General features: G+C 40.6%; 1 protein-coding gene across 1 annotated transcript; it reads left to right on the forward strand.

Annotated features, from left to right (window-relative positions):
• The first annotated feature begins 23,050 nt into the window (after positions 1-23,050).
• Positions 23,051-69,365, forward strand: uts2r (urotensin 2 receptor). The gene is made up of 4 exons (XM_076760870.1): positions 23,051-23,584; positions 25,339-26,054; positions 27,615-27,993; positions 65,892-69,365. Exons 2-3 carry the CDS (start codon positions 25,341-25,343, stop codon positions 27,990-27,992), a joined length of 1,092 nt encoding a protein of 363 aa, XP_076616985.1. The 5' UTR covers positions 23,051-23,584; positions 25,339-25,340; the 3' UTR covers position 27,993; positions 65,892-69,365.
• The last annotated feature ends 40,584 nt before the right edge of the window (positions 69,366-109,949 follow it).

Consider the following 109,949-nt stretch of genomic DNA (forward strand, 5'->3'; position numbering starts at 1 on the left):
CACACCTGCACCCAATCAGTTAGTCAGCTCGGCTTCTTCAGGCACCTCATGCTCATCTCCTGTGCCGGACTATTCCCTTTTGTTCCCCATCGCATGCAGCTCGCTGCCGTAGACTCTCTCAGCTTAAGTCCCACTCCTCCCGTCTCCAGTGCTCTCTATTGTACCGTGGTTATCACTGTGAGCTTTTCATAGTCGCCTTTCGTTCAGCATTTCTGTCAGTAGTTTTTTCCCAGCCGACTGGTGATTTTGAGTTCATTGTTTGCTACTTTGTTATTGCTCTTAGTTTTCCTTTTTCTGATCATCATTGTTTTGATACTTTTCCCGTTGAGGTGATTTTTCTGTTCTTGCCCGCTTGTACGTGCTGTCCCTGTATTTTCGCCAAATAAATCCTGAGTTTTCTTTGTCTCCGCAACTGGGTCCTGGCCTTCCTTGACACGCACCGTAAAACTCTAATTGACATTTTTATATATGACAATGGATCAAATAACTGTGTGTAATGTGAAAAGGATTGGTCATGAACCCAGAGGAAATAATCACTCAATTCAGCAGTTACCCTCAACTTTTTAGCAAGTGCCAGCAAATTGTTTTGGCTTTATGACCTCCAACTTTAGATTTAGTTTCAGAGGGGAGACAAAACTGTTGATGAACTATCTGTCCATCACCATCTAGCACGGGCTACTAACAGCAATGCTAATTGCTCAATAAAGCATCTGGTGTTAGCTAATGCTAACTCTCAGCCTATGTTAGCTTCAGTGTTGTTGTTTTAAATCCTTAAAGTCTTCAAAGTCTCCAAGCCAACCGCATTATTGCAAATACTGTGAAAGTGTTGTTACCTCAGGGTGAAAATAGTTAAAGCTATAGTTAGCTAGTTGCAAAATATGTCATAAAAGCAAGATGGCAGCTGGTATTTGATATTTGGCATTACTTTTGCAAAGCAAGAGGGCAACAGTGAAGCACCATCCATCTTTATATGCAGTTCCCATTAGGGATGAGCGAGTACACCACTATCTGTATCTGTTCAACCATCTAAATTATCCATATCCTTATCTGTACTCGAAGTGGGTGTTGTAATAAATCGGAAATCGGAAATGGGTGGGGCTTAAATCAGTACATTATTTTAAGTCTGAAATTGATATACAACAAAAATATTAATATAGGCTACTTTGTGTGTTCAGCTATATGTGTGTATGTGTTAAATATATATATATATAATTAGTTTTAATAACTATAACTATATAAATAGTTATAGTTATTAAAACTAAAACTATTAAAATAGTTGTTAAAACCTTCATTAGTGCATAATCTTTGCATTGTCCTGCTGAATAAAGAAATAAAAACTTTTACTTACAAATGAGTAATATTTTAGCAATGTAACAGTACTTGTAGTAGAGTACAGATTTTCAGTGCTCCATCACTGATTACCACTATACCACCGCTGCTCTCTTACCTGTTTCTTCTGTTTGCTGTTTTATTGACATTGACTGCTAAAGATGCTTATCATAAAAGATACTGAAAATTATATGGAGATTGCCACAGAAACAAACAGAAAGATGACAATAGGCCACTGAATGGATAGGGTTTTTGGTCTATCTCACAACACACTTCAGTTCATTGACTCCTCCTTTGAACTCCTTCTGGTGTCCCAATGTCCAAGGGCCTTACCTGGCTCTCCCCACTCTGTTTTCCCTTTCTATGTTATTAGACAAAAGTGATCATACATAAATACAGAGCTTAACATTTGACACACAATTGACTAATGACACATCGGATTACTATACAGACCGGAGTATGCAGTCTATTCGTTGCACTTATTGCTTTAATTTAATATTCTTTTTTTTTTTTTTAAGCTCCTCTTCTTATCGTTAACTGAACACAAGCAATAAATCATTGTTTATTAGTCCACATATAAACTGCTCTATTCTGCAGTATATTCCTGAGTATTAGATCAACACTCACAATTTCATTGTGCATAAAACAGACTTACGTTATAATGAAAAGATGAACTAATTCATGTATTGATATAATTATTATATGATTTAATGGGGCACAGTCAGTCCCAGCCTCTACGGAGTGTGAGGGTTTGTACACATAGGGCCTGATTTACTAAGATCCCAAATAAAGAGCGCTAAATTGCGTGCGCACATGGATAGATTGCGCGCGCTGCCTGTTTGGGGCTTGCGGCTGATTTACTAAGACTAACAGCGCAATTGACTACAGGTGCAAAAGTAGTTGAGCCCTCCCTATTTAAATAAGGATTTTGCGTGAGTTTTTGCGCGTTCACCATGGCGAATGCAAGCGAGGAGACTCCACGGAAGCGCAAGAGCAATTTCGAACCCATGGAATTGGAGGTGCTGGTACAGGAGTCAAACAAGCACATTGCTGAGTTACAGCAAAGAAATTTGACCGTCACAAGGAGGAACGCAATATGGGGGGCAATCTGTGAGAAGGTTAATGCCGTGGGGACTCCTCCTTGTGACTGGATCCAAATCAGCTCCTACTTCACGGAGAAGCTCCAAAATGGCATCGCCGGATAACCGATATGTCTCTATTATTTTTTCTTCGGGCATTCCAAAAAGAGTGACACGATCAGAAAAGATGCGTTCTCTCCGTTGCCTGTCCTGCCTACGCCGCCTCCTCGCTCCCCGCAGCCATCTGTGCGCACGGCTGTGCCAGGTAGCCTAAGACATGATGTTCAAACGTGCTAAATATGGACGCAAAAATAATCAACGCAATTAGTTTCAGGTTTGGTCAATCACATTGCGTGCGCAAAATGATTCTATTTGCATCTACTCCGCCCAATATTTTTGTGCGTTCTGGCTGGCACGCCTATATTGCATATTCATGAAGGCAGAAGCGCAAAACGAGTAGCGCGTGTTATTTTGCCAGATTGACAGACAATCCTCAGTGCGCAAGGTTGGTAGATCAGCACCATCATCTCTTTGCGCGTGATGTCGCTTTTGCGCACGTTTTTACGCACGCAAAGCTTTAGTAAATCAGGCCCATAGAAGTGATATGCAGACCCTGCTTATCCCAACACTCTCTGAGGAAAACCTCCATGTCATCCATCTTTTCGAACCCAAATACAAAGGAGTCCTTTGCATCAGGCTCCTCGTTCTCTAGTGCCACTCTCAAGGCCTCCTGCTGGTCCTCTTCGTTCATTTTTAAAAAGAGCGGCTGATTGACCTCTCCTGTGAACAGCCCTTGGTTGCTGCAGACCCACTGCACAGCCAGATGTAGGTCTGTAATGATTTTGGGCTCCACCTTCTACAAACACAAAGTACCTGAGATTGAGATTATCCTATAACATCAGCTGTGGTTATTCCATTATCATACATGAATAACTAGAACAGACAGACAAGAACTAGAACAGACAGGTAAGTTCATCCTAGATGTAAAAATGAAGATAGCTTTCAGGTTGAGTGTTGGCCATACCTTCAGTGGGTTGCTTGGGGTTGACCTGCGGGGGAACCTAAACAGAGGTGCTAGGCTTCCGGCCAGCAGTGCCTTTGCTTCCTCTGTCCAAAAGGCAAAGCGTTGTCCATGCCTTTTGAGAAATCAAAGTATGGTCCTTTCAACATAGTGTCATCATGAAGTGGATCATTGTTTTCCTGTTAAAAAATGTATCCTACCCTTCAATGCAGAACCTCTCCATGAGCTGCACACACCACCACTTGTGGATGGATGGCACGTCACTCTGAAATACACATGTAATGCTGGTGAATTGCAATACAACTTTGGGGTTTTTACCTAAGTTATATGAATTACAACTTACCTCCAAGAAGTGAAATGGAGTGTCATTGCAGATGCAGTGTGCATACTGTGAAATAGAGAGAAAGGTAATGATTACAGTAGTCTCACTCTCCACAGAATTGAGGTCAGGCAGGATGGACCCTGATTCTGAAATTGGAGCAAAAAATTCCCCGCTATTTGGATTTCAATTGGCTATTTGGATTTGGATTTGGATTTGAACCTATCACAATCACTATGGGTAGTGCCACAGCAGCAGAGCATATGAAAACTGCCATACACATACAGGGAAAGGCAGGACTTCCGCTGGGTGGCTCGTTCCAGCCAATGAGAGACTTTACATAAACAGAAAAAAATGAGTGAAAATTGTGTTTACCATGAGCATGAGGACACCACAGTGGTTGCCAGTAGTTTGTCGGGGAAAGCCCTGAAAAACACAACACTTAATCAGTGTGTTAGGAATTCAGTTACATGTTACTTTTGTCTATATCTGTGGTGGTCTCTAAATGTCACTGACAAAAGTGATCTGAGGAAAACTATGAGTATGTACATTAATATGACACTGTCAACTAGGAGTGCAACAATACACAAAATTCACTGTTCAGTTCGGTTTAACATTTTAGTGTCACAATATTTTTTCGATACAAAAGAAGATAAATTTCCATGCCTTTTTACTTGCAGTTTAAAACTACCAACATTTTTAGAACAATTTTTGAAACATCAATATTTTGAAACATTTGAAACTTTCTAACACGTGCTCGACAATGCAGGCAGTGTTGTCGAGCACAGATCCACTGAGCTTTCAGCACAGAGGGCATCCTCACAAGTTGATAAAATGAATAAATTGTTCGATTCGTAGACCATTGTATTTAACGGTTAGATACGAATATGTGTATTGTTGCAGGCTTACTGTCAACATTACATTTTTAAAGCATTTACATCAAAGTCACTGCCAGTTTTCTCTGTCCAAGGTCCTGGGTCAATGCGATGTGCTATTTGTCTAAAAATCAAAAGAAAGCACAAAGTTGCAGTGGATAAATCAACATAACCCTGAAGAGCTGCACAAGTACATCCCTATTCCTAGGCCAAACGAGGCTTATATTAAAACCTGTAGCCATAGAACGAGGCTTATATTAAAACCTGTAGCCATAGAACGAGGCTCCTCATAATACATGCAACTGTTACACATTAACAGTAACAGTCTAAATAACTCCAAAACTTTGTATGGGCCACAGAACAGGGCCAACTATTTCTCTTATTCCTGGACCTAAATATGGCTCTGTATGCCTCATCTCCAAAACCACCAGGGACAAGAGAGTCCAAAAAAAGGATCTGCTTTTCTGCTACCAATATCACCTGCAACAAAAACATTTCTACATGACTGCAGCGCCAACATATTAATTGTTATAGCACAAATTGGCAGAAATTGAACGTGTCTGAATGTATCAATTGTCACTCAGCACATAGCAAGTAGTGATCCCCTCGATCTTGTTGTCTGCTCCATGCAGGAAACAAGATGGCGTCCTTTGAGCTCATGTTGTCCTAGTATTATTGGAATATAAACACACATTTTTGTAATTCGATGTATTTGTGTACAAAAATATGAGTATTGCACAAGAACTCACCGGCAGGCCAACAAGAGGGTCCACGTTGGTGGTTTTCCATGTGGGAACCTCAAACATGTCCACAATGTGAACATCTTTTCCCTGTTCAAAGCAGTATTTATTATTAATTCTATACAAATGAACCCACAGAAATTCACCTGAAAATTTGAAGTTGGGACTAAAACATTACATGTTTCTGAGCAGACTCCCGCACGATTTTCAGGCATGCATTTCCGATCTAAAATTAATTAATTGAAATGAGTAATTAGTTATTTCAGCACATCAACTGCAATCTTTTGTTTTTCAATTTAAGTGAATGAAGGTACAGCATCATGATTACACTCACATTGGAATCCATGCACCGGCTTAACCCCAAACTCCGGAATTCTTCGCGGGTGAGGCAGACATCTCCACCTCGGACTATCAACTCCCCCTCAGGACGACTGGTGTCCAGGACGTATTTCAGCTTAAATGCAAAATTAGTATTATGCTATGACATATTCAAACACTTTTTTTTTAATTATGGTGTGACCTTATATCAATGTTGGTGACTGATGGTTGTTGCTGGTGACAGACTGAAAATGAATTTCCCCAAGGGACAATAAAGGCTATCTGTAACTATAAGTAACTGTATACCCCCTCCCATCCTAACCACAATGAATTGGCTTCATCCAATCATGTATATCAGGGATGTCAAACTCATTCCACAAAGGGCTGGTGTGGCTGCAGGTTTTTGTTCCAACTAAGCAGCATCACAACAGACCTAATCAAACGACCTCAGTCTCCACAAAGGAACTCCAACATATCTAGAGCACACAATCACCTGACTCACCAATCACTTGACTGACCAATTACCGGTCTGGAGACTGAGATCAGTTGATTAAATGAGTCAGGTCTGGTGTGATGCTGCTTACGCCGTGTTCCCACCAAACGCGATGTCGCAAGATCGCGCGACAAGATTACATACAAAGTCAATGCAAAGACGCGAACGTGCAGCGCGCTGGACGCGTTGGCCGCGAAAATGCTCCCATTGCGTCATCGCTTCATCGCTCGAGTTGAAATAATTGAACCTTTGCGGCGAATTCGCGGGAAGACGCGCCGTGACAGCCTATCAGCGTTGAGATCGCCATCGACGTGCTGACGTACGGAGGTCCTGGTGTTCCCTCGCCGCGCAAACCAAAGCGCCAGAAACAATGGAGGAGCAGCTAATTGTTGCCGTCACCACTCACCCAGAGCTGTATGACAGTTCCTGTCCCCTCTACAGGGTCAGGAACAAGACAGACCAGGCCTGGGTGAGTGTGAGCGAAGTGTATGGACTATGGTGGTTAGTGATGGTGGTTATCTCAGCCATGGTCGACAAGAGAATGAAATGGCGGAAGAAATGTTGTTGTTGTTTGGGCGGGCTCGTTGCGCGACGCAATGCCGCGACAAGGCGTTTTTTTGCGTATTGGGCCAGCATCAAAACTGGAGCGTGTAGCGTGACACGATTTCATTTGACGCGCGATTAAATCGCTTTCATCGCGTTTGGTGGGAACACGCCGTTAGTTGGAACAAAAACCTGCAGCCACATCGGCCCTTTGTGGAATGAGTTTGACATTCCTGATCTATATGATTCTAATTAGATGGACATGTCACTTGCCAGTTTATCCTGATGAGGACCCAAACCCTTCTCCCATCTGTCTCCTGGACAAGCATACAGATGGTCTTGTCCAGATGTCACATACGGGTGGTCGTGATGAAGTGCCACCTTACTGGGTCGATGATCTGAGAACACACAAAAAATATTTTAATCTCTTATGAATAATAGGAATGTCAAATCTAAGAATTCCTGTAACTCGCACCACAGCAGCCTTCGTAGCAGAAACAACATTTGAATAGGTAAGAGCAGGGCTCAAGACTGCGACCAAAATGGTCGCATATGCGACCTTTTTTTCAGAGTTTGCGAGTAAGACTTTCATCTGGTCGCGTTCGTGCGAGCGCATCAGTTTTATGGCTCCGTGTTAGACATTGTGGTTGAAAGTCGTCCCGTTTTTCACTGGTTTAGTCAGCCGCCTCCACCTGCACTCTCTCCTGTTGAGACAGCGCCGTCGCGTGCACATAAGCCGTCGCGTAAACGCGCAGCACACAGAACTTCAAGACACCAAGACTAGCGTTTCGCTATTCTCAAAAATGAAGGGGTCTGTTGCTGATTTTTTCCCAAAAAAAAATTTGTTACGGGGTAGACACAATTTAAGCTGGAAACTGTGAAGTTACACAACGCCAGCATAAAACACAAAACCTGTCGGGACCAATGCATCACCCGAAACACTGAGCCCCTCCCGACTTTTTTTCAGCGGATGGATGAGAGTAATCGCTCAACAGAAGAGAACGAAATGGTCATTAAGTTTAACACTGCCTATAACATAGAGAAAGAGGAACTCCCGTTCACACAATTCAAATCCCAGATCGCACTGATGAAAAAAAAAACGGGCTGAATGTGAACCCAACCTATGCCAATGACAAGACATGTGCCCAGTTCATAGGAAAATCATGTGCTGGTGCGACCAACTGAGAAAGTTGGTCGCACCAGTGCTACCAGTGGAAAAGTTAGTGTAGAGCCCTGGGTAAGAGGCTTAGGTGAGACCCTTACTTTCCAATCTGTAGTACGGCCTTAGCCGTGCTGCATTTAGCTGTTGCCGTTCCTCCTTGTCTTTCACCACAGTGGCCACACCTTTTGCGGTGATGCTTGCAACAGTAAATGGCCCTTTGAGATGGCTTTCCAGAGCTTCCTTGCGACACCTTTTGCTCGGAATGTCCGAGATGAGGACATCATCACCAACAGTGATGGAGCACACACGAACAAACTTTCTCTTTCGAGGCTCGAAAGATTTCTTTTGTCTAGCCTGTGCACTTTCGATGTTGCCAAGAACCTACAAATACAGAGTAAATTAAACTGAAAATTATCTAATGTATTAGTCATCCAATGTCTGCTGTACTGAAAAGACACTGACCTTCTCATTCAACACCTTCATTTCCGCCACTCCGCATTAAATGGCCATCAGGTAAAAATAAAAACAACATTATTAGGTTACAAACAAAGAGGAAAACCCACCTGCAAAGCTGTGTTGATTCCATACACAACTGCAGGTAGGTGGAGGTCCCAGTCGTCATGGTTGTCGTTGACGTGCTTCCTCAAAGCCCACTTTATATTTTGATTTGTTCTTTCATCCTTAACATATCAAAATAGTCAAGATATATATTCAACATTTTTTTTCTTTAAAAAGCTACAAAGAAGTATGGAATTACATATGAAATTCATTACCTGCCCATTCGTCTGTGGGTGACAGGCACTGGAGACTGAATGTTTAATTCTGAGTATCTCAAAGATTTTCTCATTTAGCTGTGGATGATCCAGTAACAGGAATGACTACAGTGGTTCTGACAATGATTCATTTTATGTGGAAATAAATACAAGTACCAAGACAAAAAAGAGCTGTCAGCGTGTTAATCTAGATAATAATCTAGATAATAAATAGATAATAATAAGTGACAATAAACAAGTGAAGGTAGATCCAACAATTTTTCACCAATTTTAAAAATAACAAGGTACGCCTTTAAAAGCAATGCTTTGATTTTTAGGCAGAGAGCATGTTTTTAATGGTACCTCATTGACGAACTCCTTGCCTTGGTCCTGACCATGCCAAATGTGTACATCTTCCCCACAATGGCTGCAGACACTTCAGTTGCATTCTTACTAGTGAGTGCCTCAGCGGGAACACCCTTCGTGAACAGGTCAGTCATAGTCATCACATAATGATTCCCTCTGCCTGTTACACGAAGTGGACCAATAAGGTCCAAGCCCACAACCTCCCAAGGTGCATTAACCTGAGAAGATGATTAATTTTTTCAATCATATTTCACTTTGTTCAGCAAAACTTCAGCATGCAATATTATACCTTGATAGAATGCAAAATTGGTGCCTGTGTCTTCATGGGGTCATTTAATTGGCGGCGATGGCAACATCTCACCTGAGATAAGAGTTAATAATAAATTGTTCATTTTATTTTATAATTATACATTGAATTATTGTCTTTTAATTATTGAACAACAAGATAACTACCCATTTAGTCACATCTTTTTTGAGACCGGACCATAAGTAGCCTGCAATAACCCTGTCTCTGGTACCTCTCACACCATTACGGTTGCCAGTTCCAGGGTTATTGTGGCACTCTTGGAGTGCAGACCTCTTTTACTCCTCACTCTCGACTACCATGCGCATATATTGTTTATTTGGCCCGATGTAAAACAATCGGCCATCTACAAAAAAATAAAGAACTTGACACGTGTAGCGTAACGCTATGGTTTTGCTATTTGTTCTGTTGTGTGTTCAATAAAAAAAGGAAATACCTTTAATAAGAAAGCAGGAAGAAGCCCGGCGCATATCATCTCGCTCCCTGCCTGACAAAGTCGGGTGAAATACACCATTGGAGACATAATCCTTCAAATGTTGGTAATACAGAAACGATCTCATGCTTTATTTGCAACGAAGCGCGCGAACAAGCCGTAACTAAGCGCGCGAACAAGCCGTAACTAGGCAACTTAGAACGCGAGCTTACTTAGCGCGCGCGCGCGAACAAAGTTCTAAGCGCAAGCTCGCGGGAACAAAGTTCTAAGCGCTAAGTAAGGCAGCGACGTAATGAAGTTTGTCTAAATAGCGTTGCTGTACAAGATGGCGGCACGGTCGCGCATGCGTACACGGGCCACACTACAAATCGGGCAGCTTCAGAAATCGGGTAGTGATACACCGCGTTCAGTGCGAGCAAAGTTTTTCAACTGACTTTATATCACCAGCCAAACTAAGAGCAAGCAGACGGTACAAAAAAAAAAAAAAAAAAAAAAACCTGCTCGGAGTGGAGGCAGTGACCGACGCGACACGAGCCGTTTTCAGCTCTGTCTTGTCAAAATAAAATAAAATAAACGATGCATGGAAGAGGAATTTAAAATAACGACCTAGTTAATTTATAGGATATTTTCCTGCCTATCACCCAAAATATTAACCTACGAGAAACTACAAGGTAAACTTTGCCACAAAGGAGATCTGTGCTGAACTGCTTGTCTTGATCAGCGATTGGGCGAAGACACTTCAAATTCAGTGGCTGAGAAAAAGGAAGGGTGGAGATTGTTATCATACTAGAAAAACGCCGTTTTTTACGCGCGTTGTGATGTGCACAAACGCGCGTATTTTACGCCCGTTTTGATGCACAAAACTAAAGCGGCGTTCTTTGTGCGTATTACGGCGTAAAAAATGATGAAGTTGAAACGTGACTGAATGTGGCGTATTTCTGACAGGGATGGCTTGCCATAGTATGATGCTCGTACTCGTCAAAAATGCTTTTTCCGTACCTAGTTCCCGTGGAGAGTTGTCATGGTTGAGAGTGACGTCCTCCAAAAGTAAAGAATGGTTTTAGAGTCTCCACAGTGTGTTTCACTCTGAAAATGTACCCGATTCTCTACACCGTTCCTGTGTTTGACTTCCTGTCTGGCTCGATTTGCTCTGTACATCTTGACACATTTTCCCTCAAAAATATACTTAGTATGACACCTCTGGGACTCTTCTGAAACGTTGATGGAACGTGCATTTATTGCCTAGAATAACTGCTCCGTTGGACAAAAAATGTTTCAAACCAGGATGGCAGGAGAAGCTCAAATGTTTAAGACATGAAAAGGTGGATGGCGTAGACAAAATGAGCAGGTAGGACAAAGGGCTTACGAAAAAATTCAAAGTCAACGCTCCAACCACAAGTCACATGTGTGGAGAAAAGAGGCGATCATCTTGAACGACTCTCCCATGCCATTAGTTCACTGGGTCAACAGATTTATTGAAAGCTCCGATTTTGAAAGTGATACTTATATAGACACAGATGCAATTTAAAACATATGTTGGATAGTTTGCAGGAATTCTGCAATGTTAATGGCCATATCAGCTGTCAAAAAAAAAAATGTAAAAAAAAAAAAAAAAAAAAAAGGCAAGCGTTCGGTCTGGTTCTGCTATAGTATACGAAAACCTAAAAAATTCAAACTCAACACGTTTAAGATTTCAGCTATAGTTTGATGTCCTACATTTTCTCTTCTTTTTGTCTTTGTGTTCAAGAGATTCCCCCATAGAGTTCATTAAAGTTTCATGCTATTAAACTATATTTTTAACTTCTTATTTTAACTATGCAGCACACAGCCCCTACAGGCATTCATAATGAAGTTATGTTGTTTGGCAAATATTCTGTGTGCAGATGAAAGACAGCTCAGCCAGAGATGATTTAGTCTTCCAGAGGAAAGTTTCGAGCTCGGTTTCGAAACTGGCTGCCTGTTTGTTTGGTTTGCTTTCACCACTAAGTACCTGTTTCGTACATCTCTCCTCGTTCACCCTCAGGATGTCTCTGTGTGTGTGTGTGTGTGTGTGTGTGTGTGTGTGTGTTGAAATGTAAGAAACACAATGGATGAACAGTTAACAGAAAGGAGGACTGAGGAAATTAAATGTAAAAAGGGATTTTTTATTTCATTTTATTACTAGCCCCAACAGCGGGACTGGTATTGTTTTTGCCTTGTCTTTTGTGTGTGTGTGTGTGTGTGTGTGTGTGTGTGTGCGTGTGTGTGTGTGTGTGTGTGTGTGTGTGTGCATGCGAAATGGTCTTTGCCACATGTTCTGTCTGTCCGTGGACAGATTTTGTCAGCATAACAACGTCACAACCGTCCAAGATGCAGTCACTAAACTTTATGCCAGGATCAGAGTACATTATATTTTGGTCTTTGACGATGATCACCGCGTCAGATCTAACGTTCACAGGGCCAGAAACTCTTGGCTGGGTGACTGGCAAGACTACAGGTATGACCCTGACCAATCACAGCACATCTAATCTCATGATCACTTACAAGTTCAGAAAAAAGCACTGGTGGTCTTGTGTACCTTGTGCATAAATAGTTCATCATTTTAAATGTACATGTCCTATAAAACCAGTCAAAGTGTTAAGACATGTACTTGCCATTAGAGCTGATCTATGATCTGTCTGTTGAGCCTTTTTGTAAGATGATGCTTGTGATTGATCAGCGGCATGAGGCTAGCACAGATGCAATACACAATGTGTGTATTTTAAGCATGTTGAGCTGAGTAAGAGACACATGCAGAGTATGGGGTGACTAATGGACATGTGCGGTTAACTTTTATTGGCTTTGTGTGAGATTAATAACTAATAATGCATCTGTGTGTTAATTGCTAAAATAAAGAAGATGCAAGAAATACAGCAAACGGAAGAGACACATGACTGTTAATGTTTTACATATTTTTGTTTATTTTCAATATATTTCAAGTTTGATCAGTTAATTATTTATACATCAACTGGGTAGCATCTGGATAACGATTACACTGTGTACTGTTGCCACAGCTCAACAAACCGTTCCTCTCTTTCGTTGTCCCACCTGACTGCAGCAACCTCAGCATCCCTCCTCCTCGCCATGGTTACCCGACTGCACTCTGGAGAGAGCGCCTGACTGGTAAATGCTCAGGATTCAGAAATTCTGACATGCTAGTCTTTTCGTCGAGGTATCATGGGGTGTATTTGGGTGTCCCAGATGCAGCATGACAGGTGGTTTAGCATGTCAAACTACGTGGGTATACATGCCCGATGCCACTCATGATTGGCCACAACACTGGTAATTCATCGGCCACAACAAAATCGGCCGCTGGCCCATATTTGTTTTAAGTCGTGGATCAATGTACCCAAGTTTCAGTCATTCCATTCAAGACATCAAGTAAAATCTAGCTATGAAACAACTTGGCCTTAATCAGTGCATCAAAGAAGCATTTACAGACAATGGAACTCTCATTGATTACATCTTTTGTCTTGAAGTCCTCACAAAGGTGGTCAACACCTGCTATTTGGACCATGATCTCACAGCAGTGATGGTTCTTCAGGATATATGAAGAGTTTCAATGGTTGTTGGAATAACAACACATTCTACATTCATGACTAACCATGTTAGGCAATATTTCAGCAAAACACATGTCAGTGGTAACACAGGTAGGCTGACCATGTCAGGATGGTTAGTAACACAAATAAATCTGCCACAGTTCAACTGTTCAGCCAAACTAAATTCTCTCATTGTTCCATTAAACCATACACACAGATTTAGCATCAGGGATGGTGTGATCTCATCCAAAGATGGCCTCTAGTATCACACTGTCACTATTATGACTGAATGGCAACCTGATATCACGGACAAACACTGCTTTAACTGACACACACACTTGGAGGCTTGTCTTTCATCACTATTTGTGTATTATTCCAATCAAACCTCAGCTTGACATCAGACAGAAATCAATGACACCGCTCTCTCACACACACTCAAACACAAACAGAAGAACAGCCTCCCTGATGGCAGTTTAACACTTCAAGTGGATTCCACTCTGCAGTTTTGTCTATTAGGGGTGTCCAGAACAATAGATCCCAGCCAGTTTCACCTCTCTTTTTTCTCACTCCATTACCTCAAAACACTCACCCTCAAACTCTTAGAGGAAAAGTTTTCTTAATAAGATTCTGTACACTGCAGTCTGAAAGTGAAGTTGTGTGATGATTTCATTTCTTTATCTCGACATGTTCCACAACATCCCCGTTTCCTCCCTCCAGCAGAATTCTAGGTACCCGAGGAATCACTACTAAACAAAGTATATATACATAAGTAAATATAATTTAAAAAAAAAGAAAAAACCCTCTATCGACTCTATGCACTTTTTGCACTACTTCGTAGCATTGTCTTGTAGCACCTATGTCCAATTGGCCCAGAAAGTTGCGTTAGGGCGCTTATTCTTGTTGTTCTCTCCCATCTAGAACCTTGCTTGTGTTGTATGAAAATCTCATATGTACATCGCTTTGGATAAAAGCGTCTGCCAAATGACAAATTGTAAATTGTAGGTTAGGTTTGAGAGCTGAGCCACACCTCAACAACACCTGTCAAGGCCATATATTATATTTGTTCTACGTGGCTAAGACACTTTTCCTTTTAATGGGGTGTATTAATACCCTCAATGTCACATGTTTTCCTTTCTACTCCTTGAACTATTCCCTATAATGGATATTCTATAACTACCTTCTACATTTATGGTACTCTATTGGCTAGCTATAGCTCCCCCAGTACTTATGTATGCCCTGACCTCCAACCCTCTAACTGAGGACACACTGACCTAATTCCTTATTAAAATGTGAACTTGAGCAATCCTCTTAGAATTGGTCTGGTCTATGTCTGTACAGTCTATCAATAAGACCCTATCTGCCTCTGTAGTAAAAACAGGGGAGATGTTTCCTATCTGCTGTCTGCTAGAATGGTCTCTAAATATTATGTTAACGTGTCTCTGTCTGAGGTCTCTGTGTTGTGCAACGTTGAGACCTTTGGGCGTCTAACTATATGGAAGGCCTGTGATAGAACATTCCCTCACAGACGTTTTAGCTGGAAAACCTCCCACATCAGCTATTATTGTGTTGTGACCTCTGTATTTGTTTCTATTAATGTGTACATGTGAGCAAGTAACAAAATCAGATGCCAGAAAGGCCCAACATGGACAGTGGTTTATAGTCACTACATAAATGAAACAGTCTATCCTGAAGCAAGGCAAACCAGAAGATCACTCTAATATCAAGAAATTCAATCCATATCTCATCCCTGTGGCAGTTTTTCTCTCTGAGAACAAATAAATGTTTTCAAACACTGATAGATTAGATGACTAGATATTAGGACTTTATATACAGATTATATACAGTATATATATTTTAATCATGTCACTCCTTGGCTACATTTTATCCAGAAAATTGCTGGACTGTATCTCTTGTGGCTTCAGTATTACCATGTCTCATTTTTGATCTCTAAAACATGACTGGATTAGGCCCAGACTGCACAGATTGTTTGAGGATTTGATGGCAATATGAGCAATATGTGTATTTTGTTATACCAGAATGTGTCTCTGAATTGGCAGTAGCATTATGAGATGATACAAGCTGTGCCGATAGGACATAAAATAAGGAGAATGTCCATCAATCTACATACACTCATGTTATAACTTTGCCTGACTTCATGTTTCAACGCAGCATCCTGCTGTTCTGCTCTATGGAGAAGTAATGAATTGCATTGTGATGGGCTGCAGATGTGCATCCAAACCCACAAGAGAACAAAACAATCTGTTGTGCATGACTCAAATCCCTTCTCAACCTGGGGGAATGATTTATACATACACACAAGCTGACAGCAGTGCTTTTACATGTGAGTGTGTGTGTGCAGGACCGCTCAGACGCTTTTTTATTGAGAGGGATCCATGTGGAAAGACTCACCGTGATTGTCTGTCAGTGTAATGAATGAACTATGATGGCTGTCTTTACTGGCAAACCAACACTTACATAACTCGGGCTCTCGTTTTTGTCTGGTGTTCTCTCTCTTTGTAGTTTCCTCTTCTTTTTGAGCAGAAGGCAGCTTTAATGTGGCCAATAGGTCAGATCCAGTAATGAAGCAGTTGACTGTATTCACACTGGAAGTAAGTGAAAGAAAATGGACTGGCATGAAGTGGGGTCACGCTTTCCACCTGCTAATTTGTCATGTAGTTCACACTTTGCATGGAGTATAAAAAGAAAGATCAAGTCTCACTGTACTGTATGAGACATGTAGCTTATACTACTAATAATAGCAGTACTAATAAATAAGTGGCCCTGTCCATCTAGTTGAAGTTCAAATTGTAACACTAGACTCCACTATTTGGAGATACTTGTGCTTTCAATTTTATGCTATTATGCTTTCATTGCGCCTCATGTTTGAGGGAAATATTGTATTGTTTTTACCCCACATTTGTCCGACAGCTATAGTTCCCTCAGCTCACCCCAATGACACAGCATAGCCCCTGCCAGCACCATTTCCCAGAATCAGAGAGAGAAGGGAAAAAACACAGAGCTGTAAACTCACATATCAAATCTTTTGATGCTGTTCATGCTCGACATTTTGCAGAAAAAGCCATTCATTGTATTAGCATACTTAACGACTTAATTTATCATTACTTCATTTCTACAGGTAGGGATCAATAAAGTTGTATCTTATCTAATGTAATCTTAGCATTGTGCAGTATCTTTTCATAGTAGTTATTATTGTTGGTGGTGGAGTCTGCCTTTCCTGTCTCGGATTTAAATTGCCTACCCACTCAACAGAATTCATAGTTAATGATGTATGCATGCATTTGACACGATAAAACAAATAAAAAAACAGTGTATGGACATATTTCAATGTGGTAGACAACATTCAATGATGGATTTGGTATTATTTAGTATTAGTAAATGATAATGTGGCTGTCTTTAAACAAACAGTATGACATCAGTCTTCAGCACGCTGTCAATGTCAGTCTTGCTGCAAATATGTCATAGTGGCCAACTACAGTACTGCAACATAAAACCACTGGAGCCCGATATCAAAGATATATATATATATATATATATATATATAGATAGATAGATAGATAGATAGATAGATAGATAGATAGATATTCATGAACTCTCATCAAATAGCAGAAAATAAATACAGGAAAGCCCTCCGCAGTGCTTGAGCAGCCTACTACTGTTGACGAATAGAGGATAATAAGAACAATCCCAGGTTTCTCTTCAGTACTGTAGCCAGGCTGACAAGGAGCCATAATTCCGTTGAACCATGTATTCCCTTAGCCTTCAGTCGTAATGACTTCATGAACTTCTTTAATGATACATTTCTTACCCTTACTGACAGAATTAATCACCTTCTGCCCTCAATAGGTACTGATTTATTTTCAAACATAGAAACCATAGAAATAGTTATTGAACCTGTCATATTTTTTAGACCGTTTTTCTTCTGTCGACCTTCACCAACTAATTTCAATAATTTCGTCTTCAAAATCGCCAACCTGTATATGAGACCCCATCCAGACTAAGCTGCTTTAAGAAGTTTTACTCTTAATTGGCTCTTCTTTATTAGATATGATCAGACTGTCTTTATCAACAGGCTATGTACCACAGCCCTTTAAAGTAGCTGTAATGAAACCTCCTCTTAAAATCCTACTCTTGAACCAGGGGATTTAGCTAACTTTAGACCTTTATCTAATCGCCCTTTCTCCCAAAAATTCTTGAGTAAGCAGTTGCTAACTAGCTGTCTGACTTTCCATATAACAATAGTTTATTTGAGGATTTCCAGTCAGGATTTAGAGTGCGTCAGTCAAAAGGACTTGTCTCTGTACTAATCTTGTTAGATCTTAGTGCTGCATTTGACACCATTGACCATTGCAAAGACTGGAACACTTCAATGGCATTAAGGGAACTGCTGGTTGAAATTCAACTTTTCAGATCAATTTCAATTTGTACACATTAATGATGACTCTTCTGTGCACGCTAAAGCCAGTCATGGAGTTCCACAGGGTTCTGTGCTTGGACCATTTCTATTCAAGTTATATATGCTTCAGGGAACAGTCCATAAATTTCCATTGCTATGCAGATGATACCCAGCTATATTTATCAATGAAGCCAGAAGAAACCAATCAGTTAAATAAACTCCAAAATCCTTCTCCTTACTTCCAAAGCCCTAAATGGTCATGCACCATCTTATCTTGAAGAGCTCATAGTGCCTTATTACCCCACTAGAACACTGCGTTTCCAAAATACAGGCTTACTTATGGTTCCTAAAGACTCCAAAACAAAATGGGAGCCAGAGCAGACACCATCTCTACATTTAAGAGTAGGCTTAAAATTTTGCTTTCTGATAAAGCTTATAGTTAGGGCTGGCTCAGGCTTGCCTTGGACCAGCCCTTAGTTACGCTGCTATAGGATTAGAATATATAATTGAGGGACTTCCAATTGCATTTCTGTCTCTGTCTCTGCTCTTCTCTCTCTTCTCTCTCTCTCTCTGCTTGGGGTTTCTGCCTGTTAAATGGAAGTTGTTTCTCGCCACTGTCGCCAAGTGCTTGCTCATGAGGGAATAGTTGGGAGATAAGGAGAAGATGAAGAGAATGGTCTGTAACAGCTGTATATGGAAAGTGTCCTGGGACAACTTCTGTTGTGATTTGCCACTATATAAATAAAATTGAAATTGAAATTGAAATTACTACATAGAAAATATGAGTGATTTTAAACAGCCCTGTGATAGAGTGGTTCAAGATCATGAGCTATTCATTCCAGTAGAAGTTGATCATGATGCCAAACAATTTACCAATATGGCTCTTGGAGAATTGATAATTTTAATCAAAACAACTCACAGCCCAGCTTTTTGCCTGGAGGATTGATTAAATGTGCTTGCTGTTACCACCACTGTCCACAATGTGTCACCAAATCAAATGAGGCTAATCTTAAAGTCTCTGACACAGAAATTAAAGCATCTTTATGTGATGTATTGCGATGTTTTTCTTGCTCAGTTTCTTGATGGATTTAAATCATATCCTACATATTTGATTGGATCCCTCAAAGTGGCTAACCGAAATGGGCTGGGCCACGACCATCACCACCACCATCACCAGCAAGGAACAAGAGAACATCCTATTTACATTATTTCTCTAAATGTTCGTGTTGCCTTTGCTTTCATTTTTGGGGTTATGTTCTACCTTGGCTGTGTTTTAAAGTTTCTATCACATGCATTCATTTTGAACTCTGCCTTGTTTGTATTCCCCCTATTATTTTATCATTTCTTCACCTCTCCTCCTCGCTGCACTGACAAACTTTATCCTTTCATCCATAGAACAAATGAAGAGCAGACAGCAGTCACCGCAGCTCTGCGTTTCATTGCTTCTGAGTGAGGATGCATTATGTATGTTGTGCCTTCACACACCATCAAATGGCACACGGATCCACGCACACCTTTCATCACACACACACACACACACACACACACACACACACATAAACACACAAATTGACTAACAGACTGTCATCAACATCAGTGAGTGCACTTTGAAGGTGTATTTATGCATTCAGTCAAATTGCTATTTACCACAGGCTTAAGACTAATATGACAAAAGTGTGAGATTCTCTGAGCAGCTGATTGATGCAGCTGCCCTATAGCTCCTGGTCTAGCATTTAGTGTGCGTAAAGACGATAAACACTCTAACGTATGCAGACATACACATGCACATGCAACAGAGCTGCCAGTTTGGTCGGGATAATAATCTACATTTGTAATTTGTTCAGCCTCCTTCCGTTTGTCTTCCTTGTTTGTTTCTTTTCCCCATTCCTGTGTGTGTGTGTGTGTGTGTGTGTATGTGTGTGTGTGTGTGTGTGTGTGATAGCTAATGAGATGGAGGTGGGTGTCATCCTGTAAAGTCTCTTGTGATTATAGAAATCTGTGACAGGCGGTTGCACTGCATCATTTACTGTGTAAGCAGCAGATATCCAGTCCCTATCTGGCTGTAATAGCTCCTCATCAGTGCTCCCTTAATCCCTTTACAAATACTCTCTAATTTTATGAGGATGACCTCTAAACACACACACACACACACACACACTATGTAGCAATGTGACCATGCTGTGATAAGATCCCACAGACAACCCTTATAAACTACAACTACATTTCACATAAACCCTTGGACACACACACACACACACACACACACACACACACACACATTCCTGTAGGACAGAGCATTACATAGCAGCTGGTAATTCATTTTCAGTCATTTGTACAGAATGCCGAGAAGTGGCCTGCTCGCTGTTCAGCTGACATGTTTACATCCAGTTACACCTGCTTGACCCTGATAGGAATTCTTTGACATTTAATTCGATCATAAAAGCAAATGCATATTGTCAGAGAGATTTGTGTGTCTCTTGTGCATCCTAAGTGTCTTCTCCAGGCGCCATTTGTCATTCAGTCTTGCTAGTAATAGGCATTCGCTGATGTAGTTTCATGAATACAACATGGGGACTGCTCACCACGTGGTTGGTAACGGCAACAGTTTATTGGCTGGTTGAGCGGCTAAATGTATTGACTTGCAACAAAGAGAGACTATTGTTCTAACAGGAATTCTGACTTGTGAGGTTAAAAGGTTACAGCAGTAAATGCAGGAGCATAAAAGGCCTGCCCGGGTCTATGTTTCTATATTAGAAAAAGTGTGCCTGGAGGCCGGCTCTGATTAGATAAGTGCCAAATGACAGACAGAATGGAGGAAGAAAGCTACAGTCCCACCAGGCTGAACTGACTGTAATTGCAAGATGCCCACTGGGAAAGACTGTTCAAGTTATCCTCCTACTGGTAACAATAAATTAGGGCATGTGTGGATGGGATTTCTTTCCCTCTTGGCATAAGTTTGGTATTGTTTTTTTTTTGTTTGTTTTTTTTTTAATAGCAGCTTAATAACATGACGATTAGCAGTTTAAGATAAACCATCAGTTATTTTCACACCAAGGGAGTCGACTATTATATACAAGAACAAGATTTATCTGCTGCAGTTTCTTTGTGGTCATTTTAGATTAACAACAATAAAGGAAGATTGAACTGACTATAAATGCAAGCCACCCACTGGGAAATAGTGTTTATAATAGCCTCCTATGCTAACAAAAAAATGAGAATGTTTGGGTTGGATTTTCTCCCTCCAGGCATCTGATTTGGTGTTGGTGTTGGCTTCAAACACTGCAAAAATGGACCTACAAGCACTTCAAGAGAGTGAAAACTACAACCATTTGCCACATAATAACAACAATCACTGAAAGCAGCCAGTGTTACAAAAGGAGCCCAGCTTGAAGGCTCTTACAGGCAGGATTTGAAAATGTCTGACTCTGGCGCCTGGTGGTCATATCAAAAAGGACCCTGACAAAGACGGCCATGCCAATCATCTGTTGTAGAGGTGGAAATTACAAATCACTTTGCTGAACCATTTTACTCGGTTCAGTTCAAATATTTGTAATGATGTGGCTCATTCAGTTTCCTCTAAACTATGAAACACTGTTAAAATGCATATGTCATAGCCTGTTGGCCGATGAAAGAGCTGTAGGTTAATAGCACTTATTTGCAAGCCAGCAAGTTATGACATCAAGATCAGCTCTTTATTGTGGTCTTGTATTAAGTGTTAAATCAGGTAGCAACATACTGTGTATCACAGCTGAGCTGATGAGGCTTTCAGTCACCAGTTAAGGGAGCTCCATTGCTAAAAGCTACCGATCACCTGTAGCTGTGTTTCCATGTAATTGTCAAATGAATTTGAAGCAAACTATTGAAATGTCACAAAAAAGGGGGGGAAAAAAGAAACAAGGAATTAGGCAAGGACCCTGACATGAACACCATTTCAATCCAGCACAGGTGTGGCAGACTCAGGGGCCTGTCCAAGGGAGTGGCTTGGGCTGGCACCTTAATTGGCCACCCCAAGCATCATTATCTAAAAAGTGTTTGGCTATCTACCCAGTGAGAGATGGGAACTTAGGAACAAGTAGTAGTTTTGAATGTGTGTTGTTTTTCGTTTGGATGTAGCCTTCTTTTGGTGCTACAATTTGTTTTTGAGGACTTAGAGGGTAAAGAGTGGAAGCTTTGCTGTTTATTGAATTTGTCTGTTGCCACTCTGTAACGCTGTGATTGGTTTGACTATTTGGATTTAAAATATAAATTTAAGAATGCAAGAAACTGTAACTTACTGCAATCTTAGTAATTAAAGTAGGTATGAAAAATGGTAAATTAATGCTGTTTCAATGTGTGTGTGTGCGCGCGCACATACATCATGCCACCCCTACATAAGTCAGTGGCCACACAGTTTAAAAAGTCTGGCAGACTGCAACTGGCAGTGCAACCTGCCATACACAAAGGTTACTGAGTGTAAATACATTTAATGGCTACAGCAGAAGCTGAAACATTTTCAGCTCCCCTCGGTTCACCTTCACATTGCATCTATTCACATCCACTCACATCCAATGTTTACTTTATCGCCATTTCAAATCATTTTGCCACTAAAATTCATGCTTAGTCTGAACCCACCTTAAAAGCAAAAACATGTGCCGTCAGAATAATTTTAAAGATTCATTTTTCACACTGAACCATTCATTGTTTAGTCACATTTTTCATTTCAAATAGCAATGTCAGTGAGGATGAGCAAAAACAAGACAGATTCCAAGGTTCCACATGTTGTTACAAATGCATAAATAAATAATTGCATTGTCCCGCTGTTGCCCGTACAAGCAGCAACAGAAGGCCAAAGACATTGTTTAGCTTGGCTCGCCCCCCCCCCTGCAGCGGATGATGTTTGATGACTGTGCTTGGGTAAATTGCTGCAGTGGTAGGTGACATTGACCCTAGCACTATCTGTTTAAAATAATGGATACTGGATATTCCACAGTGGAATAAATGGGCAGTGTTGGCTGTCTTTTTAGCTATCGATTTATACTGCATGTGTGTTTGTGTCAGCGGGGTTGTACTGTCAGTGTGTAATGTGTCTCAACTGTGGCACACGCCCCGGTCGCATGGAAATAGATGGCACAGGGGTTAGAGTAGAGAGAGAGAGAGAGAGAGGGAGGGAGAGAGAGAGCAGAACACATTTCCTGCATACCTCTCTTGTCCGTTCTCTCCGTCTTCTCCCTCCCACTTTGGGCTTGTGAGCGAGAGTGCCTCACCAGCAGCGCCCTCCTGTCTCTCTCTCTCTCTCTCTCTCTCTCTCTCTCTCCCTCTCTTGCTCTCTCTACCTCTGGCACTCTCTCTCTCTCACACACTCTCTCAGTCTAAGGGGGTAGTCTCCGTAACCAGCTGTCGCTTAATGCGATCCTCACTTCTCATCATCATTTCACTGATGTTCTCTTGTTTTTAATATTTTCTCTGAATTAAATTACTCTGCGTTGCCAATGCTACAGCTGACATCCTGTGTTTGGATGTGACCAAGGTGCACAAAGAGTACAGGGAATGGAAGAGAACTTTTAAGGCTGCTATCAGTGCGCCTTTCTCCTGAATCTAGACACACTGGATTGGTTAATGTGCCGTTGAGACACTAATCATCAATGGAGAGATTTTTGTTGTAGTGGATGACTCATTTAGGTTGTTTTCCCCCTCGAGATTGCTGGATATAGATTTTTTTTTTTTTCCTTTTGTTCCACCTGCGTGTCACCTCTCAGATACTCTGTAGAATCTGTTGGGACTTTTATGGAGTGTGAAATTTTTGCAGTAAGTGTGAAGTTAGGAGGAGAAAAGTGATACAAAGCATGGTTGATGGAACCACAGCTGAGCGTTGAACCCTTCTGTCCAGGGACGCAGTCCAGGTAAGACTACATATTCTAATTCACTTGCTTGCTCATAATGATTTGTAATTGGCCGTAAAGATGCATTTACACGCGTGCACTAAGGGCTGGTGTGCTTATAGGAGCAGACAGGTCTGTTAGTGAGGATATAAATTTAATGTTAAGCCTATATGACTTCATCTCTGCTCCTGGTGCTTTTGGAACAGCAAAAGAACATGTCGCAAAGGAAGAATACTTTTTCAAATATTTCTGTCTGAGTCTGACAGTTTATAATCTGGACAGAGGGAGAACTCTGTGACTGAGCAAAAAGTTCTCTGTGTTCCTTCAAGAGTTGCATCAACTCTAATACACTTAGCTCATTTTGTTTAATATATGGCTTGGGTGTGTTCATCCCAAAAACTCGCATCGTTTTGCATGTACACTCTCAGGGAGTGAGGATGCGTTTCATCATCATTCTGCTGATGTAAATAATACTCTGAATTTCCTCTCACTGTCAGATTGGCACATTTTATCAGCATTAAGCAATGAAAAGTCAACCTTCTGCATAGTTTGCTATCATTTTGGTCTTTAATGCTTTCCAAACGTATCTTTGAATCAAATTTTGGCACAGTTCACTCTCAGTTCAGACAGTCGCAGTGATGGAATGTGGCTAAGTCCCGTTATTTAAGTACTTTATTCAAGTACAATTTTAAGGTACTTGTACATGGCATGAGTATTTACATTTCTTGCTATTTTAAACTTAAACTCACCACATTTTGTCACTGCATATTTTGATTTTTAATACAAAATATAAACCAACTATGTTGTAATAATGTAATGTATGTAATGTAATTGATGTATTATTATAGTTTAAGCTACCCCAGTATATAAAGTAATTAAAATGAACTCCATCTTTACCAACTGTGGTTATAAACACATTAATGTGTCTATGACACATCATTATTATTATTATTATCAGTAGTAGTAGTAGTAATAGTAGTAGTAGTCTTACAATAATAACAATAATAATATATTAGTCTGAAATGGGCCATTCTGTATAATTTGTACTTTAACTTTTAGACTTTATGTTGACGCATATACTTTCCTACTTTTACTTAGTAAAGTTTTGAATGCAGAACTTAGTTTTGTAACATGAAATATGAGTATTTTTACACTGTTATATTGCAACTTTTTTTAAGTAAAAGATCTGAGTACTGGACAGTTGTGCCATATGCCATTTTAAAAACCTGAGATCAGAAACAAAGATACAACCTGTTCCAAAATCTGTCCAACATCACATTTCATGACCAATTTTGGAAAACTTTGGTAACTTTACAAGAACTTCAGGATGTTTTATAATACATAAACATTTAATTGAATTGATATGAGCTCGAAGCTATTTTCAGAGCTGCTGTCTAATCCATGAGTAAAATGAGGGATTTCATTTTTTTCAATATGAGTTAGTGCAAGCAGTCAGAAGTACTTCAACTGGAAGATGCTGATTTTCTTAATGACTAGAAGAGATGGAGCCCGAAAAGAAGCTTTGCACTGATAGCTAGCTCATTAAGTCCTTCCCTAATGACTTCTTCTTCTGCCATAAAGGGACATTATAAATGAAATCAAAAAGGCCAGTATAGTTTCTCTGACTATAATAGTCCCCATTTATGTAAGATCCACTTCAATGAAGTAATCCAAGGACCAGTCCAGAGAAGGAGAAGAGAAGGGTTGATTACCAGTCATCATTTTTCTGTACAGTTGCCACTGTAAGCCCTACATTTCTGTTCTCACACATGCAGATATGACCACTGTGTCCATGGAGCCTGTGGGAGTCCTTGCGGAAAGAGGCGCCAATGCCACTGACCCCCCTCTGCATGGGCATGAGGACACAGCTGCCACTTTTACCATTGGCACCATCCTCTCCATCATGTGCCTTGTTGGAGTCTCGGGAAACATCTACACCCTGGTGGTCATGTGCCACTCCATGAGGACTGCAGCTTCTATGTACATCTACATCATAAACTTAGCTTTGGCAGATTTGCTGTATCTTCTCACCATACCCTTTATAGTCTGTACACACTTCCTAAAGGGATGGTACTTTGGGGACACAGGGTGTCGGATTCTGATAAGCATGGACTTCCTGACCATGCATGCCAGTATCTTCACGCTGACAATCATGAGCACGGAGCGCTACTTTGCTGTTCTCAAGCCGCTCGACACGGTCAAGCGATCTAAAAGTTACCGGAAGGCCATCGCTCTGCTGGTCTGGGCAGCATCTCTCATCCTCACCCTACCAATGATCGTGAGCATTCAGCTAATGACAGTGGGCAACAAGGCCATGTGTCAGCCCACCTTGTCACCACTCTCCTACAAAGTTTACATCTCCTTCCTATTTTGCACTAGCATTGTTGCCCCAGGACTGATCATCGGCTACCAATACATTCAGCTTGCACATACTTATTGGGTTTCACAGACGGAGACCTTCAAACAGACCAAGAAACTTCCCAATCAAAAGGTCAGTGCATCACTAGAAAGTGTATTTTAGAAATACACGTGGTTCTATTTCACACAAGCTCACATTCTTATTTTCATAATGTTTCAAAGATTTACACAGTGAATATTTTCATGTGCTCAGCCACATATTTATTTTGATTCATTTTTGTTTATATAGCACCAAATCACAACAAAAGTTATCTCATGACACTTTGAATATAGAGCAGGTCAAGACCTTCAATGTACAATTCCCCCATGACCAAGCACTTGGCAATGGCGGTGAGGAAAAATTTTCTTATTCACAGGCAGTAAACGTCAAACAGAATGAGACTCTGAGTGGGCGGCCATCTGCCTTGACCCGATAGATAGATAGATAGATAGATAGATAGATCGATAGATAGATAGATAGATAGATAGATAGATAGATAGAGTACGTATATATCAATTTATTGTACTACATTTATACAATGACAATAATACGTATATAATAATAATAAGATATAATTCAGAGTAACAGTGGGCATCAAACAGGGCCACAGCAGTAGGTCCAACCATCACCTGCAGGATGAAAATGAAGATCTGGGGAAGAAGCCAAGCTAGAAATATGCATTCATTAGATATGAATGCATACAGATGGAGAGAGATGTGGAAAGAGAGTGTAGCATGGGAAGTCCCCTGGCAGTCAAAGCCTATGGCAGCATTACTAGGACACGACAAGTCTGAGCCAGCCCCCAGACTGAGACTCTAAAATGGTCCGGTTCCACAAGAGAGGAGCTTGATAGCTGAAAGCTGGAAATGCATCTGGACAAATCCATCAGGTAGAACCTGATGAGTAGGCAGGAAGTTAGGCAAGAGGCTGCTGTACAAACACCACAGACATTCCACTCACCAAGGCTATTGATTTAGTCATACTCCTCGTGGAGAGTGTACTAACTCCAGAGGGAGGGCTCTTAGAGCTCATGGTCTTGTGACATTTTGTCTCAGTGCCATTGTATGACCTCCTGTTTGGGCAAGGGTTTGCCAACAACACTGTCATCATAAAAGATAAACGGTTGCTATTTGAGAGAATATGACAGTAGCAGCATCAGTTCAGTTCTCTGCTTAGAGCATCCCATCACCAATCCTCTCCTTCCTGCTGCTGCAGGTTTTCTATTTTCCATTCCCCTCATTGCCCTTCATGTCTGCTCACACAAAACCTATTCCAATTTTCTTCATAGCAGGGCTTAAGATGGCTCCATTTTGGCTTATCAGTGTGATTAACAAGGTAGTGAATGCTGCCCTTCAGTTGCATTAAAAGCTGTTCATAGGATTTTCTTGTACCTTGGAGCAAGAGAAAATGCAGACTGTCTAACTTTCAAAAGTGCCTGTGCTTGCTACTGGAATAATTAAAACCTCTCTGTCCCTACGAATGCTGTAACTGTAGATCAAGGGGCAAGAGAGGCAGGGTGTGATAAGCCATAGGTTGCCTCAGTATCTAGATGATAACATTTTGTTAGGCATTTGACACAAATGCACCACTATCCGTCTGCATTAATGGTTCTCATTAGAAGTTCATCTCTGCTATGTTCTTCTGTCCCTAAAGGTGTTGTACCTGATCTTCACCATTGTGCTCCTCTTCTGGGCATGCTTCCTGCCCTTCTGGATCTGGCAGTTGCTGGGTCAGTTTCACCCCTCACTGTCCCTGTCCACTAAAGTCAAACGTAACATCAACTACCTGACCACGTGTCTGACGTATTCCAACAGCTGTATCAACCCTTTTCTGTACACGCTGCTTACCAAGAACTACAAGGAGTACCTGAGGAAGCACAAGCGGTCCTGGACAGCTGGCAGCTACTTCAACAGAAGGAGTCGCTTTCAGCGCTCTCCACGCAGGTCACCATCTTCCAGCAGTCAGCAGTGTACTGAGAGCTTTATGCTCACGCACACAGCCTCCCTGCGAGCACATAACAGCAGTTTGTAAGGTAGGAGCAGATTTTTCTGACGTTTATGAATTTGTTTGCGGATGAGAAATCCAATGCAATCTCTAAAGACTTTCTCTCAACACATTTTAGTGCTGCAGTAATTACAAGCTCTTTTTCCAGCTATCTACCAACAGTTATGCACCCACAGCTGGCGAGCCAATGGATGCTTTTGACTTGGTGCCTTTGTTGGAGTTTTCTATCAGAGGAAAGCCTGGTTTTGATGGGCTGTGTGATTTCAGATTGCACTGATTTCTGGCCCTCTGAAAACATGTCAGTTTAGGATTCCACTTTCCTGGTTGGCAATGTAAACATGTCCAAATGCAGCAACTGGTTCCTCTTGATGTTTATGTATGGAACTGGGTGAGCTGGTGAAACACATTCCATAACAATAAATATTCCACTGCATCGGAAATTCAGAAAGTTCAGGACAGCAATGCTATTCTTGTATATATTCCAATGCACTTCCTTCTAAAAACTTTCTGTGTCAGTAGGTTTCTGAGAACAGTCTCCTTCCTCAAGGGGCACAAAGCATGAACTAATCAGACTCATATTTAATAGAAATTCTGAAACTATTTGACAAGAACAATATATTTTCATCTAACTCCAAACCAGTTCATTATGAAAAAAATATAAAACGATTTTCTAATTTGGTTACTTCAGGTTTCATAATGGCAGTATGTATATGACACTATACTGCTCTGATTTGACCATATTACACTGTTTAGCTTACTAGCTCTTCAGGACTATCAATCACATATCACTGACTTCTTTGAAGACTGAGTGGAATAGTAGATGGACCATAGAACTGAATTGTCTTTATATCAAAACTGCTACTTGATTTAGCACTTCACTTCTGAGTGGTATAACACCAAAAACTGGATCCTGGTTATGCTTTCTGCATGCTGGCTAAAGGAAGAGGAAACATCATTATTTTAATATTGGAAAGATTTGCTCTCTTTTTTTTTCTTCAATGAAGACCAACAAAATAACAAGTCTTTTGAAACATAAATTAAGGTAATGGCCTCCTGTCAATGTTTAGAGAAGAGGCTAGCAGGTAGCTCTGTATCTACTCGTCAACTCTAAATGACTGGAAGCTTGCAGACAGAGTTGTTAGAATATGCCAGTTAAACTTTTAAGAGCATTATTGAATGATTAAAGCTCATTTTAAGCTCTGGGACTTCTGGGATTCACAATCAGAATTCAGACGCTGATTCAGCTGTCAGTATTAGGTGTAGTCAGTCAGAGTAGCAGCCAGAATGAAATCATGGCATTGTGCATCTCTGCGGACAATGGATAAATTAAATCTGTACATTTCTTACATATCATATCAATGTTTCTACAATAGGTGTGACAGTGATGTAGGCTACAGCTAGGTAACATGACTGCCAAGCAGCAGACCGCTGTTTGTGGCCATAAAACCGGAAATTTTTAATATGACGTTGTGACATAGTCCAGCAACATGTTAGATTAGATTTAAATTTATTTGTCCTTAGCAGTAGTTCAATGTAACTGTCAAGCTCTGTGGCTTTTACATGTCATATTCATGTTTGAATAATATTTAGTAATATCAAGCATGGCACTAATATAATATTTAGTAACATTATTTTATCTCATTCCATTCACAGATTTTTTTTTAATGTGCTTGTTACAGTGTTTGGTAGTTTAATACTATGTAGACCACTAACACAGATCCTGATTTTAATTCACAGAAAATATTCACAATTGAAAAGATTTGAATGGTTTGTTACACAAACAAAAATGTCCTTGCTCATATATTAAACTGTATCTGTTGTTAAATGCTTTTGTCCCGCGATAACATTGGTAAACATATACATACATTATTCATGGTACACTTGATGTGGCAAGTGGATTTTCTAACTGACTTGAATACAGAATTACCCATGGAATTCCTGCTCCCTCAAGAAAGCTTTCAAGTAACTTCATGACTGATATATGATCCATTATAACTGTCCTTTTACATTGCATTAAGGATCTTTCTCCTCATGTTTTCCTTTACTATTCATTTTGTAATCTGAATGTTTGTTAGATTCAGACTTATTAAATATTTTCATAGAGAGAAGTGTTTCTTTAACAGCCCTGTTATTATATTCAAGGCTGAATGAATGAATGATGGCTGTTGTTTGGAATCTGTAGGGAGTTTGATTATTTCAGTTTTGCACCATCGCCGGCGCTGCCTACATGACTGTCTCATACATAAAATGGGTTTTACATGTTGTTCCTTGCAAAGCAAGCTGGAGGATTGAATCCTAGTGCAGCAGAGGGGAATGGAGGGTGAAGAGCAGGGCGAGGGGACAGAGGGGTTGGGTGGGGTGGCAGGACACACGTGCATGCACACACACACTCAGAGGCTCACACTTGCCACTGACTTGCCACTTAGAGAGTTTTGCAGCACAGCCGTATATCTGTCATGCAGTGAAAACAACACAAAAGATGATAAAGATGTGATCATCTTTTGCAGATGACCACATCTGCTAAAGAAATGACTAAAATGAACGCTGATCATGACTGAGTCCAGATTGACGCAGCAGGATATCATGGCTTTGTAGCTTTTTCCCCTTAACCTCTCCAATGAAACTAGACTATTTTATGGTCCAAAATAATATCACTTTTCTTCCCAGTTCATCCCACAAGACAGAATAAAGAAGGAAAATAATATTTACAATCCTGTTCATAACTTTGCACTCAGCTAATACTGTATATTGGTAGTGCTTTACCCTTGATTACTGGGTGGTGTGTGTCCTGGCTGCTTGCAGAGAGAAAGGAGCAGTGAGTCATATATTACTACTCTGCCCTGGAATACAATGTGCTGAGTGACATCTACCATAATTCACAAGGGCTGAGAATATAGCTCCATGTTTGTACCTGCACGCACAGAGGCACACACACACACACACACTCCCACACACGCACGGTATTTCTCCAGTGCACTCACCACCACCACTAAACTAAGACTCTGAATGTGTGTGTATGTGTTTTAGTGACACTCTTTATTTTTAGCATTGGGCAGTGAGCCATGACTTCCTAGCACGGTGCAGTAGCGTGACTTTTCCGGTAACAAGTAGTGTAGTTGGCTTTTTTGCTGTCTCACCGGGAAGTTGATGGAGGGCTGATTTTAATTTCTGTCCCTTTTTGTTCAGTTTCCACACCAGGATGCATTAGCTTAGCACAGGAGCTGGTGGTGGAGGATGTGGCTACCTTTCTGCAAAAGAGGAGAAATGCGACTCCTTGTAATGAGTAATACACCTCCCAGTAGCCTACCTATAATGTGTTAGTTTAGTTTAGCTAGGGTTAGGGGTTAGCCTCTGGTTAGCCTACATGTAGGATTCAGCTGGGTTTTGTTCAGAATTGGAGTTGAACCCTGGAGCATTACTGCAAAGGGAATTTCTGCAGAGCTGGGTAACTGGCTAACGTTAAGATAGCTGGTGATGGTCAGGATAGCTGCTTTTTATGCTATAATTTCTTGATTTCTACGTAGCAAATGTGATGTGTGGCTGTGGAGGATTTAGGTTTTTTAAAGGAACCTTTGACAGAGCTGTGCAATGTAACTAATTACAGCATTGAGAATGAGTGACATACTCACTCTTTCAATGGGTAATATGCAATATGTAGTTAATTTTATTTTATTTTATTTTATTTTTACAATACTGTTGATTTTTGTAAATGACATTAGTCACATATAAACTAAATGTGCAGCATGACTGCTGAGTTACATTGAGGCCATGTGATGTGTGTTATAAACCACTCTGAAGGTCGTTGCACAGCACTTCTCCTTCACCTCTCTTCTCAGCAATCACAGTTCGGCCTGATGTGCTTTGATTTAAACCAGCAAGTAGGAAAACATCAAATTGCTGTTTCACTTTACTAATTACTATATGCAGTAAAAGGTTTTAATTACAATGACGTGTAAACAGTTTATGTGGTCAGGAGAAACACAGTGGGATTTTACGGCTATCACAAACATGACAACCCACCAGCTGGAAAATCCTGTCATTTGCTTTTATAGTGAGGGAGAAAGGAAGGGAGAACCAAAACAAGAAAGCCAGAGTGTCAATCTGAAGGTGATTGATTTTCTATCGTCCTCCTGTGGAATCACAGCCACTGCAGTTAAATTGCCTGAGGAGATAGCAGCAAAGATAAGACCGGATTCCTTGAGCATAAAGCTATAATATAATTTGCTCTCTCTGCAAAGAAAAAATGTATTATCTCTGCATGATAGATAGACATTTAGCTGACTAATAAAAATGTATAAAACCTGGCAAAATCTATTATATAAGACCATCAAAAATCTATTTCCGCACTGACATTTTATTAATGATTAATTCTTAATTGCAGGATAGCAGCAGCTTCCCATGCCTTCCTCAAAGGCTATTTCACACTTGGCGCTGCTGATTATCGGTGACTATTGGAAAATGGTGCATACAAAGGCCGGCTCAGGGAAACTCAGATTTTACCACAGCAGCTTTGGAATAAATGAGCTATTGGAAAACTCAATGGGTCATGAAAATGGAATTATATGTTTTACTTTCTGCCTACTCTTAAAATTATTTAAAACTTACACATTTCTTTCTTTTTATTTGTTTCCACACATATCTTTCATTGCTCTAAGTGGATTTTTGTAAAAGAGCCCCTAGAGAGTCCATCAGTGCTGGCTAATACCTTTTTCTGCTTAATTCTAAAGTGAGCCATAAATGTTTCCTCAATAAAAAGTTTCAGGCTAAACTCATGAATCCACATGGTGACAGCTGCCTGGCAGGCTATGGGGAAGTGGCCTAACTCCTAATGCACACTGATAGCATCGCATTTTTAATGTTACACAGACCACATCAGGAAGAAGCCAGTGGATGCAGGAAATGGTAGGAACCAATCATTTTTAGCAATCACCATGGAAAACATGTACTGGATAGCCCAGTTTTTTATATATATAAGGCTGCGGTTTAATATTCAAAGCAGCAGCAAGGGCATATGGAATTTCTCCTTCAACAAGCTTAATTATTCCACATAAAGGATGAATATTCCACACACACACCGGTCTGAGATTGTGCTGAAATGTGTTGTTAGTTTCCTTGGAATTTTAGTCAGATAAGAGGTGATGAGGACGATTACTTGCGTTGGTATTGCCTGTTTCCATCAATGGCAACTTCGTGCACTGGTATCAAAAATCAACAAAATAACAGAGCCTGGATAAAGCCGTAGCTTGGGCTATCATATATGGTGACACAGGGAGATATACATTCACATATGATTATGAATAACCCCTTGACGATGTAACATGCTCACAAAACACCGCAATATATCTGATATGTTCATTGTGTAGTGACAGATGTTAGTGCTATCCCTTTTCCTTCTAGATAAGGAGAGGAAATTGGTCAGCAGAAGAAGTTGGAATTAAATAAAAGAAAAGATTTGATTTTCCAGTAATATTTCTCTCTATGTCAGCTGTGCTTGGATAGAAAAGCTGAATAATTCATATAAGAAGCTAAACAAACTGCAGCAATGAAACCACTTGTACATACCCATATATATTATTCATTAACTTTAAAGTATCATCTTTCAGTATTTTAGAAGGCGTAAATGGTGATTGTGCTCTGAGGAAATATCCTTTGGAGCCTGTGGGCTATAAAGAAAAAAAAAGACAAGGAGAAAAGAGTGTCAAAGCAAACATTGGGGTAAAGAGAAACTCAAGAATTACAGCTTTACTTGTTGTTTTAAGGTGTTTTTAGTCACGTTAGCAGTTGGCCAGTCTGTCACTTTGGTTTATGAGATGCCAACATTCATGGTTCCCAGAGGATTAAGGCTCTTGATTCCCTGTTCGTTCCTCTAGCACCACCATGAGGTGAGAGTTTCACTTATTCAGAAAAACATCTCAACCTCCACTCAGTGGTTTGGCAGAATTTTTTAAATCAAAATGAAAACTCATTGCTCATCTCTTCTCTAGTGCATCGTACTGTCTTCACCAAATGTTTTCAGGCCCTTTTGCGGGTTGTGCCTGAGGCCTTTTCTGGTTTCCATACATAGACTCCATTGATCAGTCACTAACTGATAAATCACTGCAAATACATGACAGTGGAGTTCAATTCCTGTGTGAAACCAATACTTTTTCTTTTTTTTTCATTTTTCATCCAGAACCTGTAACTGGACTTTGCATATTGCAATTTTAGAACAGACACCGGCTGCAGAGAGTGCTTCAACCAGATGACAGCATATTTTGGCCTGTTATTACTTTTGGAATGAACATTAATTAGTAACAGCTGATATGATGTGCTTTGTCATTTTAACTGGTCATCATGGGCTAAACATGAGAAGCTACTAATAAGAAAAAAAGAGGGCAGCTGTACATTGTGTTAAGTCTAATTTAGACTAATTAGTAAATGTTAGCATGATAACATAATAAACCTAAATGGTGAACTGATGGTTTGCTGTATACCTGCTAAACATCAGCATGTTCACATGCTGACCTTAGCCTTCAGCTCAAGCACCACTGTTACTAATTATAGCCTCGCAGTGCTGCTAGCATGGCTGTAAACGTTTAGTCCTGTTGAAATCATGATATAGTCTGAAGCCGAAGTTAAATGAGCATCAAAGATGTATGTTTGGTTGTTGGCATAATCGTCAAGACTATCAATAGGATTTGTATGTTCATGGTGCCTACATGCAGCTGTGCACAAATCCTGCCCCATGAACTCCATAAAGATCAGCTGAGAGAAGCCTTGACCGCTATTAGAGCTGGCTATGAAATAATCATTCCATCACAGAGCAGACACGCTCCATCTTAAATTATTATTGCTTTAATGTCCCATGTTTAGAGCCTCACATGTTAACTACACTTTAAAGGCATCCTCATCTGTCATAGGCTTTGCCAGCATATGTTATAGAAATCCTGATCGAGAACTCATTAACTTGGAGCCATTTTCCCATATAGCTTCCATCTCAGCTGCCAAATGCAGTAGCTCTTGGGCTGAGGGTCTCTTGGCAGAATGGAGCAGAGGTCACCTCTGCAAAGGCCATCCAGAGACACGCACACTAACTCATTCTCTTTCACTCATGATGGTGAAAGGACTATTGATCTCCCAGTCAAATATCTGAAAGCTGATTACATTGACTTGGCTCATTTTGAGAATTGGAAATGGGAATTGCTGTCCTCTTCTCATCATAGGTGATGGGAAGCTTTGCCTGTAATAACTATAGGTTACTGTCTGCAAAAATCCCCAGAGTGATCAATAAGAACTCTGACTCACCCTCCACTGCTGTTCTACAAGATTATATTGAGGCTAGCCTGGGATTGATCAAGTGGCCCCTTATCTTAGCAGGGTTCATGTTAATGTCGGGCCCTCATTTAGAAAGGTCTTAAGCTGATGAAACAGAGGCTACTTTGATGATTTGATGCACATAAATGTATTACATATACTTTTTTCTTTTTTTTTTTTTTCCCAGAGGCACACTTTATCCTCATTAGATTAGCGCACATAAATTTCCAAGGAGCTTATGCGTCACGTTTCTGTTCTTTCACATATTCCAGTCAGATAACTTTTGTGAATTGGGAATGAAATGCAGACTTCAGCAAAGTAAGCAAGCAGGAAGAGATGATAAGAAATTCCAGCCGGTGACAGCAAGTCACAGCTTTTATTTTCCTTAGTTGCTCTGAGCTCTTAAACTTGCAAGCATTTTTCGTAAAGAGCTGCACTTCTCACATTTGAATGACAGGTAAGATGTCAGAGTTATGAAACTCATAGACAGCAATTTCCTGCACCTCTACACTTCTCATATGAATTATGGAGTGTATAGGCATACCTGTGCAGAGTTCGAGGACAAAGTGTATACATCAGCATCAAATGTAAAAAAGTGGCTGAGTTCAGATTCAGCAGAAGCAATTTTAACTTTTGAGAATGTTACATGGCCATACTAACCTTTAAGCAGTGCTACTGGCAAGCTTTGAAATTGGGCCCCCATTGATACCTCATCCTCTGTGCATTGTGTAAGACCCCTGTCACCTCCAAGTTCCTGTCAAGTACAGTGCGCACGATACACCTTAGTGACTTACCCAACCTAGAAACCAACCAGTGCTAGTAAGCAGGAATACTCGGCTCCACATTCTTGTGTTAGTTAATTAAATATAAATTTATTTAGGAATATATACAATGTGTGTACATGATGGACTAAAATACGTACATTTATTAAGGAAAATCCTGTTTATTTTGAGTCTAGGTCTTATTCTTATAATAGTGGCCATCCTATGTCATGCTAACTTTGCTGCTCCATTGTAGAGGTTCAGGAAAAGCTGTTGTGGCTAAACATAAAATATAGCAAGTGTGAGCCTCTTCCTAAATAAACTTTAAATTTACATGTATAATTTCATGTCACTGAGTCGAACTGATTATGGATTAGCTACTTTACCAAACTACATTGTGATCTTGTGGGGTAATGTGCCAACCAACCAAACAAAGCTTTCTGTTCATTTGAAGTACTGACATTCATTACTTACCTTTTCATACATAACATGATCTATTTCAACAGAAGTACAATGTACATACTGCAACAGAACTAAGATCCTGTCAGACGCTAACGTCAACATGTTAACATGCTCACAATGACAATGTTAACATGCTGATGTTTAGAAGATTTACCATGTCCGTTGTCTTAGTTTTGTGTTAGCATGCTAACATTTGCTAGTTAGCACCAAACACAAACTATAGATGTGCTTGATTTGGTTTCTTGAGGTACGTTGTCTCATGGGACCTCTGCCTCAGTTAATCATGCTTCTCATTGTTTGATTTCCTTTAGCTCCTGAATGTAAAATTTAAGTTGGAAAAGCCTCAGTAGCTCATGCTGCTTGACCCATTATCCATTGTTTTGTCAGAGTCATGTTTTCCTAATGTCTACAGCAGAGATTATTAGTGCAATAGAGAATAAGATCCAGGTTGAAAACATTTTGACATTTTCTTTTAAAACAAAATAGCACTCTACATGACAGGGCCGCATTAGGAACCAATGCAGAACCCGTCATAGTTGATACTGTTCTTTACTTTTTTTGAAGCTTGAGGACTAATGTTTGACTTACTCGACTTCTCTGAGCCTGATCCAAAGCCTGTGACCCCAAACCAAGGACAGCCACAATGCTGCACTTGCACTAAATGCAGGGTCTGACATGGAGCAGAAATGCTGCAGACAGAGGCCAGAGAACTGCATCAACGGCTTGTCGGCATACATGGACTTATATGTCTTGGATAAGGGTGTTCTGTGACTGGCCTGTGCTGGGTGGAACGATATCTTTGCAGTTGATGAAGACCAGGAGTCAAGCATGGAGCAACGTCAGCACAGGCACACAGCTTACAGACAGTATGTCTTTTGGTATTATGGTGTTCTAGGTGAAGGCAAAAGAGTGGTGATTCCCTGCTGTACTGTAGGAAGAATCAGGAACACATTCCCAGACGCTCAGGGTCGATAGGTTAGGTTAATACCTGGTGGGCTAATGTAAAATGTTTAAAAGAAAAGACTAAAAAGTCTAAGCTGAGCCATTGCTGCTTTTGTGCACATCCCTATGCCCATCCAAAACCTTGGCTACTGATTTATTTATTACCATTTGTTTGCCGTTTATTTGTGTTATCCATTTATTTATCTATTACTTGCACTTAGAGTTCTGTTTACAAAGTTAAATAATTCATATTTTGTTCAACTGAAAACACAGTGTATTTTATACATTTTTAATTCTTTATTTTTGAGTCCAAATAGTATGGTTTTGCGAGGTGGCATAAAAGGATAAGTATGAATTTGGCTGCCATTTTATTTCAAACTTTTTTAACCAATACATTGCCTCGGATTGTAATCTATAGTTTTTAAAAATGTTGGTCATCATGCTTACAGAAAGCTTTGCTTTTGGCTTGACAAATGCAGCTCACGTCAGCTACGTTCAGCTAACGTGTGTGAAAGCGTTAGCTAGCTTTGTTTCAGAGGGTGAGTTCAGGATTGATGTTGAATCCTTTCAAATTCCAATCTGTGGTTGACTTGTGTTTTTTGCCCGTGCACTATCGCTGTCTCTTTAGCTTTTCTTTGTTCTTTTCTTTGCCTGGGAAAATGTAAACATCAGCTCTCCCGGTCATCTGATCTTGAGGGGAATCTGTCTTGGTGACAGGCATTAAGAATACCGATACAGAAATTGCCAATCGTCTTGACGATGGTCTTGTTTGCTTATATAGGTCATACAGAGGCATCAGTATTAAACTGAGACAGTTTCATAACCAGTTGGAAACTCCTTGTAGTAACGTTAATCCCTAGTGCTCACATTGCATGCAAAATGCCTACATGCACCTCAGGAGGTGTTGCAGATGCCTCTATGACGATTTGAGGCTTCCGGGTTTTGACCAAGGCAAAACGAAGGAACACAGAGATAAGGATGAGGAAAGGAAAGGTAGAGAGGCTGGGTGTGGTATGAATTTTAACAGAAAGATGAGGACAGATGAACTCTCTTTCATTTGTCCTGCTGTCATGAAAAAGAATGATGTAAAGGGAATGGAGGAGGGAAAAAATAGCTTCAATGAGAAGACAAGAAAATAGATGGAATTTGAGTGACAGTGAAGAACAGAAAGGTTGGCATGCTAAACATAGATTAGACAGATTTTTGAGTGATGGCACTAAGGTGAGTATGGATTAGGATTGAGAAGTATTGGTGTGTGTGTGTGTGTGTGTGTGTGTGTGTGTGTGTGTGTGTGTGTGTGTGTGTTGAGCGATGTGACTGACCCAGGACAGCTGTGTGTTTATAGTCCTCAGGTCCTCGGCTGTGCACATGCTTGTAAATACTTATCCCCTGACCCTGGACAAAAGTGTCTGGCATCTGCACACAATTTGCCATCCCAGTCTGGGGGGGGGGGTCATTAAAACAGTTACACAAGCAACACAGGACATTAGACATCAGCACTGCGCTCATTCATGTTAATCCACGATTGGTCTACTGTCTTGAACACCTCTAAATCCTGCAGCTGGCTTTTGTTGTTCTCTTCCCCTCCTGCTGTTTCCCTTTATGCTGCTGTCCTGTAATAGAAATGGAAATGTTTGTGCATGAGAAGAGGATGATGAAGCTCAGTGGTTGGCAACATCATGTTCAAATCCAGAGAAATGTGACAGCAATGCAGCATTTTAGGAGATTTTTCTGCTTTCCTTTGGCCTCTAAACAAAATGTGTGAGATGAACTGTGAAGATTCTCGCTGCAGTGGTGTCAATCAATATGAATTATTGTTGCACCTCATAACAGCAGGAAATGGAACTGCAGAGCCATCATTTTTTCATGTTCAGGCAGGCAGGGATGGATGTTGACCTTGTAAAATGAGCGATACACCTGTTAAAACAACCGAACCCGATTCATTGGGCAGTAGTCGTACTGACAGTAAACATTTGTAACATCCAAGTCTGGTTGAACAGACAGAAGGTAGATGGTTGTGTATGGTTACCTTTATGGAATTACGATGCCTGGGTCACCCTTCAGCTTGTCTCTAAATCCACCTACAAATTATACACAAGCTGCTCCGTATCTTGCATCATAATCATCAATTTATAATAGACTTTGTCTTGTTGATTGTAACCTGTACATCTACCCATGGTTATAAGACAAACAATTGCTAGTAGACAATGTAGCATGACCTGCATGGTACAGATGAATAAGAATATAAATTATATCAGTTTATGAAAGTGCATGTCTCAGGTGTACTTTACTGCTAACTCACTGAATCCAGTCCAAAAAACAGGACTTAGGAAATCAAGGATTAAATTTCCTTTCAGTACATTTATTGTTGTGACTGTGGCACGTAATGTCCCATCAGCATTCCTTGGAACAATGACATTTTTCTTCATGTTCTTCCAGTTTGGAGTTTGAAGTTATTGTACTTGCATTACTCAGGGGATAATTATGCTCGACAGTTCCCATAATTTGGGGCTGGAAACAGGAAACATGATGTTGCAATGGAATCAGTGAGTCAGCTGTGGCTTCAACCTGAGCGCTGTTTTTAAGCATGTATTTATAAAATTTTTTGACAATTAGGCAGCATTAAAGGTTTGCTGAATTAGCTCTTCCCAGATCCTGTGTGAAAGTTTCCCACAGATGTACAAACAGCTATCACAGGATTACTTTGATACTGAAGAAAACTTTTGTGGCGTCTTTTTTTAATTTCTCAGCAGATTTATGGATGTTTATTCCAAATGCACATCAAAGAAAACATATAGATAAGTCACAAAAATGGCATTGTGTGTTCAGATTTGACTGAGTTGTGACTCAAAGAGGAAGCCAATTTTTGCAGCTAATTGTGGGAATTGGGAGCAAAAATGACCTCCACATCTTATTAATCAGCAGTATCTTTGCCTCCCATCTCTAAGTCTGTGCCTCCCTTCTACTTTCCCACAGCCCCCCAGGGAGGCGCCCCTCACAGTTTGAAAAGTTCTGCTATAGAGTAAACTACCAAGTGTTCGTATATTGTTTGTAATAGTGAACGAGGGATTGTTTCAGACATAAATCAGCCCATTTTCAGGGCAGAGACACAGCAGAACTTGTCAAAGATGAAGAGGTGTAGGTGTAACTGATAACATTCATGCCAATTAATCATAGCTCTAAGCACACTGGCACACCTGGATTTACACTTTAAACACACCAGTATTAATATCATTTGTTACACCTGAGATTTTCCTGCTGTGACAATGAAAAAGTAAACAGCTGTATAAAAATTGTCCAGCAGGAATAATTCCTGAGGTGATTCGCCTGCTTGTCCGTGAGATATCACACTTTTGGCACAGGACCAAGATTTTGAAGCTTCACTGAGATCATGTCAAAACAATGCATTATTTATCATGGTAAAGGGATTCTTCTGAATCAAGTGCGTTCTGCAATAATGGCCTCCCCAAGGCCAGGCAGGGTGAAGACCTGATACCTTCATCCCTCAGCAGACTTTTCCTGGCTGCAGGAGCATGTTTGATCATGAGACCAGGAAGGCTCTAAATGAGGGGGATGTATTATTTAAGCTGTCCTGAAACAAAGTTCTCCCTCTCTCCTCCTCCTGACTCCACTGAAGTCTTTTCACCCATTGCTGAGCCTGTTTTGAATCACCTTTTGCTGTTTCCCTCTCTGTTTTCTACCAGTCCGTGTCTCTTGCTCTCTTTTTGTTCAGCTGCCTGCCTTGTGTGTCTCCCTCTGCCCCCGGCAAACACAGAAAATCAATCCGGCTCATTGAAGGACAGGTTGAGCAGAGACGCCAAGAAGCTCCCCTCAGATGTTTCAGTTCCTGTCATAATCACTAGTGCAAGATTGAACCGGTATCCATGGGAACAAAGAGGTCTTCCATTACAGTAAACCAAGATATATTTGCATTTGTTTGCTGAGGGATCCACACTCTGCACAGGCTAATCTGGCGCAGTAAAGCATACTCATCTAGCAGTCATAAAAAGCTGATACAATCAAAAGGATGTCTGGATGTGTGCTCACAGAACAGCCTGTGAACACAACGTAAATCTACAGCTCTCTCTAAGCAGGCACACTATACGGCCAAAAGTTTGTGCACAGTAAATACTGTAAAAAGCTCATTTATGTTCTTGGGGAAGCCAAACTTTTGTCCTGCTTCAGCAAAATGAAAGAGTCCTGATTACTTTGTTCACTCCATGGTTTCGTTATACCAGACTCCCGTAGACTGTAAAATCTCTGAGTCCGTTCCGTTAAATTCATGCTCAGCTCGGTGTAATTACACGCCTTTGTCAGTTTTGTATCATCTAGTTATCACATTCAGAATCGTTTCTAATCTGACTTCAGTCTTATGACTTGTAATGGTCTTGTAAATCTGTTTTTTTTTTTTTTTAATGAAAATTGAATTTCAAATTTTAGACAGATTCATATCAGGAGACTGTAATATATTAATGGAATAAAGTAGCCACATTTATGTAATGTTTGATCTGAAGGTCTCACAAGGTTTTTGCCTCTCGTTCATCATTCACGCACACACTGATGGCAGTGAGGTACTGTACAGGGTGCAGGCCTGACCATCAGGAGCAGTTTGGGGTTCAGTGTCATGCTCAAGGACAATTTGTCATGTGGACAGGAGCCTGTGATCAGACCCACTTTACCTCCTGAGGTACATAATGTCTTTGTTGTTGTACTTGATGCTCATACAGTCCCTTACCAGGGTGAGAGTAAGTCATCAGTTACCTTCTTTTCATTTTTTGCCTCCATGCTCCGTCTCCGTCCTTTTCATACCTCACTTATTGACCTCCTTCACATCATGCTCCTATCGACAATAGGTGGCTATGCTTTAATCCTCCAGTTTAGCGAAGTGTTCACACCTCTGAGACAGCATACAAATATGGCGCTGCCCTTGCCGTGACACCGTAAGTCAGCAATTACAGGGATCAAGTGATCCATCAGCAGGACATAGCCAATATTGTCAGTACTGAGCATAAAACATTTAGACTGTGCACTGTTTAATCTGGATTTCACAAATGTCATTTAAGGCTTAATGAAGTTTTTATAAAAACACTTGTGTATACAGAGGCCATGGCATTGGCAGGACTACTAGTCCTGAGCCAAAGCACGGAAAAACACTAACCAGTTTACCTCGTTAGGATTATGTAGGACAGATTTTTACAACAGTATGGCCACCTTGAGGGATGGTCAGGGACGCTGTGCCGCACGGACTCAATGGCATCATGCACCATGGCCAGGAGAGTCATCTTTCCAGCTTCAGGTCAAGAATACAAGAGACGAACATGAAAACTCAGAACTGATCTTAATAGGCGATGAAACTGCAATTCTAACATAGAATAGAGCAACAGTGAAAACCTGTAATAGGAAATTTGGTTAAATTGATAACTGTAACAAGTCCAGTCTATTGGAAAATTACAATGAAAAGTGAGCTGTAAGATATAAAGCAGCCTTCCTTACTCTTTCTTATTCATTCGTGGTTGGACTGTGGGGACCTGCCCACTGTCACCACCATCACCAGGCCTCCATATGATAAGCCAATCTTAAGCCAACCTTTCATACATATATGGCTTCACTGGAAAATGCTCAGTGTGTAGGAAAAAATATATTTGTGTCATTGTCTAGTTTCACATTAAGTGGACTGTAATGGATCCACAGTAACTCAGTTTAATAGATTGATCACTTCCATTCTGAATCAAAACAAAGCTCCCAATAGAACTGCTTCATTTTCTTTTTTTTTAACATCTCCATAAATCATTAATACACTTCCATCAAAAGACTTTTATCAAAGTAATGAAAAATAAATCATAAGCGTCTGTTGGTTTATACACTGGTGTTTGATGTAATCTAGATAGATCACTTCAAACTCGAAATAAAACATAGGGATGATCAATATTGTCTTGTTATTAATTTATGCATTATACATGCATCTTTAGAAGATGAAAGAACATATTGTCGCTGTCAGGTAATTTGAATTTTCTGATAAAGGAGGAAGTATTCAGATTCTTTACTACAGTAAAGGTACTAATATCACACTGTGAAAATAGTCTGATACAAATACAAGCCCTGCATTGAAAATGTTACTGAAAGGAAGAGAATGTGAGCGTAATCAGGAAAATGCTATTGTATTTATACCATTAGACTGTTGTTCCTCATGCAGTCATGTAAAAGCAGGATTTACTCTTGTTGTTGGTTGAGTTGGAGCTCATTTTGAACTATTTTGTAAAGGACTGTAACTAATGATTATCCTCATTGTGGATCATTTATTCTTTATTATCATCACAATTAAATACAACTCAAAGTGACACGTTCAGATGTCTTTTGTCCAAACAACCGTTCAAACCGCGACATGATTCAGGTTACTCTCATTTAACACTGAACGCTTTCATGAAACTCAACTCAAGCGATGAACCAGCTAGAAAAAGTCACCAGATAATGTTTTGTTTTGTTTTGTTTTGTTTTGTTTTGTTTTGTTTCTAAGAATTGATCAATCAATAATCAATCAAGTAATTGATTAATTGATCTTTTAGGCTCAAATTTTATATAATGCTGGTAGGGACATTTTTACTTGCTGATTTGAAGGTTCCTTCTTTCTTTCTTTCTTTCTATGTTTTGTCTGTTAAATCTTAATTTGTAAATCAAGTGAAGTGAATTAAAAAAGTACAATATTTCCTTCTGAGATGAGGTGGAGCAGAAGTAAAACGTGGCAGAAAATTGAAGTAAAGCACAAGTGAATCAAATTAGTACTTATGTACACTCGAGTAAATGTACTTGTTACTTTGCATCACCGCACAAAGCTGAGAAAGGACTGTTTCAGAGATGGTTTCCATGGTTCCATTTCCAAGTCTGTCCTCTCAGATCTCCAATCTGTGAAGTCACTCCTAAACTTTTCAGAGGAAATGGGAACAAATAGAACGGAGGGAATCTGATGAATTATCTGTTGAACTACTTCTCTGCACATCATGTTTGTTGTTGTTTAACAGTGTCTCTGGATCTTACCGTTCTGTTAACACTGTCATCACAGAGGTATTTTGGCAACCGGGCTGCAGCCCAGCGGCATTTGTTTTTGGTGAGAGCACAGTCCCATAGGGACAATTTTTGCATTTCTCTGTTATATAATATATGTAATAGTGTAATGCAGAGTATACTGAGATACTGCAGGCTTGCTTAAGCTCCAACATTGCCTGATGTCACTGATTCATCAGGGTTTTCTCGGCCTCTTGTCAGCGCAGTTGCAGTTGAGAGAATCAGTAAACTCCATCTTTGCCAAACTTGTGCTGTAGTCTCAACTTTACTGCATCTCTTTACCCTGTCTGCATTTTTCATACTCATGCCTTATTTATACATGAGTCACTGTCTGAGCATTTGAGCTGTTTGAATAAATGAGTAGGTGGGCCTAATTAGCGGATGCTGGGTGTACTGCACAGTGTCATCTGCACTTTTTGGCCCAGTACAACACCACCAGTGTCACTGAGGTCAAAGCAGTGCACGAAGGGAATGTGAGGACATGATATTCATTTCTATGGCTCATTATTAATTCAAAAGACCTCAAATTCACACAGACAACAAGGAAATGTATTGTTCCATTTTAAATTATAAAACAAGCAACCCCAGTCAATTGTAGTTCTTTAGGTGCTAATGTCTGAATTACATTAGTCTGTGGTTGTCGTAATAATAACACTGAATAAAATGAATGTAATAACAGTAGAGGTTGATGGTTAGTAGGGATAATGCTAACAATGTTCACTATCTTAATTTAGTGTGTTAACATTCTGACATTTGCTGATTAGCACTAAACCCGAAGTGGGCTGCAGCTGAGGCTGATGGGAATGTTATTAGTTTTTCATCTCTGTAGGTGACCGTTTTCAAATTACACATCTCACCCGATTTTAACAAAATTCAATCAGAAAATGATTAGCGCAGCTTTAAACGTGATGATGGCACCAGATAAAAAAGTAAAAAGTCAGCAAAGCTCACACACTTCAGTCATTCTGCAGGGAACATGTATGTACCATCTGATAGTTGAGATATTTCTGTATGAACCAAAGCAGTGGATCCACCAACCGGCGCTGCCATCCCTCGAGTCCCGCCTGGCAAAAAAGTTACAAAGACGTTCAAACTTCTGTCAAGGTGAATGTGAGTCCGCTAAGGCCCATATAGCAGTGGGAAGTATATGGAGGGTGTGTGAGGAAACGAGGTTAAGGGGGAGTCCAGTGGCTCTGGAGGGCAGAGCGCTGAGCTCTGAACGGGGCAGCAAAGCTCAGGGTTTGCCGTAGTGCTTTCCTCCTGCGGCGACTGAACCGCAGTGGTTTACATCAGCTTGTTCGTGATGTCAGAGGGATGCAGACGGTGTGTGGGAACAAAAACACCCAAACTCACTTCCTCGCTTTCATGTGTTTTTGACATTAAGGTCTCAAGAAACACGAGAATGATAGATGGCACTTGAGCCAATCTGGGAGAAAACAAATTATGTCTGAGCAGACCGCAGCCCCTCACATGGACCTTTTAACCTCATAAAACACTCGCACAAAGTAGCCAGCAAAGTGGGGAGTGAAAGACAGATGGAGCAAACAATGGAAAGAGGCGGGAGGAGAGAAAAAGTAGAGCAGAAAGAGTAATCGAGACAGCTGAGGTGGTGAGGTATAGAAGTAAGGATACCTGGCAGAACGTCTACAACCTGAAACTAGAGAAATAAATGTCTGGAACAACTAATGAAAGCCAAGAAGGGGTGCTCACAGGGTTCAATCCAAGTGATTAATAATGCTGAATATTTTAATGTTCATTCATCAAAGTCTGACATTAAATGTCTCTTGCTGATGGTTCTCACAGACTAATTGTGCTGTGAGACTTGCTCTGAGAAAGACTCAACTTCAATTAGTAGGCCACGTCCGCATGTACAAACAGATGGCTTTCCAGGGAGCAAATGGCTTGTGTGGTCGCACACGCACGCACACACTGTACGTACAAATCAGAATTTTTAAATCCACTCATGCTTAAGTCCCGCTGTCATTAATCTGTTTGACTAATAACTAATACGAAAACAAGGAATAACAATTCAGGCTCATTTCACGTCCTCAACAGCCCATTTTTAACGTTAAATCTCTAATTGTTTTTGTAAAAAAATGCCAACAGGGTGAGATGTTTTCACTTATTTCCAGCACAAATCAAACACATCACACTGACAGATGGGAATTTTGTCATTTATAGAAGCAGATTTTGCTAGAGAAAAAGCCTTAAAAGGCTTGAAAACTTGTTGTATTGAACATTTTTGAATACCGTCACTTAGCCACAAGCTCTCTAAGGATATGTCTCAATTACGACGGGTCATCCCAGATTGTGAGAATGTGGCCTCAGTTTACTTAAACCAATCTGCATCCTGGAACAAACCACACAAGCACTCTTCCCAGAAGTTAATAGCACATTCAAGTTGCATGTCAGTTTGACTTTGAACTTTTAGTACCATCTACCTGTTCCGTAGAGTAAGGAGTAATCGAAATGAAGGTGCAAACGCAGACACATCCTGACTTTAACCCCTGCTGTGGGTTCAAGGACAGATCTGGTGATAATCAAGAATGAACATATTCTATAAATCAGTATTGTGTGTATCCAAAGCCTGATCTTATTCCTCTGAGCCACAGAGCTCCAGTGTTGTCCAAAAATGCATAAATGAACCATTAGGTGACATGTTCCTTCATTACCATGAACACACACACACACACTGTAGTTTATTTTGACTCAGTCCCTTACCTTCCTGCTGCTGGAAACACTCACTAATGCACGAAATCCACAGCGGAAAGCAGTTCCCAATAAATGCACCACTTCCTCCTGCTTGAATAACGTTCGCTAAAAGCTACAGTGGCCAGCTGTTATAGGACACTCATTTGCTTTTTAAATAATGAAAGTATATATGTGTGAGCTGTTTTGTTCAATTTTTCTGTCTTCAGTAGGAACCAGTGGGGTCCTCAGACATGTTGGGGAAATCAGAAGGTGTTGAAAGAGAGACTAAAACTTGAAGAAACATAAATGTCACCAGCTTTATCCTCAAGCTTCGATGGGACAGCAGTTCTGTGGGTCTGAGCTAAATGCCATCATGGTTTAGCCTGTTAACATGCTAATATTTGCGAAACACTGCTACTTTTTTATTTCATGTGGATTAGCTTAGTTCATTATGTTGTAACAGTTTTCTGGTGCATTTGGTGACTCCACTGGATTGTCTGTATTTTTTTGGCCTGAACTCCAAAGTCCAAACCAAGGACGTTTATTTATTCTTGGAAGAGTTTTAACCCACATGATACCAGCTCTGATGTTGCGAAGAAGCCGTTCATCTCTCAGCAGCAGCTCGTTTCTCTTCTAATAATCTTTATTTACCCGGGGTCGCCACATTAAGATGAAAGTCTCTTTTTGAAGTGAGCTACAGCCAAAAGTAAAATTTAGAACTCTGACTTCAAAATACTGAGAGAAACAAATACAGATGGGCAAAGAGGAGCCAGAAGCCTAATGGGTAATGGCTGTTGAATGACTTGAATTAAGAGCTCTGCAATCAGATATTTTAATGGTCATGACTGAGATAGTAAAAAAACTAACCCTTATTTTGCACTTATCTAACTTCAAACATTTCTACTCTCTGGTGTTTATTGAATAGCATATAGCAGCAAGTTACAGGTAAGGAGAATGACATTGAAAGCAGAGTGTGAGCCACCGTGCTGAGCCAGCAGGGCCTGCAAAGTTCAAGTCCTTCAGAGATTAAAAGTCTTTATGGGGCCTGATTAAAGCAATAAGTCCCTGACTGTGTGGATCGCTCTGAATCAGACTCGATACATGTGCCTCAGAAACTTTGTATATACGCACTTCAATCTGTTGACACACAGCATGTTGCATATCAATTATGGCTGTGCAGATGCTACATCACAACTCTGTCCTTGTGAACCCAGACGTGATGAAATCTCATAAACATCCTGCCAGTCTTCATCTCGGCCAGGTAAATAGATTATCCGTTGGAATTAAGTTGTGAATCCAAGAAGTTAGGCATGATGCGACCATATGTGAGAGGTGGACCGAGCCTATTGAAAGATGAGCACGCAGCAGGGGGGAGAAAGGTGGAGGAGGAGGATGGCTTGAGGGGGGGAGGAGGCTGATGGTAGACAGATGCAGGGCTTATTACAATCAGATCACACAGGGTGAAGGTGGGACCGCCTTTGCATTTTGCTTAATGGGAACTTTTCCCAGCAACCCGCAGAGATCGCTGTAACCCGGAGCCAAAACACACAAACACACAGGAACAGGCCGCAGATGCTTAGCCCCACATTCAGGCACACATGCATTTAAGTTGCCAGCAGCATGAAGTTATTGGTGTTTGATCCAGAGACTTGGATCTGCACTGAACTCTGAATGATCGAAGGACTCAACAGTAGCTGCAGTGTTTCATTCATCTAATATTTTCTCTCTTTCTTTGATGATTATTTAAATAGTGAGACATTTGTCGGTGAGTTATGATCACAAGGACCCTCAGAATGGTACATCTGGGGCCAATTGGACATCTCTTGGACTCCCTGGTACCACCTTAACAAGACTAACCAATCGCCTCTCCTCCTGACTAATGTCCACGGCTGTTGAATGGAAAAACCCCTGTGAGGATATGTATAATTGAATTCATTCCATTTCTACCTTCAGACCAGTGACATGTTAAAGGAAAAAACAAAATGAATGTGCTGGGGAAATGTGTGAGAAACATAACAAACGCAGACGCTTCCATCTAGAGCACCAGGGCTCACTCATCGCGTTATGAGGATGGAAATGATGTGAATTCACTAAATGAGGGAATATCTTTGGGAAGGGCTGGTGTTCATCCCTCCAGTATGACTTTCCACACATGACAGCTGAGCAAACTCTATCTGCTGAGGTCATGCGATGCAGCCAAATACTGCAGAACAAGCAAGTGGAGCCTGAGTAGAGGTTGCTCTGCCAGCTGCTGTTTAAAAGGCCAAGAATGAACTGTCAAGCTCAACAAATTGCTCCTTTTAATTCCTCACCGAATTGTGCTGTATGTGTGGATTATGTTCTCACTCCTTGTGCTCTTAATAAATCAATTTAATCAATATCAATTTCACCAGCAGTGAGGAGAGGAAGTGGACATGAACAGTTATTTCCAACTTGCCATGAGTTGGAATGAGGTGGTTTCACTTTTTTCCAAGGCAAAAAAGTGTTCTATGTTGAACTTTCTTGATAGAAGCAGAGTTACCTGCCTTATTATGTCTTTGCTGTGCACAAGCTGGATGTACACTAGTAACATGAGAGGTAAAGTTTCAACAACATCCTTGCTTGCGCAGTGTGCAATAATTGAGTGAGGAAAAGCAGCAAAAAGTTGTTGCAGTTCCAAACTGCAAGCAGCTTGTAACAGCTTTCTGATGGCATTACAGTAGGCTGGTTTAATACTCCTGAAGTCTACAGTCAACTCTTTCCAAACAACTTTGAATGTTGAAAGAATAAAGGAAGTTAAGGGTACACTTTGTACTGTGCTACAGGAAGTGCCTCTTCCCGGTGTTATTCATGAGGTGATCCGCAGTGCCGTCGCACTGATCGGGTGACAATCTGAAGCCGTTTCCTGTGAAGACAGCTTCTCTTTTCTCTTTTCGCTGTCGTCACTCGTTGTAACACTGCATCAGACAGCGGAGGGCTTTCGCAGTCTCCCAGGCATAGAGCAGGTCTGCATCTGCACAGTCAGGCACTTCAAAGATGCTGAGTTCAGTGACAGCAGGGTTTATTTTTTATTAACTAGGCGTGTTAATGATATATCACTGCCTTTCCTCTCCAATTATGATGCACGCGGATGTGACTGTGACGTTACATGTGTTCAGTCGAGAGCTAAAGGAAATGTTTATTTTATCATTAATCACAATCCTGCAAAATCGTAGAAGTCAGAATCTGCAAAGTCAAACTGAACTTTAAATTGTAACCATACTGCAGCCACTTTATTACACTATCTCCACCTCCTAATCCCATTTTAGAGAGTTCATCACAACAGAAGTCCTTTCTCCACATAAAAAAGTACATCTACAATATGACATATGCTGGGACGCTTCCAGCTCCAGAACTATGAAGCAACGTCATGACCACTCTCCACACACTGCACCCCCAACATATAAACACTGTCACAGCTCTGATTCATTGTCGAGGTGTTTTGTATGAGTGGGTACGTTTTCTCTATTGTTTAGGTGCTTCCTCTGAGAAACGACTGCCTTCCGTTATAGGGAAGGAGTTTTTTTTTTTTTTTTTTGATGAGGAGCATTAAAATCAACACAACAGCACAACTGCAATGTTATCAGTAAGGAGCATATTACGGGGTGCCATTTCTGTGAAGCACAAGGTCATCGGAAGAGAGACCTTAATTAGGGATACACTTCTGCAAACACACCGCTGGCTACATATCACACATACCTCGACATGCCAACATAATTAATTGGAAATGTCATCAGTTAATGAGGAAAAATGTCATTAATTCATATGCACGTATCCTGCTTAGGTTTGTTTTATATCACCTGATACTTCAGGAATGGAAGAATTGGACATGCATGGATCTTACAAAAAATAAATGAAAAACTTATTTCCCTTATGACCTCAAGGGGAAAAAAAGACAATTTAACAGACAAAATATACCAGCAAAGAGGAAACAGAGATAAAGTGAAAGGACAGGGAGTGCAAAGAAGAACAAATGCTGTATTTTCTTCAAGATGGACACAAAGCTTTGATGAAAGGACTTGGCTGATAGGAGTTAAAGCTGGAGGAGCTTTAACACTATGCCATAATTTCAACCTGTGCTAGACGGATGAAAGACGTGTTGTAGTCAACAAGTGGATGCAATTACTTGTGAGGCTTTACAGCTCCGCATGCACGTTACTGCAATTGAGCACGGGCTTTGTTGTTGGGTTAAAGTGGAGGGTGGGATGCACAGGATGAGCTCTGTGATTACTGGCTACGGGTTGATGGTGAGACTCAAACCTCAGGAATGAGGAACATGAACCTATTTTCCTTTCATTATTGAATCAACTGTTGGCTCCGTTCCCGTGGAGAGTCAGCTGAGACATTTCTGCTCAGATTCATCGTTTTCAGAGCCGTGGCTGCTACACTGACAAAATGGTACTGAGGAAATGCTACACTTAAATACTGGCATGATTATATATTTATATATACCTGCATATATAAACATATTTAAGTGAGCTAATAACTTCAAGTATATTAGAATTTGCACATTTATATTACAAGTGCTCACACCTCGGTCTCTAGGGGCCTGAATAAAATAAGGACTTTTTTTTTTTTTTGATTGAAGTAATGTATGTTTTGAATAAACTACAAAATCCTGTTTATTACTTAGAAAACTCTGACTGAACTTGCCCCCAGTTACATTTCTGATGTCCTCTACTTGTTGACTACTCCCATCCTCTAATCTCGTCCTTTTATCAACCCCCCCTTGTATGGTATTTTTACAATATGGTATTAAAACCCACCAAATGATGATAAAATAGAGTACAAGGAATGAAAATGCGACATTTTAGTGCAGGAGCGTTTTAAGCTTTTGAAGTGCGGCGGTGCATAAAGGTGAAGGAAACGGAAACAAAACTTCCAATCCTGTACTGGGAAGGCATAGCTATTTAAGGAAAGTGACACGTTTTTAGCTTTCCTTTGAAAATATTCAGTGAGCTGGCTTCCCTGATATCTACTGGTCGCACTCCAGAGCTTTGAGGGATAATGGACAAAGGCTGCATCCTTGATTTTCTTTCGGCTGCTGCTGGAAACCTCCAATAAACCAGCAGCAGATAATGAATAATAATAATAACAATAAATGAATGATAGTGAGGAAGGAGTTTAGCAATGTAGCTTGGTCTTAGCTCATTAAGGTCTTTGTATGGAGGAGGACCTTCACAACAATGTTTCAAGAAGCCAGATCAGCTGAAGCACAGGAACATTATTTTCATCAGATCTTAGTCTGAGCTGGTGATTATTTTAGTGAGGGCAGTTTCAGTTTCAAGTTCTCTGACGGTTTATCACTCCAACTGACTCTTCAAGTTATGCGTAGTCATTTGATGTGTTGTTAATGTTAAATATTGATTAGTGGTTTTATCACAGCTTTGATCTGAATACAGCTGCCTGTTGCAGCTTAATCAAACAGGCTTGTCAGTACGTGTGACCCCTTTCAGATAAGTTTCGTCATTTGATTCATTGTTTCAAGCATTATTTCATTATGTCTTAATTTCAGTGTTTGTTTTTTGTAGCACAGTGCTCCAAATTCTAACTACACCCTATCCTCACCCTCAATTTTTGGGGATTTTTTTGTCCCAGGTATTAAGTTTCTAAAGTGTGGATCTGAACAGACCAGGCAAAAACCCACCCAGAGCCAACGTGCACTGAAAATGAAAAAAAGGAAAAGGTCCAGAGAGTGATCCAAGGACAGTCAGAGCGCAACCAAAATAGAGCCTAGAATAATTACACCTGATCCAAAATGTGGCTGACCGAAATTAACCCAAATAGAGAGAGAACACCATCAGCAGCAGCATGATATGCCTCCAATTAACCACACTCTCGCCTCACCTTAAATAAACACATTTTTCCTCTTTGCTGGTTTTGATGCACCATGTGATGAGTTGATTTTGAGTCTGAATTGATTCACATGGGTATTAGACATATTAACACAAACAACCTCGACCCACCGCCACAGAAATGGAGCTTGGACCCTCTCAGGCTGACAATAATTTGGGCACAGCCTTGGCCATCAGGAACTTGTGGACCAGTGAAAACCACTAATTGTGACTGACTGTGCACGAGTTAATCTCTGCACAAATACACCATGTGACATATTTCATGTTCAGCAACATCCACCTTGTGGAAAACCTGTTCATTAAAATAATAACCTATTAAAAATACATTGCATCCTATTTCACTGCAGCTTTGTTCCATTAGAGCCAGCCCAGCATCACAGGCAAAAACACGAAAACATAAACAAACAGTGATGAAAGGCTGCCATTACACACGATGAAAGCCTGGCTCTGAACACCGCGAATGACGGTTGACAGGAAACTAAAAAGCACAATTGCCCCAGGCCATTTAAAGCTGCCGAGTCAATGCTGTATCAGAAAAATCATGTTGCTCTTATTTGTATGCCAGAGAGGTGAGAGACCACCATGGGGCATAATGGAAGTACTCTTCACTAACTGGCCATATCTCAAAATTCATTACAGCATGAAGTCAATCAAAATGAATCACTGATAAATTCACCCAACAAAGGGTATTAAATCAGAGTCAAATGAAAGGAATCGTACTGAAATAAAATTGGACTATTTCCCAGAAGATGGTACTACTGTTTGATGAACATGAAATTTGAAAGGGATTATTTGTCACAATTAATCAACCTCTTCACAGTAATGTTAAAAATGGACAGCAACGGGCTTTCCATTTACCTCCTGCCTCCGGCCATCCTGCTTTCCTCTGCTAACGCTGCTGCTTTCAAAGAGCTGCTTTAGTCAACAATACCCCTGCAAGGTACCAAGTATTACAAACCTCAGCTCAATCAGCGTCCATTAGCCTGCAGCCCCTGAGGATCAGAGGAAAACATTCCACAGGGGTCACCGAAATCAAACAAGCCTGAGAGAAAAATGAATGGACGGCTGTGATCAAGACAATTTGCAAGTAGGATGGTGCTGCCACTCAGCTGGCTGTTTTAGCAGAAATAATGAGAGGGTGATTCCTGAAAATTAGGCCCGTGTTATTCTAAAAGGAGATCAAGGTGTCTGAAGTAGCCGGCCTGTGCCGCATCTCATCCTGTCTTATTTGCTTTTGGTCGAGTGAAATGCGACCCGTGGATATAAAGATATCCATTCTATATTCTTCCACCTTGACACGAATAGCCAAGGGGAAAGCCATGAAATGAAGAGCCACACACAGAGGAGAGAGTGTATGAGAGAGCAAAGAGGGAGAGGGGATAGAAGAGAAGCAATAAACCTAACCTGCGTGTTCCAAAAGTGAAATCAGAAAGCTAAAGAACAGTTGTTCAACAGGTGTGGAAAAAGACCAAACGGTTAATGGGGAAGAGGAGAGGGGTAAGGCGTGGGTTTACTGGCAAACCCAGAGGAGGAAAAGCTCTCTCTGTGTTTTCCACATTAATGCCGCCTCTGGTTTGCTTTGATCAGCTCTTGTGTTTATGATTTTTTTTGTAATTTTTGGTTTTTGATTTTCTTCGGGGCCAACAAGGACGGCTCACAAGCACTGCATAACAATCAAAGCACTGTAAGTACGTCATGTTGCGAGTAAGAGCAGGCAGTTCTGACAGAGTGCTCAGCAGCAGGCCACACAGTCTGGTAGACCCGTGGAGACAGATGCAGAGTAGATACTCTATAGCAATCTTTCAAACACTCCCCTGCGCTTAAACAAGGTTGTTAAGAGGTCAAGATCTTCAATCTGATATTTTATCCGTCCCTTAAAGGGAAAGGATAATCTCAGTTTTACCCTTCACCGCCAACTGAGTGACTTTTTGAAAATCCAGAAGAAGTGGGTGGGGGGAGGGGTATCGTGGTGCACAGAGGACATGGGTGAGGTGGTGGGGGTAGGTGCACAAGCAACGCTGGTGCACATGTTTTGAGTGAAAGATAGGAGGGGTGATTATGTGTACATGACTACAAGATTTCAACATCATCAGTAATGAAAGCTGTGATACCTAACATTAAGCGTTTATCCACATTTACTTAATCACAGTGGTAATGCAGCTCTGCACATATGAAAACAGATCCCCAAAGAGCGCAACAGTATCAAATGTAAAGAGTCATTTGAAGTAAACAGAAAATGAAAGCAACAACAAAAAAAAACAGATCTAATCACATAATGACTTGTATGTGAAAGGGAATGCTCCCAGTGATAAACCCACAGAGGATCACTACCCAGTCCGGTTCATCATTGCAATGGAGCTCTACACCTTTTATGAGGTCAATGTTAATTTTACAGCCCCAAACTTCACAAAAAAAAATCAGATATCTCCCTTAAGGGTTGGTAGAGACCAAAAAAAGAGCCAAAAGGAGAAAGTTGGACTATATTTGCAAGTGGCCAAATGAATGCTAATGTTGCAACTTTTTACTGAAAGATTCATTATATCAACTTAAGGTGATATGACAATGTTGTGCTCACAATTTTCAGTGCCCCAAGTGGCCAAAGCATCCGTAATTGCAGAGTTGAAGTGAGCCGATGTAACATTGAATGAAATAGCACAATGTCAGCGAAAAGTTGTAAGTACTCATTCACAGCTCCATACACCCAGGGGCTGTGGTGCTACACCCTTAGCCCTTCTTGTTTAGATAGCTATGGCCAGTGACTAACATTGGCGAATGTTAACTGATGTTAGCTATTGCCAGTCACAGATTGCTGTGTACAACATATGAGGTATTTCTGAGTCGTCTCGCTGATTTTATGCCTCTTCTCTACTCGTGCGTCTTTAACACTACATCACAGTGGATGGAATGAGGCTTTTAAAACCATGGCACCATGGAAACATTTGGTTTTATAAGACATTGTACCTCGCCAGAAGACATTTGTGTTACCTGTTGTTTAAACTCCTCACTGTCCTGTAATTAGAACTGGAGGCCACAGTGGTTCAGTAAGAGGAACATAGCCTCAGTTAAACTGTGAATAAAACAATGGGTTTCACATTTAAAAAAATGGCCCTATAGGGAGCCTCTTCAACAGCTGAGCTAGGCTCATCAAACTTTCTTTGGCTCTTGGGTCCGCTCTGGCACACATGATACATTAAAGACACGAATACAAAGTCTGAGAAATCTTTGAACATATATATGGGTAGACATGTGTGTTGAGAATTCCTGTGACATTTAAATATGGGATGGGATCAAAGGCTGCCTTTGTTGCAATGCCGGTTTCTCCTTGACACATCCCTGGAGTGAAAACACTCAGCTCCATCGCAGACTCCTGTGATGCAGGCATCATTACAATTTTCTTTCCATCCTACTTTTAAAGAAAGGTTTCCCAGCAACCTTTTCTTGCCTCCTTTTGTTCTCTAGAACAAAACCTCATCCATACTGTGGCACCATGAGAGCATCCAGGCAGATGTAGACACGTAAAAAGGTTCTTCTGATCTTTACTGTTTATAAGGGTTGTTCAGGACAGGAGTGCATTATAATGCCCCTGTAGTTAATGACTTGGAGCCTCATGAGAAGACCTCCATGCATGTACTCAAATTGGCATATGTAGCAGTACAAAAATATACTGTAACCTCTATATGACTTTACTAAACTCTACAGAAGACAGAGACTGAGTTCTGACCAAGATAACACAAATAAACATCTCCCAGTGGAGCACAACAATGTAAACAGTCTAAAAGGGTCAACACTGCTCCTCCTAATTATGCAGCATCCAAAAATAAATAAAGGCAGCAATTTTAGCTGTGTTATTCACATTGATATGGTTTAACAACTGAAATGATCAATTAGTTATGCTGTTCATACCAAAATCCCAAAGCAAAATTATTACTAATAATGAATGGTTGTATATATTAATTTAGGTTTTATCATAATTATTTTTCGTTATGGTGTAATTGGTGGCTTTCATGTCTATCTGGCACTTTCGCAATAGCAGGGTGCCTCTCATCCATCTCACAGCATGCTTTTTTTTTGGTTTGTTAAAAAGGAACCATCTACAGAGGCTTCACACAGGCGTGCTTTTGTAAGCACACGTTGTAATCCCTCCATCAGATGCAAAAAAAAAATTAATATCAACTGTGCTATTTTAGTAAATCTCAGTTGTCATATATTATTATTATTATTATTATTATTATTATTATTATTATTATTATTATTATTATTTAAGATACTGGGTGACATAAAGTCTTACGGTGTGAGGTGTGTGTAATAGGAAAGTATCTACTACTAATCTCTATAAGCAGATATCTGCATGTTAATGCAAAATCAGTAAAAGATTTTATGATTGGAAGCGTCCTGGTTTCAATTCGTCGTCTCTTTGTTGTCTGAGTGGTGTTAACCAATCATGTTTGAATGGGGTTTGGTTGGTTTGGTTGGTTTGGTGCATTATCTGAAATGAAATAATCCTTTAGATTTCAGTCGCAGGTGATTTGGCGACACCTGTGGTTACTGTATCTGCAAATGTGGTTTAATTCCACAGCAAATACTCACTGAGCAGCTACTTTGTCAGAAATACAATAGATGGCTTATACTCATTTTCAGGATTGTACATTTATTTTGGATGTGTTCAATTAAATGTTTACATGCTTCAATGTTCAAAAACACATTATTATTCTCATATTGTCCAAACTCTGCATTTTAGTGCCAGTCTGTTCAGTTTCAGAATATGGGCTGTGTGCATTTCTTAGTGAGATTGAGCTTTTTGACACTTTCACAGTATTCATATAGCTCCTTGAACTGCTTTATAATCAGAGAGTTGGTTACCTTGTTGACAATGACCATATTGTCAACATATTTGCAGACATATTCTCAAACTTGGTGACAGCTACATTATACAGGTGAAACTCAAAAAATTAGAATGTCGTGCAAAAGTTCATTTATTTCAATAATTCAACTTTAAAGGTGAAACTAATGTATTACATAGACAAATTACATGTAAAGCGACATATTTCAAGCCTTTATTTGTTATCATTTTGATGATTATGGCTTACAGCTTGTGAAAACCTCAAATTCAAAATCTCAGAAAATTAGATTACATGAAATCAATAAAAAAAAGGATTTTAAATACAGAATTGTCGTCCCTCTGAAAAGTATAATCATGCATATGTACTCAGTACTTGGTTTGGGCCTCTTTTGCACGAATTACTGCCTCAATGCGGCGTGGCATGGATGCTATCAGCCTGTGGCACTGCTGAGGTGTTATGGAAGACCAGGATGCTTCAATAGCAGCCTTCAGCTCTTCTGCATTGTTCGGTCTCATGTCTCTCATCTTTCTCTTGGCAATGCCCCATAGATTCTCTGTGGGGTTCAGGTCAGGTGAGTTAGCTGGCCAATCAAGCACAGTAATCCCATGATCATTGAACCAGGTTTTGGTACTTTTGGCAGTGTGGGCAGGTGCCAAGTCCCCCTGGAAAATGAAGTCAGCGTCTCCATAAAGCTTGTCTGCTGAAGGAACCATGAAGTGCTCTAAAATTTCCTGTTAGACGGTTGCATTGACCCTGGACTTAATAAAGCACAGTGGACCAACACCAGCAGATGACATGGCTCCCCAAATCAACACCGATTGTGGAAACTTCACACTGGACTTTAAGCATCTTGGATTGTGTGCCTCTCCATTCTTCCTTCAGACTCTGGGACCTTGGTCTCTAAATGAGATGCAAAATTTGCTCTCATCAGAGAAGAGGACTTTGGACCACTGAGCAACAGACCAGTTCTTTTTTTCTTTTGCCCAGGTAAGACGCTTCTGGCGTTGTTTGTTATTCAGGAGCGTCTTCACAAGAGGAATACCACATCTGAAGCCCATGTCCAGGATCCGTCTGTGTGTGGTGGCTCTTGATGCATCAACTCCAGCCCCAGTCCACTCCCTGTGAAGCTCTCCCACACTTTTGAAGGGCCTTTTCCTGACAATCCTCTCCAGGATGCGGTCATCCTTGCTGCTTGTGCACCTTTTTCTTCCACACTTTTTCCTTCCACTTAACTTTCTATTAATGTGCTTTGATATGGGGCTTTGAGAACATCCAGCTTCTCTTGCAGTTACCTTTTGAGGCTTTCCCTCCTTGTGGAGGGTGTCAATGATGGTTTTCTGCACAACTGTCACGTCAGCAGTCTTCCCCATGATTGTGAATTCTACTGAACCATACTGAGAGACAATTTAAAGGCTCAGGAAACCTTTGCAGGTGTTTTGGATTAATTAGCTGATTAGAGTGACACTTTGAGCCTACAATATTGAACCTTTCCACAATATTCTAATTTTCTGAGATTTTGAATTTGGGGTTTTAAGCCGTAATGATCAAAAATATAAGAAACAAAGGCTTGGGATATCTCACTTTGCATGTAATGAGTCTATATGATATATTAGTTTCACCTTTTAAGTTGAATTACTGAACTTACTAATCATTGCACTGCCATGTGAACCTTTGTGTTTCCTGGTGTGGTTACATTGTGGTATCAGGCTGGAACTGTTATTTTAGAGGATAATTAGCATGCTAAAATAAATGAAAAATAGAACATCAGCATCTATATCAGCATATATCTGGAGAGAGAAATGCTATATTGCTCTCATTTATAAAGTCAAAATAAATAATAAATTTGGTAACATTAAGATACCAAGATACTATGAAAGTCTTTCAACAGCTATTTGGTATAAAGTATTCATGGAGCTGATAATTTGAAAAACGTGTAAACAGAGGCACATGTGTGCACACACACGCAGTATGGACATACTGTCCTTATTAGTGGTCTGTGTGCACTGGTGTAATTGCATGTGTGGATGAGGCCTGTGGTGCTGCAAGCCTAAGATAAGAACCAGCCAGTGCATTGTGTGTTAAGCCAGGCGGGATAAGCCAGGTCTGTATGTCCTGCCAGAGAGGGAGCAAGCGAGAATCAGGAGCCGTAACAGCCGGAGAACCAGTCACACTGACTCACAAGCCTTCATGGTGCAAGAACTGGAATACAAACTCTGCTTTTAGCGTATCTTTTACCCAGACATTCAGTCAATATCACACCCAGGCCCAAACACACACACACAAGCAATTTAACTTTCTGTGGCTCTTGGGGCATTTTTCATGCAAAAGTGAAGTAATCTATTCCAAATTTAAGCTGGTTGCCATCCAGGTTGAATGTGGTCCAGGGTGTGTAAATACATAACAATAACAATGCTGATAACCACAATAATTACCCAGTAAATCTTTCTCCAAGCTCTGCTGGAGATTTATACTCCTCTGCTGCTTCGACATGCACATATTAGCAGCAGAGGGGCTAATAAATGCTCCTTCCAACACTTCAAATATCATAATACTTTCTTTAATTTAAAGAATTTTGTTAAATGTCTTTAAATTCTGTAATTCCTTAAAGATGCAGCATGTAGAAAGCTTAGCTGAATAATTTACATCTGGGGAGTTACAGGAAATGGCAGAGGAAACCATTCTCAGTCAATGAACCCTTTACTTCCTCAGCAGATTGAGATCCACTCATGGTCTCTGATGAGCTCTTGATGATGAGGCCTTGGCAAAGAGGGGCAAATATGCACCTCGCTGTCTGACGGCTGCTGCCAACTGGGTCGTGAGGTGGTTTGGCTGCCACTGAGAGAGCAAAAGGAGGTCTGCTGGAACGGGGCAGTGGCAAAAACAAGAGGGGTAGAGGGGGTAACGAAGGATAGACATCAATGGTAGGGCTCACAGCCAAATGCACGGCAATAGCAAGTCAACAGGTGGCCAATGAACAGCTGGACTGAGGGCTAGGGGAGTCACTCAGGTTTCTATTTTCTGCACACTGCTATTCACACAGAAAAAGAACACGACTCTTTTGCTGCAGGCATTAGGGACAAGGAAGACAGAAACTATAGCTCCTCTAACCTGTAAAAATTGCTTTGGTGATAAAACTTCTAAAGACAGATGACCACACATCAATATACTCTTACAAGCCTGTGTGAATACACTATCATCAAATAATCCCAATAGTCCCAATTGCTTTTGATAAAGGAGGCGATAAAGTCTTCTTTTCTTTTTCGTCCAGTGGGAAATGACTTCAGTGAGCTATCATGCTGCAAAGAAAAGAGAAGGGAGAGCTGTTTAAAGTTTGTGTTCCCTCGTTAGTAGAACTGTCCAACCATTCATCCATGCATCCAGGATGTCAGTAAGCAGCCAAAACTGATCTTAGAGCCCTTTGAAACTTTGTTTCAAACCCTAAATAACCAACAGTCAAGATTTGGAACAAATAGCTTCTGGTATTATTTCTTAACAGTTATGTGATGAGGCACAGAAGTACATCTGGATAAATGCTAAAATCAGCAAGGCTAACATGCTCACAAATGACAGCATTAACATATTGATGTTTAGCAAGTAATGTCCATCATTCTCCAATCTTTGTTTACATTGGCTAATTAGCCCTACACACAACTTCTGTTTTGCAGTCATTTGATTATAAACCAAATTGTAGGAAAAAAATGTAATTTTGCCCTGATGCACTGGATAAAAAGTTAAGGGATCAACAATTTGATTGCAAATCATCCTGATAGGGATATGAATGTGTATCAAAATCCATGGCAATTCATCCAATAGTTGTTGTGATATTTCAGTCTGGACCAAAGGGGCCAACTGATCAACACTGCCATCCTCAGAGCCACAGTGCTAGCACAGCTTAAAAGCTCAGTTAATCTGCTTCATCAGGGGGTGTGGCTTTATCAGATTTGACTGACAGTGCTGGCAACATAATCAAACAACCTAAGTTAAATATAATTATGACTGCGGCAAGGAAATGCTTGATATCGCTTTCTAACAACTGAGCCCCACCTTCTTCAAGGCACTTTGTAGAGCACAGACAAAAAGAGAAAAACAAAACTCTCTGAACTGAAGTAACTAAGCCCACTCTTACTCTGACAGAACATTGGGTGTTACCATTGTTCACAGTAAGAAGTTGATTGACGGAGTGTGTTTTCAGGCCTTTAGACTAACAACCAGCAGGAAGCCAGACGTACACATACATGTAGGCCAGTGTTAGAGTAGTTGATGCAAAAGATAAAACAACCCAGGGGTCTATTTTCCATGCACAGTTTCTGCTCGCGCTTCATATTTTGGTGATTCATAAGCTTTAGTGTGCCCAAGTGGAACAAAAGTTGCAGTTGGGTGAGCGTCAGCCTTACTAAGATTTTGCAGACTCTGCTCTTTTGAAGGCTTTATCACTGCACGTGTGCAGCTGTCCAACCCATTATCCTATGAATTCCAGTGCATTCATGTTGGATGATTGTGGTTTTCACGATTTGTAGTGAGGAAACACTACGGATTCAGAGTCACCCAATGTTCTTTTTCAGTGTGTGTGTGTGTGTGTGTGTGTGTGTGTGTGTATGGATCTGTGTGTGCGAGTGCAGCCGGCAGGACTTGGGTGGAGTTGTTCAGACTGTACTGTGATTGTCACAATCTTAATCATATTTTCCTATAAGAAATTGTCAAAACAAAAGAAAAATAATTGAATTAGTCAAATGATAAAATGTTAAATGGATCTGTCTGGAGTAAATGTTATGAATTTTACTGTGGTGTCTGATTTCAGACACCCTTCTTCCACTCTCCTCCAATATAACTGAGGGGAAAATACCAAGTTTCAAGAACACTGGCCCCTGAAGTACTGCAACATACACACTAACAGTACATTGAAAGGTAGGTTGGCTGACAATCCTGGTCTCCTGCATCAAGGCTGAACTGCATTAAGTTGCATAGCATAAACCCGAAATGGAAGCACCGAGGCTATTTAGTGACTATAAATAACTAACTAAAATAATATTTTGAGGCAGTAGTGAATTGAGTTACTGTAACACTGCCATCCCATGCAGGGAAATTAAGTGAAAAATGAATTCAGTTAGCTACTGACAACAGTCTAATGAAAGTTACTGAACAAATAAATTAGTCACTTTTGCTCATGAGCCAATGATTTCGTCTACCCATGTAATAGTCATGTACAGCTGGTACACTGCTAATTAGCACGGACTCGTTACACATACTGAGTCACACAGTCACATTTTAAAGTGATATATATATAATATTATATATATATTAAATATAACACAGATCTAACAGATGGCATTGCTCCAAAAGTCTTAGTGTCTTAGCATTCATTATACCAGTATTAGATTTAATCATTAAAGGATCCGTAGAGTCTAAATATGTGAACTGCTGCTCTGATTACAACGGAGTGCATTAAATAAAAAGAAGCTAGAATGGATGCAGTGTACTAATGGGTACCCTTAAAATAGAGAAAATGTAGTGCTCTCTAGGGCGCCCTTCCAGTGGAGAAAAGTTGATGCAGGGCCCTCTAGGGTGCCTGTCCAATGGAGATAATGTGATACAGTGTACTAATGGGTATGCTGAAAATGGAAAAAATGGAATGCAATGCCCTCTAGGGCACCTTTCCAGTGGAGAAATCGCAATGCAGTGCCCTCTTGGCTGCCCTTCCAGTGGAGAAAATGTGATGCAGGGCCCTCTGGGGTGCACCCCCAGTAGAGAAAATGCCCCTAAATGATTAAGCAGTTCATAGTTCCCTGTCTGTTTTTATTACACTCTGAGTCATATAATAAAACAAATTTAATCTTAGCCAGAGTTTGGAACCGTTTCACCATAAACACATCATAATGATCTGCTCACTGGTGCCCCATCGCATGCAGATGGTGCCCTCTATTCTTTTTTTTTTTGTACCTCCTGCTGCTCAGACAGCCTGAGTGGCCCAATGCTCAGACATTGACAGAAACATTTTGGATTTTCCATTTTCAGTGTTACTGCTACGCTAAGTTAACAAGCTGCTGTCTCCAGCCACATATCAAGAGACATAAGTATGGTATCCTCCTATTTAACTCTTGGAATGAAAGCGATATGTGTAGAAATATGTGTATTTCCAAAAATGCAGAACTATTCCTTTAAATTATTCACTGTGGCTATATAATGTTACTGTTTGTTGCTAATAAAACATGCATGTCAAAGAATGCACCTTCAGTATGCTCAAAGGTGCATCACAGATACCTTTATTCAACGAGGGAAAGCCTGACTTGAAGCACACGGAGACAAATAGAGCCAGATGCTAAATTTATCAAACAGCATTATTACTGCATTTGTCATCTTATTTGTACTTTGTGACACTTTTCCCAATAGATTTGTGCAATTTGTTGTTTCACTGATAAAAAAAAAAAATGCTGTCTTTCATTGTTTGCAATTTCGGTGAGCCTGATGAGAATTTAATTTCGGTTCTTTTTTCTTACTCAGAGTACTGATTATATTCTCTCGCTTTTTACAGATATGAAAAGAGACAAGCTGTTTAATTAATTAAATACTTCATCAACATGCAGCAGTCAGCAAATTAATTCAGATATCTGAGGCGCACTCAGATTTCATTACACTCAGAGTCCCTGGGAGAGCAAGAGCAGTGGTTTTCCAGTTCTTTGGCTGAAAACAAAAATGAAGTTGAAAGTATGAGATGATAATATTTTTGAGTTGATTATAAACTTCATTAATCTCGGAGAAGACCTGACTTGAACACAGTTCAAAAGTAGAACAAGAAATTAGATGGGTCCTAAATATAAGCAGCAGTACATAACCACTGTCACTTGCCATGTAATAGTACTTTGTGCCGTTTCCCTCTCAACATTTTGGTGCGTAGAAGTTACTGTGATTAAAATACTGTCAATTTGAGGCTGAGACTGTGCTCTTTCTATTATTAGACATTTATGTACATCAAATCCAGTCACTTGTTTATTTACTATTTGTGGAGTGGGAATAAGCCTCATGAAGCACATGAATAGTCGCTGAATGAATGAATTTGCATCTGACCCACTTCTGTTTTATTTGAATGAGCACAAGTGGAGTTGTGATGTGCAGATACAGCCATATAAATGTGAGAGGACATTTAAAGATGGGATGAAGACTAAGAGGTGGTATGCCCAAAACAAACTGGTTCATTCAACATGTCATGGGGGACAACTGAGGGCAAAAGTGAATGTCTACAGTCAAAGTTGCGATGAGAAGCCGCAGATATGATAACCATTGAAACGGGGAGGATGGATAAGACCTTTTCAGTGTTGCACTTGGTTGTAAAAAGTGTTGTGGAGGGTTCCCCGTAGCTTTTGGTTGGCATAGCTGTTTTCAGAATCATCAAACACTGTTTAGCCGTCCGACAAGCACTTCATAAATAACCAATGTCTTGTTCGTTTCAGTCCAGCCTTTGGAAGCCATAAATAGGAGTTCATCTTAGGAAATAAGCCGCAAAATACAGAGTTAAACACACTGTCGTTCAGCATTTTGAGTTAAAACTGACTAAAAACTTTGAGGAAATGAAAAAAAACAGGCACCTCTGAGTTTGAGACAAAGACTTTAGCTCTGCAAAAGCTCCATCCTGGAGAGACCTGGTTTGTCTGAAGTGATTATACATAATGCATGAGGATAAACTGTGTCTTGGTGTAAAAGTGACACGCTGAGGGATAATAGCAGTGGAACCAAAGACACCGTTCACAGCTAATCTGATACTGCCAGGCAATCCTGTTAACTATGCTCTCTAAATCATGCTGTAATCATTTCTTTAAGTTTGAATTCCCTGCGTGTGTTTGGCATTCAAATAGCTGTGCCCACCTTTTTGAATGCGCACAGCAACTCATAACTGTGACATAGTGTTTCTAAAGATAACATGTAATGCAAAGAGTGGGGAGTGTGTATCTGTGTGTTCAGAGGATTTACAAGCACCGTATTAATAGCCTGTCCTGTGTCTCCCTGATACAGAGATGACTGAGCCGTGCTGGATGAGGCAGAGGAAGAAGGAACAGGAAGAACCCGTTGGAGATGACACAAACAGCAGCAGACCCTGAACACCTCATCATGACGACTGCGAAAGAGGATGAAGAAGATTGAAGTTTCTTTTGTATTTGCAGTTCAACATGTGTGGACACAGCAGCATTGAATGAGCACCAGTGAGACCCTAATGAGAAGATGGTTGCTGCTGTTTGAGACTGTATACAAAGTGGACTCCGTCACACCTGTATTCATTTGTCACTCCCAGACCGTCCTGTGGCATGAGGAGAACGATCAGCATCTCACATAACAAAACAGAGACTTTTCAACTTGAATGCTTTCTCTTATGTTTACCTTCTGTCCCTCTCACGGTGCATTATGTTGGTAAGACTGTTATTTCTTGGTGACGAAGAGGAGTCGACAACAGGAGAGTTTGCTCTTGATGCACAGGTGAGGTAAGGGCAACATTATCAAAGCATCAGTGGTTTGATTTACAAAAAGGAGGAAAGTGTTGTAACGTCAGTCAAGCTGAAGAGGAAAAAAAAAACTGTCTGGCATGTGATATTTTAAATCCATGTCAGATAAAAATACACGGAAGAGCTTCAGCTGTAGGAAATGCTCCGAGAGGGCATCTGGAAAGTTTGTGTTGTAATAGTAAGGCAGAGTTCAGACGGACAACAGCACTGCATGAAAAAAACACAGCGTGGTCATTCATTTGAATGGGACCACTGCATTATGAAGAAAAATGGTTGTCCAAGAAGTTGAATCTGGCTCAACATAATGTGACATCACCCAGCAAGATGCTGCAATCATACATGTGCAAAGGCACATTCCTGCTTGATTACTAGTAATGAAAATGTCATATTTCTACCCGCTTACCTTTCCCAATCTTCGCAACAGAAGACAACATCAGTGTCGCCATGGTAACTTTTCTTGTGATTTTATAAATCACTGTACAGTGTTTTGACGTCTTCAAACTGATTGATCTGTTCCTCAAACTGGACTTTTCTGAGATGCATTTCAGAGGTGGGAGTAAGTCACACAATCAAAAGCGAATCAGTTAAAAGACAGTGTCCATCATTAACAAGCCTCATAAATGAGCAAGTAAAGAGGTTCTTAAAACAATAGAAAGGAGTACAATGACATGTCATGAGAAGACTCATGTTCCTCGTGATCCTTGAATCCACTTTTTACTATTTTTGGACTAGCCCCCTCCATGACAGCTGCTTCATGGCCTCTGCTGGTCTCCCATGTCCTCTTAGGTTGCCAGATTTGTGCACACTGCATTAGAAATCACCCAGTCATGTTTCCAAAACAAAACTTCTCAGTTCTTGCCGAATGCAAATATTTAATAGTCAAGTTGAGTCTTGTTAGTCAAGGAATCTCAATTCCTCAAATTTGTGACTCGAATTCTGACTCAAGTCATGTGACTCAAGCCTCCCACCTCTGCATTGTCTGTTACATAAAGCCTCATGCGTCCTTGCTTTTTTTTTTATTCAGTGCTGTTTTCGGTCTGAAATAAAAAGACCAAAACCAACAATGAATACATCCTGCTAAAGTGTTAACTGTGGAGCCATAGCCAGATTCGATGTCAGTGTTGAAGAGTCCACATCAGAGGACATCCAATAATAAATCAATACATAACAAACTGAGACAATACAAAGCAAATCCTCTTTCCCACTGTTTTTATACAGCAGTTGCAAGCTCTTTTCAGTCATATGCTAACTTTTCTCATTGTAACATTTTCCATGTCTGCAGCCTGACAATTCTACCTTCCACTGCCAACAATTTACTTGCATTTGGCGGGTGCTGGGTGCTCATTTCAGACCCTATATATCTTGCTCTGTGCGATAGACCTGTAAAAAATATATATAGAATAAGAATCTACAGCCATGCTAGCAGCTCTGTGAGACCATACTCAGGCAGCTAAATGCTAACGTCAGTATGCTATGGCTCACAATGACATGGCTACATGCTGATGACAACTTTTAACATGTTCGCCATCTGAGTTTAGCATTTTAGCACGCTAACATAGTCTGTATTGGACAAATCAAAATTTTGACTTGATGATCAACATATGTCATCCACAGAGCAAGATGAGTATATACAGTATGTGCCAAATTTCATGGCAATCTATTTTGTAGTTGTGAGACATTTAAACAAAACACAAACAAACAAAATCAGCCCGATGGTGGCGCTAGTGTTAAAGTCAGAGTATTACCACAGTCAGTAGAATTCATGGTTGCTGTTACCAGCCAACCTTGCCATCCCAGGAGCCACACCGCAAGCACAGCTAAAAAACTTAAGAACACATTAATGAGCCATACATTTGCACTGGCTGACGTGTTCCTTCACTCCCAGGATCACTGCAGGGTTTTTGACTAAATCCAGTATGAGCCATGGTGCCATAAATACTTAACACAAAACCTGTGTTAATCTGATGTTGATAGTTGTCCCCAACAAATACAATATTACCCCTGCATGAGTTAGATTTCTTAGGGAACATTGAAACATTTACATCATATATTCTTGATGGACTAACAAACTGTTGGTTTTGGTCTTTTAAGGGGATTTTTTTTTTCTTTTTTTTTTACTTGAATATAGAAAATAAATAGAAATGTGCAGAGAGTATTAAATGCAATCCTATGTGCAAAACAAGGTGCTTCAATCCATGAAAACATCAGAACCTTGCTTTGAACATTGTTGAATAACTTGTAAAAAAAAGACTAATCAAAATTTAATATATGGTTGAAGGGGAAAAATCTTTCCTCATAAAGGTGTTGTTGCCAATGTATTTCATTTGATGTATTTCATCTGTTTACAGATATTTCAATTCCTTTGCATGTCAATACTGCTATTTAATGCTACTGTGCAATGCTATCAATCACAACGAAATACTGAAAAGCCAAAAGCGCTTTTTGAGTGTGTATTCTCCGATCTGTGAGGCTCCTCAGAGGCCTCTGTTGTCATCCCTGGCGAATCGATCATGTTATCGCTTCAGTTCTAATATAAGAAATGATACAAAGAGCGTGAGCAGAGTTGCAGGTAGAAACCAAGCTGTGACATCTCTATTGATTTAAGTCCCAGAGCTGCAGGAGACAAGCTGCAAACATTGCCTGGCTGATGCATATTTAACCATTTTATCCTCTGAAGAAATCCTGTGCTTGGATTTGGGGGGATTTGTATGTAGGAGCTTGAGAAGTAGGAGAAATTTACACAGATCTCACAGTGGGATTCTGCTGGCTTTGTACTCATGCACGCATGTACATGTGAAAAATCAACACTATCTATTGGCTATGCTAATATGCAGTTGGGTAAAGCTCGATTTCATACCTTGTGATTGAGTCTCCAATGTGTTAAATAAACCAATTTACTGGCCACAGATAGAACTGCATACCAGGCAAAAGACTGACAAGGTTTGGTTGCTTTCTGTTCTCTTTGTCTGAGCAGAAGGTTGCTTGGAATTTAAAAAAAAAAAAAAAAAAAAGGAGGCGATAATATTGATAGTATTATATTAATAGTGTATGATAGCACTAGGCCACATTCTTTGCATTTGAATAAGTGAGCTACAGTGAGTGTTTCTGATTGTAAAGCTTTCACATTTGACACTTTAAACTTCTTTAAGATTGAATTTTTGCCTGCATTATCACATACGTAAATCTGTACTTTCTGCAATGTGTGAGGTCCACATTATTATTCATGATAAGGCCCAGTGACACTGTTTAATAATGGCCAAATTTGGATTGTAATTATAAACCAATCATAACCTCTGTATTGCCTGCTCCTTCTGCAGAGGAGTCCAGAGTTTCATTGATGGAAAGGAGAGCAGAACTAAGTGATCAGTGGCAAACCCTCAACCAAACTCTACTGTCATAAGCACAAATTATTCAAATTTAAATGCATGGATTCAACATTAGATCTAACTCAATGTCTGCTTAATAACACATAATAATTAAAGGGCCACTCCTCTGATTTTACACATCAAGACCAGTTTATGTATTATGAGGACAACTGCACAGCCTGTGGAAACACTTATGCCTTCTGTTCGAGGGGACTTTTCAAAGTCAGAAAAAATAAACCTCATGATTTCATCAGGGTTATCTCATTTTAGACCTGAAGGATTAAAATTCTTCTGGGATTACAAACCAGGGGTGTGGAATTTTAACCTCACACGCAAGATGGTTTGTTACAGAGAAACATCACACAGAAGTGTAATGTATTGCAATCATAACCTGACATGGTTTGTTACAGAATGTAGGAAGTTGTTCATGGAAACTGGTTGGAAAAGGCCATGACATGACAGCGTGCATAGATTGCAGTCTGCAGAAGTGATCATGTGATCGTATGATCTCCCAAATCTAGCTGCCTGACAAGATAAATTGACTGCACATTTACCATGCATGTTATATTACAATATGAGCATGTTAACTGACTAAAATCAGCACCTGTATTCTGCAATTGGGACTTACAGGACTTGCTTAATTATAATGTTTTAGCCAAATCTCTCAGGTGTGTTTACACCGTTTGACCTAGGTAGAGTGCCTCTGCAGCCAAATGGTTACAGCACATGCCACATATATCCTGTCAGGATTGGAGCTTTTGTGAAAACAGGGACTGAATAAAAACATGCCAGGGCATTTAACTTCAAGCTGCATTAAATATTTTTTGACCACTTGGAGGCAAAAGAAAGAGCAAACTACCGACACAACAACAACGTGATCCAAGTAAAGTTATGTCTGTACACCTGATTAGTCTAATATGCTCTCAATATGTGGGTCCCTAGCCAAATATTAGGTCTGTAGCTGCTAGATGTTCAAGTCTCTTCACCAGAAGCTCATTTACTTCAGCTCTCTGTTACTTGCTGTTCTGCAGGCAGCGTCCTCTGTGACTGGCGGAGCTTGTTAGCTAGAGATGATTGCCTGCACCTCAACTGTGTATTCAAAGAGAACGAAAAGTACATTTCAGAGGCAGTGTGATTCCATCAAAAAGGGAATAGAAAGACGCAGTTAGATGCAAATTTGCCCTCATGAATTAACACAAAGACACATAAACGGATGTTGGTAATGTTTCAACAATCCCAGGGCTTTATGAACCTGTTTCATCAACACACAGATAAGGGAAAAGCGAGATCAGTCACAGGCTGAGTTGAACATCTGTACAGTCAGTACATTGACTGTTTGCAGTGAATAAATAACAGTCCAGCTGCCAAATTTTCAACATAAGGTGAAAATTTGCTTTGCTTTATGTCTTATATAATATGACTGATGAGCGCTCCGTGCTGCAGAGTTGGTTGTTGATTCTCAGTGAGTTTAGCGCTTTAAGCTAAGCCTACTGCTCTAACAATGTGTTTTATTCCTTCTCAATATAATGTCATCTGTGGTTAAATTAAGCCCCACATCCTGTCAGTCCAATCCCATTCAAGCCTAAAAATATTTACTCTTAAAAATACAGACGAAGAAGAAGGGGAATCGGGTTTTCCTGACATTCTTTGAGCCAGGTTTCTCATAAATGTACATATGGTTTATCTGTATCCAAATCAAAGCAGGGATACATGCGTTACATGGGTTAGCGAAAAAGTTCTCCATGCATGTTAATGTAAGCACTCTGAATATTCATCTTGTTCGTGGTTATACTTGTAGCTGAACATTCTTTAGTGTACTGCGTAAAATCTCTACCTGCTTAATTAGACTGTGCTAAAATAAAGATATAAAAGGGAATAAGGGATCAGACACACAGTCCAGTCAAGAGGGGTTTCTCTGCCCTTGGCTGATGTTGTATTTATCTTTAATTGCATTCTCCCTGTGGGTGGCATAACACCTGGAGCTACAGTGCAAAACTGACGCTGTTATTCTGTTATTTTCAACTGAGGACAATGAGTGATGTAAATTCTGTGCACTCGTATTAAAAAAAAACTGTTTGACCTCTCTGATTCAGCGTCTCTGTGTCCTTGGTAGGATAGATATTAATCTCTGTAATTAATTGGGTAAATCATAATTCTTCCTCTGCATTGCACCACTAAGGGTTATCTGAAAAACCTGCTAAACATCTGTAATGATGCGACAGGAGAGAGAGAGAGAGAGTATTAAATGCAATATGAAGATGTCACGCAGCAAATCAAATAATGAGTTAAGAATGGAGCTGGTTTTGTTTCTGCTGTGACACTGTAAATACAATTAAATGAATAAATAACGCAAAAATAATTAGGAGTAATCACGAAACCATCTGTAAGTTCTTTGTGTCTTTGCTGCTTTACATTATATAGTCAGTTACTCGGCACCCATAAAAAGAAATGTACTGTTTCAAAAAATGTCCCTGTCCCTTTACGAACTTCAGTGAGAGCAATGAATCCCAAGCTAATGTTAAAAATTCATATTGAAAGCAGGGAGCTTCATTTCACCTTTGATCTTGAGGGACATGTTTTTACCATTAAAGTTCCTTAAAGCATGAAGGAAGTCAACATGCCAATCAGGAGTGCAAAACAGATATCTAGGACATAACACATATCTAGAGCTCTTGAGTATTTTAGCAACAACAGCATTAGACTCAGCATTAGTCCCTACTCCCTACTAGAATGAAAAGGGTTAGATTAAGATGAATATTGTTTGGTGCCAAAGCAGTAGCCATCAGGAAGTCAAAATCTTTAGAATATTTTCTCCTTCCACTGATGTTTTTATTGATACCAAGGGCACTGTTAGCTAAAAAGCTTTCAGAACTCTGTACAGTCACAGAGTCAAGCCCATCAGAGAGCACAGTCCTCCAAACGTATTAAAAACTAGGTCACTGTTTGTGATACTGCAATATAGAACCTGATACCGCTATAATTTAATCTCAAGAGCGCAAACACTAGCCAAAGCCTACAGTCGAGACAAGATTTTAATCACTGGGATGATTTGATTACCTTCACTTCATGTGATCGCGGTGCCTTCTTCATGAATAACACGGGAGTCGCTCTTGATATGTGTCAATTTCACGTCATAAACATGTGAGTTAACTCAGTGTACATTGTGATCAGGTGGGAAGCTACTGTACATGTTTCACGCCAGTTGAGCAAAGAAATAATTCTTATGAGAAGCCGTACAGGCCTGTGGAGCTCCATCATGGAAAGTGTATTCAGCTTTATAGCACAAAGTGCTGAGTGCTCTCCCTCTCTCTCTGCTGAGTGCAGTGTCCCAAGGGCCCACTGCTGATCAGCACTTCATGACAATACATGCTGTCCAGGACACTTTACAAGCTTAGAGCAGAAAATAGCCCCCAAAAAATAGAAAATATATGATCAATGCAATTTGGATTCACTGGACAAACAATTCTTAGTTGTTTGCCTGGTTCAGTCACTCCATATCGATTCAAAATGCAGTATAGCTCAGTGTTATACTCCAGTAAGTGATATTGAATACCAGTCCCCAGCGGAGATGAGAAAATATTCAGCTCCAGCCCTAATGAGCTGCTTTAAGTCAATCCCAAGGTACACTTCTCCTCTTCGCCAGCCAGAACACATGTATCCAGGCCTATAATCTATTCCTTCACATGTATAACTAGACGATACCTTAAAATGTAGGTTGATTTGCAGGTACAAGAAACCCAAACAACGTAGCCTTGGGCTTTGGTTGGTGGGGAAAATAAATGACAGATTCTTTCCTTCATTTGTTACCGTCAAGATGTCCTTGAGCTGTTTGACGGAGCTGCAGCAGCCAAAGGTATGACAGTACGACATGAAAATCTCCCACGTGAATGTTCCACTACCTTTAAACTTGAGACAAACCTGAAGACTAAACCTACAGAGCCTGGATAAACCACAAATAAAAATGGTTTCCACCAATTTGCACAGATTGTTTTAGTCTTTAACAGTCAGGAAGGAGCATTAAACTCACGACTGAGTAAATACATCAAAAAGTTCTGAAACTTGGCGGTAAACAGTGAAGAGAGACTAAAACAGGGCTGGTATGATGCTATCTAGTGTTTGTTAAAAGCTCAGCAGCTGCGTTTTGTACCAGCTGAAGGTGTGAGATGATATAAAAGCATATAAAACCATCAGGTGGAGAGAGAACAGATGTGATGTTTGAGATGCTCTCCCTTTGAGAAAAACATGATTGCACAAGCTTTTTTTATGTTTCTGTGAAATTGGGATAAACTTTGGAGGAGCAAAGGGAATTATTTCTGATCTGTTTTTTCATTTAGCTGGAGAAACTTTTGGGACATTCACAGACAAGATAATAACATGGCCACCATCCAGCAGCTTGTACTGTTTACATGCAGTTTGCACTGAAAAGGCCAAAAAGGAAAACACTCACTTTGGACCATCATTCCTATTGATAATAGTAGAGTAACACTGGAACATCGCTAAAAAGAAAAGAAAGCAAAGAATAAGAAACACTAATAGTCAGAAAATCAGACAAACAAAACAGAAAAAAAACAGAACTTTGGAAGCAAGAGTGAAAGCAAGTTTATTTTACTTCACTTTATCGGTTTTAAAACACGTTGCCAACAGACTTTAGCTGAAATGAGCCAAATGACTAATCCTGGGACGTTTTCAGAAATATGAATTCTTGTGTGTTGTCCTTTAAAGTAGCTAAAATCAATGACAAGGCGTAATGTGAAAGCAGATATTTATCACAAATCAAACGAATGCCGCGCAGACGAAGTTAGCGCCTCGCTGCTGAACATGGTGGAGTGTTTTAAGAACCAGAAACTTCCCCTCAGACGTTGATTGAGACCAAAGCAGAGCTTAAAGAGTGAACAAGTAGCCTTAAAATGTTGACACAAATGCAGCTCTCAGTGAACACCAGTGTTGCTCTGTCTGTGCTTTATGCCAACAAGCTCCACATATCACCTATAAAGATGAAAATTCAGTGTTGTGCTGACAGCTTGTTTGTTTGCCCGTTAATGACCACAAACATAGTTATTGCAGGTTTAAATACGACAGGAAGTGCCTGCAGAAGTCAGCGAGGACTTGCTAAACACGACTGGAAGTCTTGTTTACCCCCAAAGCTGTACACCTGCTTGTGTCTAGACCTTATCTTATCTTTATACCCCAGTATGTCCAACAGTATGCTTCTGACATCATCATCTCTGAATCAGGCCCTTCTGAGGGTACAGTCTTATCTCCATTTATTTACTTAGCACACAGCTCACTGCAAGCAAACACGGGTGTCTTGTGATCTCCAAATATTGTCTGTCCAAAGCCAAATCGCACTGATCAGATATACGGAGCTGAGGTGGACAGATTCAGCTCGAGTGAGGAGAGCCAATGGACTGTACCTGATCATTAAAGGTCAGTCAGTTACTGCTTGTTACATATATCTGAGCGGTCATGGAGATATGAACTGGAGTCAGAAAATACATATGCTTTATTTAAAAAAAAAAAAATCCAAATAGTTGATCCTCTTTATATCTGATGTGAGGATGAAAAAAAGCATTAGAACTCTGTTCCAGCTAAATATAGGTTGGGGGAGAAAAAGACTAGTTTGTGAAATTCCTCTGGCAGTGACCGAGCAGCATCGAGCCATTCTGTCAGAGTCTGTGAATGAATTTGTTTCCTGCTGGCGCTGCTGCTTGGATATGGTTGCGTTGGTAACAAATGCAGACTGATGAAAACAAGGGGAGGCCTCTCTATCACAGCACAGGTACTCCAAACACAACATGCCGCACCGTAGCATATAAATAACTGTCAGCCAAAAACACATACATAAATACTTCAGGATAAACTCTCACTGCTGCACAGCTACATATTTTCAGTATATTTGCCTGCTATAAATTCACTCATCTGCACTGAAATGATCTGCAGAGGGCTGAGTGGAACATGAGGAGGAACAGTTGTTCAACTTGGCACAAGTTTCTGAATTCAAAGCAATTAGACAATTAACACCCTGTGTGTCAGTAATGGTTTAGATTAGACAGCGTTACATGCATGCCTACACACATACAGCGTACGCTCTCACTCATACACACACATAAACACACTCTTTTTTTCAAAAGGGGAGCAGAATTCATGCAAAAGCTAAGTTGCTTGACTGACCAGAGCATTTGCACTGTGAGAAGGGTCGGGTGAGTTTCTGCTCTTAGTGACATCACTGTGGAATTAGAGTCAAATGAATTGCCCCTTGAGAAAAACAAATCTAGTGGAAAAACAAACTCGACAAGATAAGTCTGTGTGGAATTTAAAACATCCAATCAACTCCGTCATTCAGCCAGCAGATAAATCGTCATTTAATTGATAGTTTAATGTTCCTGCTCAGAGCAATTGCTTTGTCTTTTTGCTTGTTTTCTCTAGAGTGAGCGAAAGCCACCTGCACTGTCTCACCGTTTAGCTGTGACGAGCACTGATGTCTGTCGATCTCACACCGTAAATCATGTAGTGTTGTGTGTGGGCATCTTGCGCAAAACAGGATTCTTAAGGGTGAGTGTAAATTCGAGGTACTGTCATCACTGAAGCGTTCTGCCATCTGTGTTGAAATGACAATCGCAGGACCAGATGTGAACGTGCCAGAATTCTAGCACTGTGTCTTCTTTTGATTTGTCATAGCTTGAAAACTACTGGCAGAACGAATAATATTAACCATGGCTGCGCTCCAGCTGTGACAAGTCAAAATGAAGATACTACTGAAGCATCATAATAGCTTCATCTGAGCATAAAACTGTTCCTTACACAGAATGAGGACTGTGGTTATTGCTCCTATCGCTGACACTGAGACTCTGACATCTCTTCAGGACCAGTATGGACAACAGTTGCAGCAACCAAAACTTGTTTCAAAGTATAAATGGGCATGTCAGTAATGTTTTCTGATACACTTAAAAAAATGTGAACCTATCGTTTAATTTTAAGCGTAGCACTACCATTAGGTCACGATTTTCATTTGTCAAATACTGATTTATGACCAAGTACCTACAAATCTGACGACACTCAGCTGCACTTTGTGTTTAGCGCTTATAGCCAACGTTAGCATTCATTAGTGTATGATGACATGCAAACAAGAATCATTGTGTTCTTGTTAGTCAAAATGAGCTCTTTATATCGAGCGGCACTTCTTCAACAGAGTTCACCATGTTGCATCTCCGTGTTTCTACAGAAGCCCAGAGCGGACAAACCAAACACAGGCTGTGTGTGTGTGCCTTTCAAGAACTTGGTCTGCATGAAGTCTGACACATGTCCTCAACTGATGTCACTCGAGTCAGACAATGGTATACAATGTAATGCTAAGTAAAGAAACCTGGCTGCCTGTAAATGCATTGTTGTATTTTATGTACTGTGCAGTGACTTTTGTACCATTGCACCATTAATATATGAGGGTAACTGTCTCTGCTATGTACCCCCCCCCCCCCCTTTATGGTGTCCAAGAATACAGTTTTGCTCTAAAGGACCATATGCCGACTTTTAATGTGTCTCTCACTCTCTTTTTGCAGTTTTCAGAAGGAAATAGCAGACATCTGAATATATTGTAGCCAGCAGCCAGAAATCTTCAACTAAATGTTCAGAACTTCAAAAGGCTGAGGGAAACAGCTCAGAGAAGTTGCCAATACACTCTGACGTGAACTTATTATTTATTAGAAGTCAGAGGCTTATCTGTGCCTTTAAAACTGGGCCGACAGCAATCCAGAAGAAAGAGAACTGAGATGAGTGGATCCAGTTCAGATGTGGACAAGCTGGCCAGTGAATGAATGTGCTAGAACCACCAGAAGGACCATCAGCATGGTTATGAGACGGTGGTGATGTGCATTTTCTATAGAAATGATTGATGCAGTATCCATAGAAACTGTAACCAACATGTTGCTTTTTGTTACAGCATAGCATGGTCACAGTAGTTTGAATGTTTTAGTTCAGTTCTTTAATGCTCGCAAAACGTTTCTGATGATTCTCCATTTTGTGGCTCAGTTTTAGATCTGCTGGATTCATAGACGCTGAAGGGGTTTCACTCACAACTGAAGTGGAGGCAGATAGTTATGTCTATATTTCTCTGCTGTCTAGTTCCTGGCTGCGCACACACACACACACACACACACACACACACACACACACACACAGCCACACACACAGACACACTGACACACTTACTCCCCAGAGCTGCTCCTTCTCCAATACTTAGACACACACACAGCAGCAGTTAATGCAGGACAAATGTCCAAACCATTAAAACAATTAAAAAGTATAATTATTATTATTATTATTGAAACATATCTTCAAAATGTTTGAATTCAGTTTAATAAGTGGTGTTGAGAATAGCTGTTTACAGCTCATTAACATTTGTTAACAAGAGGTTGTTACATAGAATAACAGGCATATAACAGCAGTCATACATTGTTACTATGCATTATCTGTAAGAAGAGCCACCAAGGTTGATGTTCAGAGCCAGTGGCTGGAGGAAACTCATGGCAGGTCATCAATGTCAACCACAAGTGGTCAAGCACATGACACTTACTTGAGCTAAAAGGGTTCAAGTACCTGTTTGAGCTGATACTGCGGATGTGACGCTTTCAGAATAGCTCTCTTTATTCTGAAAATATCACTCCAGTAATGCTGACAGTGAAAGCGTGCTGTGATTCTTGCACAGACCTGTAACAGGAAGTCATATAAAGAAGTAATTCAGTATTTAACACACAGTATTTCACTGCAAACCGTGCAAATCCTTCCCAAAGTCAGTGTAATGGCTGTGACTGCTCACTATCAGTTCCTGCTCTGTAGTTGGGCTCATAGTGGGACACCCAGTCTCACACAGTCAGTAATGTTCCTGTCTGTCAGACGGGTCCTATGCTTGGTTTTGATTTTTTTTTTTTTCATCTTTGAAAAGTCCACTTCACAAAGTTGGCTTTCACTTACAGTGTAGGAGGAGACGGGAGGGAATTTTTCCCTGCTCACCAGTCCAAAAAAGTTGCTGTCCTTTGCCCTGGCTTGCATTGCGGTATCATTTTGCAATTCAATTATTTCCATGTCCGTTCCATTTGGGAAGGAGAATGCACCCTGCAACTTGACAGATACAGTGTCCATGTCAATGGGACGAAACGGATTTGTGATGAATTTGACAACGTCCCCCATGACATGCATTTCCTGATAACACCTGTCAAATTCAGCTGCCCCTTTAACCAAGTGGGCCCAGAACTGTTCAGGCTTAACTTCCCTCACATTGTGTGCCAGTCTTTCCAGGACTGGGAAGTGTGTCAGTCTCCAGTTTCTCAACTGAGCGAGCCACAAACCTCTTTGTCGTTACCCTGCTCTTCAGATCAAATCCCAAATCAGGAAATTATACATTCTGTGTGATGCACGCTCTGTGCCTCCAAAATTCAGTGGATCTTGGATACCAGGTCAAGCACTTTTCTGCGACTTAACCCATGAACTTCAGCATGCAGGAGCAAGTCATGATAAGCACTGTCAGCTTCACTGAGTAAAGACTTCAGCAGTTGGTGCTGCAGTCCTGTCTCCTGTATGGAGTTGAAATCCTCACAAGCAGCATCTTTACATGGGAATAATCCACAACTTTACTCACAAACACCTGCTGATGGATCACACAGTGACAACAGGGAATCTGGGGAAACTCCGGGTATTTGTGACAGAAAGCAATAAAACCAGAGTGTGTGCCATCAGTCGCAATTGCCAAGACTTTAAAAATGAGGATGTCGTTGTCGTGCACCTGCCATTTGATCTCATTGTCGATGTCATCACTTCCCCGTCCTGTTCTTTAATGGTGTGTAAAAAGTGAGGAAAGCTACCTTCCTGGATGAATGCTTAAAAGCCATCCGAGCAAACACCGTTAGCTCTTCAGTGTCTGTTATGTCCACTGATATCATCAAATTTCAGTCAGAAGCATTCCTGCTGTGAGAAATACCTGAGCCCTTATTGATACAGCTGCCTGCAGCGGCTGGGCCAAGCGGCACACATGCAATGGCATTTTTTAATACCGTCTTTGTTTTGATAGTCTTTGAATAAAGTACCAGACACTGCCTCCTTAACTCTCCCTCAGAAAATGTTATTTTGTGTTTAGCCAAAAGGTGACTTACATTAAAGGAGGCCTCTGTTTCAGCCTTTCTTTGGTCTGTGGACTTGGTCTTTGTCAGAGTAACTGCTTGGTCACAATTTAGGCAGATTAGCTTATTGTTGCCCAAAGTGAACAAAAACTTCTGTTCCCATTCAAAATGAAAGTTGTAGGTTTTTGGCTTTTTATCTATATTCTCCTCCATCTTAACTTGCTAACTGACATCAGCTTGACAACAGTTTTGTGATCCAGCCAATCAGACAGAACAGCGTCATGTCCAGACATTTCCAGGCTGGCTGGATCAAAAGAAATATATAAATGATAGAAATTCTGATAAGTTGGAATTTTAAAAAATGTTCTCTTCTAATGTTTTGCAGTCTCCTTTGAGCCTCCCAAAGATGAACCCTCATCTCTTTGATGCTGAGTAATAAACCAATCTCACAACCCCATCTATCTAAGGGAGGTAGCATGTGCAGCCTCTCTAAGATGAATAAAAGGAGAATGTAGCTACTGTCTCTGTACTGTGTTCATTAGCAGCTGCAACAGATTAAATGGATTAAATATTGTAACATTGATTAAATATTGCATTTATAAAAGGAGCTAAATGGTTAAAACTGGTTGTAGTTGTTGAGCTTGCACCTGAAGATAGGCTGAGAGCATGTGATTGACCTAAAGGTGTGGAGGAGGATATGAAAAAAATAAAATGTGTCATTGGGAAAAATGCCATTATGAAATTAAAACAGATCTTTAAAAGGGGCATATTAAAATGAAATTATTTACAATGAAATGGAAATTAACTCTAATAAAAGTTTATTTGAAAACACAAAATTTCATGATAGTGTTGAGTTGCAATCATTTCTGAAATGATTTTACAATTGATTGATTTAGTTATATGTTTAACAGAGTTTATTCATGTGGGTATCTATTTCATAATGTCTTATTTATGTATCTAATACTCAACACTTTGAGGCTCCATACCATAAAACCTCCGCATTAGGCCCAAGAAATCCTTGAGACCGCCCTGCTTCTCTGACCGGTAAATCAGAACACCCTTAAATCACACCTGTGTTGTTATTCCTGTCCAATGGGCCAACTCGATAATTTGTTGGTACAAAGCAGAAGCAGTGAAAAGTGACTTCTTCACCACTGTAAGCAGGCGTCATGGTGGGTCAGCGGGGTTCTTCAAAGCCAAGAGCAGGCAGATTTATGGGAAGAAAAGCAGTCCTGGTCCCGTCATTTTCTGTTGCATTTTATCATGTTATCACACACATCACATAGAGATTTACTGATCTCTGCTTAAGGAATTATGCTTATGTTGGAATGAGCTGATTATCTCAGCTTCACATTAGAATAAATAAGAAATAAAAATATTACTTCCTCTGGCGAGGTTTGTTGTCATGTGAAACCAAATAAATTTTATTCTTGGTCTTTAGAAATAAGTGCTGTCTCTCCTTTGCCATCCTTGCTTCTTTCCTTTTTCCACTCCTCTGAAACCTGACATTAATCCAATTGATTTGACAGTAATGACTCCCTTTCTTCCTTTTACAACTTCAGCAAGTATTTCTCACACTTTGCCAACTCCCCATTCCCCCTTTCCACAAACTTAAACCAATCACAACACTCCATTCTGACTCACTGCAGCCAGCCATCAGCTATTACACATTTCAATTTCTGAACAAGAATGTCTTTTTCCCAGGAAATTTAAATTCTTAAATGAGGTTCAATTAAGTAAACCAGGTAAACATTTAGTAAAGACGAGAAAATATTTTTTCTGTAACAGTGTGCAGCCAGACAAAAGCTAAAATATTACATGAATGGGTACAAGACCTGCAGGCTGTGGAAGACTGCTGTGCAGTGAGCAGATATGAATGTTTGAGCGCTTGTGTGCTTTAGGATTCATTGGGGAGCATCTGAGTTTGAATGTTTCTTTCAGCAACAGCAGGAAACCCAATCGCTCACCGTTCTACCCATCAAAGGAACAAAACTGAAAGCTTGAATCAAACATTCATGCATGCAAAGATGTGCTTCAAGAGCATCTCGTAGTTTTCAGACATACTTCAGACACATACGCTTGACCTCGACCTGAAAAAGCTCTGAGGCTTTTTAAGCCTGAGGTCCACTGGACAGCTCTGTGGGTTTGATGACATTGCCAGCAGCACAGATCATACCACAGCAGCAGCACATTTCCTCTGGCCGCCCCAAAGCTAAATGACACCTGGGAATTTAAGTCCGAAATGAAACTGCAGTGACTGATCTTCATGAACCGTCCAGCCTTGATACCACTGAGTCCCAGTCCCCTCTGGGGCTTTACTTGTGTGGAAGGGACCTGCCTTTTTTTTTTTTTTCTTTTTTTCTTTTTTCTTGAAGTGCCTAAATGTGGAGGCAGAATTTAAGCAAATCTCCAATAGCACTTGCCCCTTCTGCTGTAATTTAATTGAGTTCGTTAATACTGGCAGAGTCACAAAATATTGAAGAACCAGAGCTCTTTGAGGAAGAGGTGCTGCTGATGCATGGAGTGCCAAAAGCAGGGCTGTAGTGGAGGGTAAATGAACACTGTTAACCATTTTCATGGCATTTTAGCCAGCCATTATCTCAACAACTATTGGATGGATTGCCATTAAATTTGATTATGATAGTGATGCCTAGGCTTTGCATGCATTCTAGTACATGTCCCTTAGGCGTTATTCTGTCACACTCATTTAAGGAACTGGACACTGTTGGGTCTAGTATTTCATTTCTAATTAATAACTTTCTGGTCAATGGCTATGTCTCAGTTTGCTTTAAACTTGCTAACATTCAACCTGTGAACAAAAAGCCTAAAGTAGAGCCATCTGATCGTAATAATCACCTACCACTCTCAAAGTTCTCCTTTTTATCCAAAATTCTTGAAAATGTAGTTTTATCTCAATTCATCTCCTGCTTAGACAAATTCAGCACACTGATATATTTCAGTCAGGTTTCAGGACACAACGACACATTACATTATTTTAATTGTTTTAGATCTCCTGTCTTAGGCATGTTGGAGGTATTTAGGAACAGGCTCAAGACTGATCAGTCTCTCCACCCCTGTCCTGTGGAGTCCCACAAGGCTCCATATTAGGTCCCATTTTATTTTCCCAATATGTGCTTCTTTCGATCTATTTTGTGGAAAATATATCTCCTACGACTGTTACACCGATGCCACCCAGCTATCCTTCCCTGTGAAACCATGTGATCGATGCAGTGTTAACTCCTTTTTAATCCTGGAAGGCAAAAAGCTTCCTTCAGCTAAACCAGATAAAACAGTGCCTGAAATCTTCAGCCCAGCAGACATATCCACAACCACATTCAATGCTCTAGGAATTTTGCCACTGAATGTAAAGTACCACGCAAAAATCCTGTGTGTTATCTTTGATTCTGGTTTAAAATTTGCTAAACAAATCAGCTCAGTTGTTAGCACCAGCACACTCTGAAATCAATCACTTTTAAATAAAAATTATTCCTGTCCATTAAACATTTGGAGACTATAGTGGACCCAAGAGGGACTATCACTGCACAACAATTTTATTTCAATGATTGTTTTCTGATGCTGTTAATACTACAGCCACAGTGGAGCCTCCGGTCACTCCTTGTGCTTCCTTGTCCTCGTGTCCCCTGTGCTCCCCTGCTGTTTCTCTGGGTCTGTGTTGTGGGCATGGCATTCCACGATTGCTGTTCAGCCGGCACACCAGCTCCAAGCCGCTCACTTGCAAACCACTAATTCATCAGCCCTGCAGTTTATCAGCCATGGTTCAGGCACTCATAGCCAGAGCGTTCACTTTACCAATGTGGTACTAATGCTAAGGCCAATCTTAAGCTTCAAGTCAGTATCTTGTCCTTCTTCCCAGAACCCCATTTTATCCTGTTTCCTCGTGCCTCAGGTTCATTTTCCGCCAGGTGATCTCTGAACTCTGCTTTGCCTTCCATCCAGCAGCTCAGCCCTCTCTGCCTGCTCTGCTCCGCTGGCCCAGCTCTCCAAATCCCATTTCACCAGCTTCTATATAACACTGACTTCAAACTGCTGGAAGCCGCTTGTCCAAGTTCTGCTTTTGGGTTTTAAATTAATATAACAGTAATATTGCCAGTTTCACAAACACCCCCCCCATAGATTTTGTTATAAATAGCTCCAAGTCAAACTGTTCACTTTTGATTTGATGCAGATTTGCTATAAAAAAAAAAAAAAATCAATTCCATATCAGTCCCTTTTCTTATTCTAGATATTCACAAAAGACATTTTGACACAGCACAGTAGGAAAAGCAGATCAGTGACGGCTGAATTTTAAGGGATTCCCAACCTTTTTTGTGCCACTACAGCTTTGATCAAAAGTCCTTTTTGTGTGCCTGAAATTTTATGACACTGTGTTCATACGTACAAGCATTCAGGCATGTATGTATGTGTGTCTCAGTCTCCAAAGATATTAACAGCTCTAATTCTCCATTATGATCTGACATGATTTAATATGTGACTGATGGGATCTTAATGCTTACTGATCAGTGACAAATGCTCCTAATGGCAGTTTTCCTCCTTGCCAAACACTGGATTAGCACAATAGTCACACGTGGCCCAGTTTCCTAACCCAAAGGTAGCCACAAGACAGGTTATTAGGAAATGTCTCTGTGTAACTGACAAACATAATCATCTTGTCTTTTTAAGAGTTATGTCATTAGCATGAATCCAGCTTGTGGCAAGGAAAAGAAATGAGCTGCTCAACAGCTTTGAGATGATATTTGGTGGATAACAAACTTTGTATAGCCCCGTATTATTCAAAGCATTTGACTTTTATGGGATTGATACAGTGCTTTAATAGCGGCTGGATGTTGTGCCAATCTTGAGTTTGGTCTGTTCTTAACAAAACTCTTTTACTGACACCAGTAGTGGCAGAGAAACGGCAGATTAAAGCTCTGCTATTTTATCACTCTTAAATTTGTACCAGTGCAAGAGTGCCTTTGGCTTGTGTGAAAAATTTATTAGGGCTGCATCACAAGAGGCACTACAAAACCCAAGGAGCATATAGTTGCAACCTTTGTGCCATCTAAAATTAGCACAAAAATGAAAACGAAAAATGTTTTTGTCCCTTTGTAACACACTGCTATTCTGTGGCATCCGAGAGAGAAACTGACAAATGGTGATTGGGCCTGACAAAAAGTGAAGAAGCTCATACTCACTGGAATTAGACAGAAATGTGACTGGGATTCTCTTAAGAAAGTTACTAATGTTCGCACTCAGTTCCTATCTAATGAAGCCCTACTTGTCCTTGACTGCTGTGGATCAGTGGACGAGCTTCAGATGAGCAGCCTGGTGGATCATTTTAAATCTTTCCAACACATGCTGCTAACTGGCATGTGTGTTTTTTTTAAAAGTCGGTATCATGCTTTACTTCAGCCAGTGTCTGGTTTAAGTATTAGCAATCATTTTTCCTCTGAGGATTTGGACATAAGAAAGTGGTTCACCAAGAAGAAAAGCTCACCTAATGAGGATGGCCACTCAGCAGGTGCAGTCACACCAGCAGAATGAGCTACCGCTAGTAGTTTAATAGATTCCAGTACTGAAACAGGAACCAGCGTTGACATGACCACCAGGCGAGCAACCACAGCCAACATCACCGTTTTCACCACCAGCAGCTCGCTCAGAACCGGATGGCTTTTGTGCATCTGTAAGCAGCCATTCTCCAACCCTCATCTTGGAGAGTTAATCACAGATGACCTTGGAGTGGACAAACCTAGACAGGTACTCCTGGATAGTTTTCCACTTTGAAAAATGTGTTCACTGAGCACAGAGGAAGCATGTCACGTCTCCGGAAAAGCTAATTTCATTCAACTTGCTTTTGAGAGGGACTTGATTAAGAAATGCAAGACAGAGGAGGAAAGAGTTTACTGAGGAGATTCCATTCATCTGAGCATCACCGGCTGCAGCTTTATTAGGACCAGCCTGAGCCACTGAAGTGCAGTCAGGGGCCACAGTCATATCAGTCCGGGTAGTTTTGGGGAATTTGTTTTCCTGAATTGCCTTCCAGCTTCCAGCTATGGCCTTTTTCAGCATGTGTTTGCCAATATCACGTAATGCGAGAGTAGAATAAAATGTCCCCTGAGCTGCACGCTGTCTTAGTCTTGATTGTTTGGGGTATAAACTGTGTGAAGTCTGGTGCTGATGTAACTGTCATGATGTCAGTGTTTTAGTGACTTTGTTTTGCATGAGGAACTGACTTAGCCCTCAGACTGTGTATGAGTTCAATAGAGGGGTGAGGCTACACAACTTTACCATTCGTATACATAATAGGCTCCACTATCGGGCCAGAATTAATTCACCAAATATGAAGTGTCATCATTAAAATATCCTTTCATGGTAGTCTTTTAACATATACGCCTACAAAATATTGAATTATTCAATGTTGCACTGTTGCACTGTTGCATTAAAAAGTCAGATAAAAAGACATTCATGGTCCAGGGCCTGCCAAAAAAACACTTTAAACCACTTTTCTTTCCTCTGGCACTGACTGAATGCTCATACAAAAGAAATTTACACAAGTAAAAAAGAGAGGGAGAATCAAAGACATAAGACATGAAATAGTGCAGAAGTGAAAATATGAAATAAAATATGATATATGAAATAGAATAAAAACTGCATATAGATAGGTTGTGCAGTAATGTAATAAATGCATATAATGTAATTACTATATGCATAGGATGTTTTGCTACATTCAGGAGGTCAATTAAACTTTGGAAAACATGGCTCAAGAATACTGCGAGCTGCACTTACCAAAAATAAAATGCTCTGAGCCATCTGTTAGCAGATCTTTACAAGTTTCTGAAAAATATTAGTATTTCCTCAGTACACAGCTTGATGTTCCCATTTTCAAGTCTGGTACTTTTTGTATGTTGATTTGTTTTTCAAGAGAAGGAGATAAAAAATAATCTTATCCAATCTAATATAATGTGACAGTCTGGTATACATTGCATTACATTTTTATTCTGTTATTTGATTTTTCATGGGTTGCTTGGTCAAATTTGCTTTCTTCTTTCAAACAGCTGGTGAAATTAAAGAGAAAATCAATGCAAGATGTACGAGATCAAACTGCAAATAGCCTACTATATCCCATCCATCCCCAGTCTTGTCTGTAAATCCATATATAAGTGAAAATATATTACACAGTATATCTTATTTGAAATACCAGAGGAATATAGGGCTGTGTATGAATGAATGCGCGTAGATTAACCTCGAGTAAGACAACAGTAAACAAGATTGTTCCCTTTTGGAAAAAAAAGAGAAAAACAAAAGCTTTTGTGATGTGAGCCACGGCCATGCTCCAAAAACCCCCACAGTGAAGGTCACACATGACAAGCTGTTTTCAGCAGTGTGTATGTAAATGTACCAACATCTAAATCTGTTTTTGATGAAAACTGCAGATAACACTTTTAAATACTTATATCTGTGGATTTGTGTGACCTATTTTTAATTTGTGAACATTTTGTTACATTTATAGAGAATGATTTTGTGTGCACTGAAAAATGTTTTTGTGGAGAGTCATTTAAATATAAATCACACTGGCAAAGAGAAGTGTGAGAAAAGTTCTGCAAAGGGGAACTCACTGACAAATCCTAGATTTCCATTCAAATGTAGTGCACAATTTTGTAACCAAATTTCAAGAAAACCTGCAAAAGAAAATGCAAATGTGTTCCCATTCACTACTCTTCTTCCACATTGAAAATATGTACTAACTAAATGAGAAATTACAGGAAAGGGATGACCTTGTGTGTTTGTATTGTACAAGCGAGAGATGTCTTGATGTCACCCCCACAATATTGAAATAATGCCTGTGGAGGTGAGCGGGAACGCACTCTGAAGCTGTTGTCTCCCAAACTTCATCTCACACATTTGAAGCAATGAAGTTCAAACTCCAGAGCTGTGGGTTGTTTGCAGGTCCTTCCCCTGCCTCTGCCTCTGCCTCTCCATTCCCTCTGTCTCATCCTTGAAGTTAAAAGGAAAGCAGTTGTCAGGTGTAAACTCATAGGGAGGGCAATGCTACACCCTCCTGTTTCATGTTTGTCTCCCCTATGCGCTGTAGGGTTTTTTGTATTGTAAGCTGCAGGCACTAGCTACGGTGTACAACATCTCATTAATAACACAGCAGGACTCTACTTTTTCCTTTAAGCTCACCAAGATGAATGACACAACAGCTGGTCAGAGGCTTGTCTTTTTCAGATTCAAAGATGGCATCAGATGAAAGTGATTTTATTAATCATTAGCTGTTGGTGAAGAATGGCAGGCTCGCTTTGAAACCTTTCCATGGTTTGTACTCATGCTTGAATAGTTCAGTTTATCACCAGTAATGTCACTGGGCAGACACATTCACACCCCATTCAGGGTCTTGTCATCAAATAACCAAAGCTGGTACTATTCCACTTCTGACAAGTGTCAGACAATCCTTTCTCATACAATCACCAAGAAACAATGCCAGGCTGCTCTCCCTTGGTCTAATCTAATCTGACATTCTCTCATAAACCATTAGACTTGGCTCTGATAGATTTGACTCAGAATAAAAACAGAATAAACACATTCCCTTAAAAGAGCAACCTCATGTTTGCTCGGAGAGGTTTTGTTCTGGCTCAACTGGAACTACCAGGGGTAGGTTTATGGAACAAAACATTGGGTTTTCATTAGTTTTCATGAACTCAACACCGATCTCTGCTCCAGCAACACTGCGAGGTTTTAAACATGTACTTACTATTCACCTCCATGTGGTGTATTAACATGATCCCTGTTTTTATGAGGTGTAATAAAACTTGTCAAACATGAGGATAAAACTGGGCCCACACATACTGGTGTAGTGAACAATTACTAACCTTATAACCGTATAAAACCATATAAAAACTGCAATAAATAGGGATTAGAATAAATGGATAAGTCTGAAAATACTGCTGTCACTTTGGATGGCTGACATCTAATGAGCTAAACATGAGGCCTGCCTAAACTGAGTTTGAGCTTTGAGCCAATTCTAGCAAAGAAACAATACGATAATTATTCAGGTTGGTGAAAAACGCTCCGGCTGAAATCCACCAGCTGCCATTGACCCAGATAACTTTTACCAGATACGAAAGCAATTCCAGGTAAAGTACTAGTACCTTTAAAATGTACAGTACTAGAGTAATTACTTTCCACCACTGTTCTGTAAAAGAATGTTTGACTGTTTGACTCTCCAGCTGAACTTAAACCACAACATCTTTCATCTGTTTCACGTATTGGATCAGTTTCAGTATCATCCTCCACCATGGCAAGAGCGGAGAGAACAGTCAGATGGGCGAGATGTTCAAACCAGGAGACGCTGGACGAAGTTTATTCATCACAGCAGTCACAGACAAACTACCTTTTGTTTTTTCATTTGTTCTTAGTTTTGATTACACCACATTTAATAAAATAAATAATGACTTTACATGTCCCACAAATTACGTGTTCATAATTTAAGGTAATTTCTGTGAACTGGATACATGAATACCTGTGAATGACTGAATAAAACTGAATAAACGTTGAGAATGCAGAGAAGGAAATGAGGAAGTGAGATGAGCTGGGGCCTCATTTATAAAACTTGCTTACGCACAAAACGGGGCTTGAAAGTTGCGTACGCAACTACCTACGCAAAGGTTGTGATTTATAAAAATAAACTTTGCGTGAGAATGTGCGCACCGGTACGCCAACTTTGATGCTTGCTTATGAACATTTTTGAGACGGGGGAACTGGCGGCGCAGATGGTGAGGTGGTGAATTGAAGCCAGATTGATCTCATACATTTAATGTGATCACATATCAGACTTATAGACCCGCGTAATCATAAACACCCAAGTCTGCAGTGTTATAGATGTGTTCCTTTACTGAGCCGTTAGGCCTACTACTGTATGCACAATGTTCATATATCATACTTCCATCTTCAAATGATACAGAGCGGTGGATGGCACTGATGGATTACTGTTAATTGTGACAAGGTGTGTAACAATCATTCAATTTGCTGAGTGAGCATATAAATAGTGCGGTGACACACGTGCGTAATGCTGCACAATGGATGCGCTGGCACTGCTGGAAGATCACGCAAATGGTAGGATCAGGATGGAGAGAAGTTTTAGGGACCACGGAGATTTCCTGGCCCATGATGATGACTGGCTAATAAGCCGATTTAGATTCCCTAGAGCGGTGCTCTTGGATCTATGTGCTGAACTGGGCCCAGTGTTAGATAGACCCACCCGCTGGAACCGTGCCATCCCGGTGCATATCCAGGTGCTGACCACTCTGGGGTTTCTGGCGACTGGCTCCTTTCAGTGGGAATTAGCCGACAGGTAAGTGTTTGATATGATTAATATTATATAATGTTACATTGTCTGTCTAAAGCCCCTTTTGGGTATGATATAATTAAATTATGTCCTTAGGTCTGGGATATCGCAGCCATCCCTCAGCGCCATAATGTCAGCCGTTCTGGATGGCATTATAAAAATGACCAGTCGATAAATCAGGTTTTCTTACACTGTGGGTGAACAGGCCAACATTAAAAGGCAATTTGCAGCAATGTCCGGTTTCCCAAATGTAATCGGCGCAATTGACTGCACTCACATTGCTATAAGGGCTCCGAGTGAAAATAAATTTGCTTATGTGAACCGAAAAAATGTGCATTCACTCAATGTACAAATTATTTGTACCTCGGACATGATCTTGACCAATGTAGTGGCACGGTGGCCTGGGTCAACACATGACTCATTCATCCTGACGCACAGTAGTGTAGGGAGCAGACTGCAGGCAGGTGCTGCGCGTGATTGCTGGCTCCTGGGTAAGTACATAAACACCATTGTATAGATTCTACCCATTAAAGCCTGATTTATAATTACTCTTCTGTTATACCTTGCAGGTGACAGTGGCTACCCCCTAAAGCGCTGGCTCCTCACCCCCTTCATCAACCCGCAGAGCGCAGAGGAGGTGCACTTCAATGTGGCACACTCTCGCTCGCGCTCCGTCGTGGAGAGAGCCATCGGCCTCCTCAAAGGTCAGTGGAGGTGTTTGGATGCCTCGGGGGGCAGACTGCTTTATCACCCTACAAAGGTGTGTAAAATAATAATGGCTTGTGGAGATTTGCACAATGTGGCACTGGGGAATGCTGTTCCCCTCCCGCATGGCCTCCCTCCCCCACACCACGAGGACCCCGATCCACAACCACCTCCCCGACATGAGGAATTTCAGCAGGGAGCAAGGCTCCGTGAAGGTGTCATGCGGCGTTTTAAATAAGACGGCAAGTATGTTTCATTTTTTAACATTATCTTTAATGGAGCTGGCAGACATGACCTCACACATGTTGCCCATCACTGTGCATATTTGCTGGAGTTCCTCACGGACTTCATTAATGGCACTGATGGTGTCCCTTTGTGTTTGAAGGACAGCGTCTGTCAGGACCCGGCCACTTCTAGGTGCGCCATGCGGTCGGGACGCACTGGTGCTGGGGACAGCCAGGGCTTCAGCCACGGTGCCAGGACACGCCGTGCCCGGAACCTCCTCGTTACCCACCGCTTCCAACTCCACAGTGACTGGAGACACAAAGAAGTCAACTACCTTTTCACAAGTCTGTTCAAATATTTAATAAACAGATAAAACTGTACTTTACCGGTCTCCTCTGTGGTCTCTGCCAAATCGGTGTCTCCTTCCTTCTCTGAAACTATGCCATACACGCTGGCCGTACCAAGGATCGAGGCTATCTTGGTGTCCAGCGGCGTGGGCTCAGGTGCGCCCTCGCCCCCACCAGTAGCAGATGCGCTTCAACGGTGCCATGCCACTTTCTTCTTGGCCTCCACTTCAGATCCGACCACTTCTTTTTTATTTCTGCCACAGATCGCTCTGTGGCACTGGAACTGTTCACTGCGGTGACGACGTGCTGCCACTCATTTCTTTTTATTTTATTCGTGACGCCACTACTGTGACCACCAAACAAAATATGCTTTCTGGCCTCCACCTCACCCACAAGCACCTCGATTTCAGTCTCCGTAAAATTTCTTTTTCTTTTCTCTGCCATGATCGTACGTAAAATGCCATTGATCAGCAGGCTTATTTATATGCAAAGACATTCATGAGGTACTTTGCATTGACCATTCATGGTAAAATGTGGGTGTGTCGGGGGCGGGATGTGAGGTGAATCCACCTGCGCAATCTTCCAGGTGGAGTGTGATTTATAAAGGGAAAATTGCGTGCAGGTGTGAGTACGCACGGTTTTATAAATCCGAATATTTTTTGGCGTACGCCATTTTCCGCTTTTGGGCGTACACACACTTTTAGTATGGATTCTACGCAATGTTTTATAAATGAGGCCCCAGATCATTGGCCCAGCTGAGTGAGGTGCAGTCAGCTCACTTGTAGATCAAATGTTGTTGATGTAAATGGGACATTATCTGATTTTAGAACCACTGACTGTGGAGTTCCACAGGGTCCTGTTTTTGGTCTGCTTTTCTTTTTACTGTATATTCATGATTTGATGTCAGTCTGCTCTGCTGACGTTTTACCAGCAGTCGAACAGTCTCTGCAGCGCTTCTGGATGAGCATCTGATGATGGACTATTTCCTCCATGATGGAAAGACAAAAGCTCGGCCTGGATCTCAGCTTCTTCGTTCTTGAGATATCTTTTATTGTCATCAGTTTGGTGTGGGATTCTAGGCTTCACTGTGTCTTTGTCCCATCATGAAAGCTTTCAGCAAATCTGAAAATGCCTCTAGTGTCACGTGTGAACAGGGAGAGTCTGGACCCAGATGCAGAGTCGATACAAGGGAGTTTATTGAAAAAACACACACAAAAAAAACACACCTTAACAGGGAAAGTCTGTCAAAAAGAAAACTCAAAAACACCACAAGGGTGAAAAACTCACTCAGGAGATGGTAACTAAAAGTGTCTAGGAGCAAACTCACTAGAAAGACAACATCGGCTATCAAACTCAAAGTGTCTAGGAGCAAACTCACTAGAGGCTGAACAGCAAAAATACAATCACTGGAGGCTCGAGAGACAGACAAGAGATAGCAACAGGCGCAGGACTCGTATGACAAGAACATAGAGAATAGTCTGGCATAGGAGTCAAACTGGAGCTGGCTTAAGAAGCCGGTTGATCAGCCGATGAGGCGCAGGTGTGTCTAATAAACTCGCACCTGGAGCGATCAGACCCGTCTCTCTCTCGAGCTCCGCCTGCTGACAGAGAGGGAGGAAAGAAAAACCGTTAGTTCAGGAGAGAACAGAGACACCGGAGCCGAATCGTGACATCTAAGCTGTGTCCCAATTCAGGGGCTGCATCCTTCGGACGATGGATTTGAAGGCCGATTACGTCATAACGCTGCGCGAAGGCTGTCCCAATTCGTCCAAATTCGAAGGATCCTCCAAATGCAGCCGACAAATGCGTCCTCCTTTTCCCTGTATTTGGAGGATGCGTCGCTACTATCCTTCACGGCCTCCCATATCCCAAGATGCTTTGCGCACCGATTGTTTTTTTTAATAATGGCGACCTGTTGATATGAGGAGCTCAGTTAACAGTTAGCCTTATTAAAACTCTTCACTTACAAATGTTACAAGCTCGCATGTCAACTAATATCTTATTTTGGGTGAATACTCGATTGTGATTGGCTGCAGGGTGTCCGTTAAAAAGTGTTGTAGGGCAACTATAAAAAAGTTCCGGTCAAATAGCCTGATTGTTCTAAATTATTGCGCTGGCTCAAACGCTAGTTGGTAACCGTGGCAACAGACCTCAGAACATACGTTATTTCACAGTTTATTTAACACAACGGCAAGACAGTAGAAAACATGAGTGATTTTATAGTTTCCTTTAACCACATTTAATGATCAGAGTGAATGGTGGATAATATTTCTTGCAATAAAAATGATTTAGGAAACTATCTGTGGACTTTGAGTCTTTGAAACAAAATTTGGCATCATCCTCTGGACACACACAAGCGGTAAGAGGTGCACTTGCCCTCTGAAACGATACTTTGTATCACGTAACATAACGTTAAGCAATCATGTCACTTCCCTCCACTGATTAGGTCTACTATAACAGTTGCGCCGACCGAGCTGCAGGTTCTGTGGCCAGAGCCGGTTACCTTGGCAACGCGTCACAACGAGCGATATTAAATAGTCCACTCAGCTGCGTCTTGTTAAAAACTTATAAGCGGGATAACGCCCTTCGAGGTGTCCATTATCAGAAATGAATGGACGACGCGGAGGCGTGAACCGTCCGACGTGAAGCTGTGAAGATATTCACATCAGGTGAATTTGTAAGTTGTATAACAGGCTACATTTCGCGCCTCTTACAAGCGATGGGAGCTGTACGGGCGCATCTCTGCACTCCTAACTTCTTAGGAGGGAAGAAGTTATGACGTCGTGACGCAATCAGGAAATGCTCCGAAGGCTAGACCGTCCCATTTAACGATAGTTGATGCGGCCGACGGAGGATCCTCCGAAGGACCCAGCCTCCAGAGACCCGTAGGCTGGGTCCTCCGAAGGATGTAGCCGCTGAATTGGGACACAGCTCTAGACTGACCTGTAATGCGACAGAAAATCAGTATGAACATCATCATGTCATGAATCTTTTAATTATATGTGTTTTTAAATACGTTTTAATGTGTTCACCCACAGTTTTAGAACAAGTTAACCATATATGAATATAAAATAAAGTTACAAATCAAAGGCTCTCATCTCCACTGTCTGCTTCAACAACATCTTTCTTATCTTGAAAAATCTTTCAAATACTTGGTTGGCATGAAAATGCTCACTGAAATGGTTATCCACAAGTTTGTCCACTAGGAAGGAGATAACAGTCAATAGTATATTTTTTTCATTCTGCAAAAAACACAAGCAATTCATGGTTAATTTCACTGCAAATGGTTAGTCTGATTTTAACCCAGTTAGTATCGAAGATGTCTTTGGGTAGAGCAGCATGAAGGGCTCATGCAATAATGTCCCTGATGTCCTTATTGTCCACATTAAATGATTACAAGGGTCATAGTCAACCTGGTTGAAAGGTGAGGTTTGCCAATAGTATCCTTTGGATAAATATATATAAAATAAAAAATTAAAAAAAAATTATATGATTTTTTTTATTTTTTTATTTTTTGAAGTGATTTGGTGATGTTCTTGAAGTTTGTAACAGTGTTTTTGAAAACCATGTGTTTTGCCTCCAATCTCATACTCCACATTTGTATTACAGGTCTTATTTTTCTTACACAAGCAGGGTAGAGTATCACGAAGTGGTGTTTGGGGATCAGGCTTCTGTCTGGATACAACTGTATGAACAAGTCCTAATGTACGTTCATGCCGAGTGTAAGAGATGGAGAATATATGATATGCTCCAAGTACCCAGAGTCAAAAGTATAAATTCTGCAAACCTTGAAACATTTTCATTTTTTGAGAGATACTCCATCAGTAACTTAATCTCAGCCACTCCTTAAAGAAAGTTGTGCATTATGTGCTTAAAAAAACATGGCAAACATAAAAGGACCGTAGGATGTTAAGCGTGGGATTCTGCTTTAAACCAGCCAAGGATAACTTCTGTGTGTCTGATTGCAACTCATTGCAGTACATTTCAAAAGCTCTTTTCCACGCAAGACTGGGGTCATCCTCGCTGTAAACATTCTGGGCATCACCTTTTTCAATCAAACACAAACAACAGATATAACATCCACTGATCATTGTCCGCAGTGGACTTTTCCAGTGGAGAAGGGTAAATCAAGGCCATGACTCTAAGGTGTTTTGATGTCATTAATCACAGGCTGTAGAACAGGATCAAAGCTATATTCTTTCACATCTTCAGTATGAAACAGTGAAACGAAATGAATATTAAACACAGCAGAGTTAAACTTCAGTGGCAGCTTTCTGAGGACAAAATAGAGTGCACCAGTTTTGTGAACAGTGCGTTTTGAACCCAGTGGGTTAGCTGTTTCAAATCCATCATAGTACATCTGAATTTGGAAAGAAGTCTGTTGTTCAGAGAACAACAGATGTGTCTTGAAATAACTTCCATAACTAAAGTGTTCATGTTCATTGGTTTTTGATGAATAAGGTTCCCAAAGCAGTTTACAAATGTCAGAACTGTGACACATAGATTTTATTGTTTCCAAAATTGGAAGGTGTCTTTAATCATAAGTTCCTTTTTGTTTCTTTCACCTTTAAACAACACCATTTGCCATTCCATGTCTTTGGAGTTGAATACAAATTAATGTCAGGATTTGGTAGCTCTGCCTCCCAGAGTCCATGTTGTTTCCCATGTTTCCCCTCCCTTGTGTTTTATGTGTGTCTCTTTCTCCCTGTGTGTCTTTGCCTGTGTCTGTGCTGAGCTGGACATGGTCACCTCCTCCCTCCTGCTGCCTCTCTCTCTCTCTCTCTGCCTTGCCACTCCTGTTGCACACAGCTCAACTGTTCCACATTCTGCTTCTGGGTCTGATTCAGCCACCATTATGACAGTTAAATGCCTGAATATGTAGAAAACTGATGCCTGCAATGATCTTATGCACGAAACAACTTAAACCTGGTTCTTGGATGTGATCAATGACTGGCAGGTCACATGTACAGCCTGAAAAATGAAGCACTCAGTCATGCTGCCTACCTAGTTGAAGAGTTTTATCCAAAACTCACAAACTGCTGGAGAGTCATCTGTTGTTGTAACATTGACGTTGTAGACTGGTACCAGGGAAACATCATAAGACAGGTTCAACACAAAGTGGGATTTAAAGAGTTCATCAAAAGCACCCAATGAGGGAGTGAGCTGTTTGTCCATGACGAAGTAGAGTATATCAGTTCTGTTCTGGGTTCAGGAAACAGCAAAAATGTATGGTTGGTTATTCTTTCTTCCTCACAGGTGTTTATCGATGCTACAGCATGACTAAAAAACAGAAACATGCATACCTTAAAGTGAATGTTCAGATTTTTACCCATGTGGTATGTACTGCTCCATGCAAGAGTAATTGATCTTAAAGGCTGACCAGTTAAGTGCCCCCTTTTGCAAGATTATGTGCTTTACTGGAAGGATGTTTCTCCCAAGTGAATGTGGAGATGATGACCTGGATTTCAGTCGCAAAAAGGGCTGGAATGGCTGCAACGTAATCAATGAGGGCAGCTGTATGTCCACTAAAAGTGCTTCTTTTTGCCACAGACAGGCTCAGATTGTTATTCTAAGTGTCTTACAACATTATGGAAAGGATCTGTACAGAGACAGTCCTTTTTATTAAGAGTAAAATCCTTTTGTTTAACCAGAAAAATCTGCTTCATCACTTTCGTCTATTCCAATCGACTTCGTTGACAAAAACAATAATTTTACCTAACAGTCATCACAGGTCACACTCAAACTCAACAGAAACATAATAAAACTCACCAGAACCATCTTGGCTCCTCTTCCCACTGTTCCAATAATGACCAGCTCTAGTTTGGTCTTCATAAACTGTTAATTCATTTAGTTAGATGTGAAAATATTCTGGCTTTACACAATGTTTACCCTGCTGCCTCTCTGTGTATTTTAGCTTTTATCTTAATTTCTTAAGTTAGGTGTGAAAATATCACGAGAGGCGCCAGAGGGAGGTCAGGCATCCGAAAAACAAGCGTGGCACAATCACAACCAACCATTTTTAAAAGATTAGGCACTTCGTTTCTGATCTGTCTTTTGCTAATTTCTTTGTTCATCCACTTGATCATGGTAGTCCAACCGTGAAGGACATAACACAGCATTTGTGTAGAAAAACCCTGAGCATTGATTACAATTTACTCATGAAACCTTCATCTGAAGTGCTGTCCACGTACTGTCAGGCATAAGTCAGGTTTGACTGCTGTCATTTCAAGAAGGATGTCTTCCTCCAGTGTTGTGTCAGTTCATTCCAAAATGTGAACTTCAACTGCATTGGAAGCCCAAACGGATGAAAGGCCATGGAAAAACCCAAAATGCCGCTACACAGATGTGTGCCTCTGTCATCCCTCTAAGGAGGGCTGTGGATGAGGATAAGGCTCTCATGGAGTACGGCCAGACAGTTTGCAGAGGCTCCACTTCCACTGCACTGTAGGCTTGTGTGACAGCATCCCACAACCAGTGAGACAGACACTGTTTTGACAGAGTCACGTCTTTGGAGTGCCCTCGGTAATGAACAAACAGCTGCTGTGTCTTCCGCATGTTTGATGCATGTAAAACTATTGGGCAGAAACAGTGAGGTGCTTCCTCCACCTTATGTCTGTGAGGCAGGGGGAAATGAGGGATTTTGGCTGTAAAGTTGCTGCACCCCCATCCTCTCTAATACAGAGGCACAATGGTGAGACTGACAGCAGGCACAGGTTCCTCACTCTCTCTGCAGACGTCAGGGCAACGAGGAGTGTTGTTTCAATAGATAACATCCTAAGAAAGATTTGGGCAAGTCACCAGGGGTAAATCCCACTGTGGTGCTAGAGAGCACACAATAGGTTTTGGTGTCTGACTGCATTTTAAAAGTGCTTCACCAAAGGATGCCATAGCTCTCCATAGCTTTCATGGCAGCATGAAATGGCTGCAGCATATGCTTTAATCATAGATGGAACCAAGCCGTTATAATAATATAATAATATACATTTTAACTAACTTTATTACTCATTAAAAAGTGAGGAAGTGACTAGGCTAAACCTACCGCACTTGTGTGTGTGGTTGACACTGACAAGGACCATTGCAGTCCCTTTGCTTAGCTGAATTGAGACACATTCACGCATCCCATCATTGCCACTAATGTAAGCTTTTTTGTGAGGTGTCTCAGTGACCGGGTTGCATACTGGCTGCCGGTTCTTGCCGGGGCCACTCTGAGCCTGCTGAGCTATGGCTGCAAGAGAAGGGCACCACAGCAGGTAAGCAGGTGGAGCCTTGGTGGGTGCACGGGGAGGTGCAGCTGTAGCCGAAGCGAGCAGCTCAGCGCTGCCGATGAGGCTGAGGTGTAGCTGTGCCCCAGGAGGTGTACCGTTTCACCCTCTCTGCTTTCTCAGCTGCTTCATGTAGGTGAGCTGTGGTGCTTTGGAGGAGCGGTCCAAACTGCTCATATGTGGGACCATCCAGCTGCTTCCATCTGACGGTAGGGGGAAGCTGTGCATGTGCAGCCAAATATTTAATCATGGATACAGCCACCATTGCCACTGTGGCAAGAGTTAGGAAAGCTGTCATAGCCCTCCAGACAACTTTACAGTGTACAGTGTGCAATGCAGGGACAGAAAATCTTCACAACTGTACGTACATGGTGGGACAAACCAAAAAGCAACAGGTCTTAGAGGGCAAAGCTTAAACATAGAAACCCTATAATTAAATGTAACAAGGAGAGAAATAATGATTACAGCCCACATACCCTGTAGTTACCCTGTAAATGAATGGAACAAGGGGAAAACTACCACCGTATATACATCTAACTTACTCTGTATCTACAGGGAGCAATATGAGAACAGTTTTATTTCCCTCAAAATGTGGAAGAACAAATTACATTAACTGTCCAGTTTACTGTCAGAATTTGACATTAAGCATATACGTATATTAACTATTTATACTATACGGCATCTTTGCAGCATTTTGACAGGGCATTTGTGAAATTTTTTGATGTATGGCATCTGTGTAACATCTTGTGGTGCAGCATCTGTGCAGTTCTTGATGTATGGCATCTGTGCAATATTTTGTTGTTGGGCACTGAGATTTGACCATATATTGAATCTCATGATATCACAATAAAAATACGGTTCGATGCCATCGTTAGACAGTGACCCTGTCTACTGTGACATTACATGTCACATGTAATGTCCACATTACATGTTACTATGTCTCCTTGTCAAAAGTTGTCTTGTTTTTGTTTGAGCAGCACAGGGCCATTACAATTACCATTACAATAACTTTCTTTTCTCTTCTTTTCTTTTCTTTTCTTGGTGAGTACTGAACAAGCTGACCGTGTAGTACACAGCACACTAGCTGATTGTTCTGCTAATTAGCACAGCCTTGTGATTTTATATATATATATATATATATATATATATATATATATATATGTGTGTGTGTGTGTGTGTGTGTGTGTGTGTGTGTGTGTATGTATGTATATGTATATATATATATATATACATACAATATTTGTGTATACACAGTATTTGTGTGTTATGACTACATGTGCTGTATGTTTATTTGCATTGTTTGAACAGAGATAATCAAGCTGAGTTTCATGTTTTGCATGTTAACATTGCAATCCATCAGTTCTCCAGTGTTCATAGGTAAAAAATTTAAAGGTTGTATTTTGTGGTTGACATTGATAAAATGAAACTGTACAGTTTGAGTAGATTTGCATATGCTTTGTGAGCTGTGTTATGTTACAGAGGTACATTACAGGTTTTTTCATCACCCTTGGATTCTGGATACTGGTTTGGATTTGATTCTCTCCTTGACAAGGGGAATGGCGAGCTACCAATGTTGAGCCCTAGATCAAGGAGTCCCTGCGTTTCTTCATCTGCGCTGCTTCCAGTGTGGTCCAGGACTTTGGGGAAGGATCCCAAAAGACATTCAAACAAGACTTTTTTTTCTTTTTGGGGGAAAAAGAAAAGATTTTCATTACCCCTCTTTTCAAGTGTACAGCATACGTTTGTCAACAACCTTTTTCTCCATGATTAAGATGAGATTAAACTGTGATGATATCAATGTAATGGTGATGATATAGTTGATAATAAAATGTTGTTTTATATCTATATATCGATAGATAGATAGATAGATAGATAGATAGATAGATAGATAGATAGATATAGATATAGACATAGATATACAGAATACAGTGGGGGAAATAATTATTTGATCCCCTGCTGATTTTGTAAGTTTGCTCCCTTAGAAATGAACGGTTTATAATTTTTATGGTAAGTGTATTTTAACAGAGTGAGGCAGAATATCAACAAAAAATCCTGAAAAAACACATTATATAAAGATTATAAATTGATTTGATTTGATCGTTTGAAATAATTATTTGATCCCCTACCATGAGTGAGGTGCAGTCAGCTCTGAAACAGAGCACACTGAAATGTGATGCTCTGGAGGAAAAACTCATAAAGCTGGCTGACAGAGATGAGCGCTACCAGAAGGAGCTCTCACAGAGAGAAGAGAGCTTCCAAAAAGAGCTCTCAGACAGACTCTTTAAGTCAGGAAGGACCCGTTTGACCTCTGTGAAAGCTAGGCGTGAAGAGCGGAGCAGCGGAGACGAGAAAAGATGGAGGAGATGCTGCAGGTCAAAGAGACGATGCGGTGGAGAGGAAAGAAGAGATCGGACTCATCACAGCTCATCTTTTGGATTCTACCAGTGTCCTTCAGAAGACTTCAGATCTCTGGAAGTGAAATAAAATGTGTTCTTTCTCTTTGAGTTGCTCTCAGTGGAAAAGAAGCAGACGAAGAGCTTCTGGAATAGCTGGTATGTCATAAAACATCAGCAAAGGCAGTTTGTCTGCTGTTTGTGCAGCTCTGGACAGCCCGCCCAACTCCCTCCACTCCTCCTTCCCTCCACTTTGTCCCCCTGCATGTATTTCTTGTAAATAGTTCATTAAACTGTTGTAAATAGCTCATGAAAATACTTAATTGAAACAGTTAATTGTGTTTCTCTGCCTTTGAGAAGACACATAATATAAACACAACAATGATAACATTATATGGCTGCAGTTGTGTTTTCAATTTCTCATCAGCCTCAATATTGTCACAACATAATCAGGGATAAAAAAAAAAAAAAAAAATGTACCACTTTTTTGGGCTTTTGAATTGTTTTCATTGCTGATTTGTTTACTGTTGTTGATGTGTACAGGACATTTTCTTCCCCATGGTGGTGCCATCTTGGCAGTGCTGACCCAGCTACACAGTTCAACATTTCATTATCCTTCTGCTGCAGCACTGTTGCCAGTGACTTAATGCAGTAACATAACTTATTATGTTAAACAAAAAAAAAAAACTTTACTGTAAGTGTGTGTTACTGTATAACTGGTCTAATGCAATTGTGTTTAAAAGTTTTCATAGTTTGTAGTATAGTATAATACAGTATTCTTAAGTCACTGTCTATAGCGAAATGGTGATTGAGCCTGTGGCCCACCGATAAAACTACTGCAATATTCATATACTTACAGTATTACAAAATTGATCACGGCTTTGTCATTTCTGGAAAAAAATGTTTTGTTAAGTTGCTGCTAATGCAACCCGAATAATCCCTTCTGCTGCAGCTTCACAGTAAAAGCATTTAACTGGTGAAACACAACACAAGCTCACGTTTATTATGAAGTAATATTATTACTAATAATTATGTGACTTGTAAAATCATACCACATTTGCTGTTACCACCAGTAATTACAGGTGTGGCCAAGAGACTTTGCAGGTATGGTTGTGTGAAAGGAAACTGACTCGATGCTTGCACAGAAGCACTCTAGAGAGATAGGCACAGGTCATTTCAGGACTCGACTTGGTCATCTAAATCCACAAAGAAAAATAAAACAGAACAAGTCTACCTTAACTCTGTGCAGATGGAATATTTATAGAGCGATAAATGCAAGATCAGATGTTTGTATGAGAAAAGAACTCAGAACACTTACAACTATGTTGTAAGATAAGAACTTCCAGTACCTCTGAAAAAAACCCATGTCCAGCTGTTCTCTTAAGACGGGTCTTCTACCTTTAATTAAACAGATAATATCTGTTTATGTTCTCACCTTTTCTGAAGGCTTGAATGAGTCAACTCTGTATTGGAGTTGGGAAAAGTTTAGGTTCAACAGACGCTTAGGCACTCAGGAAGTGTCCTCGCAGTCTGCTCATGCAGTTCACGTAATGCCTTGTAATGTCATGTTGTAGGCTGTCATCCTCCAATGTTCTAAAAGGAGGGCAGTGAATGAGACAAGAAGACAAAACAAAACGAACCTGTTGTGACTAATGAGAACCACCGAGATCTTTCCAAAGACACATCCTTGTTCATTATGTTCCCCTGACAACACAATGCCTTTGCTCTTCTTTGTTGCTTTGTAGTGCTATTGCTACTTCTGCATGTACCTTTGACACTGCTTTTTCAGTAACACCAGCTCTCCGGACAGCCTCTGAATAAGACCATTGTACAATTACTCATCATATCCTCCTGACTACCAGGAAAAAAAATATTGTCCATTCACAATTTAAAAAAAAAAAAAAAAACATTCCCCAATCTTTGTAAGGTAATTAGAATACTGAACACATTTATTTTTTTATTTTATTTTATTATATTTTTTGAAAAAAAAAATATTTTTTTAAGACTCTTTTTAAACACTTAAATACTATGCTAAAATACAGTTAAAATAATTCAGTCAATGTTTTAATGTGATGTTAACAGACTTATATGCCAACAATATTTCAAGTCAAAATTTGCTCAATAAAAAGTATTATGCACTTGCTTTTCCTCTTTCCATAAAATGCGCTTGCACTGATGGACGCCATTTTCCTTAATGAGAAAGAGAAAGGTACCAAAGCCCCACCCCTTCACATTGGTATCATTGAAAAGCCCTAAATGTTCTCTGTAGATAGTAAAAGGAGTTACTTTAGTAGTATGCAGTGGGTGGGAGATATTCAGGTTTACAAATGTCCTTCATAGAGGACAAATTTGAACTACTGGTAGTCAGGAGGACATACACTAGATTCAACAAAAGCTTGAATTGTAGACACAGCTGCTACACCCAGAGGTGCAGTAGACACATGCATGGTTAAGTTGTGGCTCATTTCATTGTTCCTATGGTGGCAAGTTTAAATACAGTACATTGGTCAACTATCACTGACCACAAGATCAAAAGGTAGATAGACTTTATTAATAGCTTCATTTTGATAATACTATGTGGCAGTAGTGTTGCTTTCATCAACAAAAATTATGACTAAATATCGTCGCCAACGAAACTTTATCACGCGACGATAACAAGACGAGACGCAACATAAATGCTGGTCATGTGACAATAACTCTAATTAAATATATAATGCAATATTGTTGACGAATAAAAATTAGACTAAATGTGGTTTACAAAATAAAAACTCTGCCAAAATGTAGAAGTTTTTCTGTCTCTCGTGTCTTGCTTCAGCGGCTGCATCAGGAAACTTGACTACACTAAAAGGAGTATGAACATGTCTAAAACTAATATAAACTAAAATGACAGCTTGACACAAAGACTAGACTAAGACAATAATTAAAACAACAAAAACAACACTACATTGCAGTCAGTCAAATATCTGACTAAGTAGTATTAAGCTGTACCACGGATGTAAATAGCATGCCAATTGTAACAAGGTGGGCTTTGGGCCCATGTGCAGAACTCAGATATAGCTTATACTGACTTTAATCTTAGACTTGGCAGGACCAGATTAGCAGCAACAAGTACACAGTCTCTGGTATCATACAGTGAATCAAACACCAAGCCGTCACAGAGAGAAGAAGAGAAGAATCGGGGGGAGACATTCCCCTTTATTTGTCACACACACATGGTCGGAAACACGGCACACGGAGGTGAAATTTGACTTCCGCTTTTGACCCATCCTGGTCGTCCCTCCTCCGCGGCAGACCAGGAGCGGCGGGCAGCCAGACCGGCGCCCGGGGACCCACTCTGCCGCGTCACCATTGGTAGGTGGTGATCTTCTTGCATGTTTTTAGTGGGGGTATATTTTTACGGAGGATACCCCAGGTGAACACGGGGAGAACATGCAAACTCCACACAGAAAGGCCCTCCTCGAGCAGCAGGCACCGAAGCATGGTGGAGGACACACCCGGTGCCCGCAGCGAGATTCGAACCCGGGACCTACTTGCTGTGAGGCGACAGTGTTGCCACCGTGCCACAGGCAGGTAAAGATCCAGGAAGTGCAAGATATCAAGTCTTTGAGGCTCTTTAAGTGTTTGGTGTGTCATACACCAAACAGTTTCAGGCAAACAAGGCAAGACTCATAGTCAGGGACAAAAGGCTGAGATATTTATCGGGGAACAGGAGAACGGACGTGGTCAGAAAATGGCAGGTTTGGCAACAGGAAATCAGTCCATATGAAATAGCTGGAGAGTCTTGCATAGAAACAATGACAGCCTGGCAAAGAGTGATTGTGGCAGAGCAGCTTAAATACTGCACTGATTGCTTTGAGTCTCAGGTATGTGATCAGGTGAGCAGGCAGGTAGGTGTGGCTGAGTGTGGGCAAAGTGCACAGGTGAGCAGATGAGGCAATGACAGTGGCAGCAGGTAAAGAACTGAACATACTGTGACAGTGCCATTAGCAATCCAGGAGAATGAACACAAGAAGTTTGAATGACTTCTGAGGAAAGGCTGAAGTGCAGGCAGAGGTCAAGCTGGTCTGATAGGCAATGAATTGCAGCATTGGCCATTCCATTTGTTTTTATTGGTTCTCTTGCATGAAATAGCTTTTCTCATGATCGGATCTCAAAGCATTTAACAAAACGTTTCTGAATTTCGATCGGATTATGCGAAATGCTGCAAATATTCTTTCCTCACTCCTCACTTTAGAGGTTCTGTTCAAAGTCTCTTTCAATCAAGCAGTATCTACAGAAATATGAACTGTGACTGAAATTTTCCATGAGGCCATGAAGTCAATTCCATAGGCTTAAAGGTTGGACCGCAAAAAGACTAATGTAAGCTCCAAACATCTCCAAGTGTAATGTATTGCAATCATAACCTGACATGGTTTGTTACAACATGTGTGAAGGTGTTCTTGAAAACTGTGCAGGCAGTTTCAAAAATATTTGCAGATGATTGGATGAACCATCTCTCTATCACTGTTTATCATAGGCTAACTTCAACAAGTCAGATCAATGTTGTAGTAGGACTCATGCTGGAGGCAGTCAGGAGAAGAGCAAAGGACACTGATTGGTCTGAACCACTGTGATTTGGCCATAAACGCAGAACTTGAAGCCTGGCAAGGTGGATTCTCCTCTCTCATGATCTCATGATCATGCAAATCCGGCTGCCACACAATAGCTGTGTCCCAATTCAGGGGCTGCATCCTTCAGAGGATGGATTTGAAGGCGGATTACGTCATAACGCTGCGCGAAGGCTGTCCCAATTCGTCCAAATTCGAAGGATCCTCCAAATGCAGCCGACAAATGCGTCCTCCTTTTCCCTGTATTTGAAGGATGCGTCGCTACTATCCTTCACGGCCTCCCATATCCCAAGATGCTTTGCGCACCGATTGTTTTTTTTAATAATGGCGACCTGTTGATATGAGGAGCTCAGTTAACTGTTAGCCTTATTAAAACTCTTCACTTACAAATGTTACAAGCTCGCATGTCAACTAATATCTTATTTTGGGAGAATACTCGATCGTGATTGGCTGCAGGGTGTCCGTTAAAAAGTGTTGTAGGACAACTATAAAAACGTTCCGGTCAAATAGCCTGATTGTTGTAAATTATTGCGCTGGCTCAAACGCTAGTTGGTAACCGTGGCAACAGAAACTCAGAACATACGTTATTTCACAGTTTATTTATCACAGCGGCAAGACAGTAGAAAACATGAGTGATTTTATAGTTTCCTTTAACCACATTTAATGATCAGAGTGAATGGTGGATAATATTTCTTGCAATAAAAATGATTTAGGAAACTATCTGTGGACTTTGAGTCTTTGAAACAAAATTTGGCATCATCCTCTGGACACACACAAGCGGTAAGAGGTGCACTTGCCCTCTGAAACGATACTTTGTATCACGTAACATAACGTTAAGCAATCATGTCACTTCCCTCCACTGATTAGGTCTAATATAACAGTTGCGCCGACCGAGCTGCAGGTTCTGTGGCCAGAGCCGGTTACCTTGGCAACACGTCACAACGAGCGATATTAAATAGTCCACTCAGCCGCCTCTTGTGAAAAACTTACGATTTTAAGGGTAAAAAAACAACATTAACCATGGTATAAGCGGGATAACGCCCTTCGAGGTGGCCATTATCAGAAATGAATGGACGACGCGGAGGCGTGAACCGTCCGACGCGAAGCTGTGAAGATATTCACATCAGGTGAATTTGTAAGTTGTATAATAGGCTACATTTCGCGCCTCTTACAAGCGATAGGAGCTGTACGGGCGCATCTCTGCACCCCGTACGTGTGTTTTTCCCGGGTTAGGAGGGAAGAAGTTATGACGTCGTGACGCAATCAGGAAATGCTCCGAAGGCTAGACCGTCCCATTTAGCGATAGTTGATGCGGCCGACAGAGGATCCTCCGAAGGACCAGCCTCCGGAAACCCGTAGGCTGGGTCCTCTGAAGGATGTAGCCGCTGCAGTCACTGAAGGGGAGCCATGATGAACAATTCGAATCAAATCTTTGTAGCGGCGGCACACTGATGTAATGTAGTAGTATAGTAGCACTACTGCTAATGTGTTAACAGTAAATTAATGCAATTTCAGTAGTAAGTGTACATAACATACAACATCATACACTACAACCATAATGCTATGCAAATTACAGTAACTAACTGGAAAGATGGTTTATGTTAGGTTTATTGGGAATTTTGTGGGATTTAATTATATAAATTACAGTAAAGAATAAGAGTGTACCATAGCTGTATTGCACCATTTGCTTTTATTTAATCTCCTATTTTGGAGTAGAAATTGTTCCACAGGAGAACGATGCTTTGCTTCAGCTCTTCCTGTATGATTTTTTGGTATTGCTAATTTAACTGTGAACTATTATCATTAGCTGTTCTCTTGGCAGATCCTAGTTACTGTTCAGATTCCTTGAGCGCTCCCTCACAGAGCAGAGCTTTCTCCTCCAATGTATAATCACTTAAGGTCACTCTCTCGATGTGTCTCTGACTCAACTAGAACTGGATGAGTGTTGAAGGAAAGCCGAGATTACTTTCTGTAGACTGCAGCTAATCATCACTATCAAGACCTACAGTCAAGAAATGCACTTTTGCATCTTATCATTTATACTGTAGTTTCATCTTGGAAACAGAAGAATCGATTTTCACTTTAATTTTACCATCATAAACAGTCACAAAGTGTTGCAGTTCAAGCTTACATGAATTACATAATGAAAGAGATGTGAAACTCATGGATTATTACTGTTTACTTTGGCTGCTGCTGTTCTCTCCTTAGCGGTCAGTTTTTCCTTCTTACAGTTTATGTCATTCTGCACACGGTGTTCTTTCTCTTGCTTGGCCTTCCTCACACTGCCTGTCTGCCAAATTTTTTCTGCACGGGGCTGTCTTTCCTCCTTCTCCTGCCCCTCACGGTCGCCGTCTCATCTTCATCATCAGCATTATCGTCATCATCCGTGTTGCCATTGCCATCACACAAACGCCCCTCCTGACCTCCCACCGGCAGCCTTCTGAAACCTCCCTGTAATCTCTTGTATCTGTCCACAGCTCTCTCTGATGCATCACTGGGCCCACAGCTCAGACTCTGTCTCTCTGTGGGTGTACCCTCTCTGTTGTTTCATCTCTCCATTCTATTTGCTCCTCACCAGACCCAGAAAATCGATCACGCCTGCCACCATTGTAGATCTAGGGGTCTTTGATCAGGACACAACACTGCTCACACTGGATTTAGTGACTGCTGCAGCTGATCTGCTATATTGTAGCAGGCTGACTTGAAACCATCGTCAATCACAATTTGCAGGATTAAAAATTAATAAACTATTGGAAAATTCATATCCATTCATTTACATGCAAATAAATGTTACAATTTTCTAATGCCCCCTAAAGCAGGTAGGACACTAAATGATTTTTAGACATTGTGAGACATTCTCACACCACAGTGCAGTCACAAAACAAGACGACCACCATTCCCACACACATTCTACATAATAATTAGAAGTAGATTTTGAGTATGTGGGAGACAGAACTCGTAGTCTATACAGTCAATTTTTGAGTCCTGTTTCCTGTGTAAAGTATGGAGTACATATTGAATAGTTTATTAGGTAATAGTTAATGAGTTTGTAGTATGGATTTCAGATACATCTTAAGTGTTGTCAGCCATACTGGCTTTATGGTTATAGTTTTTAGCCATTCTACTGAATGGATTGGCACCAAATTTGGTGGAATCAGTCATGGTTCCCAGAGCATGAATTTTAATAACTTAACTGATCCACTGGCTTTTCATCTAGCCCCATCATTAGGTCAAAATTATTCATGTCTAATACTTTGGTTTAAAGGCAAACCTAATTACACTTCCATCAGTCTCAGCTGTACTGTCTGTTCAGTGCTAATTAGGAGCAGTAAGCATGCTAAAATGCTGAACGAAGATAGTGAACATGGTAGAAAAATTTCACATGCTTAACATCAGCATGTTAACATTGTCATTGTAAGCCTTTCTGTTTTAGCTAAAATATCAGCAAGCTACGCTAAGTGCAGCCTGCCAGCATGGCTGTGGACTAGTCTTGTATATAATAGTTCAGATATTTTACTAAAACACAAAAATGTCAACCTTCAAAATGTGTATTAATAAAGACAGTCAGAATCAGAAAAAAACAGCACAGAAAGCCAATTCTTGCCAGTTTCCTTTAAGGTAGAGGATACAGAGCCTAATACATTCTCTTTTGTCATGTAGGAAGACAGCTGTGAAATACCACAATGAAATGCGAGCAGTGGTAACTGAGCACCTGTGGCGATACGAGGGCTGATACAGTCTTATGGACAAGGTCAGAGTATATAAATTTGAATAGGAAAACCGACAACGCCACCCTGGGATTTTTCACCCAGGGAATTCTGGATAGTGGAGAGGCACGCAGGTAAGTTATACAAAGGAGGACGGAGGTGTGGTTCAATGTCAACCAAAGGTTTATTAACAAATCATGCAAGGTAAAAGAAAACAAATTTTAAAAGAAAACTAAGGTGTTAACACTCCACTCCAACGGGGAAGCTTACCGACAGTGCAGGGGAGACCTGGGGGAGGAGGTCCAACTTAAAAAAGAGGAGCACCCCACTCACACGTGACACCTAACCCAAAAAGTGAATTACACTGCAACTAAACTCCAAAATCACACCACACACAAGGGACACCGCCACCCGGGACACCACCACCACCGTCGGCTCCCAACAACTAGAAAGGAGAGGGGAGAACACAATTAGTTGAAATGTTACTAGTTATTGGCATAAAAAAAAGCCG

The sequence above is a fragment of the Chaetodon auriga genome, chromosome 20, assembly GCF_051107435.1.
Source record: "Chaetodon auriga isolate fChaAug3 chromosome 20, fChaAug3.hap1, whole genome shotgun sequence".
Classification (NCBI taxonomy): Eukaryota; Metazoa; Chordata; class Actinopteri; order Chaetodontiformes; family Chaetodontidae; genus Chaetodon; species Chaetodon auriga.

Coding starts and splice junctions, on each gene's coding strand:
- uts2r (XM_076760870.1), top strand. CDS start 25,341: ATGACCACTGTGTCCATGGAGCCTGTGGGAGTCCTTGCGGAAAGAGGC. Junction 26,055..27,614: donor AGAAACTTCCCAATCAAAAG/GTCAGTGCATCA, acceptor CTGTCCCTAAAG/GTGTTGTACCTGATCTTCAC.